The sequence below is a fragment of the Chrysoperla carnea genome, chromosome 1, assembly GCF_905475395.1.
Source record: "Chrysoperla carnea chromosome 1, inChrCarn1.1, whole genome shotgun sequence".
In the NCBI taxonomy this organism is placed as follows: domain Eukaryota; kingdom Metazoa; phylum Arthropoda; class Insecta; order Neuroptera; family Chrysopidae; genus Chrysoperla; species Chrysoperla carnea.
In genome coordinates, this window is record NC_058337.1 from 41,648,253 (window position 1) to 41,758,653 (window position 110,401).

A 110,401-nucleotide genomic window follows, 5' to 3' on the forward strand; every position below is an offset into this window, starting at 1 on the left:
ACAGTAAAATCACAACAAAATCTATCGAATTATTTTATGTAAAAATTAATATATATATTTAATTAAAAAAACATCAGCCATAATTAGGTTTTGTAATTTTTTTTTAAAAGTCATGAACATACATATAATTAATTACATTTATGGATAATTACGATGTTTCGAATTTATTATTAATTACGAAACAATTTTTTTAAAACTCAACGAAAAATATTTTTGGAATCGATGATCCAGTTTTAGCTTCTAAACGTTATTTATAGTCAATTTGTGTTATGATCAGATGAAATCATCAGCAAGTGAAGTTTTTCTGATCGTGATTCGTTATTTAAAAGCTAGAACTTGGATCATTTAAGGTGACTTTAACATTATCCTAGTGTTAAAAATAGTTTGAATCGATATAAAAGATCTAAATCTGCCATTTTATTCATTTTTCAATATCTAGATACAAATAATTCATGAAATGAATCTAGATACCGATACTTTTAGATTAAAGAACTATCGACAGGGGTGTATTTGGAAATTAATTCCAAATTATTGTGTAATTACTTTAAAAATGAATTAATAACCAAATAGTATTTTGAAATTGTTTATACCATCAGTCAAGCCTTAGTATTGAATTTCACTTTTTCAAATGTATTTGATTCCCAGATCTTAACTGGTGTCCAAACACATCATTGATTATATGTAAACTGAAAGCAATATTCAACGGCTTAGAAACCTGATCTCGGTGGTTTTGATAGATAATTCTTTCGCTACTTTTTCTACGTCTTAGTTCACCTTAAATTGAAAACAAAAGGGTGACAACTTAAATATAATTATTTTTACTAAACTGTGATTTTACAGATGTTACCAATTAAAAGTGGTGCGAGGGTAGATGATTGTAATATTTTATGTGTTAATAATGATTACTAACAAACTTAAGTATAAATGTAAATTTCCATGGGGCCAAAAAACAAATCGAAATAAATTTTGTTGGATTTATATTCTTAATAATTAAATTGATTCTTTTTTTTTTTCAATATATTCATTGATTTATTTATTTATTTCGGATTCAACAACAATATGAATTAGGTATTGTTATGGATGGATGAAAAAAATTACATAACAATACTGTAGCTTAATTAATTTAAAAATTAATTAAGCTGCAGCATCTACTTCCATAGGAGCACTTGCTGGTGGTGGTGCCGTTGCCGTTGGCGCTGTTGTTGCAGCAGCGGCTTCATCCTTCTTTTTCTTCTTCTTTGCTGCTTTTGGATTCGCTGATGTTACCAATAAAGACTGTAAAACATTTATTGAATTGTAATTTTTTTAGAAATTTAAAGTCGTAACACAAAATAAATCAATTTTTTCAAAGAATTAAAAAAGAACAGAAATATATATTTCAAGTAAAAATATTTTTTTTTTGTGTTTATTTTTTTTTTTTTTTTACTTGCAGCCTTGTCTCTATTTTTTGTAATTTAATCAATTAAACATTACAATGGAAAATCATTTTATTTAATAATTATTGGACAAAAATTTTCTTTGAAGTTACTATGGTATATTATATTTATCATACTCGATTTGCTAAAATTATACAAATTTCCAGTCTGTTACAAAAACAGAAAAATACTTACTTTTAATTCTTTATCCTTAATAACACATTGCGATTTATATGAATTTTGTTCAAATGGTAATCCAGTAATTCTATGAGGACCGTTCGGCATTAATAAAACAGTAAACTTAAAATGGGCAACAAATTCACCTAGAAAACGAATTTAAGATAAGAAAAATAATTCAATAAAATTAAATATAAGTTATACCTGGTTTCTCATATAATACTTGAAAAGGTTCAATTAGTTTATGACTGACACATTCAACAACCCCCATTTTCGCTTTTTTTTCATCTTCAAACGTACGTAAATTGAATGGCATGGTACCATGTTTCGTTCGTACCTCACTATAAAACATTCTCGATGCTTTCAGTTTCAATTGGTACGTCTCATCAGTTTTCTTATAAATTGATACACGTGTATCGGCTTCACGACCGACACCTTCACCAGTACTAATTAACACATCCATTGCATACACTTCATGCGTTTCAAATTCAAATTTTTCATGCTCTTTCTTTTGTGCATCATTCGGATTTTGTATAATTGTTTTCTCACCATCGATTTTAAATTGTTTTAACTGATGACTTAACATACCCTCCACCGGTTTACATTTGTATGCTTCAGATATTTTTTGTACAGCATCTGTTATAGCATACGTTTCATTACCAGGTTTTAATAAACGTAAGGCCGCTTGTGAAGCTAAATGTGCAGCTAATATAACATCTGCTTTACGTCCAGTAACCTTTTCATTTGGTGCGGCACCAACAACGATCGAATGGGCCACAACAGCAATGAAACCGTCAACATGAGCTCCTAAATCACTAAACCATAAACATAATAAATTTATTTTCTATTAGAACTAATTAAGTCGTAATTAAATGATATTTTTATTTTTTTTAATTAATTTAGAATGCAAAATTCGTTATAAAAAAGATTCTTAAAAATAATTTGTTTCTCTTCAAAGAAATCGAATCATAAGTTGCGTACTGTACAATTAACAGAGTACTAGCGAATTTTGAAAGTAAAATTTAAGGGCATGTCAAGGATTTCCCGGAAGACAGAACAACAACAGAAGAACATTTTTTGTTTATCCGGCTTTTGCTCGTTTCAATGTGTACGTAACAAAGGCACTAACACAAAAAACAAAATATTTACAGCAGTGCAAAGACTATTTACTGTTACTAATTTGTATTATCAAGACCGAAGAAAAGAGATTTCTTTCCGATGCTTTAAAATGCTATTCAATCGAGATAATAAAAAAGACGAAAAATCCAGCATAATTTAATCGCTTTTAAGTACAAAAATACACATTTACCAGGATGCGAAAAAATCAAGTTTTCTTCAGATTTTTCTGGACAAAATTAAAAATTAAGGACATTTCCATGTTTTCAAGCACCTGATTCAAAAATAAATTCTCTGGAATTGGTTCAATCATTTTTTATTAACGCCTGAAATGGATGATTTAGATACAGACGGCCTTTTTGAGCCAGCAAGGTTCTACATTCCAAATGAACATTCACATTATTACGGGAAAAGTTTTCTGCTCATAATAAGTTCAATTGGCCTCCAGGATTTTTAATATACTTAGTCTTTGCCTTTTGACGTTATTTTTAAAATGAAGTATATTCTAATGTTTTAGCAGTTATTAAGCGCTTAATGACAATGTAGGGGTAGCAATTCGTTAAATAGAATATCCATTGTATGAAAACGTGATAGCTAATTTCCTTCAAGAATAGCCGACACGAAGTATTTTCTAGAAAAACTTAAAAGTTAATATGTAATGGGAATTTGCAGCCACCCTTATGGTGCTAAAGGTGGATTTTTTACGTGTATTTAATATCATTTAATCACATTTATGATTTTAAAAATAGCTAACTTACACTTTAGCAAGATCGTCTTTTTTTAATATATAATCAGCTTCACTATGTGTTGGTGAAAAATGACATATACAATTATTTACGGATACACTTGTTGGAAAAGCGATACCTTTTTTCAAATCCTTTTCCTTCTTAAAAACTTTACTAGTTTCTTCTACGAGTAATTGATCACCATACTCACAAATTTCTCTAACCGAGGCACCGACTATACATTTTCCTACGACTTGCTTTAATACACCTAAAAACAAAAATTAATTTAATGGCGCGTTAAAGCATGGGTATCATCCATTATTTGTGGGGGTGGTTCTTAATGAAAATCAGCTAATATAGTTTTTTACAATTTCGATTATTTTTTGAAACATGAACATATGGGAGAACATTTCTAACTATTTAAATATAAAATTGTATGGCTTGGGGGCTTGGCCAAATAATCTCACATGAAATTTTAAATAACCTTAAAATTTTAAAAAAAATCTTGCTAAACATAATAATTGATGCTTATATAAAAGAAAGGTTAATCAAACCTAAGAAAACATATAATTTGAGGATGATTTAAGTAGGGTTTATTAAATAAATAGAAGATTTTTTTTTAAATAATTGATAATTCCACATGGCTCGCTTGCACGCAGAAGTGATAGATTATGTACGCTACTATTGTATACTCCATATGGATATTTGACTGTATTTAATGATATTAGAACATATTTATTTTATAATATTTATAAAAAAGCATGTTTACTGCATAATTTCACTCACGATTTACAATATCGCCAGCCATTTTATACTTGGTAACAACCAAGTCTTCAGCAATAGTTTTCTCCACATCTTTATCGTCCGCCATATCTTCTTCGAACTTTATAATAAATGTCACGTGACATACAATAGTATACACACTAACTAGATGGTGGACCAACGGACTACAGTGTTATTACACTACCGGTATCATCAGTGATGTCGTATTTAAACGCATTTTTTCACCACATATTGCGCCACCACCGCATATCGGCTGGTTAGCAAAAAATTTAAAAAACTCTTTTTTTATCAATTAAATTATTGTGTGGGAATTATTTGCGTTAAACTTGTGTTAACAATTTATCCAAATCTAAGAGAAAGACGCTTTTTATGCAGGGAGAAGACTCTTAAGTATACTAAATTAATTTTTACGCGGGAAATTATTTTAAAACTGAGGATAAGTTTTAATAAATGTTATATATAAAAATAATTAAATTGTTTAAACCTATACGAAAATATATTTTGGAATGCTCCAGATTTTGATTAGATATAGTAATAATCTTTGGTTTTAATATTTATGCCCTTTTATTCGTGTTTGATACTGAAACTTAAAGTACAGAATATACAATGACGTCATTTTAATGTTGTATGCATTTGACATGCTCAATTCAAGATACAAAGTGCTCATCAAAAAAGTTGACATCTTGATATTATTTATTTGTTTAAAATATGTTATTAATAACATCAAGTTGGTATATATATATAGACCGTGGGGTGCGTGACCGACTTGAAACGATTCGACCGAATGTTATGAAATTCTTTTTGGATCATATTGCCGTCAATGCACTTCGATCGACCCTTAAACGAAGTTGATACCATTTTTTGATCGCGCGATATCGATCACGAAAAAAATGACTACGTGCGTACGTATATACATACACACCCACACATAATTTATCTTCTCCAAATTGGTGTTAGTCATCACCATAAAACGTAAAGATATGTTGTAAATATCGATTTTGAAAATCAAACCCATTAACTTCCTATACTGGGAAGTTAACAATCAATGCACTACATGGTTATACTTTAATTTTTCCATAACGATCGAAACACGGATCCAGACAGAGCCAATTCCCCCTCCTTCGATAAAATAAGGACAATTCTCTTAAAAGGAAGGAAAACGAGTATTTTAATGAATTATCAAATAACAAAATCCTTCTGTCAAGATACAAAAATCGGATCCCTTCATGATTGGGAGAGTACATGCTGTGATATCGATGAAATCGTATATAAGTGGTGATATCCCAGGGCAATTTATTTAATGTATAGCTCAGAAATTTGCCGTTCAATCACAAAATCAACCAAATTTTCGAATTTTTTTCTAGTAAACAAAGATCCAGTGTTTATAGGAAAACAAACAAACTAAAAACTTAAAGCATGAAAAGTATAAAATTAATAATTATAATTATTCGAAAAATAAACATGAAAAGTTCATATTATTCGCTTTAAAAAATTTTCTGAATCTACACTTGCGAACATCAACGCAATGATATTTCAGTTGTATCTTGTTTTCATACATTATTCTCTTTTACCTTTTTATAGTATTTTCTTTGGATATATATATATGTTACACTACAGATAGTGTTTTCGTAGCTAGATTCAAATTCTACGTTTATACGGTTTCTCTTAAATCGAAGTTACTATTACTAAGCTGGATTAATAAATCCGGCATATGAGGCAGCGTGTTAATTCATTTCATTCAGCTATCTTTTATAAGTGTATAAATTCAATCCCGACTATTAGTTATCCGATTGCCTTATGTGGCCGGGATCATCGAGTAATTGTTAATTATTGAAAAAGTTAGCTTCTTTACTTTGGACGATCAAGTTGCTCCGATTGACTTCCTTGGATCTTCATCTGGCTTTAAATTTTTAAAACTCCACTTTTTGTTGGGGGTTGAAGTTTAATTTTTTAAGTGGGACATTTTATAAAGACCACACTGCTTATAGTACATGATAGACGGGTATTTCAATTTTTATGTTTATGTAGTCATATCAGTGGTGTTGCGGAGTGCAGTAATGTGCTGTGTTTTTAGTTGTAGAAAGCAATAGACACAGAGTGTAAATCAGTGGTGGGTTTTTATTTATATTTATTTAATTTTATGAATTGCTATTATTTTGTAATAATTTTACAAAACAATAACACAACAAAAAAACATTGAATACCCAGAATTAGAAAGGGAAATATACCATTTTTAATATATACATTTATATTAAAAAGCTGGAAGGTGGTGTATTTTATTATTTAAAGAGTGGTGTAAAATCTTTAGTTTGGTGGTAGTACAGAATATAATATTTAATATTCCGCATATACTTCAAATGATAGAAAATAACGATTTAGGAATGAAAGAGAATATTATAAATGATAATAAAATTATTTCATCCGTTGTTGATACACACCAAGGATCGATGGTTGGAACTGTCTTGTTTGATAAGGATAAAATTGATACAACAACCGGCATCAAAAATTCTATAGATGTTCGAGCATGCAATAAACCAAAAACAAAAGTAAGAATACATTTATTGTATGTCCGTATTTTTTTTTATATTATTAATACAATTCAATTAGATAACAACAGTGGCGGATATATCAAATTTAAGCATATGCAATTATAAATGATAAGACAATAAAAATATGACTAATATATTGTTGTACATTCGCCACTGTTTGATCTATTTGTAAATTATAGAAAACACTTGTTAATTATTTATTATAACAAATATCACGTAATATCAATAAGTAAATAATACATGCACAGGTATTTGTAAAATAAAAATAAAACATAATTTTTTTTTCTAATCATGCTTTTGTGAATGTGTATTTTTATTTATGTCTTGCACTGTAAATTTTTAATTTGAATGCATTTTATTTGATTATGCTTCTTTTTGTATTTTCTTTCGTATTTGGTTATTAATGCTAATATTATATTGGATTTAATATAGTGCTTTAAAGCTCTATAAATTGTGAAGCTTGTTGAATATATAGTTTTGTTTAATACGTTGAAAGCTTATTTATTAGTTGTTTATTCAATTGTAATAACAATGTTAATATTTAATTAAATTTTCAATTGATTTTTCATTTTGTTGTTTGTTTTACACAATTTTACCCTTCGTAGAATGCACTAGAATTCCGTACCAAGATTCATGAAATGAATGACATTTTTATGCTGGTAACATCGAAAAGCCAAACCGTTACTTATGAATTGTAATTATTTATTTTTTCGGGGTTATTAATCAAATCGTATTACTAGCAGAAGAACAAGTATCAATAAAATTAAAAATAAAAAATTTTGCGTAAAAGTTATATTTTTTGCCATAAAATAGGTAGTTAATAGTTAACCTTTTTACATTTTTTTTGTTAACTATTCTACAGTCCGAAATAATGACAATTGAGTTAACTCATTTTTAATTTAAAAAATAGCGTTTTTAAATTCAAAAATTTTCCCTGTTAACTTTTTGTTTTAAATTTTATATTTTTCTTAAAGTTCATGAAAAATGGAATATGCTATTTAAACAAAAATTAAATCAATGACTTACCTTTTGAACAAGCATAGGTAACCGGAATGAATTTGTTGTTTTTTTTATAAGAATTATGGCGGATATCCTAACAAAAAATGGTGCAAGCGTGAAACTTGTGTCATTTAGTGCAAACTTGAAACCGCCGAGTATAAGTCTTACACCGAGAATTCCGTATATTTAGAGATTATTGTGAGGTGGTACGGAACCCTTCGTGAGCGAATCCTAATTGCAGTTGGATGGTTTTCAAATTATTCACAAGTACCTACAATATTTTAGAAAAACTTTTAATTAAAAATAAACAAGAAATATTATTAATCAAAAGACACCGCAATATTAGATAGGAAAATGGCTTTCTGTGAAACTTTTCCTGACCCACCCTAAAATATTCTTTGGATCATTTTGATCAAAAGCTCTCACGAATACAAAATTTTTAACGAGTAGTTTTCGAGCTACGGGCGCTTAAAGCTTCGGTTTTAGTATATGACTATGAAAATGGTTTCCTGTGAAACTTTTTCAAACCGTCCCCAATATGTTTTTCTGATCGAGCTGATCAAAAACTCTTCCGATCACAAAACTTTTTAACTAGTAGTTTTCGAATTACGGGCGATCAAAGCTATACATAATTTATATTTATAGTACCTATATGACTAGGAAATTGGTTTTCTGTGAAACTTTTTCAAACCACCCCCAAATTGTTCTTCGGATCATTCTGATCAAAGACTCTCACACAAAATTTTTTAAATGGTAATTTTCGAGCTGTGGGCTATACAGCTATAACGTATGTCTACCTTTGATCGCCCGCACCTTGAAAAGTACCCGTTATAAAATTTTGTGGCCGTGAGAGCTTTTGATCAGAATGATCCAATGAACATTTTAGGGTGGGTTTGAAAAAGTTACACAGGCAAGTTTACATGAAAATAAATTAAAATACAATTTTTTTAACATTCAAACAAAAAAAGAAACTCGTAATATTAATTTTGACAATCGCAATATTTTAAAATGTAGGTATATATGTAGTAACGCAAAGTACGTATTTACCACCCAAAAAATCGACGGTGATAATTCGAAGCATCTTAAAGATCGTATTCCAAGAATTCTTATTTGGGCGATATGTATGTTTGGGTGTGTAAGGATTTCATCAGATTGCTCCAAAAAGTAAAAAGCTAGGTCATTCATATTCTCGCATAATATAGATACTATGTCAAAATATTATGATACCTTTTTTTATATACAAAGTAATCCGATCCATTTTAATCGAGTCGGAAATGTTTTTAATAAAGTTTCGTAAAAAATTTTCGTTATTTGGAGGACGAAATATAATCCTGATATCAAGTGTTTTATATCCAAGTGTACGATTTCATGGTCAAATGAAGGTTAACTTCATTTTTTTTTAAATAGAAATCAATTCTCAAAAATATTTTAAATAAGTAAAAACAAACAATTGACTGAGTTAATTGTTGGAATATCATGTGTAGACAGTGAGATTACCCAATCGTTTGTTTTTTACATCATGTAAAGATAGCCACAGTCGTGTATCACGACTGTGGTGTCACACACATAACGGATACTCCCATACAATTTATACTATATATAATGTTCTAAGCTAATTTGACTGTGTACTCTCGCGGGTACACAATGATGTTAACGAAAAAATGTTTCAAACAAAAGTTTTTTAAATTTTTATAAGGAACATTTTTTACATTTAAACTTTTGTTCTATTTCTAAGAGTTTACAAGACCCAATTGATCTGCGTTGCTCAATAACGTACTCAATCTCACTTTTTACGCCCTGAACTGGCTATATAAATTTTAGCTTGATATCTCTTTTTGTTTTTGAGCTATCGTATTTACGGACAGACATACAGGCGGACAACTGGAAATGGATTTTATGAACGCCTATACCAAAATTTTTTCGTATCGACAATATTTTTAAGCGTTGCAAACTTGGGACTAAACTTAGTATACCTTGATATATTTCATATATGCATGGTATTAAAATCAATAAAATAAAATTATCGTTTTTTTAAATTTTTCAGAAAGTTTATAAACACAAAAATTATTAGCCATTCTGAATTTGTTAATTTTCTCACAAAAAAATCTCAAAAAAGTGAAGCTTAGAAAAAAATGTTATAAAAAAATTACATATTTTCCATTCCATTAAAAAAGTTGGACTTCATTTGACCATGAACCAGCCCAGTTATGAAAAATCTTATATCAGGAATGTATTTCCCTTCCAAATAACAAAACTTTTGCATGAAACATTTAATTTATTTAAATTTTTTTTCCCGAAATGGTCCTAGAAAGTTTTCTGATGGACTTATCGAAAAACTCCTTATAGTTATTCAATCAGTACATAATAAGGAATGCATTTCTGTCAAAATTCGCGGGTTCAGGCTACTTATATGGTTGAGTAAATTTTCAGTTATAAAAAATTTTTTCGAAGTCGACATTTTCTGTGTTGTGATCGACCAATCGAAATTTCCTTCTAGATAGTGCACCCTTAAAGATAATATTATGTGAAATTTTCGGATTTCAAATCAAAATTACATAAATTTTTTTAATACTTTATTAAGTACACGAAGAAAAAATTTAAAAAAATATTTTTTTAATTATTTGTATATAACTTCAACTACATAAAAAATAAATCACCCCTTAGAATACAAATGCTCGAAACTCGATTAAAATGGATCACCTATTTATGTTTTGGAATATATTTTGATATGGCCACGTTCAGTAGAAAATGCATTAAATTAATTGTTTAATTTTAACTCGATTAGATTTTTTTAAATGTAAGAGTTTATTCCTTTTGAACCTGATCTTTTATTATAAAAATTATTCCTTAAATGACATTGTAGTTATAATTGTTATAATTGACCCCAAAATTATAATTTCTGAATTAGGGGTTTTATTGCAGGTTCGTATCGAATACAAGAAAATTTCTATAAGTGAATATTTTTCCAATTAATTTTTTTTAACAATTCGTTTTTAAAACAAAAATGAATGGATTAGATCATAATATTATGAATATACAAACAATAATATTTTGTTTTCATTTAACATGATTGTTAGTCAATTTTTTTTATGAATTAATTTTAAACGATTACGTCATGTGGAGTTATTAGCTAACTAACTAACTAACTCTTTTAATATCATTAAATCGTGGATTATTTATAAAATTTTGAAAATCATATTTATGCAGTATAGTAAACGATTTATTATTAACCTTGGCTTTTGTATATTATTTTTATTTATTAATTTTATTTCCCCTCACCCCTAATTCTATCATATATTTATTTATTTACTTGTATATACTTTTCATTATTGTTAGTGATCCGTATCAAAATAAAAATATCTGTTTCTATCTTCATCATTAAGATAAAATTTTGTCAATTAACACTTATACTGTTTATACTCATTTAACAACACTGCAAAGTTCTTCTAAACTAATAAATTTCTTATTTTGATTAATTTTCATTAAATTTAATTTCATAAGACAGAGATAAAATATAAATTTGTGCTTTGATATGCAATCATGAGCATATGTGAACAGCTTTTGTCAAAAAAGGGATAAATTAGAAACTATTGCCTAAGAATTTCATAAATTCGACAGTATTTTACGATAAGCACAAACTTAGCCAACTAAATCAATGGTAAATCTAGATCTAGGGGCAAGTGAAATTGGCTTAGTTTTCTCTTCTTCTCGGTACGCACATGGATGATGCCAAACTGCAGGTTTGTATCCGAATTGAAGTTTTTAATTACATTTTTTTGAATATGTTGACTTCTCCGTAGCTCGGAAGGGAAGGGTTTTTGAAGATTAAGTTCATAAGAACTTTTGATCAGCATGATCAAAACTACCTTAATATTCACAGTTTAAAAAAAAATTTTAACCTAAACCAAAAATCAATATCTCGTGTAGGCATAACCTTTGAAGGGCTGTAGCTCGGAAGATAAGGGTTTTTGAGGGTTGAGTCTATAAGTCTTAATACATAGTTTACAAAAAATTTTAACCGAAACCAAAAATCAATGTATTGTGCGCCGAGTCCTTTGGTAGGCTTTTTAGTAATTGGTAATTTTGGTAATTGATTTTTGTTATAAAGATCTACACAGTAACAAATGTATGGCATTTACTACAATGTTGGTATGGTATAGAGACAGATACTAATAATATCTATGTTAGAATAAGTAATATTACAGTATTGAATAGGGTTATCCGTCCGGTGTATTGTGGGTATCACCAACCAGTATGGCCTGACGCCTATACTGCATTGATTCGTCCGCCATAACTATTGTTAATGTTACTATTTCCTCAATGGTCAAATCCGTATGGCGTTCCCACCGATACTGACGTAGGGATATCCACAAAAAATTTCTGGTCGTGTAATACCCCACCCTAAAGTTGCGAGTCATTCTGTCTTTTGATTGATGCTCTATTTTTTTTTACTTCCTCGAACGAAGTAATCGAAGTATCGAAATCCCGAAAAAATTCGATGTTCAAATTTCAACTGATATATTTATATTTTATCTCTGTAAACTTGTACATATAATAATAGTAATAATAATGGGGTTTAACCTGCGTTTCTCAGACCACGTCTATAACCACATGCACACCCGCATCATAATTTTTAATCTTTATTTATTTGTTAAATTACATCGAATATACAATTAATTTTATGATGTGGATGGAGCCAGTTACTTCGTTCTTATCCAAGCAATGACAGTGTGATCTATTTACCACCCCATTAATTATTTTGTTCACACTGCCGCTGCTTGGATTCGAACCCGCAAACTCTTCAAAGCAAGTCGAATAGTCAAAGCAAGTAAGGACGCCTTATCTCACTCGGCTATGGATTTAACCTAACCAATTAAAACTTGTACATACTATAATCGTAGCTGCTGCATTATTATAGTATAATTAACTAAACCTTTAGTTTTAATCTAATATAATTAACATGCACGCTAAAAATTTAGGAATTTTACGTTAAACATAATAGATTAAGAATGTTTGATTAGAAGGATTTAATAAAATAAAAGTTTTTTTACTTTCCACATTGGTTGCCTCCTATAATACAAACATTTTTTTTAGTTTTCTATTAAAACAGACCAAATATTTGAAAATTATGAAATAATTTTGTTATTTTTTTTTTTTTTAATTTTTACGAAAAAAAGTCATGCTTCATAAAAAATCGTGCTTACGTATCAAGAAAGTATGATTTCTATATATCAGTCTTTGTTTAGACCATTGAATATAGAAGTATAATAGAGGAATTGCTATCAATTGGTAAAACTGATATGGCAGAAAAAAGTTGGGTGTGGAGAAAAAAAATCAACGAAAAGTGTTCTGATTATCGAGACTCAACTGCATTTATGGATTTTATTTAAAGACCACCGCGTTATAGCCTTCACCTCCCTTGCCGTCACTTATCTCCCTCCCATTACACTGGAAGGAGGGATAGGGATTGTTTTATGCTGGTAAAATATATGTAAAGTTTCTATTTTAAATCGTCATAATTAAAATAGTCATAATTCATTAAGTATATCAGAACAGATGGCCATAAATTGTATCTCGTTAACCATTGTTTACAAAAATATTTAATTTAGCTTTAAAATGATGTTCATAGATGGCGTAGTAAAATGTCAAAGATACATTAAATTTTTCAAAGAAACAAACAATCTTAATTTCTTATTTATAATATGTAGGGATAATAATTTGATAATATATGACTTGGCTAAATGAATATATGTACTTTACCAGCCGCCACTAGTTGTTAAAAATGCATTTCCATAGTTACCAAAATTCGCTCTCGCCTATTACGAAAATAAGATTAAATTGCTGATCAGACTATAAGGGGTTTTAATTTTAAATATCATTCGAGAGAAGCGAGTTCTGGGAGATCTAAGTGCCGGCAAGTCAAAGGACTCCAAATAGAGCCGAGATCAAAAGAAATTTTTTTATATTTTTCGTGGTTTAGACAACCAGTAGACTAGGAAAAGACAAAAAAGGAAAATTAGTACGAAAAGGGAGCGCTAAGGTGATTTAAGCATAGTAAAAAAAAAAAGGAAAAGACAAAAAAATTGGGAGGAAAGACAACGTTTTACGTGTAGGTCACCACAGGGGGGGGGGGAATGCCAAGTTTATTTATAAAAACAAGCAAAAAAAAAAAAAAAACAAAAAACAAAAAAAAACTACACTGCGTCTTATAGGGCTTTTCATTTTAAAATCACGATTCACTTTTGTTTCGTACCAAATGATTTATAACCAATGTGATAAAATGAATAACAAATATCTTCTATCTTAGTCCTACTTATTGAAAATATTAAAAATAAACGCTGCACTTGCGCTTATGACATGATAAAAAGGCCTATTGTCTCATTGTCTGATTATCGGGGAGCCCCGGAGAATTCATATGGGTTCCGATATAGGTTAATCCGGCCCTGCTGGTAATGGATTTGTTTATGGTAATTCTTTTTATGAAGGATGACTTTTTCATAAAATTTAAATTTCTCTCTCATGTAAACCCCATGAAGTCTTGTTAGAAATTTAATATTAAATTTACGCGTTGTTATACAAACTAAGGCGAATACATGGGATGTGTTTTTGTAAATTGGTTGGGATACATAATTATATTTTTTCAGAAAATTAATATAAAGTTCCTAAAAGCTCTTAATCAATCAAAATAAAAAATTTGTATCGGACTCATCTTAAAATAAGCGGCATATTGAACTATTCCATCTTTTTACGTAATACACACATAAACACCTTTAACAATATTTGATTTTTTTGTAAAATTTCAATTAACTAATATTTTGTAAATTTTCTGCAACGCTTGATGCTTTTTACGTGTACTTATTTGTAATAATTATTATAATTAATCAATATTATTTAATTAGTTAATTAATATATTTTAATATAAAATTTCCCTTTTTTTTTTAATAAAAAAAATAAAATAACGATTAAACTATGTATATTAGCGTTTTTGAAAGTAATTTATTTTTATAATTTCAGTTTTTAATAGTTCTTATAATTTTGTACGCAACAGTTGTGACTACTGTTGTTTCAAAGACAATAATTATTTTTTTATTTATTATTATTATTTTTTAATTTTTTTTTTTTACAGCTTTAAATGTATTTTGTGAATGCGTTCATACAAAGTACGATAAAAAAAAAAAACGTTTACCTGAAAAGTTGTGAAAAATTTGTTTAGTATTATTTTCTGTGTGTATATTCTGTGATTTTATTATAAATAATAATTGGTTGTTGCTGATTTTTGTATTTGTTTGTTGCGGTGTTGTGTTATTATTTGCATGCAAATAAAATAAAAAAATCCATTGTATCTACTGTATTGTTCTACACTTGATTTGATTATAAATATTGTATTATAATTACAATTGTAAAGTCTGCAAAATAATTTAATTTTTAAATCGAAAAACATACACGTATATTCGATTTATTTCTTCTATAATCACAATGACAAATTCACAGGTAAATTTATTTCTAATTTTTTTTTACTCTTAACATTAAATTTAATCTACAGATCTTTACTAACACTAGTATTAGTTTAGAATCATAAAATTTTATTTCTGGATCAAAATAATTGTTCGATTTTCATATTAAAGACAAAAAGATACTTTTTCGATAGTGCGATCGAATAATATTATTAATATTATTACATTTTTTTCGAATTATAACAAAATTATTACTTGTATTTCTGTCAGAGCTTGAAGAAGTCTTAAATATAATGACGAAACGTTTGATTTTGTTTGACCTTTTATCGTTAACGAAATGAAAAGAAATCAAACAAAATTAATTTTTAGTTGTATTTCAAAGCAAAATTAATTGCTCGAAAATAATTTTATAACAATCGGACCAAAAGTTTTGAACATTAATTAAAAAACTGATGTAGCTCCATAGAATAACGGAAAAAGATACGGCTTACGTGTTGTTGTCGATTACAGATCAGAAGTTTTTTAATCGCTGGGAGAAAGGGGGGGATTTACTCACATAATTCACTCGCTTGGAACCTGAGAACTGGAGTTATTAAACAAATTCGGCTGGGAATTTTTTTTTGCTTCCTGGTAAGCGACATAACTCGTAAATAGTGCACTTTAGGATACTGGTATTATGTTTTTGTTCCTTAGATGTTTTTCTATAGTTCCATAGAGCACCATTTACGAGTTATTTCGCTTTCAAGGAAGCAAAGCAAAATTTCCAGCGAATTTGTTTAATAACTCCATTCCCCAGGTTTCGGGCAAGTGAACTCGGTAGGACTATTATCTGAGTACACTCCCAACTGTCTAGAATTCATTCGATTTGTTGTAAATTTGCAAAATGAATCAAAAGAAAGTTGTTTATTTTTCCTAACAGTTTCGATATTAAAATTATTTTTGTTTATCTTTTGCCATTTTTTGAACGAAATCTTATAACAAAAAAATAAGAAAGTCATTTTATATATGAAAAATTATTCATAAATGTGTCAGAACTATATGAGAAATTTTTGATATAATTGGGTTGCTGAATAAAAACAATTAATAATAATCATACAAAAATAATCAATTTTTGTTTTTCATTTCAATTCTTTATCATAAATAATATCGAACTTCGCCAAATAGAATTTTTTTTTTAAAGTTATGTATAATCATTTAAATTAAGTTTATTAAAATGAATATACAAAAGAATTCACAGATTACAAACGTTATTTAGGCAAATTGCACTGTGTTCGTGACGTAGTAATCTTAAAATACAAAAGCCTGTGTACCTATACATATTTCTATAGAAATATATATGCATACATAATTAAAATTATTACGTAACATCGATGATTTAACGTAACAGAATAAGTTTAAAATTATTACGTAACATAAACGAAATTTTAAGATCAAAAGCCCTTTGGCGTTTTTCGATCAGGCGCACTGTTAACGATGTAGGCTGCATTCATAATCGTCTTTAATTTTAATTTCTCGACTAATATTAGCATATCGTAAATTTTTTAATAAGCAAAGTTGTGGGAAATAAAGTTTACTAAAATTTATCATGAGACCATTCTTTCGCTAAGTTTATAGTCTAGAATTGCGCAAATTTCTCTCTTAGTACTTATGTGGTAGAAAACTAAAACAATTGACCTGAAGATAAATTATAGTAAACTTTATTTCCTACAACTTTTCTTATTATAAAAAGTTACCTAATTTTAGTCGAGAAATTTTTCAAATTTAAAACGATAATGCGTAAAAACTTTTCACTTAGAAGTGCGTAAGGAATTCATAGTTTCTGTTTGATCCGGTGTTTTAGGAACATCCTTCTTTATATCGCCGAACAAAGTATATAGTTTACACTGTACTTTATTAAAAAATTAATATCTTAAATGCATCTAAATAAAAAAAACTATTATATTTTAAAACAATACACAAGAATAATAAAAAGTAGCATCATACAAACACACACCTATTTACCGCGCATCATATAAAAAAATATATCTCATCACTACAACAAAAGATTTATAGCGAAATGTTATTATTATGTTTTTAGTTATTAATAAAACATTTTTTTTTTAACTTTCTGATACCAAAAATATTGTATTCATCACGGAAACAAAATAACAAAAATTGTGATATTTTTTACGTAAGGAGGTGAGGTGTCATAAATGTTATAATCATTTATGAAAAATATTAGCTTCGCTGGGTTTAAAAGTATAGACCACCGCTGATAGCCTTCAACTCCCTTGCTCTCTCTTCCCCTACCATAGGTATACGTTACGCTGTTAATTGTGTTATCGTCTAGGACCCGCTTATTAAAATTTCTACTAATCGTCTCTTCGTATTAGAAATATCGTGATAATAGACAGGCAGGGAGACGGACTGGTAGAATTTGAATAATTAGGAAATTTTGTAACACCCGTACCAAAATATGTTTCTACTATTAATCAGTGGTGGATTTAGGCTTGACACTTAAACACTTTCGAAAGAAGTTTCTAGAATTGTTTTCTATTTTTCAAGAATTTTTCATAAAACTACTAGTTGAAGCTTCTTGGAAATTTTCAACTCCGTATCTTTTATAGTTTTGGGAAAAATTGACACCAAAGTTTTGTCATAATTTGCACCCTCGACGGTAAACAGTGACGTTTACGAAAATATGTTTCAAGCAAAAATTGTTTATTTTTTTAAGGAACATTTTTTACACGGAAACTTTTGTTCTATCTCTAACGGTTTACAAGATGGGTCCTATAGACCCAAGACCCAATTAACCTATGTTACTCATTTTCTCATCTTGATATCATTTTTTTGTTTTTGAGTTATCGTGTTGACAGACAGGCAGACAGACAACCGAAAATGGACTAATTAGGTGATTTTATGAACACCTATCCCAAAATTTTGTTCATAACATCAATATTTTTAAGCGTTACAAACTTGAGACTAAACTTAGTATACCTTGATATATACCATGTGTGTTTGTACCATCTAGGCAGGCCGTTTAGTAAGGCATCTAAGCGAGAGGTATTATATACATGTATTGAACATTAGTTGTAAGACGCTTGGAAAGTGGGAGTTTTCAAATCAATTAATAATATTTGTATGCAACAAAACTCCCACTCTCTGCATGCATACAACAGAAGATCTGTCGTATCGTATCTGTAGTCTTACAACACATGTATATAATACCTCTCGCTTAGATGCATTACTAAACTGATGTATTCTGTCATACTACAGATATGTATATGCCTAGATGATACAAACACACATGGTGTAACATATATACATGGTATTAAAACATGCAATTTCTCTATTGACTTTTAATCTGAAAGTTACAGGTCTTACCTTTAAAGATCGTATACACAGCTTGTTATAATATTGCGTACATGGTAGTACAATCATATATTATGAAAAAAATCACTGAAATGAATCTAACGGATAACAAATAATTATTGTATGTTTGTTACTATGAATAATAAAAGAATAATTAAGTATATGTATGAATTAATTAAGTAACAATGAGCTAACTAAATGTTGTAGATTATACTTTGTAATACCTACATAAGTAACACATTATAGCATATGGGTATAGGATTTAATAGTATTAATTCAATTAATTACTTTGTATTACATACTTAAATTTGTTTTAAATTTGATAGGGGTTCAATTTTAGCTAATTCGAAACAAATTTAATTTTTTGTACCAGAGATGGCAAATGAACAGTTCTTGAGGTTCTTAACCTCATGATAACCAGCCACTTAGTTCATTTTTACATCACTTGATAACTTTTGTCCTAAATATGGGACATTCATTTCTAATTTTAAATGACGAAAAATCACAAACCATGATATTTTATGTGCCATGTACGGGAAATTTTGAAAAACTATTAGGTTAACTTCTTTTTTTTGAACTTTCAAATTATCGATTAATTTAATATTCAACTCAAAATTTAAGAAAAACTAAATTTTTTCATCTGTCAATAGTGCTCAACGGTTGTAAATTATTTTGTCCCATATATGGGACAAAAGTTATCATGAGGTTAATGTAGTTTCTTCTTTTATACATTGCTTGGGAAAATACATTTTACTCCTTATCTTCAAAATTTAGGATTTTAATTTTCAAACCACTTAAGGCGCAATTTCACTGAGGCGACATGTAGTATGCCTATGCGCCATTGAAGTATGTTACACATGGTCTTTAAATAGGGATAGAGGGAAAACAAAGCGACAAAAATATGTCTCCTTGCCGCATGCTACAAGTTGAACAGTGCCGTCCGTCGTCTATCCAACAGTGAACGGTGCGGCTTGTAGCAACATGGAATCTGGACAAATTTAATTGAATTTTGTGTTACGTTGTCGCACGCTTACAATAAGCAACACTTGACAACGAACATCGAGCCACATATCGCCCGTAAAATTGCGCCTTTAGAGTTTGAAAATGTTAAATAATTTCTGTCCGGTATATGTCCTTACCCGATTTATTGGGGCTCCATATTATTTCTGACTCAAAAGGTTTTTAGCTAAAAACTCGATTCCTTAGATGTTTTCCGAAGAATTTGAACACGAAAATGATTAAAAACGTTATCATACTCTAGTTTCAAAGTATTTTAAATATAAAACTTTTGATGATAAGATAAAAATTAATAAATAAAAAATTTTTGCAAAAATAGAACCGACGAAAAATGTACAAAAAAGTAAAAAATAATATAAGTATCGACCAAATCAATACTTTCCTTGTAGACGAATCATTTTAGACGAAAAAAGTGTAACATGAGGAATTTTTATGCACCTCAAACAATTGGGCCAGTTTTTTTTAATGTTCTGGAAGGTGCATAGATCAAAATCTACATCTAACTTGGTGCCGCTAGAAAGTTTGGACATTGCTATTGGCCAAATAAACCAATTATTGGAATCCATATCTTTGATGATTTTTGAAAATTTTAAAAATTTGATAATATTTAACAAAATAAACCAAAAAAAATAAATTTGGGAGTTTTTAGGCTTGCTGATTATGATTCCGAAGTCAGAAGTCGAAGTCAGTCCCTCCCTCTTACATAATTTATAATTTTGTCGAATATTTACAGTTGCTGTTTTGGACCAGCGGGGGAAATTGCTCCAGGAGAGTTGGAGTATATCAAAATTCTGACTTCGGAACCGTGATCAGCGATCCCGAAAACTCCTGAGTTTACTTTTTTGGTTCATTTTGTTGAATATTTAAAGAATATTGCTGTACTAGGTCAGCGGGAGTCGAATTACTTCAGGAGAGGGGAGTATATCGAAAATTTTCCCGATAGGGGCCCACAAAATTTTTTTATTAGAAATGCTAAAATGACGCGACTATTGTGAGCAGTTATGTTTTGAAGTCGATGCGAATGTATTAGCATTTTGTATTAGCTGAAGATATGGTTGGCTTAGATTTCAAAACGTAATTGCTCACAAGGAAATTATTGATTTCAGTCGATACTTGAATTTTTTGTAAATTTTTTGTCGTTTCTATTTTTTACAAAAATTTTTTATTTTACACTTTTCAGTCTACTACAAAATTCAGTATTAAAATCTGTGAGTGAACAATAAATCATCAATATTTTTCCACCCTTAGGGTAGGAATTTTTTTTCCAAATTTTACCAACTTTATACCTTATCCAATAAAAAAAGAATTATTAAAATCAGACTACTCTGTATAAAGTTATGCGTGATCATACATTAATAAAAATATACTCGTCAACTTGAGAACCTTCTCCGTTTTGTTTTTTCGTCGGTTAAAAAGGGGCAAAGGGGCTTTTTGTTAATATTATTCATTTAAAAGTAGAATGTCCTAACTATCTTTCTTCTCGAGAAAAGTAGAAACCTCTTTGGGAACACAAATAATAGGTACCTGCTATTAGATTCGGTAAAAAAATATTTAGAAATTGTCTAAAATTCAGCGTTGATACAGAACAAAAAATGATTATATTATAATAATAATTAATACCTACATCTGAATGAAATTAAATAAAAACTAATTGAACTAATTTTATATTATAAATCCGTATAACGAGCGTACAGCGTACATCCGTAAATGTCATTGTCCCTATATCTATATCTAATACCTTTCAACTTTCATCATAAAATAGTCATTTATTTATGAGTTATTATGTACGTTGACGTTGCAATTTTGTAATGTTTAATGTAGGTATTAATTTATATTAATCATTTATGAATAATGTTTAATTCACGGTGTGAAAAAAATACCTTATCAAAAAAAAAAAAAAAAAAACATGACAACTCAAAAGTAAACCCGAAATGTTTTTTGAGTTTAATTCCAGAAAAAAGTTTCCTTGGACCTATGGAGTGTAGAAGTAAAGGAGCACAATTTCTTATGGCTGACAAGGGGGCAGTTATGGCGCTCGTGTAGCGGATTGTATGTATATGTATGCATGTCTCAAAAACAAACACGAAATGTTTTTGAGCTTATCTCTAAAAAAATGTCTCGTTGGGCCTTTCAAAATTTCAAACCAGAATTGGCAACAGAGAGAGAGAACCACCTCTCAAATAAGATAATACAATATAATATCCTGGCGCGTATTTACAACATCATAATTGCCATTTAATAAATATTATTTAATAATTAAACTTTACTAACCTGTGATATATGTCTACTTTAAAATATTCCTTGCAAATAAAACAATATCTAACCATTTTTTAGAACTTTAACACAATGTTAATTAAACAAAACAGTAACTATTGAAGCAGCTGAAGCAAAATGTTGAAAAACATAATTTTCAATTAATTTTTTCGATAAAAATAATATCTGGGTGAAAAAAATTTGCACAATCGTTTTAGATTAAATGTTGATGGGATCATTATTGAAAATTTAACTAACCTCCTTCACTCGTCTTTTTGGATTACTAAGAATTAAATAATACATTTTACTGAAGTTTAATATAATTCGAAGTTTAATGTGGAAAGAAATAAATTGCAAAAAATAAAAATCGGCGTACGGCGAGTGATGAATTTTCCAATTCTACGTTCATTGAAATGAAAAATTCAAAATTTTGAAGCAGAGAGTATTATCTTCTTTTTTTTTGATGAAATAATACATTTTAACCTTAATAGAAACTTTTACAGAAATTGTAATATTTTAGGAAAATATGAAACTTTAAAAGAATATGACTTTAAATATTCTGTGTAATTCGTTTCGAAATTAGCTAGAAGAAGACAAAAATATTACGCTTGTTTCACTGTGTTCCTTGTTCCTCTGTATAATAGATTGGTGTCTGTTGTAAAGGCACTAAATAAAATCTTTTCATTTATAAAAAATTATTCTATTCTCTTTCTCATGCTAAAAACTGACTCTTTTAAAGAAAAATTATGGTAAATAGGTAATATACATTTATTATAAAAAAGCTGGGTATATTATTTCGATCAATAAATACATATGTAATACATGCTAATACATTGATATTGAAAGAGTTATGAGTTTATTCACATTATTTTAATAATAGTACCTATCTATAGTTAGATTTTATTACACAGGTGATTTACATGCTGTACTTATACATTAAAAAGTGTTGGTTAAAAAGCACTAATAATTTTAAAGCAGGAATAATTTCACTGTATTATCTTCACTATAATATAAATTTAATTTATTCGTTGTGTGCGTAGTCATGGTAGGGACAATAAAATCGATGCCAGCGCTTCCGGTGCAATATTTTGGCGTTAAAGGAGGCTGTTATGACTAATTTGCAATTCTTTACATGTAAATATTATAGTTAATGTCAAATTAAAATTATTGAAAAACACTAATTCATTAAACTTAATGCATAAAAAAATGTGAAAATAAAAAATCAAATTGCATAAATATTATTTTTTAAATGTAAATTATCATAATTATTTATTTAAATTTGTGAGACAATAATATTAAATTTTCAATGTAAGTCATAAATGCAATCCATACAATTATATATGCATCCATACAATTCTATAATTAAAGTAGTATATCGTTACCATGGAAACGCCTCCATTAAAACTCACGCACGGTGCGAATACTTCAGTCTAAGTAGCACGTGGTTGGCTATGCTAACACCAAAAATTTAAAAAGTAAGAACAATGAATTTCACTGTATTTCGTTTATTACAAAATAAATTTAGGTTATACCTTAGTCTCAACAAAACGTGGTGGTTATGCTATTAAATTGTAGCTTATATGAAACGTTTGTATTTTTAACATAACGCCATCTATTGGATACTTACACAATCCAGTCAACAGATATCGCCATCTGTTAGAATCATCTGTTGCTAACAGATAATTGTGACTGTCAAATAATAGACAAATAAAAATAAAAAATAATTTGCAATAAAATAATATTGCGACTATAAATTGAGATGTAAGCTACCCTATCTTTCAAATTGGATCAAAATGCACACGGTGTGCTAATCAAATTTAAAATCGGTTCAGTAGTTTAGGAATCCATCGCGCACAAACCACATGACACGTAATTTTTATATATAATGATGTTGTCAGTATGTGTCCATTATGGGGTGTATGCTATGTAATGTATTGATTAATGTAGAAAGGTAGATTAACTACAAGTTACTTTTTTACCTAAAAAATAATTTAGGGTTAATTTTCTATAGTTTTCACGAGTGGATTTTTTAGGATATAAACTTATCGCTAAAATAAAAGAGTATGCTCCCCTGTGGAACGGCTCTAATCGGGCGGTAATACTTCGGACTGACTTGTCGGATTAATAGAATACCTAAATCATAGAATAAAATCACTATTTCAAAAATTAATTTTACAATTTTTTTAAAATTAATTTGAGGGTGTTGGTTGCTCATGCTTGTTTCCCGAAATCTGTGCCAACTTTTCTTATAACAACGATGATCATTTGATAGATAGGTAATCCTTGGCTTTTAATCTGCCAAATTTGGGATGGATGTTTTGTATGCTTTTATTGTTCGTCTTCAACAAATATTCGCTTGGCAATTAATGACAATACTCTATATTTTGCGTTGTATGAAAATAAAAATCTAAATTTCATAAAGGATCCCGTACGATTAGATAGGAAAATGGCCTGTATGAAAATTTTTCAAACCGTCCCCAGAATGTTCTTCAGATAATTCTGATCCAAGTTCTGTAGCTCAGAAAGTCTTTTTCTTTTCTAATCGTGCGGGGTCCTTTGTTTTGATTACACAGACAGGTAGATAACATTTAATCCTTGAATTTATTACATCATCGTTTAAATCATTGATTTACCTTGATGTGCTGATAATATGGAACTTTGGTCGTGTAGGTGCGTGGGATTATTTTAAATGCATTATTTTTTTATTTCTTTAATTAACAGAACAGAAGTCAGTGTTTTTATAGTTGCTGAATATGAACATTTTATCATTTTATGGGAAATGATTTTCTTATTTATAGAAGAAATAAAAAAGATTCCCAGTGAGATCATTAGGATTTAAAAAAAACAAATTATAATATTTTAATCTATCCACTTATAAAATGTACTTTGAAAAATTTATTAAGACATCTTGTTGATAAATATTATTATTAAATGCTATATTTATCAATGATTTGTATTTACCAGAGTTAATACATATTTATTTACTTAGTAATCGTTTTTTTAAATTTTTTTAATCCCAATGATAAAATAATGAAAAAAATATCATCATAGCAGGATAAAATATATATTTGAATCTTCTAAAAAGGGAATCGGTTTCCGATGTATAGGTATATGTCGTTTTCGATTAGAAATGACTAACATTTACCCCCACTACATTTGAGGCCATATAATGAGGCGAAAATTCTATGAAGACTATGATTAGTTCCTACCTAGTTTTTGAAATATTGTTAAACTTATCTGTTTGGTAATCAAGAAAATTTAGGCTTTCCATGGCTGCTGCGCCTAGAGTGTAATTCTAAAAAAATAGATACCAGCACATTAAAGAAAATAGTGAACGACTGTCTGTATTTTAAATTATTATCAAATAGTCCATGATACCAAGTTAGCGGCGAAGAGCATATCTCTCAGGATAATAATTATGATTAGCCGATTCATATTGACGACTAATAAATTGTAATGGAAATGCGCATTTATTATACAAAAAATCTGCAGTAGTGTTCTCGACTTTAACACACGAACCGATTGAAAAATTAAAGGTCAAAAACTGTAATAATAAAATAAAAAAATTAATGTTTTAAATTAGTTTCAAGACATTTAGTTCCTGTGTACTGTGAGACCATTTACATGAGGAAGGTCGTATCCAAATTGATAATTCTTAGTCCTTTCACAATTCCAATTATCTTTGTTTTAATTTCATTAGCTAAAGGAAAACATAAAGAATTCAGTTGAATATTTCTATCGACCTATTTACTATTGATAGAATGAAAAAAACTTTTGAACAAAAGTTGTTTGCCTTAATTAAATAAAAATTTTGATGTGTAAACTAAATAAATAATATTTGGTAGGATAAAATTTTATGGTTTCGCGTCATTAACATGCTATGAATATTGCTGCAGATATAACAATGTTACCTAAGAAACTAAAACTTTTTGCAATCGAAAAAACGACACCTATGTAATAATAATAAAAGCTGTGTAATTGACTGTTAACTAAGCGATTCTGATCCTTGGTAACTTCTCATTACTTCTACATTGTTCATAGGTGACGTTTTTTTTTTTAATATTATTTATAATAGTTTTTTATACACACGTTAATAATTTCAATTTGCAGATTATGAAATTTTAATAATTCATTAAAAATTTTTAAAAAACACAGTTGTTCAAAGTTTTCCGCTGACAGTCTCCATGACTGACTATCTTGTTTTCTCTTAAAGATTTTCTGTATCTCTCACCGTTTAAAAGTTTTCAATAGATCTCTATTTCTCCTTATTCAATATGTATTTACTGGCCAAATGTATCTTTTTTAAGGTAGTTATATTTTACTTCTAAAACAGAAAAATTTTAACAGAGGCCCTTAAAACATGAAATAATGCGAAAAAAGCGAAAATAATTTTTCTGTATACAATAAGTAAAAATTGATCTAGCGATTAGGGCGCATTGAAATTTAATGTGTCTGTGTTGATTGATTCTTTAAAGAGTGTTACTGATGTCTGAATAAAAAAAATCACTATGTAATTAAAACGGTCTTTCATTAAAATAAAAATAATTATACAATGCTTGTATTATTATATTTTCTAAGTACAATTATTTTTCTGTATGTAAGTGTAGCTGTAGTGTAATGTGTATTATGTAATAGTCTTTCCGGTCCGGTCGACATCGTCTGTTACTAAACATTTTTATTTATCTAATATATCATATCCATGTCTGCATTTTACAATTTTTAACTAATTAATTTACAAATATAAATTATATGTTTAAATTGCATTTATAATAAGTATCCATGCTACAGAACAAAATCAATTCTTATGTTCAAGTTTGAAAAAATTAGCAAATTACTTAGCTAAGTTTATTCACTTTATATATTAATTGAACAAATTAACTTAATACTTAAACAAATTGTATGTTATTAAGACAAAGAGATTTTTACTTAGAGATTTAATAATATTTCGAAGCTTTATAATCATAATAAAAGTGTTATATTATTACCAAAGCTTTGTCATTGAATACAAGCTTCTGAAATTTTCTGAAATTGATCCGTAATATAACCTATCGCAAAATTACTCTAGAAAATAATTTTTATTCAAATCTATAAAAGCTGAAACCGTGGACAAAAAATTTTCCCGATTATTTTACAATTTTTATAGGACAGTATACTTTTCAAAACATTGAAAAAATAAAAGAAAAATTGGGTTCACTAAACGATTTGATGAGTAGTTTAGAATTTCCGAAAAATACCAATCTAATTTGGTTCCAGATTTGGGAAGTTACCTTTTGGTCGACCTTGGTGCCACTATAGGTACGTGTCTACTCGTGTAAATCCAGTCTTTGGGGTCCTGAAGTACGTGTATATTCGTGTAAATCCAGTCTTTGGAGAACTGAAAAAGTGGCTACAGATTATCAACCTTCTCATACGATTTTACCCCTCGTTCAATCATTAAAGGGATTCGATTTTTGTATTTTTAGAGTACAATTTTTAGAGTTATTCTAAAAAATAATTTTTATCCTGCCGGAGGAATAAATAAAATTATTCAGGTTTTTTGCAATTTTCGTAAATTATAAGGGGCATTTTTGCAAAAAAGATGTGTATAACTTCAAATAAAATTATTTTAAAATTTGATCTAAATCGGGCTTATTTATCGATTGAGTATCTCGTCATTTCTGGTTTTCAATTATATAATTTAAAGATTTTTTAAATGGGTGCTTAACTATTTAATAATAAATTGAAATATAATAAAAATGTTGAAAATATAATTTATTTATTCATCACAGAATTATTATAAAAGAAAATGCCATCTTATTCGTTTAATTTTATTTCATATCACATGAATATTTTTTTGTATACTTTATATTCCAGTCAGACATGAATCATTGCGTTTAATTAATTTTTTTTAAACATTACATTTTATTAAAGTACATAGTGCAGTACATAATTAATTATTTTTAATTTATTGTATCAATTTGTATTATAAAAGAATAACAATATTTGTTATACAAGAATGCATTACAAGTTGTCTATTTAACTTTAAGTTCATTTATTTTAACACTATATTAAAGTTTTTATTTAGAGTTAAATTAAAAATGAACTATTTTCTTAATTAATACCCGGCAATTTTTTCTAAGTGTACGACTCTTCTATGGTTGTATTTGAATATACCTTATCCAACTATAAAAAAAAAGTTAAAAATTTTTATTATTGAAGTACTGGGAAAAAATTATAATAAAATTACTTTTTATGGATAAACTTTTATTGAATTAAAATGTGGAAAATAATTTTTCTTATGATTCACTCATACATGACTGTTTGTAAATGCTGGACGTGCTTAATTTAGAATATGAAGAATGATTTGGAGCGCCTTAAGCTTTTTTATAATTAATCATACATGAGTGGCTTATAAGAAAAATTATTTTCTACTTTTTAGTTTAAAAAAAAGCTTGTCGACAAAAAAGTATTTTTGACTAAAACACGTATGTATATCAAATATGGTGGAAGCGATGGCAAAATCAAGTCCTTCTTACCTTAATTCATTGTTATCTGATTTACAAAGTGTGTGAAATATTGATTGTAAAATTTCAGGATATTCATACTAGTGAGATTAAATAAAAGCTTTTAAAAACGTTTTAAATCAATTATATTCTTCCCAGCACTTGAGTATTTTTTTCATTCTCCAGACTCATAAAAGACTAATAAAACTCATAAAAGAGTTGATATTCTTCTATAGCTCCTTATTCAATTTCTGTCAAACATATACGATCAAACCTAGTATCTGGATGACTGAACTTTGCTTGTTATTATTATTATTATTATTATTTTTTTTTTTTGTAAATCGTGTTTCATGAAAATCGTTGGAGCCGTTTCTGACATTAAAGTTTCCGCGATAAAATGACGTTTTCTAATAATGAAACCTATAACCCTTTTAATATATAAGATTATGGTTTTGTCTATGATTTTGTCGTGTTAAAATTTTTAGCAAAAAATTTATTGAGTACATGGGATTTATATTGAATTGGTTTTTAAAATATCGTTTGACTGCTATAATTACTTGACCTAAAATAATTTTTCCAGAATGTCGTGCTTGTGCCAATATCTGACATTCAAGCTTTTAACATTGTTATCCTTCGAAGTTAATATAAAACTGAGCCAGTCTTAGTTTCCAAGCTTCTCCAGATACTATGGGTTCTTATACAAACTTCTATGACCTATTTTGACCTATTAGAGAATAATTTCGATAAATCTCTGATGAATGGTCCCATACACTCTTTTTGAAGCTTAATATTCTTAGATAAAGATGTTTGCACGTCATGATTGTATAATAAGAAATACTATTTAATTTAGAAGAATTCTAAAAATGGTTGAAATAAAGTAAATAAAACTTCTTCCTACCCCTAAGTCAGTGTTATATTACTATGTGGAATTCAATGTACTTTTCAGGTTTAATTAGGTTAATTGCATATAAGAAATGTATTACAGAAAGTTCAAATATCTAGTCCACCGTTATATAGTTTCAGATAGGAAATAAAGAAAAATTATTGATATAGAAAAAAAGTTGTAATAAATTGTAGAATATGTTTTTATTATAATTAAATAAAATAATTCGAATCGATTCTTTTACGTCTATGTAGAGACTGAAATACATAGTTAATTAATTCTTACTATTACATTTGTATGATTTGAAGGCATAAACCTAAGTTCTTAAGACATTATGTTCAAGTGTTGCTGTGCTGTTTTTAATTTTAGTTTTTTCTAAACAGAATAAACTTTAAATCAAAATTAATTAAACCCATAAAAATAATATCATATACAGGGTGTCCCGTAAATACCGCACGCTTTTGTTGCATCAAGTAGAAAATAAAATTTTAAGATGAAAAGTCCACTTTCATTTTTTGATCCATTGCACGGATAGTTAGCTATTAATTAAAATAGGCAACCAATCAGAATCATTGTAATTAAAAATTAAAACCACTCCTCGCTGACTGAAAAAAAACAGTAGAGGCGAGATCTTTTAATTTATTGCTATCAAAGTTAATTATTCAATACTTAAATTTTTTTTAATAGAAATAAATTATTTAAAAATCTATCAAAAATCTTTAATTAGTCAGTCTCAGTCAGAGTCGAGTGGTATTAATTTTTATTTACAATGCTTCTGATTGGCTGCCTTTTTTAATTAATAGCTAACTATCCGTGCATCGGATCAAAAAATGGAAGTAGACTTTTCAATATGCGATACTTACGGAACAACCTGTATAGAATAAAACAAGCACTGTAATCGCAAAAAAATGCTATGTTGAGTTTTCAACGGAAATATCCATCTTGAGCATCTACGAATTCATTTTGATACATGGAAGTTGTGTGAGGTTTTTAGCAGATTGATGTTAATTGGAAAGTCATAATATGTATGAAGTATGATGATTTAGATAAATATATATTAGATAATAAAAATTTTGTTAATTATTTAATAAAAAATTGTTGTTCCATACGATAATTACTTAACTAGAGTGCGTAATTTTTACTTTTTCCATGTTTAGGTAATTGTACCTATGTGAGAGACAAAACAAATTTCGACAAAAAATTATTTTATTTATATTAAATTAGGTGCTAAGACTAAAAGGTTAAATAAACCGAATTTTTTTAAAAAAGAAGATCGGCGAACTTTTTTTTTGAATATTTAAGGGAAGTGAAGTCAGAACCGAAAAGGCCCCGGGGCAAAACCAGATTTGGAGGCCCAATCCGAGAGCCACTTTTTATAATAATATTGCGGAAATGCAAAGTAAAAATAACAGTATTTTGTCGATCAAAAATTTTTTTTCACGTCTTATATTAACTTGTAGAAACTATTATAGGTAAGGTACTATACTTACTCTCCGAGGTTGTGTTCACACTGTTCTCGTTGAGAATATAATTCACAATCGAGGTTAATGTTACAAATATTTATTTAACAAACTTTACTTATATCCTTATATAAATAACAACTTACTTATGTGCTTAGATTTAGATATACATTTGACGTATATCAATTGAATTGAAGTTTGAAGTAATTGTCAATTGATATAGGAAACGCTATATCAATTTGCCCGGTTACTATATTGTGGTTTGAGCCCTAAATGCAGTCACATTTCAAAATAAAATTAATAATTTATAATCATAGAGATATGAATACTTCGAGCACTAGCACGTCAGGGGCCAAAACATAATTGATTATGACTAAGACACAGGAGAACTCACTGACAGTCTTCTCTCTCGCTTCGCATATCGCATCCACTTACTGGCTAGCAGACCCTTGTCGTTTTCTATCTGTATTATTTCTATGTTTATAATAACGAGCGGGATCATGGTTACTAATGATGTTAATCATAAACGAAAAAAATGAGTGTTACTAGAGGCGAAACATAATTTTTGTCAACGGAATTAAATGTAGCAACTTACTATGTGATTTTTTTTAATAGTATATGCAATACATATTACATAAATTATATAACTCGCTCAGAGAAAAACAACAAAAGTAGAATACTTACATAATACATATTGCTTAAAAAAAATTTAATGTGAAGTTGTTAGGTACCCATAGGTACTTGAGTTATTTTACCGAGCCCAACCTTTTTGAATTTTGTGTTTTCGAACCTAATAGTACAATTTAATTGACTCGATTTTATATTTTTGCTAAAATCGGTAAAATAAATCAAGTATAGATTGTTAGTAAAAATTTTTTTTGGTATTTTCTTCGTTCACTGGTATACAAAAAGTGATAGTTTGTTTCTAAAATGGCGACAGTGAAAGTCCTTAGTATGACTAATTCAATGATTATTTATCTAAATATTTTACGCTTACAATGCTAAATATGAAATATTGATTGCAATAGAACTTGAATGGTACAAACCCATCCAAGGACTTAATGGGGTCGAGTTATGTTATCCGATTGAAATCACGATATCTAATAAAAAAAAATGTGTATATGAAATTTGATATATTTGTATAGAGTAGGTACTGGTTTCCTCTTCTGTCAAATTGATAATCAATCTATCATAAAAAAAATGATATACATGAAATCAACATTTTCCTGACAAATAATCTTTTCATTAAATTTTCGTAATAAATTATATTTATTCAAATGAGAATTTATTAAATTCAATTTAGTAAGGGTCCGAAGGTAAAAGTATGGCCCATTCCCGAAGAATGATTCACTCAATTTTAGGAGTTGAAAATTTCTCTTTTTCCAATATTGTGTCCATATATTTTTCCAATATTGTCCAATATAACTCGGTTTTTGGAATCTTCTTGAAAATTCCATGTTTCATATAAATGTAGAAGTCTTTTGAAACTTCATGGTCCGATATTCATACAATGTGCCTAAACCAACAAAGTCTTTGAGATTTAGCAAAGACATCGAGGCGTCTTTAGCTATATTAGGTATGTTTCAAGTTTCATTTTGATCACTCTCGCTAGAAATCGGAATGTGATCAATCTAATATTGGTATACGAAATTAATCTCCAGCCATTATTCTCCTTTTTATTTCGACGCTGTAGACTTGTTTGAAAAGTACACACTCACTTTTTAGAAATGTCCAGTCATAGATCGTGCAATGATTTAACGCGAGCTGTTATTTTCATTCGCTGTTATTTAGACTAGTATCTGAAAATTAGTTATTCAAAACTCCTTAATTTCTATGCATTCTGTAAAGTTTCATTCATATAAACTTTCGCAAGACATTTTTTGTTCATTTTCCATTTATCAACAAATAAAATCGGTTATTTTCTGTATACTTCGGTTGCGGAGGGATGTTTCGCACGATGGTGTATTTTGGTTTTGACGCCCCTGTGGTATTTTTAATGAATATCAAAAGAGGCTTAGTGTCTTTTCATTTTTAGAATGCGCTTAAAGAGATATTTGGCTTTAATTAGCTTTTAAAATTTCTAGGCTTTATTTTGGGGTTGGAGTACATAATTACAAACTCCAAAACGATCTATTAAAATGGTAAAAGATATATAAACAAATTTGTTCCTTAAAAAGATTTTAACATTTTTTTTGAAAATCGAATGAATTCGGCACAAATTAAATTATCTGGGTATTGCAAATTAATGGAAGCTTATTAATTGTGAATTATTATTACTATTGTCTGTTACTCATATTTTTTCAAATGAATTTTAGATATGGTTTCGTGGCGTACGAAGCTCAAAGTTTCGGCATGTTTATGGTGTACCTGCAAAACGTGAACGATGTTACGATAATATAAAAATAACAAAAAATGCACATGATTCACAATTTTGTGCAGTGAATCCAAAATTTTTAGCAGTTGTTACTGAAGTGGCTGGTGGAGGTGCATTTTTGGTTGTACCTATCGATCATGTAATTATTTTCTTTATATATTAATTCAAGCGTTATTTTAAGAGATTTTTAAATTTTTTTTATTTATTTGAGATTTTATCCATAGTGCAACATGGTTTAAAATGACATATGTGATTTATATTCTTCGATTGTAACATCATTTTCAGACTAGATAGTTCCGTCCTGAAGATGGTGTGACTATCGAAATATTTGACTAAAATATTTAATTTTAAATGCTTTAATAAAGGAAAACGTGAAATCTCAAAAAAATAAAAACTTTTGTATTAACAGTTGTTTTTCTAAAGTTTATTAATATTATTTTTTAGACGGGGCGAATTGATTTTAATGCAAGTAGAGTAACTGGCCATCGTGGTCCAGTGTTAGATATTAAATGGAATCCATTTAATGATAATATCATAGCCTCATGTTCTGATGATTGCACAATAAAATTGTGGCATATTCCTGATGGTGGTTTGTCAATGCATTTACAAGAATGGATGGTAGAATTACAAGGACATAAAAGACGTGTGGCTTATATTGAATGGCATCCAACTGCTGAAAATATTTTATTCAGCGCTGGTTTCGATCATTTGGTAAATATTTTCTGTTTGCTTTTTCTATTTAGAATGATTATTAAGTTATACAGGGTCAGTCGTGTGAAATGCACCGAACTACAGGAGTGTCTTCTACACGTGAAAACAATGTAAAAAACCCAAATGTTACTATCCGATTTTGATTTTTTTTTTCGGTGGGTGGGGGCGAACTGAAGATTTTCAATTGCACCTCTTGTATTTTATTAAAGAAAATTTTGTGCACTAAAACTTATTCTTAAGTTCTTTCAACAAATCTGTGACGGTTTTCGTAGCATCTCTGCTTACGGGTTCTTTATGTATAGATTTTTTAAAATCACGCCATGACATCATTTGGGTTTTTTACATTATTTTCATGTGTAGAAGATACTCCTAGTTTGGCGCATTCCTCATGACATCATTTTGATACGTTCAATTACTGCTTTATCGAATTTAAACTCAATTTTCTAACGGAAAACTTTGCCTTGCTTATACCGATGCCAATGTTAATAACGTTCCGCTAATTTAGAAACGCAGTTATTATGAGCGTAAAGCTTTCCTATAAATTATAAATATAAATCTCACCAAAAGGATGTTAGACTTTTATATTAGGAGAAGCTTTGCTATACCAAATTTTCCTGAAGTAAAGGTTCAGAATAAAGTACAAAAAAATGATAGAAGCTTGAGAAATTAAATAGGTTAGCATAATCATGTTAGAATGATCTTATGTTGGAAAGTTTAATTTATGAACTCACTCTTTTTAAGAAAAATTTTTATGATAACCCCTCGTGTATCAAATATCATACTTATGTCATTATGTCATCATACTTATGTGCAGTCGATTTGGTGTTAGTATTAACCCATTCATGTTCTTCCTTTAGAATTTTTAACAACCGAATATTTGAAATTTGATAAAATATACGATAACTTCATTAATAAGAATCGCTTCCGCCCGTCATCTCATTATATTGTTGTCTGTTGATTCTTTCATAAATCCTGTGAGTTTAATTTTTCTTTCGAACATTCTTGAGAAAGGTTTGTGTTTGTTATATTCCAGATTATCATCATAATTGTATTCACCATTCATTTAAAAATTGCTAAAACAGAACAAACGGAAAATCTATCTCTGATATTCACTAAAAGTTTAAAAAGTTGCCTTAACTTGGCGAGTAGGTTTCAAACACTTTTGAGACATATTACCTAATTATTGCTATCCTATGTTTGAATTTAAAGAAGGGGCTTATATAAAATAGAAACAAGATTTACAACACTAGGTTATAATATTCTATGTCTTAGATTCTCTTAAACAAGTTGACACTAAATGTATACATTTTGTCAGGAATGATCGATTCGCTAACGAACAATCAATGAATACTTTATTAGCATAGGCTCGGTATTGTTAACTGTTATTCAGAGGATTTATAGAGTTCAGGCTAAACATTTTACTAATAAATCTACGGAAATAAAAACCATGACCTCTTGCATTCCGAGCAAGCAATGAAGCAAACGCTAATCATTTACGTTAGTAAAACATAACTTTAAAATGGCACCCTGTTACTACTGTTAATACATGGATCTTAAGTTAACAAAACCATTTAAATATGTAAAATTGAGTTCACCTCTTTATATAAAAATTACAAATGCATAATTTATTTGTTAAATACATTTAATGCATTTCTTACATAAATACTTTCTCGATCACGTAACCATAACGGAATGTGTAAACTACAAACTATATCAATATTTAGTAATAAAAGTGAATAATATATATTAATGATATTTTCAGTTAATTGTATGGAATATTGGTCGCGGTGAGGCCGTGAATGTTATTGATTGTCATACAGATGTAATTTATTGCATGTCATTGAATCGTGATGGAAGTTTTCTTGCAACAACATGCAAAGATAAAAAGTTACGTGTTATTGAACCACGTACTGGAATGATTATATCTGTAAGTAATAATAATATTGCAATTTAATAATTTTATAAAGTGATGAGATATCAAAAATAATGAACCTGTCCATCAAAATGTGTTTACTTTCCGTTAGAAATAAGTAAACATATTGTATAAGGTGTTTCAAATCATTCATGCACCATCTCTAAAATTCAAAATATTTCAATGAATATGAAACTTAAAATCACTTATTGATAAATTGGACATTTCGGATCATTTGGGGGTGTTCTAAGTTTATAGCCCCGACTCGTTCTCGTAACTGAAAAAAAAAATAGAGGAACACTTTTTTACTAAGTTAGAAATTTGTTTCCTATAAAATATCTGATACAGTTTATAAGAAATAACTATCTAATTTAAAGTGTTTATTTGTCTTTTATCAGTTATAAGAACGAATCTGAATAAGCAAGCCACAATTGTTCAGAACCTGAACTTGAATATACCACCAAACGATCCCGATTATCGATTTACTAAAAAGAGATTTTAAGATCTAAGTTTACAAGATATCCATGGCACGAAAAATTATTATTTTTGTTTCTATATCTCATAAACTTCATTAAAATTTAAAATAAAAGTAGGCCCTTGAATTGTTTAATTGTTGTAGGAAGGAGTTTGTCATCAGGGTACAAAAGCAAGTAAAGTAACATTCTTAGGTGATACTGGGCGTTTATTAACTACCGGTTTTTCACGACATTCCGATCGACAATATGCTGTATGGAATCAGCATGATTTATCAAAACCATTAACAGTGGAGACAATTGATAGTTCTTCCGGTGTTGTATTTCCATTTTATGATTATGATACAAATGTTATTTATTTAGCTGGCAAAGGTGATGGAAACATTCGATATTATGAAGTGGTCAATGATCCACCGTATATACATTTTCTGAGCCAATTCCTTTCAGGAAATCCACAGGTAAATATAACTTATACTTTGCTGAAGTGACGATATAGTGCTTCTTGCGTCTATTCTTCATAGAATTACTCTTGCAATTATAACGGCCCTGATAATAAGATCGTATTTATGATAGTATGATGATAGATTGAAATTTTTTCTTTGATGACTTAATTTTTGGCAGGGTAAGTCAAGGTTTTAATATGGGCCAAACCCACATGACTAATCATGATTTAATTGTTTTAAATCAGTAAGTTGAACAACTTTTCTATTTGAATTTTAATGGAAAATGCGATTGTAGTTACCTCTTTTAAAATATAAGTGGTATCGTTCTCAATCAGTTAATTGTTATACTGTATTCTCTAATATACCGTAAACCTAATACTATCAAAATTAAGCGGTTAACAAAACAACAGTTGCCACCTAGACCCCCCAGCAGAAGGACCTCATTGCGAAAAGTCTCTCCATCGAAAAGCCTCAACCGTAAACCTGATACTATCTAAATTAAGCTGTTAACAAAACAATAGTTGCCACCTAGATCCCCCAGCAGAAGGACCTCATTGCGAAAAGTCTTTCCATCGAAAAGCCTCAATTTATTGAATATTTGAATCGAGTTCAAATATTCGAATTAAATTTCCATTTGAATGTTTGAACTTTCTTCGATTAGTTAAAATTTTTCAAAAAAATTACTTTTTATAAAAATTATAAAATTATTCGAAGATACTTTTAACATCGGTTCTGAATATTAGAATATCTGCTGAATTATTATAGAATTTTATCTTCAACTATTCAATAAAATGTTTCCATAAACCCTGACAGACCTTTGACAGACAATCTAAAAAGCGAAAAAAATGACTCGCTGATCGTTTTTCCCGTGTTCTGTTTGTATGTGTATATGTGCTCGTTATCTAATAGTTATCAAATTTTAAAAACAAATTGATATTTTCAGCGCGGTTTGGGTATAATGCCAAAACGTGGTTGTAACACATCACAATGTGAAGTATTCCGCTTCTACAAATTACACACAACACGTAACATGTGTGAACCAATTTCAATGGTGGTACCTCGTAAAAGTGATCAATTCCAAGAAGACTTATATCCAGATACAGTGGCAGCACGACCTGCATTAACTGCTGATGAATGGATAAGTGGGCGCAATGCACAGCCCATATTAATGTCATTAAAAACTGGTGGCAATATTACAACACATATACCACGTGTTTTTAAATCAACACCAATACAACATGTCCTGTCTTCAGAAAACAATAATCAAAAGAAATTTGCATTTTTATCATGTGAAACAATACCAGATTATCGACCAAAAGATATGAATGCTGCACGTATCATACATAATGAGAAAAGTCAAAAGACAAGCACAAACCAAACAACTAAATTCCATCAATTACAACAGATGTTTGGCAATCGAGCAAATAATATTGAGAATAATATGGATTGTGAAAATGGCGATGTTATTATTGAACCATTATATAAACAAATAGGTAGCAATAGTACTAGTACACAATTTGATAATGAAAGTGACTTACAGAAAGCGTACAATCGACAATGTGAGGAAATACGATTACTTAAAAAACAACTAGCAAATAGTGATGTTAAAATACACGAACTTGAGGAGCAAATTAAACGATTACAAAAATAATTTTAATACGTTTTAAAATCAGTATTTTTTTATTAAGTTCAACTTGCATTGGTAAAATTTCATAAAACTTCAAAGCGCGATTTTGAAGCGGGAGGAACATTATTCTTTGTAATTCAGCTTTTCTGATTAAAAAAATTTGAAAATGAGCGAAACAATAGTATTCTCCCGATTTCCTATTCAAAATACAGGGAGAGTATTTTTGCATTGCATATTTTAGGTATTTTTACATCTAAAGCTTACCCAATAAATTGACGCTATTTCGTAAGTTTCAACTTACTTTTTATTAGTGAAAAATATCGTGCAATTGGAAAAACTTGACCCAACGTTGCAGTAAGTCTAAATTTTAGTTTAAATTTACTAATTTTTTCCTCATAAACACGCCACAAGCATTTAATTTAACAAAAAAAAATAGAAGATGTGAGTTCGTTCTCGCTCCAGTGTACCATTCTTTAGATTTAACATTGAAGATAAAGATGTAAGAAAGAAGGTAAAAATGTAAGAAAACAAAACTAATATATTTTTTACCGATGCAAATAGGTCTTATGATAAAAGCAGCTTATAGCTTTTTTTAAAATTAAATTTTAATTATTAGCTTTTGTAAGTCAGCTTTATTAGCTATCAGAAAAGTATATCAATAAAAACAATTTATGTGTATGTCAGAAAGCTTAAAGGCAAAACAAAAATATACTTAAAACGATATGCTTTTATTACAAATGATTTTATATTTCGTGATTGCATCGTGGTTCTAATAAAAGTAGCTTATCGCCAGAGCATTAGCTGATTGGGATAGCTAAAACTCCATGGTTCGTGTCTCAATTTATTCATTTATAAAAATAATTAGACTTGTTCGTCAAAATAAGTACGGAAACAACGTAATAATAGTACGAAATGACACAATATGAATTCAGTATCGAACAGAAACGTCTATATAGAATAAGTTTACGAATGACATAGAGTCTGTAAATATCTTTAAAACGAAACGAAGCTTTATATGGAAAAAGAGACCGAATGCAAGGATTTTACAATGGTAATCAAATTAGAATTAATACGAAAATCACTGTTGAGAAGCTTATCACATTGATTCTAAATACCATCGACACATACACTGTATCTACGTTGATCGTAGATTCTATTGTATTCCATATCAAGATTATTTTTTTAATTGACAAAAAATAAATTATTTTTTAACTATACTACATTCCAATAAAGACAGTAAATAACGAAGGGTTATCAAAACAAAATGTGCCCTTTATGGAATAGTTTAGTTTTGTATTCAAATATTGTGATAATAATTGTTATATTGAAAATTTTTTGTAATGATAAGATAAACGACATGAAATTTGAAACAAAAAAAATATACAAATAATAATATTGTTTTGGTATACAAAAGTTATTTTTGTAATTGTATAGTAATTATTATAGAAAGCAAACAAATGCAATATTTGAATGTAGTTATATAATGGTTGATCACTGCTTTATTTTACTTTTTGTTGAAAATTTTACATAAAGTATCTGTTTAAATTAAATGTAGAACGTTGCGTGTAGAATCGAATTGGATACCGTACGTGGAAATATTTATAAGTTCTATATTTTTTTATTATAAATTTAATTTTTAAATAATATTATTATATAAATTATGTGATTATTGTGTGAAAACCCATATTGATTCGCCACTCCAAGCATCCATTGATAACACTATAATGCCGGTTGGAGAGGGTGTAAACATTATCTCAGAACATTATTAAATTACAAAAAAAGGGAATTTCTACTACTTGACTTACGAGCTAGAGCTGTGAATGATATTTAATAGATAATATGCTATAATTTTTGTTTATTTATACCAGATGTTTATATCCTCTTCAACCGCCATTACAGAATTATTAATACATAGACATATAAAGGTTTTATATCTATGGAATAATATAATGAAAAGATACAGATGATAGATCTTATAAATATTTCCGGGCGTGGCACTGAATTTGTTTCAACAAGCGAACGAATGTCTCTTAAATGTTTTATTTTCACTATAGGAGTCGTCAGAATGATATTATTGATTGGGTATTAAAACATCGGGGAAAATGTTTAATATAAATTGATTGTGTTTTAAAAATTTCATGGGCTATTGGACCAACACGTTTCGGCGCTAATACGTTAAAATTATTTCACAATTATGTAGTATTTTATTTGGTTTGTTAGACATCTATTTGAAAACTTCACAAATTTAAAAAATTATGCCAAGGCTAAAGAATTACTAAGACTAAGACCTATTACCTAAGACGGTAATAAGACATTAGTATTCAGGACCTTTTAATCTTGATGTTCCCTTTTGATTTTAACACTCTTTTTACAAGCTATATTGCAAACGTGGGGTTCTATGAAAAAGGGTATAGAATTTATTTAGAAGTTCCTTCGTCAACTCAAGAAACCCACTTGAATTCCGAAAATAAAGTATAATAATTATGGAAAAATGAATGAACACTAGGTTCAAACTTTTGAATTGGAGTAGATAAAATAAAGTGAAAATGATGGAAATTGGACTTAAAATACGAACATTGCTCGGTTCAAAATTTTTAAAAATAAAATAACGTACATTAGTCTGGATTTTATATAATAATATTTTGTTATTATTTATTATTTTTATTTAAATTTATAGATAATATTATTAAATTATTTTATTTTAAAATTTATCTTCTCTTTCTTTATGTTAATTTTCAACAAATTTTGTAAATTAAAAATTGTGATACCTTTTTAATAATTAGCTATATCAGGTAATCAAACTCAACAAATTTGAGTTTTTTTTAGCTATATATACGTACATGTTAGCTATTTATTCGTGTTTTTTATAAGCTTTGATATCTTTATATACATTAACGTATGATAAAGTCAAAATAAATGAACTTAAATGTTTCAATATTATATTATACAACAACACAAATTTATATCATAATATTATATAAAATGAATGAAACTGCCAAATTATATTTGCAAAGAAATTTTAAACGTTTTATTCATTTTTTGCTTGGATTATATGTTTTTATGTTTGAAACATTCTAATTTTAATTATATGTTCTTTTGTTCTTTTATTGTAATACGTTATGTTAAAATCATATTTTTGTATTTGTTTGTTAATTGTACCTTTATTAGGTGGTTAATTATTATTATTGTCATATATTATTGAATGATTTTGTGTTTAAAATAAAAAAAAAAAAAACAACAATGCTTAAAACCAAAGTGTTAATTATTGTGCAGCATTTATAAAATTTAAATTAAAATAAAAAAGCATTAAACTAACGTTTATCTTTATATAATACGCCCTTATTTCAATTGTAAATAATCACCCGAATTTTGTGCTTCAAGCTCTGGCGAAATAATCCGGAAAATTAACAAGTAGAATATTAAATTAAATTAAAAGCAGAAATTTATTTATCAAATTTACACTGAACTAGTTTTATACATCAAATTCATCCTTTTACGTTTATTTGTGGGATATTAAATTTTCCGAAGATTTTTGTTGATTTTTTCTCGAGTACTTCTCGAATCGACAAATTATTTACAAAAAACGGAAGTAGCAACTCACCAGAGATAGTATATTTTTATCATTTTCGCTGATCAAGATTTTAATTTTGTGACCTAGTTCCAAGTTTCCAATTTTTTCCAGGTCGATCGCTTTATGTTCCTTTACTTTTTATGAGATAATACTAACCTCTCTATGAACACCTCTTTTCTAATTTCAATGTACACTATCTCTTGTGTTTATAATGTGTGTTTTTTTCTTCTAGGCAGCAGTTTTATCATCGTCATTGCCATTTTGAAACAGATTCTTTTTTATTCGTTTTGCGTCTTTTAAAGACTAAATGTACTTGCGTCAAATGTACGTAATTTCCATGATTTTGCATATCTGGCTCCAGTCCTTAGTTGCGACACTCTTGGTCCTTATAACTGTTTTCTAAATATAAATTTTTCTGATCTTTTAAAGGCTTTTTGTTTGTTTTTAAGACTTAATTTTTTTTTTCTAAATTTCCATAGCAGAGTTTCATTTGTGTAAAATATAGTCTCTCGCTTTATGATAAGATTAACTAACATTTTTAGGTTTTGGAGACATAAAAGAATTTCAAAGATCACATCGAATAAAGTATATTGCATGTAAAAAAAGAAATAGGTAGGTAATTGAAAAGATTTTTATTAGTTGGAAGAAACCTGTGGTTTTATTTATCTGGAGTTACTATTACTTTATTTTAGGTCCTAATCAATTTGAAAGAAAGGTTTCACGCGAGACGAAGCGGAATACCAGACTTCGTCTCTCGTCATTTTTTTAATGTGTGAAATGAAATTGATATAGGATTTTATATTTCTTAATTTATGTATTAATAAAATTTAATTTTTTCAACAAATTTATTAGAAATTATTATAAAATATAAAATTATTTACAGTTACAAAAACTTAAATAATAAAAACGGCATGAATACAAAACATTACGTAGGTACTACAATGAATGACCGTTGTCAACAAAATTTACAAATTAATTGGAATGATTTTGTGCTTAAAATTAAAGAGATTCATGTCTATTTGAGTCAGTTTTAAACAACATTGTTTATAGTGTTTACTTGAATTACACAATGGCCGTGTTCGGAGCAACAAAGAGCTGAGTATACTAATCATTAAGCTAGACACTCAGTATTACTAACTCTGTACTTGTCTTGTACAAATTTGCTAACAAAATAGTCATTATATATGATTTAAATCATAATTTGATTGAGTGTCTGGCTTATCATATAAAGGACTTTGCTGTTTTGAACAGGACCAATAATTGTCATTTTAATAATTACCAAAATCTTTGGTATTTATGTCATTCGAGCAAACACAAATGAAGAATTAATGTATAGTCATGTACTTTATATAGTAATTTGTTTCATAAACAGACTATACACAGTGGCCACAAGAATAGTATTTCAAAATTTAATGAATTTTGTTTAGTTTTGAAAAAATATTGTTGAAAATTTAAATAAATATATATTTAAAATCTGTCAATTTATAATAATTTAGGGCTAACATTCACAATAAAACCAATCCACTGGTCAGAACGTTCAGCCGATTCGTCAGTTAGTGAATTTTAGCAGATTTACAGATGGTAACTGGTTGATTTTTTTTATCGGTAGTATAGATAACTGTACACATCCGTAGTTTGTGTAAAGTTTTGCCAGACCATTTAAAACAAAAACAGTAGATTCGATAAAAATACGGTTGACTGTATTTTTGCTTAAATTCGAATTTTTACCGAATTAAAAAATTCTTAATTAGCAAAAATAATTAGTTACAAAAATTGTTTAAAATTAAATTCAAAATATACGTTCAGGTGCGAAAAATAATGGCTTAGAATGATTTTTCATTATTATAAATGCGCCACCAAAATAATAAAAAACGGTAGATTACGGGAAAAAAATGTTATAACGCACGGTACCGTTTTAACGGAAAATCTGGCAACACTGTTGTGTATGATTGAGAATCGTGTGGTAAACGAGTAATGTAGGATTGGTTCGCAGATGGTTCGCAGTTGGAGTCACATTCTGATTAACTAAGTGAATGGCTGATTGTTAGTTTATTGAGTCAAGTTTTGTCTTTTTACTGATAATTTTATGTCGAATTATAATAGCCTTTGAAATATTTGTTTTAATTCGGTTTGTGGCCACTTTGGCAAATTGTGCATTGCAAAACTGTTCCTAAGAATAACGTATACACTAAACATATATTTTTAAAGTACAGTTAGTATTGATAAAATAATAATAAAAATCGATGGAAGATATTGATATTTTGTTGATAGTAAGTGATTTGATGAATTGCAGCCATCTCCAGTGCATGTAAATACACACGTACGATACTCCAAAATGTCACCAGGTTGTTTTACATAATTACAATAATTACCTAAATCTAATGATGAACAAAATCGTTTAGCTCCAATACCACCTACAAATAAATAATAACATATTAGAAAATGAAAAATCATAGGGAAATAAACATTGAGTGTTAGAAAAGAATCAGAACAGCAGAATAACTCGAAAAAAAATTATATTAGAAAAAGTTTTAGTTGCTCTGAAATTGAGCGTGACTATCAAGGCAATAAAAAGTAAAATCTTACTCTTAACGGGTAAGAGATCGAGGAATACTTTAAATTAAGGTTGTTCCTCATAAAAAATCTAGCAATTTTTGTTCGAAACATTCTTTCAAAAACTGAATAAATTTGGTAGAAGTTAAATTCAAATTCAATTCTTAATATGCAGATAACTTTTTGCATTCGAGTTCAGTTAGTAAAAAGATATAAAGAAAATTTTTTAATTACAAAGTTGGTCTGTGTAAAAGAAAGGATGTATTTTTTTGGATCCATTTTTCTGAAAAATAATTAGACAAATATTGAACGCAAATCTTCTGCTATTCCGATAATTTTTTTAAAACACCGTATAAATAACATTTATTGTTCATTCGAGACACTTAAATCATGACAACAATTTCGTCTACAATAACACAGGTTACATAATTGTTTTCCAAGGTAAGTGTTTAAAGTTATTCAATCCGAATAATTCAACCAATGAGGTTACTTGTGATAACCTTTTAAATCAATCTTTTTATTTATCTTACGTTTACAAAGAGTGTTTTGAATGCCTGGAACGCAATAAATTATTTCAATCATTCCAGTTTCAGTTAAATGATATAAGTTTTGCCACCGTGTTTTTGTAAACTGGGTTTTAGGAAAAGCATTTTTAACTAATTATGCTACAGGCTTTTCAATTTAAATAAAAACATGCTAATTATAAAAACAATTTTATTTTTATTTTTAATCATAAGACCAAGTTTGACTCCAATGATGTGGTAAATAAAAGTAAAAGAGATTACATTATCATTGTTAGATCATCGCAGATTGCCGGAACATTGAAGTCTTACCTTGAATGTATGAAGAATAGATACTTAAATAAAAAATGTATCCGGGTTAAGCGTATGTAGCTTGATGAAGTGATGCAAGATTTCGAAAATTTTTTGGATAAGACAAAATAAATTGTTCTTAAATATTGATGAGAAGTTTTCTACTGACACGAAACCTGTTTACTTGAAAAATAACCGCAAAATTTTTGTTGTTTTTGCGATTAAACAACAAGGCTCTAATCAAGCAAAAAGGACATGCAAGAATAGGTACGTGAATTTTCTGTTGAGGAACAGAACCTTGGGAAGATTCAAGGTTACTCAAACATAGAAAAAAAAATTTTTTTGCAATGGCCGGATGTGTTGCTGATGTTTTGTTAGAATCTTAATAGTAATGTTAAAAAATATAAGCCAATTTACCAATAAGAAATCTGGGGACACCTGCGACCCAAGTCACTTTCAAGTGGAAGGGAATTAAGAGTATATACAAGCTTGCAGTGAAATAATGTATAATTTTTAACTACACTGTACTATTCAATTTTTTGTATTATTTATATTGTATACAAACAATATAGAGTGTGCGATGAGTTAAAATTCTGTTAATATAGTTATTTCTTTTTAACACAATAATCCCGACTCGAAACGACTCGATCGAATGTTATGAAAATCTTTTCGGATCATATTGCTGTTAATACAAAACAAATTTTTTGTTTAAAAATTGATTAAATTTGGCATAAAGAGTAAATTTAATCAAAAATCGAGTTCATTTAACAATTGGGTGAGTAGTTTTTGTAACATCGCCTAAAACCCTGAATGAAATTTGTTATATCCGAGCAAATTTGTTATCATCGTTATTATACTGAATAATCCATAGAAAAGTTTGGAAACTGAAAAATCCATAGAAAAGTTCTGGATTTGCGATAAACCTTGCTTGTAACAAATTATACTCTTATCTATTACCTTTTGATAAATACAATGAATTATAAAAGAAAAAATACATTGACATGCAAGTGAAAAGTAAATTATCCATTACCATCCATTGGTGTCGATTTAATGCAATATTGTGCTTCAAATACATGATCGCAACTAGTTGGTTCAATGCCACCCATATGTATTAAGCCTTCCGCACAATCTAATGATGTAGTTGTTGAACATTGATAACATTTTAGCGTGATAACTGAATTTTCATCGTGCAAAAGTTACCAAAATAAAGCATTTAATCCAAATCAATGCAGCATTAAAAAAATTAGTAAAAAATGCAAGTAATTTTCAATTAGTATATGAATATGTATTGGAAGTAAGTAATATTGGGTTATAAAATATTTAACAATAACCGTAAGCTTTTTGATTCTAATGCTTTTTTGAAATATACAATAGCCGAGGTTGTTAGATATATGATGTGAATCCGAGATGAGATACCCGAGAATAATATTATTAATTTGATCTGATTTTAATCATTGAACTGTTCTTTTGCACTTAACGTGATTCAACCTGTGAGTATTGGAGTCGATAATTGCTAAGTCAATATAGCAATTTTCGCGCCACACCACTTCGAAAAAAAGCAGTCAAATATAATGAAATTTGTCATGTACAATCTGAATATAATAATGGAAGACCAGATGTAAAGTTTTTTGGATATTTTTTGTTGTTGCCCGTATTACATATATTGAAATCTAAGAAGTTGATTTATTTTTCCAAAATAAACTCTATTTTTGTCATCAATTTCCCTGAACCAAAATTTTATATTTTGCTTCGCTTTGTTTGGTTGGAGTTTATGATAAATTTCTGAAAGTAAGCCAAGGTAGCACGAGCCCCAAGTTTAGACTTGCGGTTGAAATTATTATAACTTCATGAATGTAGACGAAAAATAAGAATAAATATTTTCGATATCTGCCTTGGTTTTCGAAATAATGAAAGCTAAATAATTAAATAAAATTTTCAATTTTCGATATTTTGAAAATTACTGAAAAATTTTATTCCTAGTTTTCGTCTTATATTGTCAAGTTATAACTTAATTGACCATCAAAATTGAAAATATATTATATCTTTTTTTAAGTTTGTGTCCCCACTATGATGCTCATACATCCTTCATTAGCCGGGCACAACGGGATTTTTTGTTTTTTAAATAATTTATTAAGGTTTTTACATTAATTTAAATAGTTTTTTTTAAATTTCCAACGACTAGTTTAGGAGATATTTATAAAAACATATCATCCATCTACCATTTTCCCATAAGACCAATGTTAAATATGTCTACTTTTGAAGTCATTTTATTATTTAATAATCAAGCAAACCCTCCCCCCTCCCCTTAAAATTTTCAAAATTGATTTAGACTAAGTCCAATTTCATATAAAAAAACAGGATTTTTATCCAAAATTGCCCTGGCGCTTGTACATCCTTAAACGATCGCAAGAATATGTGACTGACTTAGCACTATAACCTTACCTAACCTAACGTAGTGCGCTTAGTGGTGAATCCATTGCTAAGTCTCAGATTTATCTGTATATTTTGTTATTGAAAGTAAAATAATTTTGACTTAACTATTCGTAATGAAATAATCAGTTAATTTCTCTATTTTTATATTCAGATTATCTAACAAATATTTGAAAATGATTATTGGGAAAATCATTAATGACGTCTAAATCTTAAAAGAATCAGCAGTGCTGCAATGATCTTTGGAATAACTAGACTATTAAAAGAATTGGCTAGAATGACAAGTTCATTTATACATCTAACAGTCTTGTTGCAAATTTCTATGGTTTCTTAATAATATCTTTTCATTTATTCAAAATCTCGTGAAACACAGTTTAAACCTGTTATCGAAGTTCTATTTTAATACTCCGGTTGTTGCATAGTTCAATGATTTATCCAATAGATTTTCTAATTAAAATTTGAATAAATTCTATTTTTAATCAATAAAACTCAATATTTTAGAACCCAATACAATAAAAAAAATAATACATGAACAAATTTATATTAATTATAAAAAAATATGCCCAAAAAAATTATACTAAAAAACGTGCCATATAGATGATTGGTAAATACCTAAAAATAAATGGATGCCACCTTAATACAGAATACTGATAATACATTATTGAAAATGAAAACCCTCATACGCCGTAGTTTGTTAAGAATAATAATAGTAATAGGGATGATTTATAAATGTTATTACTAGAAAAATGTTAATAAATATGTTACACCACCGTTTTTATATATGTGTGTTTTTTGTTTCAGAATTTTATAAAATACCTTCGAATCGACCGATATGTTTTATACAATATTTTGCACCGTAAACACTATCACATGACTTTGGTTCCATATCATAATCACTTAGCCATTCATTACATTGAAATGGATGCTGTGTAGAATTGGTTCCAGAACATTGGAAGCATTTTATTGATATTGCTAAATAAACAAAATAAAAAATAAAACTAAAATAAAAAAATAAAATAATGAATTTAAAAAAAAAGTAATAATAAATTATAAAAAGGTAATAAAACATCAAAAAAAATAAAGTTTAAAAATAAAATTAAGTTTAAAAAAATTAATAATAAGTTATAATAAAATAATAAAAATTAAACAAAAAGAAAAAATAAAATAAAGTAATAAAGTTAAAACTTTAAAAAAATGTTTCCTAGTGCTTTTAGCCAAGATTAACACAGAGGCTGTGTTATAGGATAAATCTGAATGCAATGTCTCCTCACATACCCGCTTCTGTATCAAATTACTTGTAGGTTTTCAACACTGATCTCTATATGACTGGATAGAGGATCTATATGGTGTAAAAAAATAAAATCAAAAACCTTTCTATCTCTATATTGATTGTATTGAAGAATCCCCAGCGCCTCAGAATGAGTGGATGGGAACTAAATAAAATCATTCAATGCATACTATGTTTTATTTATTTTTTAGTTCTAGCCACTCATTTGGTGGCGCTAGTATATATATAAATATATTTATATTATTGAATTCTCTATCCAGTTATATCGAGATCAGTGGTTTTCAAAGACAAGAGTGATGGTTTACAATCCATCGTATACTTCATTTAAGTGTGATTGTCGAAGATTTCCAATTTGTGAATTTCAACTTAATTGCCTTAACTAAGTGACGTTCTCATTAAATCAGCATAGAATCTCGAAAGTGAAGAGTTGATACGAGCCCCCTGAATGTATGAAAAAATTATAATAATAAAGATCAAAGATTTATTTTCGTTTTAAAAGGAATAAATTTATTTATTCTAGGTTCATAATCCTCTGCTCTAGATTGACCTCCACCTTTTGTACATAGACATGACCCAGTAGGAAATGTTGCACTATAGACAGAAAATAACAGTACAATAACGGCAGAATCGCGGCTTTCATCGATCAGGCCGATAAAGAAGATAAGATGCAATTATCTTGGTGAAAGAAAGGAAGGTATGACAGAGTAAGTTTAAATTAAAAGTTTGTGGATTTGACTGAACATTGTCGCCGAATATTATAAGAAATTGTGCACTAGGAGAGAATCTCCAGATCTCTCCGAAAAAAGCATATTACATGCGACTAATTATTATAAAGAATGCCTCTGTCTAATATTGGAAAAAAACGCTTACTAGTTATAAAAACACATTACGACATAGTTTTGTAAAATTGTATAGCAAATAAGAGATATTAAGGACTTCTTTAACAAGAAGTTAAGAAAGTTAAAAACTTCGCACGAAGCTGGGGAAGGATTAGAAAACTCTCCGATTGAGTGGAAGAGAGTAACTTAACCGAGAAAATCACTTATTGATAGGAGATATTTTGAATAATGAAGGGAAATTTCGATTAATTTAAAATTATTTTCTTCCTGATTGTTTATTTTCCGTACCCCCTTAACTACTACTTCATATCTTTAATATATTATTAGAAGACTGTCAAACACAGATGTCGAGAATATATTTTAAAATAGACATGATAAAAAGCTCCATAACAAAGACTAACGTGTGGCTGACTATATTACATACTTACGTATAAAGATATCGCTTTAGTTGAGAAAGCTCATCTATGTATTTATCTGGTTTTATACAAACAGTGTATCTACTTTGTTTGTTTGTTCGTTTAAACAAAGTATATTTTATAGTATATATTTTAGATGTGTTGTGGGATGATTTACATATTTAATTAATTCTATTTTGCATTATATAAAGGTATTAAAACAAATAACAACTGTAATTAAAACATTTACTATTCCGTAAGTATTATAAATAAATCATTAAAACAACTAATTAATTACAAAAACAAAAAAATCCGATTACAATTGGTTCGTTAGTGAAGTTTTTATGATATGAGACTTTCCCTACATAATAGCTTTGCGGATTTTTTCAAAATAGAAATATGTATCGTACCAACATTTCAACAAATTTTTGTCCATGAAAACGCTTGTGTAAAATATTTTCATGTCCGAATAAATGCAGTTGAAAAGTACCTGTACACTATAGCTAAAGTTGTAGAGGTCACTAATTAGATTCAAGAATAGGCTTTTGTCCACTAAGAATAAATCGGTTGGATAAAAGTTTCCAATGATTAATCATGACATGCAGATAACAAAACACAAAATTAATTTTTAGAAAATATAAGGATTATTATTATTTAAAAAATAATAAATTTAAAATTATACATTTGGTCACGTGACTGACAACAGCAATCAGATGTACTTTGAAGCTACTACGCCACGCCATATGGAAGGCTATGTAAGCTTACAAATATAAAAACATGTAAACTTGCAAATGCTAAAAAATTTTCATTTACAAATATGATTGTATGTCACGGTTTGATGTCATTCAGAACGCCATGACATTCTACACTGTTTTAGAAATAAAGAATTGGTTTTTAAAATAAAAATACATAGGGTAAATAAATACGTAACGTACAAACCAATTTTTCAAATTTAGGACAAAAGCCTATAATGTACACAGCATATAGAGCTTCCTTTCACACAATATGCATTTTCTAGACTAGCTCTATTCAGTATTAGACTAGATGTAGTATTTTGAGAGGTCAAGGTAAACAATTTTTTCGATTTTGCTTTGGACGGGACTGAGCTGACTTACCAGCTGTGATGAGAATGAGAAAATATTTCCAAGATTTCCATTTTTCGCAAAATCTGCGATTTTGTAGGCTCTGTCATGTTTACTAAATGAATTTTATAATATCATAACTTTCGAAAACGATGGGCATAAAGTTACAACTTTGCAAATAGCAAAAAGGTTGAAATAAAGAATTGATTCAAAAATATTGTAGAAGTAATAGTCAATAGCAAAAAATCTTACGGTCTGGTCTGTATACTGAATAGAGAAGCTGCTCGAAGTGAATCAACAAAATAACTTATTTATAGAGTTGAATCGCATGACACGAGAAAAGTAGTTGCAAAATCACATATCTTCAGTTCTACGATGAGTCGTATGTAAGACGAATGCGCAATATAAGCCATATTTGACACTTATGTGATATTCTCTATGTCAAGTATGCCTTATATTGATTGCTAATGCGTATGATTTCGTTGATTTGCTCCAGGAGAGCTCTAGACTGCTCTAAATTGAACGAATCCAGTGTCCATAATTCGTTAGAGAACTCTAGCAAGCCCAAGCTATATTGTACATTGTATAGGCATCATTATGAAACTAAAAATCATGAAACATTTTTATAAACCACTATGTAGAGTATAAAAATAGAAAGTTTTTCTTCTTTTCGATAAATTTGCTGAATTAACGAAATTCCAATGATCGTTTACCTTTACATTTACATAAGTGTTTAAGAACAGTGACGTAGGTCACGGTTTTTACATGAAGTGTCTTAGCCCTTGAGAAAATCAATAAATATTCATTTTTACTTCCTTTAAACTAATATTTGTCACCATATTTGATTTGATTTTGTAACAAAAAAAAAAATTTTAATTTTCAGATCACTACCTTAAACTCGTTTATTTGATATCAACAGTAAAAACAAAAAGCATATAGATTATAGATCTAGTGAAAGCATAGCATTGTTTTTTTATATCGAAAGTTGGGGTTACTTAATTTATTTACGCAAGAGTATAAAAAATTTTTAAACGTCAAAGCCTTTCGCTTATTGTTGATGTTTATTTATGATAACGTAAACATATATACCCAAATATCTTGTCAAGTAAACTCCAAGAGGTCCGAATTCGAGTGTACTTTATTTAATTTTCTTTAATTGCAAATTACTGTAAAGGGGTTCAGATATTAAAGTTAAGTAAAACAGTTACTAAAATCAAATCCAACAAAAAATAAATCCTCGAGATAAGAATTCCGAAAGATCGGGTGTAGATTTAGACTTCATAGAAAACTTTTAAAGAGCTGAAGATTACGAGCAGAGTTTAGTTAATTAAACTTGACTATGCAGATAGATATTCACGTATAATGTTCTTTTTTCACCATTTTTCTAAAATTTGCTGTAAGAAAAAAGTTCGGATTTGGGTGGGTATATGATCTTTTTGATTACAGGCTGGTAAGCAGAAAGAAGCCTTTCATACCTAATAAATTACTTTTATAATCATTTTTTTCTTAAGTCATAAGACCGTAAAAATAAAATATCATTCAATAGGAAGTAAATTTGTGGCCTAATCCAGTGGGTCGCTTCGGAAAAGGTTAAATGAGAAAAAATATTAGTGCTTTGAGCGCAAATATTAACGATTGTATAAAACACCGGAAGTTGCCGAAATAAAACAGTTCTGAAAGAATTCATTTTTTTGAAATACAATATGTTTCATTTGAATGTTTTCTAAATCATTTGATTCAAATTTTTTTTAAATTTATTATTTATACCACTACTCATGAATGCGCTTCGGTTTTAAAGGTAGGTAGGTAATAGGCATATAAGAAGAGGGTGATTATTCTTTTCCTTTTTTTATTGTATATAATTGACTATTTCGCACAAAAAATTCAGATTAATAATCGTAGATTATGCACGTTTTAATACCATTATTATAAACTTAAAAAAGCTTGAAGGTATACAATCATATTTATATAAGTATTGTATATGATTTAGGTCAATGATATACAATGATTTTTAATATTAAAATCAAATAGGTCGAGTGTTCTTCTCTTATTTTCTACGTCTTTATTTCGAGTTGAATTTTTTAATACTTTAAAAATCATCAAAAAATGTATCACATCTATTAGCGTATATACCCATAGCGGGATAATTATTTAGAACCACTTTGTTTAAAAATACTTAATGTTAATTGATGATTCACATAAAAACTTTAATATTTTAAATTTCCTCTAAATTATCACATTTGAACTTATTTTAAGTATTTTAATGAGTTGTGATAAGAAATTTTAATAATAACAAACAAACTTTGGAATTAGTTTAAAAAAGGATATTTGTTTTTTTTTTTTTTTAAATCTTAAAAAAAATATATAAATTTGAAAATAAAGTTAATTACCTGTTTGTACGGAACAAAGAATTATTAAAACACTTAAAGATAATCGTAAACTTATATCCATTTTTTTTATTTTTTAAAATATTAAATAATATTTCTTTAAAATTAAAAAAATAATTAAACAAAACAAATGAATGTTTTAAGGTTAATAAATAGTTGACAACTTGTTTTATTTTGACACACCTACAAACTATAATAGTTTAGGCAACTTATATTACAAATAAAAATTATTAATTGCCAGCCACGATGACCAACGTCTCTAACTATACACGCAAATGAATTTGAAATGTATTGTTTACATTTAAAATTTCTTGTTGCTTGTGCATGCTATGTTATGATCATGCGTATTGTTTCTATGTACATTATGGTATACAATTAATTCATTGTAAAATAAATTTAATTAACAAATTTAATCAAACTATCTTAAATCAATTTTTATTAAATTATTACCAATTATAAAAGAAATATGATTCAGTTTATGGAATTCAAACACGATCAAAAATGAAAAAAATCATTAATGGAAAAACCGTTTTATTGTTTCTAAACTAGCAAAACCAAACACCGATAAAAAAATATGGAATCTACAAAGAATGGATTGTCCACTATTTTTAATTTTACAATTTTCACGGTTTATTTCCTTTCTTTCTTGTATATTATTATCAGATAAGTCAATCAGTCGAAATCGTAGAAGAAGTAATGATTATTTTCCGTTCTAATGATTATTTTTATTTGAAATTTGTTTTACATAATCTTGCAATAATAATAAATTAATTATAAAAACCTTAAAGTCCTATCTTTTCATTGTTCGTCAAAAAAAAAATTCCCAAAAAAGGTGTATTAAATTCAAGCATATTTTGTGCTAATTTTGTACATAAAAAAAATTTGTAACTTTAATGGATTTAAAATTTCGAATATTTTTGCATACTTAATATTAAGCTAGCACATCCCATAAAAATTTCAGGACACAATAAAATTAAAAGTGTATTAAAATCAAGGATATTTAGTGCTTATTTATAAAATTTTTTTATGTACTAAATAAGCACTAAATATACTTGATTTTAATACACGGTTCGATTTTGTGCATGCTGGAATTTTTTGTGTCCTCGCACAAATAGATGTAATTTGCATTTCGATCAAATTTTTCGAAATGATAGTTTAAGTCATTCTAAAGAAAAGTTTCCACAATCACAAGTCATGGAAATGACAGGATTTCATGTTATAGCTAAATTAAAGTTGGAAAATGTACTCATATGTATAATATATGCCTATGTGTGTATAGGCAAATAAATATACAGATATGTATAACTAAATGCATACGTATGTTTTTTAATGTAAGGGTGTTGTTTTTTAATTCTTGTTTTTTTGAAGAATATGTTGTAAATGTTCAGTGGATCAATAATATGAAGTGCTAAGATCAATATTCTCAGCTACATATATACGTATATGATTTTTGGCAATTAAATTACAATAATTTTTATATACAAATGAGTACATTTTCCAACTTTAATTTAACGATAACTTGAAATCCTGTCATTTTCATGACTTATGACCATGGAAACTTTTATTCAGAATAAATTAAACTATCATTACTTAAAATTTGAAAAAGTTTGACCGAAATGTAGCTTACATCTAATTTGTGCGTAATTATGTACTAAATTAGTTCTAAATAAGTAGAATTGATTTGAATACATACACTTTTAGATTTGCGAATTTGTATAATATGTGTGCTAGCTTAATATTAAGCTATCATACATACTCGCATCTTTAAAAAATGGAAGCAATAAAATTTTTTTTTATGTAGGTACTAAATTAGCATAAAATGTGCTTGAATTTAATACCACCAGTGAATTTAATACAAATTGTTTTGCTGGCTTAATAGATCTTAAAATATTGGCCGTAATATGGGGCGACCCCCTTATTGGAAAATCCAAACATAACTGATACTTACTTATATTTTGAAACTCTTTGGGAAATCCTATAGATTGAATAAGCGTAGATTATGTACATTATAATTTAAATGATTTACGAAAAAATACATGTATTATTTTATGTATACATCATTGTGCATGTAGCGGTAAGTACTTTCAGTGAGCCTATATATTTTATCTATGAATGAGCCGCTAAAACTTCGAGTATGTTGTTCATATAGCTACGTACTACTTAAAAACAAAATTTTCGCCTTTCGAAAATTCATTATAACGCTTTATTCTCAAATTAAAATTCGAAAATTTTTAATGCTCAAGAAAAATTTCATAGGCTTAGGAGAAGTCATTTAAAGCAGTGCCGAATGACACAGGAAATAAAAAAATTAAAATTTCCATATTGTTTGTATTTCTCCCCCTATTGGATGTATATGGGTAAATACTATATTTTACCAACTTTTTCATTAATCGACTTTTTAGGTGCATTCTTGGTATAAAGTGGCCAAATTGGTTTCTTACAGGTTTATTCTACGGGTTTTGTTAATGAGAAGTTGTAGAAGAGAATAACCGAAGCACACGTCGACGTAGAAATTCGTTTTATAAAGTGGGGATGGATTGTACTGGAACCTGCAAGGATTGATACATAGAAAGTGGCTGAAGGACGTAAACCTCTCAGAAAAAGGACGTATACCTCAAGGAAAGTCTCAATGAAGAGTTAATAGAGACAGGCGGAAAGAGGTGGTTAAGATATTAGTTAAGAACAGGTCATAAGTTCTAGGATTTATTATTGAAAAATAATATATTTTTTTCGTGTTGTTGTAATGCTACCCACATATTCTTGTAGGATTTGAGGAAAGGGAATTATGATGAATAAACTGAAATACTTTCCCGAAATAGTGTCTAGGTATGTATCAAATTCAAAAAATAGGTTTTATTGATTAATTTGATATTTAAAATATTGACCTTCTAAAAATCGCTAGTTATTCATAGTTCAAAGTTGATTAAACTTACATAAATATAAATCGATAACATCATGTCTCTAAACTGATGAAATGATACTGCTAGAATTCATGACATTTATTAAATTGAATACGAAATTTCGACATGAAATCGATATGAATACTCGTTTAATTCTAAAACCAGTTAAATTGAATTAATTGTAGTTTACTTCTGTAATACGAATGTTGAAAATACTGTTATGTATTAAAAGTTACATAAACAAAAAAAAAACAATCAATTTCATTGTTAATAATAATCATATTAAATAAAAATTAGATTAAAAGTTTTTTGCACTGCTGCCATGATTTTTAGTTAAAATGTGAATTTTTGCTGTAAGAAATAAAATTTTTTTAGATTTGAACCTCCAAGATTAACTGTTTCTTTCTTCGTTAAGTGCATTTTACAGTGTATTTTTATAGTTTTCGACAATTGACGGTAAATTATTTACTGTAATATTTAGAATCGTAAAGAATTAAGGCGTTATTAAGTGGTATTTGGAAGAATATATAGAAAATGGTCGTATAAATATTATAATTTCACCATTTATTGACCATGAAAAATCGTTTTTCGTGAACATTAAATTTTTTATTTCATGATGGGAACTAGGTAGTTATATTTTGCCAAAAAATTTAAGCTAAACATATTTTAAGTTAAATACTTTTACGTTTTGAAAAATTTATGAGTTGCACTTACTAAACAAAATTAACATTAATGTATTCTGCTGGTGTACGAAAGTAATCGAAAAAAAAAATTAATTTTAACAGATAGTTACTCTATTTGTAGGGGGGAGGAGTAACAATATTTGGAAGTTTTTTTTTTTTAATTTTTCAGGTGATCTAAGGAAAAATTTACTTTATTACTATTTGTAAAATTATTTACCATAAATGAGTAAAGTTGTCGCATTTAATGGTCTGACTTCCAAGGGTGGTATCCTCATTATTTTTTGCTTTTCATATTTAATTTTATCTTAAAGTGCTTGAAAATATAACATATTGAAAAATTAAAAAATTAAAGTTTTGAAATTTTCTTGAAAAACATTACTTATGAAAAATATCAAAAAGTTAACGATTTTTCACAGTTGAAGTATTAAAAACAGAAAAAGACAAATTTGAAAGTTATTTTTCAATTTTTATCGATTTTAGCTCTTTATCTCAAAATATATTGCCCCGAAAAGTTAAGTTGTATTTCTTGTGCCAAAATTTTTAGTAATGACAATATTTGTAATATATTGGTATTTAGAATATACTCCTAGCAGCAAAATCCTTGGAAGTTTTAATCTGTTATACGATTAGTATAATCATTCTAATTTTCGTAAAAAAAAAAACTTTCTATCAACTGTAAATTTACGAAAATTCTTTTTTGGTTGAGAATTGAAAAGTGTCTCTTATTAATGTAATTAATTTTTCAAAGGTGATTTATTAAAATTTACGAAATGGCAGATAGTTCTTGTCAATGATTTCGATAATTATCGATGTTTTGGATAAAACAATATTTATTAGGAACGTATACGAGATGAATTTTACTCTCTTTATCGCTGTATCGTCCGATTACAACGAAAAGTAGGTACGGTCAAACAGCTCAAAATAAATGGATTTAGCTAAATTTAACCTAATGCAAAGCACTTCATTTAGGCGTATCCCTAAACTTAACTTCGAAAATCAATGTTATGATTTTCTGATAATACTCTCAATGTTTAAAATTAGAAATTTCGAATAAATGATGACAATAGAGTCAAAAGAACGTTTTTGTAGTAAACCATTTATTTAATCAAAATGTTTTATACCACAAATATTTTTCTTCTACGGGCATAGAAATCTTAAGAGATTAATTACTTACTTTATTTAAACGACGAGTTTGGGCATAAAGCGCTCAAACAGAACAACTACGTTAAAAAAAAGTAAGTTTAGCTAAATTGCTCATTAGGAGCAGCACTTTTTCACCTGGTAGACCGTTGAAACATTTCTGGGTCACCCGGTACATCTTATAACGTCAGAATTATACTCCATATATAATTCTGATTTTTTTACGTTCTTACTTAATTATATTCATTAAATGAATCCCGTATTATTAAGTAAATATTACGTGGGATGTTTTAATAAATTCATACATTTAATTAATAATTAAATTATTAATAAACCGTGTATATATGCACGGACATTGTTATTATGAGTGCAATAATTTTCCATTTTTATTTTTTGTGAATAATTTGTAATTTTTTTTGTTTAACTAATTAAATTCGCCGCCGTTGTATAGAAAATAAAATGACTTTGTTATTGATTTTACTTGGTAAAAGAATGTTTTTAAAAAAACATCATCTAATCTTTTTAAATCGAATTAAATGAAACCTTTTCAAGTCATTCTGTGGAGGGTTCAACCTAGTATTCGTAGTGCGTTTATTATACACCTATGTGATAATATGACTTAATAAGTATTACATATTATAAAAAAATAATAATTATTTTTTAAAGTTTTTACATATTATTACAATATAGAAGTAAAACCAATAATATAAATTTTTTTTAGAAATACTAGTGATTGTTGTTTTAATTATTGAGTGTGATGTTATTTTTTTAAATTTTTTGAATGTTTTAACGGTTTTAATTAAGAGTGATTTTTATTGATCTCAAAATAATATGGTAAGTATATTTAATGGATTTATTATATAATATTGGGCTTCAAAAATTAATTATTGTTATATTTTTACATTAATACTTATGTGCCTTAAAATTAGACCGTTAGATACTGAATTCAGCCTAAATTTCCAAAGGTATAACAATAGTTAGTATGACTAACATTATATTAATTTCGGTACTTAATTGGAACGCAGACAATTAAACGTATCTATTTATGTGTGTTATATAACTATAATTTTGAAATAAGTGTCTAATTAGTTTTATGGCCTTATCTTTAACAAAATTTAAGTTAAGTTTGCATTCGACACTGAACAAAAATTCAATCTAATTAAATTTTTGGCTCCATTTTTTTTCCTAGATAATTGTAAAATTTGTATATTTCACCCGATGTTTTATGTTTATATTTTTGAATTCTTTTAAAGTAAATTCCTTATTTAAAAGTAAATATTTGGGTCATTTAAACAGGGAAACAAATACAGCCCACCGTTTTCGAGTAATTCAAAATATAATGGTTAACAAATGGCCAATTTTAGGCTGAAACATTAAAACTAAAATTTTCGAAACTCTCCCATTAAAATAAAGTATACAAATTTTACTTTTTGAAAATTTATAGGCATCTAAATTAAACAGTCTGAAAATCGTTTTAAAAATCCTTTTTTTTGAAAAATGCCTACAACTGGGATAAATAATATCATATTTTCTAAATTTGATGTGATCAATTGATTATTTTTAATTAAATTCGATCAATTATGGATTCGACTTGTTTTTCAATATCATCAAATTTACTGATGCTTTTTTTAGCGAATACTTTTACCTCAGAATTTCTTCCGAAATTCTTTTATTTATCAGAAAAATTGCTTACATGTCCAAAAAAACTTTTTGGAAAAACGCAGTTGTTGCGATTGCGATTTTGCATATAAGTACCTACTTGACTTTACTTGGATCAGATTCTGAACATTTTGTTGCATTTATAATATTTTATCAAAATTGATAATTTGTTTCAATTTATTTTTAATTACTTTAAATATATATTGATGGTCTAAGACTTTTTTTAGCGGAAATGAGTGCAAGTAAGTATATTGTTGATTTGTTGAAGGGGTTGATGATATGTACTTTATGAAAGTTAAGCCATACAAGATCCGAGAAGGTCAATTAATTTAATGGGGTGTGAAACATGTTTTTAATTCTCGAAAATAATTTATTTTTTGTAATATAAATATACATTAACATAACAAATAACAATAACTCTTTGTTTGCAAATTTTTTCCCCTTTCGTTTTTAATAACTAGAACACACTGTTGCGATTGGATAGAGCCCACAACACAATTAGCATATACTCAAATGCAGGTCCGGGCTTAGAAATTTGCATGCCCTAGGTAGTTGCAAAATTTGCCGCCACCATCCCCTCAAAGTTTTTTCACTGGTGTAATATAAGTGTGGTCAATATCTAGATTTGTATCCAACCCACTTATAATGTTGGTACGTGTGCCAAGGCAATAGACTAGAAATTCCCACGAATAAAACAAGTTTTCAAAGTTTCTGCCAAAAGCCACCCTTCAGTTCTTGGCACGTGGCCACTCTGCCTGTATGGTAAATCTGGACCTGCCCAGGTGCAAATTCTTCGAAAATTTTTAATTGTTTCGTTTGTTTTAACATGGTTTTACCACTGTTAGTTTTTATAACAAAACCAATAGTATTTAAAAAATCTGCAATAACCTTACAGATTAAAAAAATGCATATAACTCGGTTATATGACATCATATTTTATTGATCCACTGAAAATTTCCAAAATTTATTTGTTTTCCAGTAATTTAGTCTCGAGATAGTTTGGCTTGAAATAGATATTTCGGCTACAAAACGAAAAAAAAGTTCTTTTTAACGAAGATCGGGAATTTTACCAAAATTATTGAATGAAATGCATATTTTTAAATGCAAAACCGTTTTTAATTTAATGATAATACGATTTCAGAATTTATTATTCAATTATCTTTCTATTAGACAAAAAAAAAAATTAAAATATCCAAATACCCGACTGCAGTTTACAGTCTCTAGTGTGCCACATAGGAACACACATACATACATACCTACATGACATATATAGACTGATAAACACATTACCACTTGTGTAGCGCAGTCGAGTAATAAACGGATAATCGTCAAAGTAAAGCTTTTACGCGCGATTAAAAGTTTCCAAGCCGCGTGAAAACAGATGTACCACTCTCTTAAGAGTTTTCGTAAATAAAAAAGTTTGGCGTCTCTTAAAAAAAAATACGAAATATTAGCTTTGGTCTCCGAAAATAGGAGGCCAAATAGGGATTTTTTTAACTCTCGTTTATTGGATCATATAAATTATGCAAGTGAGACGAATAAAACTTTTTCCAAAAATTGGAGTAATAAATTTGTAAACTTCCCTAAAAATTAGTTCCTATTCAAATAATTTTTTAAGATATTTGACAAAAATTCGTTTCATTTTTATAACACAAATTTTGTTTTTATTCTTAGGCAAAATTAGATACAATTTTAAAATTTGGCTACATGTTAATAATTATCAGTATTTTATTAATGATATGGGTCTCAAGAATTGAAACGCTGGACATAGATCGAATCTCATCATCACACCAAGATCATCCACCATGTTATTTTAATCCACAATGTACATGCTCAAAAGCGTTACCATCTGATTTGGGAATCGTTCAATGTAAAAATGTAGCATTACCAAATATACCGAAAGCTTTAAATATGTCAAAAGTGTTTATGCTACAATTAACTAATAATGATTTAAAATGGTTTGAACCATATTTCTTACATGGAACTGGTCAGTAAATATTGTTTATGGGAAAAAGATTGAATGTTGTTACACAATTTAACAGGCACAAAAATATATTGGGTTCCGAATTAATTACTCACTTGGGCGTAGTATTCGTAGTATTTGGTTATTCTAAGTCACATGATCCAGTAAATCCAAATTAAAGAGGCAGTTTGATCTACTGAGTTGGTTAGGATATAAGTAGTTTGCCACTTTATGGTTACACCTTTCACGCCTCAAAGTCCCTCGAGAAATTTCATAACTAGTTTAAACTCTATAAATATTCAAATATTATCAAAGATAATAAATGAGAACTCTAAGATATTTCGAAATAAATTTAGATTTTGCCCCAATTACCTAGATCAGTTTTTTTGTATTTTATAAGTACGTATTTCGACTAACGAGTTGTCATTATCAGTATGAATTAGCTAATCGTTATTACTATTATTATGTATGTTACTCGCTGCTTATTTGGTGGCGGACTGCACGTGCATTGCAATTCATACTGATGATGACTACTTAGTAGTCGAAATACGTATTTATAAAATAAAAAAACCAATCTAGGAAATTGGGGCAAAATCGAAATTTAGTTTAAACTATTCAATTGCTCTTGAACTGTTTATATCAGTATATCACCATAAACAGAATTAACCCACTATAGACGAAAATTGTGATTGTGAACTAACATTCAATTATATTCTCATTCGCTTTATGGAAAATATTATTATATTTTGAATATTTTCAACCAAATTTTTTAGGTTTATATCGATTGGAAGTTAGTCATAATCCGTTGGGAGATATTTCAGCAGGTGCTTTTACAGGATTAGAACGATATTTATGGGAGCTACGATTAACACATAATCAATTGATTGAAGTTCCAACAAAATCATTTAGATTTTTACAAAAATTACGTCTTTTAGACTTATCAGGTATGAATGGATATTTAAACAAACCATGTGTCCGAAAAACTTAGGTTGTCGTTGCAGCTCTAGAAATATTTGTTATGAAGTATCATACATAACATTTTTTAACTTTTCGGATAATCATTTTTTTAGTGAAGTGAAGGTTAGAGGAGTATACCTAGCCTGAAAAACTGGTTGGGAATAGCTGCCAATTATTTCTGTTGATTCACAGTTGCTTCAATTCATCTGGAGTTAGCGAAAGAAAGTTGCACTATGCTATTACAGTTTACCTACTGTTTATATGACAAGAGTTTTTCCTATGTTACTTTGTGTCAAAAGGAAGTGACATAGAGCACATTCGATAATGGACTTTAGGACTTCTTGATAATTTTTTTGATAGCGTGAGCTTTGAATCACAGGTTCAAGTTTTTGCACTGTTCTACCATGGGTTAAAGCCGCCTGTTAGCCAGGAAACTGTACCTATTCGAGGTATCTTTGGTTTTGATGTCAATAGTATAACTGCCAGTAATAACAACAAATATCCATTTAGATACTTTCTGTATCACTCAGTTTACTCAGTTATCACTCAGTTGGTAGGTTTTCTCCTTTGACTACCAACACAAATATTGTTTGCTATTATTCTCTCAGGTAAAAAAATATAATAAGGCTTATTTTGATTTTTTCCTTCTACAGCTCTGGTAAGCTGATTTATCAAAAAGCTCTGTTGAGTGTTATGTCGAATCTTGGGCCAAAGGCGATAATTGAAAACAGTTAACCTTAATACAGCATCCTAAGTTTAGCGTTCAATGATTCTTATTAAATTATGTGTTTTCGCCGTTAGAATTCTATAAATCATTAATCAATATCTGTTCAGGTAATGATATATCGAGTTTGGAACCAGAAGATTGGCGTGGTTTGGAAAGTTCATTGCAAATTTTAATTATCGCTGATAATTCAATATCAAAATTATCAGCAGATACATTTAGTGGTTTACCACTATTAGAAACACTGGATTTACGTGGTAATAATATTAAATCAGTTGATCCAAATGTTTTTCGTGATGGCCTAGCACATTTATCAAAAGTTTTATTGGGTGATAATCAATTAATTGAAATACCATATTTGGCTCTTGCGCCCTTACGATTATTACGTTATTTAGATTTAAGCAAAAATTTAATCACTGATATGGTACGCATAATTGAAAATGAATCAGATGAAGAGGATAATCAGCCACCTTTGCAACCATCAACGCCTTTATCTTTGGATACTTTACGGTTAGATTACAATCAAATTACAACATTATATCCGGGATCGTTTCAATACTTCAATGTATTGAATAATACGTATTTGAGTGGGAATCCTATCAGTATTCTGGAGGTAAATTTTTGATGCCCCCTTTCAAATTTTGTGAAAATTGGTTCTTGATTTTCTTGCATATTAGCTACTGATATTTATTTTCGATTTATGCAGAATCGATTAAAATTCGATTGTATGTTAACTACGTTATAACGTCTCTCAATGAAATCAAATCCAATTTCTATAATAGTTGAAAGGTCTTTTATACATGAATTTTACTTTATGTTAATAATTATCTTCTTTATAAATTTTTAGAATTCAGCCTTTCGTAATGCAAAAATACGTGATTTATATTTACGAGATTGTAGATTAACGACTGTTAATCCAGAAGCATTTGATGGCTTAGAAGGGTCCTTACAAACTTTAGATTTATCTGGTAACAATATTACAAGTGTTACAGTATCCGGTGGGGTATTATCTAGTGATTCATCAAACACTAACAATAATCCAGAAATGTTGTTTACAAGATTTCAAGCATTACAAACGCTTTCGTTAAAAGATAATTTAATCCAAAAATTGAATCCAGTTGAGTTATTTAATGGATTCCAATATACACTATTACACTTGGATTTGAGTGGTAAAGATAATTCTCAAATTTCTTTGCAAGAACTGCGAAGGTTAGTAAAATTTTTGTCATAATTTTGGAATAATCTGTCCATTGTAATTGAGTAAAAAACATTGTACTAATTTCTGTTTAGGTTACGTATTCTACGTAGTTTAAAATTATCTCGACTAATGCAAACTCAATTAGGACCCGAAGATTTTCTCGAATTTAGTGTGAATTTAGATGAATTGTATATTACTGATAGTAATTTAAAAACAATTAAAAATCATGCGTTTATGCACATTCGAGGATTAAAATTATTGGATTTATCGGAAAATAAAATTGACAACTTAGAGCCGGATTGTTTTTCTGAAGTAAGTATCCATACATATATAGTGAGGTTGTGAAATAATTGCCGTATACATTGTTATTTTGTTTTTAGCACATTCTATTTATGATTTTAGGGCAAATTAGTTTCTAAAATGGGATTTTTTTCTCAAAATATTCATATACTAATTATTAAAAAAAAATTTTTTGTATAGAATCATTGTCGTTAGTATTTCAATATTTCTTAGTAAAAATATTAGGCAGTCGAATTAATCGAATAAATAAGAAATATTTCAGTATTTTACGTATATTTCAGATTGGACATTCGTTGGTATCATTAAATCTAGGGCATGGTCTATCAAGTAATGTTAAGGAAGTACCATCAAAAGCCTTTGAGGATTTGACTAATCTACAGTATTTAAATATTGCAAATAATTATTTTAATAAATTATCCGATACATCATTTTACTTTCTTAGAAATATTAAAGAAATACATTTGGAAGATAATAAGATTCCTGAGATACATAAAGGAACATTTCAGGTAGGTTTAATTTGTATTTGATTTTTATAAATATATCGTAACCCGGACCTATCTACTTAAGGTATAATCAGTATGGTATTTGCAGTTCCTATGCTAAAACTATGGTAAAACTTTTGACAGAATATAACGAATGGCATTTCAACCGACAATGTCCTGCAGATTTACTATTCAAATTCCAATAATAAAGGAAAACACTCCTTGATTCGAGGTAGAATTGTCTTGTCCCCTTAGCCGATACCTGGATTGGCCTGACCATTTTATTTTATTCTACGGCAAGCGGTTCCTCGAATCATTCATACATAATTTTTGTTTGAAATCTTGAAGTTTCAAAAGTGTTGCCTTACTACAGCAGCGGCATTAGACAACGCGAGGCCCTGGGCCGTGCACTTTTTGTGAGGCCTTTTAAAACATAAAAATTAACTTTGCATGCTTTTTGTTTTAGTAGTATGCAAAATATCCTGAGCCATATGCGATCTCAAATAGCGATTTTGATAAATTTTAATTTTGAAAAAGATCTTTCAGCACTCGTTTTTACATTATTTTGAGTACTTTGAGTATTTTGAGTTTTAAATTACTCACCTTTTTTGTGTGAATAGGCCTTTCTTAGCGCGAGACCCTGTTCAGTGGCCCCTTAATTTGAAGGTAGCCTAAACTGTCTAGGTAGTTGTTTCTAGATTTATAGTCTACAGTCCAGACACTGATAAAAATTAAAATTAATTATTAGATTATCTAATCTGTGCCTAAACGTGAAATTTCTATGCTGCGATCCAAATGGCGATTGCTTTGGTGTGAATCAATGGAACCTATTTAAATCGCTAGAATATACCAAGAACTAAAGGAACAGAAAGCATGTTGTAGGAACATATAAACCTTCTGGAGTCGCACTACTACTCATGACTTTATTCGCCGTGACCTATCGCGCGGCTGTAAATGCTTAAGTCGCGGCATAGATATTTGAATTTAATATACTTTATATTTCAGGGTGATATTCATAATGGATTAGAAGAAATCTATTTATCATTTAACAATATCGAATTAATTGAGCAACATACGTTCGTTGATCTACTCTCATTACAATATTTATATTTAGATGATAATAAAATTAAAAAGATTAATCGACGTGCGTTCATGAATTTGGATCGATTAAAATATTTAACATTACGTGGTAATAAATTAGCACAGATCAATGATGAATCATTTCAAAATTTACCAGAATTAGAATACTTAGATTTGGCGTACAATTCTTTGCCATCATTTAATTTTGATTGTTTTGATCAAGTTGGACAATTATCATCTGCATTTAAAGTCAATATTAGTCATAATTTAATTAATCAATTACGTACAAACTTTTCAATATATTCAAATACGTTTAATGGTGGACAACATGATAGTAAGTATTTTAATTACATATACAAATATTTTTTATCATTTGAACTACAATTTTAATCAGTCTGAGTATTCGTTGCATACAGAACCATTTTTAGCACCGCTCGCGGAAATAAAGGCGATCAGATGAAAGTTAAAATTTTTTAAATTGGTATACAAACAAAACGGTATAAGATATCAATGTGATTTTTTAAATTTTAGAGATTGGATCAGAGCATTTTTATTTAAAACACAAATGTACATCAAACTATTTTTTTTAATGTTAACTTAATTCAAGAGCATGTAGATTTTTCGTAGAGAAGCATGTGGGTATTTCTAACATGAAAAATTCAATGAAACTCCTTTTTGGTTAAATGGCTTCGTAAATAAGCAAAACTAATGCCTTGGAGTTAAAAATGCTGTTTATTAATCATGTTTACATACATAAAAATTAAGAGTTTGGTGTGATTTGTGATACGAAAGTGTAGATGGACCATATTTTTTTCATTAGGCATTCTTAATTTGAATTTTCACATAATTATTTCTTCATTTATGTAATAATATTGCCTATATCTATAAGTAAATAATGTCGTTATTAAAAAATGCAGGCAATATTTTTACATTAATAATACCAACATTGTGTGAAAATTTAAATTAATAATATAATGAAAAATATAGAAGTTATACTTATTTCCGTTAGTGGCGCTGAATTTGGTTCTGCACAAATACATATACATTGCCTAGTTGTTTAGCGGCTAGTAGAATTAAACTAACATTAAAAATTTTCCACGCATGTAGTATGAGCAAAAATTTTTGTATGAGGAAATTTGGTTCTGCACAAATACATATACATTGCCTATAGTTGTTTAGCGGCTAGTAGAATTAAACTAACATTACAAATTTTCCACGCATGTTCTATGAGCAAAAATTTTTCTTCAAAATTTCTTATAAATTTAACGACTATTTACGACTATCTATGGCGTTCACCATTTTCATGGATATAAGAACAGATAATTTTTTATCCTGAAATTTGAACAAGCCCCCTTTCAATTTAGTAATGATTGTTATCTTGTCAGGGGTTTTTAAATGTTACTTGGGCACGGAATGTGGGCAAGGATATTACGTGTGTGGAAAGTTTCCTTTTTGAAGCATAAAACTAAAGATTATTATTTCTGCATTCTATAACGTGCATTCTATGACGTTCATGCTATAACGCCTTATGCTCCTGTTTATAGCTTTTATTACAATAGTTAGATTCATTACAACGGTAAGACTCCATTGTTACGGTAACTTGCTGCAAACATCTAATAAACGATAAGATACATTGATTGAACATTCAAAGACTTTTCGTAGATTATCGAAGTCATTTGGGAGAATCGAGATTTGCTTATTTGAGCCGTTGCATTATGCTTAATTTGTGATATGTGTTCATAAAATACACCGCGCTAGTTTATTTTCACACAATAAATTCTCGATGTTATCATTTCTCCATCGTTCGATTTCATGGTCACAATTACCGCTGCAATATACGTCTATTAACTTTTATTTTTAATATAGTTTGTTGCAGTCAGAAGGGTCAAGTTTTGCCTACGCAGTTACCGAAACTAATTGATGCAGGTATGGTGTCTTACCTTAGTAAAACGTTTCCAAATTATTTTTTGCAGAACAATAATAGTGATCACAAACAATCAATTTTTCATCTATTCGTCAGTTCAATGTCATTCTCATCCGTTTGAGAAGTTAAACACCAAAAGCGAAATAAACATTTACAACGAAAGCGGAATAATGGCTTAACTAAATCATAGCAAACCATATATGTAATACTCCTATATTGCAGCGTCCTATATTCCTCTATGAGAGTGACCTCCGAAAACAAGCCATGCAGGGCAAAAGTACTTTGCACGTAATGCGCATGTGCTTTCTTTCGCTATTGGCTATTTAATATCGCGGCCCGGATGCTATTGGGCATGAAGTGACGCGTCCGCAAAACAGTCACGATCCTGTGTCGACAGAGTGAGAGGAATATGTCGTCTGCACCGTGATGTTTTCACCCGCATCTCTCACTCTGCTGGCAATATAGGAGTATTATTATTTGCTACATATATGTAGCAAACTCGACCATAGCCTTGCTTTAGTCTCTCTCTCGATGCTCAATTGTGCCTCTTTGAAACGATTAGATTTTATATCGCTCTTAACCTTACTTAAGTGTCCGACCGAAGCTTCGACCTTCTTCGGCCAAAAAAACACCTTCGGTCAAACATTCGGCTTCGGTTTGGTCGATGGTTCCTTCGAAGGTTTGGTCGAAGGTTCCTAGCAAACGTCGGAATTCGACGAACTGTTCTAAATGTTATTATTTTGAAATAAATTTCAAGGTAATTTTTTTAATCATCTTTAGATTGACTACTAGATCAAATTTAATTTTAAAGTTTTAAAATCATGTTTTTAAACTTTCGGCTTCGGCCGAAGGTTGTGGCGATAGCCGATTAATCGTCTTCCGCTTCGGCTTCGGCCAAAAATCGACCTTCGGTCGGACACTACCTTACATCGACGCTGTAATTAACTAAGTTTGAGGTTATAAGCTTACACATTTCAACCATAAAGGACATGTTTGTTCCATACCGTGCTTCCTATAAATCTTAATTTTTATTTTCATATGTAGGCGACTGTAGAGAGCAGAGCAAAAGGAGCAGATTGATCTCTCTATTTGCTTTTAGAGAACGAGCTTCTTCTCAAAGAAGTTTTTTAGATTTTGATTTTTCTCTGTTACCACTGTTGTCTACTCATCTCAAGTGTATAGGAAAAACCTTTCTTATCCGATGCTTGAACTAATTCTTTAATATTATTAATTTCATAATTTTATTTAATTTCAGTGAGTTACAATCAATATTATTTAAGTCCAGTTATACATTCCAATATAAAAATATTAGATGTATCGTATAATAATATAACACATATAAGTCGTGGATATTTTCGACCAGTTGAATTATCATTAACACATTTATATTTATCAAATAATCAAATCCAAAACATAACACGAGATGTATTTAATAATATACCACATTTACAATCATTAGATTTATCAGACAATGTTATTCAAAGTGTTGATTATGATGCATTTAAAAATACTAAGAGTATACAGGTAAATATTTCATTAATTTTTATTTATAGATAATATTGTGTACCTCAATGTATATTATATTGCATATGTTTGTTTACAATTACTTTCGTTTAAAAGAAGTCTCAAAATAATTTGGGTTACTCGTTGAAGTATAAGTTTGGTTTACTCATTGAAGTATAAGAAAAAGGTAATATTTAGATAGAAAAGTGACCGGTTGACTTGGCAAAGTGATCGTTTTTTGGGGGTGGCATAACAACTTTCATCTAATTGACATAATATAGTACCTACCTACGTAGACTTTCTTCCTTAAATTCACAATAATCAGACGGTTTTTTTGTAAAATTAGACCTGTTTTCGAGGTATAGAGGCTCCATTATGAAATCTGAATGAGTTTTACCATCTTTATCGCTGATTTTCTCGGGTCCTCAAGTATTTTGAGAGGGTGAGTGCACCTCTTTCATATATTTACCATGCACTTCAATCCATCAAAACTATTAATTATAATAATTTTTTATGTAATGACTGAGCCATTAAGTACTGATTCTAAGCAGTACAAACTTTTGAGTGAAATGAAAACTGTAACTTCTATACAACAATAACAAAAAAATCACCAAATAAATTTTTGAACTTGGCAATATTATTTTGAGATATTGAGTATTTACCCCATTGTAAAATTTAGAATTAGCAAGCAAGAAATCGTTTTTAAGACGTTTAGAGTGCCATATCTCGAAAACAGCGGATAATTCTTAATTCGGCAAAAATTCTTCTGGATGAATATTTCGAGGATTACATATGAAAATTTTTAGATCGATCAGGCAAAAGATGCTGTTCTCTAATAATTTTTAGGCTTCTACAAAAACTACCTGTTCCATTTAGGACACCAAAAGCAGCTCTTTTGTCGGAACTTGGTATGTTTTATAATATCCATCTTTCTGAGTGCGACATTTTCTATGCGTTCTTTAGTTTTAATTTTTTTTTAATGTTAGCAATTTTTGAGAGATATATAAAAAAGATTAGCCTCTTTTTTGATACTTCATAAACCAATTTCAAATATTTTTAAATGTTAATAGATTGATATGCCAAACAAAATTGTTTCCAAAAATTATTTTCTATTTATAATTATAAATCAAACATAAAAACAAACAACTTTTATTTAAAACATATGTTGTTGTGTTTAAAATATAATCAATATATCATAATATTTAAATATTTGATTTAAAAATGAGTTAAAAATGATTAACTTGAATTTTTTATGTTTTAGATTTTGTCAATGTCCAATAATCAATTGGAGAATCTACATGTGGATACATTTCATACAATGCACGAATTACGTGTATTAGATTTATCAAACAACAAATTTCGCTCCTTACCTGATCAATTAATTCCATCAGATAATATTGAAATATTAAATTTATCAAATAATCAATTCAATAAAATATCAATATTATCAATATTGACTAAACAAGCAGCACATAATTTGTGTGAATTAGATTTATCTAACAATTATTTAACAAGTTTAGCATATTCCGATTCATTTCAAAGACTTCAAGTAAGTTTTCTTTTTTATCGACATTTAAATTATGCCTTTTATTTAAAATATGACTAATTTTCAATTGTTTACATGTAAATGGTATATTAAATGTCAAATTAAAATTATTTAAACTTGTTGCCTTTAGAAATTGTGAAAATAAGAGACGAAATTGTATAATTCATTGAGTCTGAAAACCTGGGAAAATAAGAGACGAAATTGTATATTCATTGAGTCTGAAAACCAGGGTCAAGTTTAAAGTCTGTTTAAGATGTGCGTCTTTAGACCCGACATTTTTTTCTTGAACCATTTTTATCGTTAACAGTGGCGGATCCACCCATATGGGCATTATGGGCATGCCATCAGCTAAATAGAATAATGATAAAATTTAAAAAAATTAATGAATCGCTTCTATTGTAGTTGGTCTATTGTTCCAAATTTCATACTAAACCCCCATCTGATAATTTTTGGGAGAAAATGTTTTTGTTTAAAAATTCGTTTCAAAGCATGTAAATTCCAAAAATCGAAAAAAATCCTAGCCAAAATCGGTAGAAAAATACTTTCGGAAATCAATTTACCCCTATTAGTTTATTACTCGACCAATTTCAGTTGGGAGTTTTACTACCTAAACCAAATGTTGGTATCAAGGACTTTAATATGGATATCCAGGCAGTGAAAAAAGTGGTTCGGATGTACCACTACGGCGATTCATTAATGATAGTGAATCAACAGTTGTAAATGAATACCGACTTGGAAGGTCAAAACAGAATATGAAAAAAATTCCGCCATACTCAAGTCGATAGCTCATCTCATTGAAGCATGTAGCCAAGATTTGCACCTTAACATAAAAATGTTCTCACAAATATTGACAACTCTTCCAACCAGCGTAGCTACCGCAGAGATATCGTTTTCTACACTTCGCAGGGTAAAATCTTGGTTGCGTGTCTCAATGGAACAGGAAAGATAGTTCGGGCTAGCTCTCGTTAACATCTAGATATCGAAAATATTATCATTACATAAGTAAGAACTTAAATAAAACATTATATGTAAAATGTTTACTAGCGTTTAATTTAATTTGAAGTTTCATCAAAATTGGTTCAGTAGTTTAGAGTGTAAATGTGACACTGTAATGTGCAACGAACACACCATAACTTTTATAATTTTTGTAAGCGAACAAACTACCATCTTACAGGTTTATTAATTTACTATAGTGTTCGCAACACGGCTTTGCCCTCGTGAGCAAATACGGGGCTATATATCTTGTAAAGGTCTAAATGCACTATAATGCACTAATATATATTGATTATAAGCGAGTTCATACTCCGACTCACATTTTACATATTTTCGATTGACTGTCCCGTGCCCATCATCTTTTCTAGGGGCTGGATCCGCGCCTGATCGATAAAACTTAGTTTTCGAGCTTCAAGCCGTCTACTTTCAAAAGACACCCTCTATACCTATATTATTCTTAAACGATTCGCCAACACACTGATAGACATCATCACCTCAAGATCCTTTTGTTGCAAGAGTACCAAAGAAATAATGGTAGAATCGAATGGCATTTAATAATAATTTTTAATTTGTTTTCAGTCATTGTTGTGGTTAGATTTATCAAACAATCAACTATTACGTATCGACGATGGAGCATTTTCACAATTATCAAGATTAATTCACTTAGATCTATCAAATAATCAAAATTTAGATATCTTAGATGGAGGATACAGTTTTCGTGGTTTAGAACACACATTATTAGAACTCAAATTAAATAATGTATCCTTAACAACTGTAAGTACTCTCAAATTCATTAAAAATTACACCATTGTTACAATATATTTTTATTATTATTACAGATACCCGACTTACCATTTTATCATTTACGTTTATTATCAATATCAGGCAATGAATTACCAACGGTACCCACTGATATATCGCAAAATATCACAAAAACATTACGATATTTGGATTTATCTTCAAATGATTTAACAGCAATACCATTAATTATACATTCGTTAACAATATTGCGTTATTTATCGTTGGCAAATAATCCAATCACAACAATAACAAATGCAACATTTAATTCAATCCAAATTAATAATACATTAGAAGAATTAGATTTGAGGCAATTAGCTTTAAGTACATTTGAATCAGGTGCATTAAGTAATTTTGATTCGTTGCGTACATTGCACTTAAGTGTGCAAAAGAAATTATTAAATTTTAATATACCAAAAGTTTTAAATGATTTAAAAGGATTGAAAAATTTACATATACAGGTAAGAATTTTTGAATATGTCTATAAGTAGCTAATGCCAACTGTGCGAGGATTGCAGATCGGCCCACAATTTTTTTTAAACATTTATTCGTCCTATAAAAACAAAAACCACCTTATTATTGCCTATCAAGATTAATCTGTCGATTTTTTTTCGCAATTTTGACTTTTTTTTAATCAATAAAAATGTAATCTGAGACCTTCACTTCGTGTCATATATTTTTTTGGTTCATATCTTTTGGGCTCTTCTTTCGAGGCATTGTGTCCATGTCAAAGTAATCTCTAAGAGCGCTAACACTATAATGTAATTTCGAAATTGTTGTGAGACAATTTTCATTTTTTTCTATTTGTATAGCAGCGATTGAGCATCAAAAAAGTGCAAAAAAATCAGCTAGTCTAATTTGTAGGTAGTTTTTAACCCAAGAAAAATAACAAAACTGGGCTTCTTATCCTTTCTATAATGGTAAGTTTGATAGGAAAGATTAATTTTTTCGATAAACTCAACCCCATTCCAAATAAAATCAACACCTTTTCAAATATTGCCAATTTTTGATAAAAAATTTCTGCAATTTTAATAAAATCTATGTATTAATGAAGTGAGATCTAACGAGACCTTTTAACATGACTGATCAAACAAAAAAAGAATTGTATGTATATGGTAGCGCAAATGAATCCCTAGCACCTTAACTAAGAGGTCCTCTGTGCCCTCTTTGAGAACAACTCGTTAATCGAAGACGAGACATCTCCGGGTAAGAAATGTTAATTTAAGCAGATGAAGTTGTTGGATCCTGACGAGGCTACGCTCCACGCAGAATGCTGACAGCTTCTCATAGGGGATTTCTACCAGAATTGATGGATTCAAGGTGTCGGAGCCAAAAATTTTAAACCTAACTCAGGTTTCTGCAGGTTTCTGCAGGTGCAAATAACATGTTTGGAGATTTCATTGTCCTACATACAGGGCCAACAAGCGGGGTCATCAAGGTCCTCATGTTATGAAGTCAACTGTGCCCTAGTAAGTTTCAGGCGAGCAGTTTGGCCTTGCGTATAGTCCCAGTAATCATTTGGAGCCATTCCTTGATTCGGTAAATTAAGTAGCATCTTGCTATGGGAATGACAGGCTCAAATGAAAGAAATGTTTGAGACGATTCCTCTCGTGCCAACAAGTCCTCTGCTTCATTCTCTTTAACGCCAAAGTGGCCCTATACCCAGATCAGTCTAGCGTTAAAATCCTTTCGTACCCCCGGGTGACACTCGGTATAATTTTTTTTTTTAAATAATTATTTCGTATACGATTTTAGGCGATATCTTAAAATCTATAAAGAAAATTTTAAGAATCGATAATTTTGTGTAAAAGTAATTGTAAAGGCCCAAAAATCCAACATTTGGGTACAGTGTAAAGATTGGATGTGTAATTTCAGATGTTGCTAAAAATCATATACTAAGCGCGACATACTGGAGCAATTTTAGTTGATATCTCAGCAAAAAAAATTTTTTTTCAAGTAAACAATTAAGATTCCAGCGACAATAAATTAAAAAATTAGTGGATAAAAAATATAATATTTTTAATTACTCAAAAAATGTGTTCAAAAGCGAATTTATGGCGCGGTCTTAAATTTGTACACATTTCGTATTCAAACTCTTATTTTACAAATATTTTGATGTTATCGTGATTTTCCTGTATGTAATGTCCCATTAGTTTTATTTTATTTATTTACTTTATCTTCTAAAACATAACAAAAAAAAATGCATATGAGTTTAACCATTATACCTATTAAAACATAAGAATTAATACATACTTCTCTACTATCTTAAGCTACATCTAGTTTAATTTAGACTTCCTTGTCCAATTTGTATATCCTGTATATTATACATGTATAATTCAATTTGCAAAACTTTTTAGACAGATTTTATGTTTAAAAAAACAAATTCTTCATTATTTTTGTAAGATTTACCTACATCACTCTGTATTGCTTTCTGATATGAAGTTGTTGTTTCCATCTCGAAAAACGAAATCTAAAATTTGATGATATATTTACGTTTTGAGGACATCCTCAAACCATTTAAGAAAAATTCCGGCTTAGATAGGTTCCGAGCTAATTATTCGATTAATTTGAATTTTTAACTAGATTCGAACCTCTAGTTGGATTCGAAGTTATTTTATTAGGTTGTCGGCCATCAAATCGAGGCTTAGCTAAGAAGAAGTTAGTGGGAACATTTGAAATTTACTGATTTATATGTATGCATTAGTAATAACAAAATTAGAATAGTAGAGAATACAAATTGATTTAGAAAATTGTTCTATAGTTTATCGTCGAATAATTTTTAATCTTGAAGTCTAATATTCGCCGTAATATTGTAATTTTAGGGGAACAAAACTTCGCAACCCGGCAGAATAATGGTAGAATTATTCAAAGCACCATCATAAATGAAATCTACAAAGTCTTCATCGATCCGAGACCTCAAAAAAAACTGGAAACGTGTGCATATTATGACGATTACAACTATTCCACCTTTTTGAAACGTTATACCTTAGAAACGGTAGCTCTCGCGTAAAATTTTTTCCAGGTCTTGGAACGACGAGGACTTTTTAGATTTCATTTATGATGATATTTTGAACAATCCTAAAAATTTTCGGCTGGGTGAATTTTTTGTATCTTCGTCACATTTTTTGGTTTAATTTAAACTCATAATAATAAAAATATTTTTGCACTTTGGTTTTGAATCCCTCGGATATATAATTCAGCTTTTCCCGGATAATGAGTATTGATGTAGCTGTGAATAGCAGGATGTTTATAGAATATGTGGGTTTTTATTTAAAACGCTATATAGAGTATCCCTTAGCTAGAAAATCCAATACAAAAAGGTATAAAAAACGATTCATTATGTCGATTTCTTTATGAATTAATGGAATACATAGGAAATGAATGTTTACGCCAGTTTTGGAATGAATAAAATTTTGATTTATCATGAAGCTATTAATCTGGCTTCTAATAGCCACATCCACCACAGCTTGTTTTTAACTGAAATCGATATTTAAAAAAAAAACGTTTAAGGAGGTAACGAAAGAACCCTATAAATTACAAAAACATCATATATTTTAGTTTTAACTAAATAAATTCTTTTTTAATTTTTCATGGTAAATTAATAAAAACCTTCATTCATTTGTCAGTAGGCATGTTTATAAGCCTCACGCTAGCGTTAGTATAATTTGAATATTACGTTACACCTGGTACTAGGCTGAATAAACTGAACATTTCAAAAGAACCCCTTATATGGAAACATGGGTGTAACTTAAACGTTTAACCAACAGCAACCAGGTGTCAAGATGTCAATAAAATATCGTGTGCAGGATATTTATTGCTTACCAAAGCCTGTAACACTTTGTGAAACTCCCACTTTCTCCGCTCAATCTTAAAATATTATTTTTGATCTTACTGAAAATTATTCAATTTGGAAATAAAATAAAACTTTCTTGATCTATCCTAAAAGAGTGACCTTAAAAATAGCCTGATCGTAATCTTTTGATTTATTTTTAATCCAAGGGATTCCTTATGATATTTATCATAAAACAATCCTTTAAAGAGGTTCAATAAATTTATAAAATTAATTAGTCGGTAGTTAATTAATGAGAACTCTAGTGGGTGGGCAAGATAAACTGATATTGACCTAAATCATATAAAATTTTTTCAATTTCTTCTTTCTAAACTTCGATTTAAAATTTCTTCCTAAACCGTACAAAAATTATGTCGTTTTAGGCTAATAATAAATTATGTTACTTTGTATAACAGATTATAAATTTTTCTATAATTTTCGTACGTCACCCTCCTTTTAGGAAGAAATTGTGTAAACTTGAGAAATATTTTGCAAATAAGCAAATAAGTTAACCTTCTTCAAGGGGGGCATTAAAGCAACCGCAACGTGTGTATGTTTCATGTCCTAATTTAACCAAGTGTTGCTATTTTTTACTTTATCAATTTCTTAGTCCCTACTTCCCTAGTGTTTCAGCTTAATATCTGTTTTTTCTTTATTTTTAAATGAATTTTACTTAAAAACTAGACGTTATCCACCCGCTTCGTTGAGTATCTTGAATTTTAAATATTTAAATATAAAGGAGTTTCATACAAACTTTCATCCCATATTTTACGCCCTTAAAGAATTAATTTTCGCAAGAAAGTGGTACAGTGAACTTTTGTTTTGAACCATGAGCTCATATATCCTTTTTCCAAATTGACCAAGTTTCATAAAAACTTTCAAAGCTCAGTTTAACCCCTTAGGGAATGAATTTCCTAAAATCCCTTCTTAGTGTACACTTTTGCCTTAATATCATGACTATAGTCCCAGTTTGAGCTGTGCATTGATCGATCAGTCAACCAGCGAGCCGGTTTCTTCTTTTATATACCTATATAGATTTTTTGTGGCCAAAAAATTGTGATGTAGACTCGTATCGAAAATATTGAAGACAATTAATATTTAATTTATTTATTGATAATAATTACTTTATTATAAATCGTTACAGGTGGATGATGAAACAAATTTATCAAATGAAATGTCTGGAAAATTACCAAATAAATTGCAAAATATTACATTCAGCGGTTATAATTTAAGATATTTAGATGAAAATATACTAAAAGTAAGTAATATCTATTATTTTATAGCGAATGTATGTAGTAAGTATAAATAAATTCAGGTAAATAGTTGTTTGTCTAAACTTTAGCAGTTCGTCTGTTATATGAACTTAGTTGTTCATCTAGGCATATGTCCTTCACCCAAGATGAAATTGGCGTATATATTTATTTAAGATTTATTAATACAGTTGATTTTTGATAACTGGAATCTAACGATGAAGTATATTAAAACTTAAGCTATTTTGTTTCTCGACTATTCGAGATTCGATCTATCGAGGTATAAAACAATCTATTATTTTAAGCTGCATCCTTCATCAGGCTTCTGGGGACAAAATCATAGTCTTGTAGGCAGAATGTTCGATTTACATTTAGGCATATAAATATAACGAGTATGACAGAGTACATGCGTTAAGCAATGCATCTAAGTAAGGGGTATTATAGATGTTATATGAAATAGCAAAAGTGACTTTTATCGTGGCTTATCTGTTCTAGTTCATCTATTCAACTAAGAAACTCACACTCTCCAAGCGTCTTACAACTATCTCAACGCATATCGAAGCTTCAATACATGTATATAATACCTCTCACTTAGATGCATTGCTTAATGCATGTATTCTGTCATACTCGTAATATTTGTACGGCTAGATGTAAATCGAACATTCTGTATAGATACAATATGCAAAGAATTGCGTTCATGTCTAACAAGACAAAAGACTATAACTATTACAGTATTCAGTAACCTTAATTACCAGTTTTTAATTCACGGTAGTGATAGTGTTCGGCAGTCATAGACATCCTAACTAACGATGAGATAATCTTGATTGAGCTTGTTTTTAACTGGCCGAGTCACGAAGTTCGATCAAGATCAAATCATCCACGAATAGGGATGGCAAAAGTCGTTATTTTATTTTAAATATCGATTTTAGAATAATAATTTGTTAATAATGACAAAAAAGCGTCGATTTCTAGCAAAGCTATTGGTAATCAGAATTTCCATTTCGCAATATCGGGACATCCTTTGTATGATCTCTTTTCACAACTTGTGTGGTCATGAACTAACAGTGAAACATCATTTTGTGAACTCACGACTACATACTTAAATTACCCGCAGATGTCAAAATTTTGATTGACAGAAAAAGAATTTTCGACTATGACTTATAAAATGAATATTTACCTAAATTTGCTATGCTTACGACATATAATATGTAAAAAAATTATACATTATTTTATATTCTTTTACAGGGTGTCCAAAATTCAATTTTAAATGTGGTTATAAAAAATACCAGTATAAATAATATAAATATAAAATTATTCAAAAATTTAATTGATGTTCGCAATATAACAATATGGATTGAGAATAATGGTACAATTACGCATATTGATAATCCGAGCACCGGTGATAAACCGAATTTATCACGTAATACATTTTTAACTTCATTACATATATCTGGCAAAGGTTTTAAATGTGATTGTCAATTAGGGTAAGTATAAATTAGATTTATGATACGTTTTAACGTTCTTCTAATTTATATATCAAACATTTGAACGCCCTTGTGTTATGTTAAAGAATATTGTCTGAGTGGGCGACATATGTATTATAACACCAGTATATATGCTCGATTATGAAACGTCGAAACCGATTCTATGAACACCTATACCAAAATTTTTTTCGTATCATCAATATTTTTAAGCGTTACAAACTTTGGACGAAACTTAATATACTATATATATTTCATATATACATGGTATAATAAACATATGCTTTTTATGATCTATTCTTTAATTTCGTGGAGCTAACAAACATTGTTTTTGCCTTAAGCTATTAGTGAGAAAAGCCATGTACCTGTACCCGTACTCTCATGAAACTCATGTACCTGTATAAGCGAGAAGCAGTGGCGTAGCAAGGTCCTGGCCAGGGTTGGCATAGAGAAAAAAGCAAACTCATACTCCGCGGGTATAATATCCCTAATATTAATTATTAAGAAGAGATCAATAGACGCGAACAAAGATTTTCAACAAAATTCTCAGTCAAATTCATACACAAGCCCTTGCGCGCTTTAAATTTTGTAAATTCGTCTATACCTTCAAGTAATCCAAATTTGATTTCATAAGATATTATATTTTCTATAATAGATTATTTGTCTCACACTTGAGTTTAGAAAATCATTCTTAACTTTCCGATAAACTTATTAGAATTCTTCTTTACCTTTCAATAAAGTTGCAACACCGTCGTGTTGCCACCTGTTTCATGCATATTGCAACACAACGGTAGCCATCAGATATAATGGTAAAAAATAGTACATGCTTATCAAAGACGTAAATGTTCATATAACATTATACAAAAAATGTTCGTGAGTAATCTCGACGTTTGCTAGCTTCGGAAGCTGACTGCTCTTGTTTTTCAATGCTTAGGGGGCTCCCTGAGCTTCGGGGCTCTAGTACTGTACCAACAAGCCCTATGATAGCTACGCTACTGGCGAGAAGCTGGTTTAGAGAGAACCTTCCATAGCCGAAAAAACATTGCGGGTCCTTCGCTCAGTCACACAACACTCGCTAATCCAAGTTCGACAGTATATCACTTTTATTTTATTGGTTTAAGCTATTGTTATTGGATAAACATGCATGAAACGTACATATTTTTCATTTTACCATTTCTGCCTCTATTTATTCGCAGCAAAATATACACTACTTATTCGTAACAAAACTAGTCTAGAAATCTTCGAAAAAACAGCCTACAATAAAATAATTCTGAAAGGTCGTTTTTGAATTTTAAACACAATTCTTTAACAGATCTGGAAATGTCTCATTTCATAATGTCATAATTATCATCATATTAATTATAATACTTTCATAATATATGAAGCTGATATTATTTAGACTAAAAAAAAAATATAGAATCGTAGAAAAATCTTAAGAGTTTGACAATTTGTTCTTAAATTTTTCCACAGTGTTTTTAGAGATTGGCTTAAAAGTATAAAAATCGAACACCAACATGAAATTATTAATTATATTTTATTTTTGTGAAAGCGCAAGGAAATAATATTTATTATAAACATCCTAAAAAGAGGAAACAAACGGTCTTTTATTTTTTTTTAAGAAACATTTGTTACCTTTAAACTTTTGTGCTACCTTGATTTGGAAGATGGGTCCTACTGACCGAGGACACAATTGACCTATGTTACTCATTTACGAATTCAAACTCATTTTTTTACATCCTGAGTACGCTATACAAATTTGAGCTTGATCTATCTTTTCGCTTATGAGTTATCGTGTTGACAGATAGGCAGACAGACGGACGGTACCTAGAACGGAAATGGACTAGGTGATTTTATGAACACCTATATATACCAAAATTTTTGTTAGTGTAATCAATACCTACTTCTAAGCTTTACAAACATGGGACTAAAAATACTATACCTTGAAATATATTTCATATATACAGGGTATACAAATGTGCCCTATAAATTAAATTCCTCAAATTATATATCGTAAACATCATGATTTACCTGTGAAGGCGCAATTTCAACTAGTGGTATTGTGAAAGATCCTCGAAAAACGAAAAGTGGTCGAAAGGCCAGCATAATTGCGTTGGTTTTTAAACCCTTCTAATTTAATAAAAATAATTCAACACTTTTTATACATGGTATTTCAACAATTAAGTCAGTTAGTTGTTTGTATTCAGTAGTTTTATTATTTATTTTGATAGGTCACGTCACAAGGTATTTAGCTTTTTACACCTGACAGTGAAATCCATTCGTAAAATTGATTTTCAGATGTTCAATGTTGATAGATTTTAATCTTTCAAACATAATGTAACAAATTTTTAAACATAGAGATACACATTAGTTCAGTTATATTGAACTCATTTGATTAAAAAAAATTAAATAAACTAATATATTGTTTAGATCTCAGAACAGAAGTATCTAAGTTTTAGCTGACGATACTACCTATGTAGTTTGGTAGATAAGTGTATTTGAGGCGCGAACTGTATTCGTGATTCTTTCCGACTAAATGTTCAAAAAGATTTTATAATCTTCGGAATTCAAGATCGAAAATTATAGATTTATATCTATCATTAATTTCGGTATTATCTAGTGGTTTAAGATTTATTATAATATATAGTGTATCTTGCTTTAATTAATTTCCTCAGTTTGATTTTTCGAAAACTAAGCAAGATAGAGCTAAATTCTACGAGTAAAGTCTTAAGGTTTCGAAAGGGTCAAATAACTGACACCTTGATCTAGCACTGTGAACGTAGGCTTTATTTTATCTTTTCTTCTAGACCTTAAATTTATTCAAGAATTTCTTCTAATTATTTTTTTGAAAGTAAAATACAGCTCAAGTCTTTCCTAAATGGATGAACCGATTTTGATTGTTTTTATTATAAAGATAATTTAATGGAGAGTGTGCTATGTTTCAAGAAAATCAGTTTGGAGAAAGCTACAAGGAAAAAACGCATTTGTCGGAATTTTTAAAATTTTGTCAATTTTACTTGCTTTTGACTGCCTCTGATATGTGCTAATATTAATATTACCTTAGAAAAAGTATTTGAAGGAAAGCTTCTTACATAGGTATATTCCGTAGTTTATAGAAACCAAAGTTACAAAACAACAAATAATAAATTTTTTAATTAGGTACTAGTATAATAATTCACAAGTCTTCCTCTTTCCAGCGTTTCCATCTTTTGATTATGCACTATACGGCGTAACTGTACACCACTCTATCACCTATAGTATAGCTCAAAATAAGTTGATTTAGTCAAAAGTTTATTTTTGAAATTAATTTTAAGCTAGAATTTGGAAGGCGGACAATGATCGTTCAGAGAAATAAACAGACAAAAACAAAATTATGGCTATTGTCTATTGTTTGGCGCAGAATGTGGGTGATTTAAGTAATGATCGTATACTCTTTTAATATAAAGACTTTGCAGACCACCCTGTATATCGTATTTTCAACAAATATGGCTAAGAATCATTCGAATTAAATATTCCTTCAACTAAAAGAAAACTGCAATAAGTTATATATTGTAATATGTAGCTATGGTATTATAGACTAAGGAAGAGACATGATCCTCCTAACAATGGAGAAATTTTCTCAGTTTTTTTTCTAGTTGCTATAACCACAAACATTAATATATACACAGTGCTGGATTTAGGCTTAGGCACGTGATACCCTTGCCTGTGGCGGCACAATTTTAGTGACGGCAAAATTTTCGGAAAGTCCAAATTTTAAAACCGAAATAATTCAAGGGCAATCCGAATTTTTCAATAAAATGTATTGAATAATCTAATGATTGAATTTATATTTTATTTTGCCGCAATGTTAATTTGTTAATAGATCAATAGGCTTTTATCTATATTGGTCTTGGTCGATAGGTACTATGGATTATTTAAAAAAAAAAGAATGATAAATTGAAAAATTTTGAGAAAAATTTTTTGAACGCATTTACGTTCCTCAATGTTTTTTAATATTTGTATTTTCAGTAAAATTAATTTCATTATATATTGTACACTATAACTTTGACTGTACACTATTTTTGATAATTTATCTGAAATTGATACAAATGAAGCAAATAAATTCGTCAGTAAATATCCTGACGACTGAGAAGAAACATTGGGAATGAATGTAATCATTTACATTATCAACTTCAAGACATTTTAGCAGAAGATGTACGCTGGGCGCAAAACATATGTAATGTATTGCATTCACGAAATCTTCAAGATGTTTATCCTAATGTAGATATTGCTCTATGTATTTATTTTGAGCATCCCAGGTACAAATTGTTCATGAGAAATATCTTTTTCCATCCTGAAAAGGGTAAAAATTACTAACGTGCAAGCATGGGCCAAGATAGGCTTATGCTCTTGCATTATTGTCTGTTGAAGTGCAATAAATTGATTATAAAGATATATATAATCGACGTTATTTCGCGCAAATCAAATTCAGAAAGATTCTATAAGTAAATATTTAAATAAAAAGTTAATTATTTACTTTGAAAAATTAAATTCAAATTTATAATTTATATATTTTATCCATAAAAATTAAAAAATATTTGAAAATTTGATTTTTAATTTAAATAATCATTCCTTTAGGAACTGAGAATTGAATATTAGGGCGACATCAAGCCTAAATCCGCCACTGTATATACAGTGAATATAGACTAACATTCTAGTATATTTGTAGAAGTTTTATGGCGTTTATATAATCTTTTTTTTATTTCATAGAAACAAAATGAAAGAATAGTCTATAAGCTGTCAGACCACAATAATACATCCTTTTTAAGAGGCAAATTTTTCGAAATATCCCGTATACGTGACATTTTACTTACACTTCGTAGAATTTACTGACGAAAACACGAATTATATGCAGTAATTAGTATTTTAATGAAGAGCACTCTTTGTTGCACGATTTTCACTTTTATTTATTAAATAACTTTGAGGAAATTGGTTTTATAATATTATTTTGGCTCAGACTCACTCTCAAACAATTTTTGAAGGTTTCAATTCATCTCTTGTCATTTTTGAAATAAAATGATAAAAGCAAGCTTTGATCAAGGGAGGAAATCGGAATATCGGAAAAGCACACCCGTATGAAAGTAAATATTTTTTGTTTTCAAGTAATAAGAAAATGAATCGTAAGGGTAACAATTCACCGGGTAGTAGCAGTAAGGATTGATCGGGTTGAAATAGCTTATTAAAGTTAAGTGCAGAAAAGAGAACTATTCATTAGTATAAGTAAATTTACGAAAAGACCTTTCCTTCTATAATTTTGATATCACTACTTTTTGATATCATTGCGATCATGGTGAACCTAAAGACTGTAGTCGTTCACAGACAGTAGTAAAAAATTGAAGATAACATAATTGTAATGAAATTATAAAACGTGCTCTAATGAGGGCCGTTAAGGGCAGGATTTTTATAATAAGTGGATTACAATCAGAATGAAACTCAAAAATTCGATTAAATTAAACTTTCCATACCCAGTACTGAGCTTAGTTGCTCTATTTCAGTTCTATAATGCTTTAAAGTTGTAATCTTAAAATCATTAAAAAAAACAAACTTTGATATGGACTATATTATTTTGTTAGAATTGGGTGTATGCAGAGTGTTTTTACGAACAAAGAAAAACCATATTAAGATATGGGTGATTTTGGCCACTCTAAAAAAATTAAGATTAAGTAAATTTATCACAACACAAAAAGTTTCATGGTGTAGGCGCAGGGGAATATTATATTTTTAAACTTTCAATACAGAAATTTAACTTTTATTCTTTCTTGTGTACAGAATCATCAGATCCACGTACATACTTAGGAAGAAAGGCAATGATGTTCAAAAGGCTGATAAAATTTTTAACTATTTTTACCAATAGGAAGTTACAATGCTATAGACAGATATACGATCAAAAAACAGCTTCCAACTTATTACTACTCATTCTTGCTGGGAACTAAAATGATAATGTTGTAAAGTTTTAGTTTGACAGCTCTTAGACTACAAAATTCGAACGCAGTTTCACATAGAACAAACATTACAACATTTAGTATTATAGTACAATCAACTTGGGTTTTCATTTCTCACATTTTTGCAAGCTCTTGCTTTTTAGGCAAACTCTTGGAGATATATACAGTTTAGATGAGTAGAACCCAATAAAAAAAGTTAATGTACCAGCTCATTTTTAAAGTTTTAAAAAATATTGTGTTTACAAAAACGCTCAAATCTCGAAAACGAAAAATTGAACGCGAATGAGCAAGTTCAAGAAGAGAAATTGCACTGAATATTTTATTCGAATATTTACATACAGTTCTAATCGTGCGCAAATCAAAGTTTATAGAGTTGTTAATTTAGTTTTTAGTTATTTGCAAACATTTGTACATATTGTCCCGTTAGAGCCAACTCGCTAATATTAAAAGTAAATTTTTCTTTTTTTACTTATTAGAATATAAGTTTTTCTTCCTGAATTCGAATATATATCATTCCCGAGCGATTTTTGTTTTGAAGATATGCACGTAAATCTTTGATTGTGTTTTCCTCAGTTCCTGTCAGAAATACGAAAATTTTGATAAAGCACTTTTTCATAGAGAATTTCACGTTAAAGATCCTTGGTAAATATTGTTTTAATTTCAAATAGTTTTATTTGCCATCAAAATCTGCCAAAATGGTCCAAAATTTTTATGCTGGAGTCACGTTAAAGATTTGAAAGACCTTGTTTTATTAGATGCTTAAGGTTTACCTTGTTTGCAAAAAGTATCTAATTTTCTGTTTCAAATGACTGTAGTATTAGTTAAATTTGCATTTGAATACTCAGGATATGCTGATGCTGATACATTCAAATTAAATGTCTCTTTTATTTAACATTAGTACCGGATATTACCGAGAATATAATCGTAGAAATACGTGGCAGACACTGATAATACACGGATGAGGTTTGCGATCTAGTCAAGTATTGACAATATGAAGACAGGCAGGCATGACAATACACTCTTTACGCATCATACGCACGACCTAGTATGGATTGTGTCTACTTCGAAAGTATATAGAAGATACATTCAGAAAAAAAATTGTTGCTAAATTAATTCGTGGGAAAATGATATGATATGCATAGAAATAATTTAGAGCACTCGTTTTTCACTAATTTTTCTGTGTCTACTTAACTAGTTTGAATTTTAAAGCAATCCCTCTTAATTAGGGGATCGACCAAAACATCGATGAGTTCCCAATCCAGTAGAATATAAATGTGCAAGTATCTCCGTATTTCTTGCTGCAGTGTTGAACACGATTTTTTCCGTAAGTCCAAAAGTCATGGAACCAACCGCGATATTTTGATATGCACGATGTTAGAGCTTTTGAAAAAACATATGACACACTAACTTCCTGATAACCCGTGGATATTACAATTTTACTATTATTTGCCTACTTATCCTAAAAAATTAAAATTTATAACTAGCGAAAGCTTTTTTCTTTAAGGATATGTTATCGAGTCGAAATGGACAAATGATAAATTGTAGTAAAATTTAAAGCCTGCTCTTTTTATTTAAATTTCCATTTTACTAATTTCTAAATTCAATTTCGAAAAATTCTAAAATGATATTACACCTCTCTTACGAACTCCCGTTTGTACTCCGATTCTATTTTGTATTCTATTTTGTATTCTATATTCTATTCTATCTATTATTATATTCTATGTATTTTCGTTAGTGGTCTAAGCCTTTTAAATGTCAAAAGCAACTTAAGTATGTTGAGTTTTCTTTAGTACATTTTTCGCTACGCTATCATTATTAAAAATGTATCATAATTAAAATTATGGTGGAAGCGCATTTAAAAATATATAAAATACAGCACAAAAATGGTGTAGGGCTTGAGAACTAAAATTATTTTTGGGACAGCTTAAAAAATTTAAGCAAAAAGACCATCTTCAATTTAAAACTTTCATTTTAGAGAGCTTAAAAGAAGGAAACAAAAATTTGTGTTTAATCAAAAATTAAAATAAGAAAAATTGACGCTGCTGGGGTCCTCCTAGCCATTCCACAAAAAAGAAAGAGGATAGAAAATCAAAATGAGATTCAATTTTGAAATCGGTTAAAAATTACAAATACTCCCTTTGATAAATTTTGCAAATATGGTACCTATTTAAAGATAATGATTTATTTAATAACAACCAATGTCAATCCGCCCGTATATTAAGGATTCTTTCAAAAAATTTACACGCATTTTGCACATAAACAAAATAAAATTTTGATAAAAATTTACAGGCAATATTTTGGGTAAAGTTATATCATCTATATAGTGTAAATTATAGGGGCTTGAAAAAAAATAAACATTATTTTACTTAGGGTGAATGAAATGTCGTTATTTAAAGAATACAATTACTATAAGTCTGAGTGACATATATCTTTTATACTTAAACGAGATAATATTTTAGCTTGAATTTATTATATACAACGTTTTATTGAAAAACCTTATTTCTTCAAATAAAAATCTACTTACATTAAATTATATAGAAAGTTCGAATATATTTTTTCCAATATATGACAATATTTTATTTAGAAAATGTATATTGAATGAATTGACTGAATACTGAACTTTTTAGTAAGAAAGTGGATAGAAAACGGCAGAAATTTACATTGAAGAATCAAAACATCTCCTTGGTGACTATTTTCATTAAATTTATGATGTAAATTTTTACTCAATATTTCTGGAAGAAACATAACTTCAATAAAGTTATAAACGAAAAAAATGTTTCATTCGGAATTTGAAAAAACCAAAGCGTGGATATGGTGCTATTATTCGAAAGTTAGTGTACTTAAATATCGCGAAAAAATTTGAGTATCTAGAAAACTGCTGTAACAAGTAGAACATTTAAATTAAATTTCCAGAAAATATGGTATACTCCTTTTTCGAGAGTTTTTTTCTATTATGGATTATTCCCTTTTCTCGAATTTTAACAATAAAATCTTAATTTATCTATATATGCATTCATCTACTTTTAATGTAACTTTTATGGAAAAAAGCGAAATTGTTGTTCTACCAAACCAATTTTCAATTTTTGTAATATTTACTAGCTGTACCCCGCCACTCTTCACTGTGGGACATTATGGTTGCATGGAAATAGGTGAGAAGTATCTAGTTTTTATGAAATTTGGTAAACCCCCGATAAAAGAGTTCACAACTTTTAAACGGCTGAACTGATTTTCATGTATTTTACAAGTTTTTAATCATGCCCTTTAATTTGGTACCGGACCAGGAGTTATATTTGAAAATATTCTCATTCATCCCCACTTTCAGTCTCCATATCTCATTGCGTCGAGGTAGAAGTATTGAAATGTACACGCCATGCTCTTTTATTTGATACCCCACCGCTTGGGTATATTTGAAAATATTGGATTGTTCATGAATAAGTAGAAAGAACTAAACTATCGTGCCCATGACAAGATAGAAAAAATTTAGTTGATATTTTGAGAACCGAAACTATTAGTATAATTCTGTATCAAATATTCATTCGATGGTATTTGATTTTGTAAAAAAATATGTTATACTGTATTTGCTTTAGAAATTTGTAAAAAAATTCAATTTTTTATCCTCAATGGTTTGCCAATTGCTGCCGGTTCGATCGGTCATATATTGCTTTGTAACCATTGATTCAAATTTTTCGTACAACGATAAAATATAAACTGTGCAAAAGAAAAATATATTTATAAAAATTAATTATACATAGTATGTTACATTTTACATTTACTGTACCTATGATAAAATATAGTTTCAGATTTCCAATTAATAAAGAAACATTTCTAACATACTGCTTATGAGAATAATAATTCTAATTATCATTAGTAAATATTATAAATAACATAAAATTAAAAAAAATCCTAGTAACGCGACATTTCGGTAAACGTTGTTCTGTAAATTATTTACATGGGTATTTTTATACCATGTATATATGAAATATACATTGCATATTAAGTTTAGTCCAAAGTTTGTAACGCCTACAAATATTGATGCTATGAAAAAAATTTTGGTATAGGTGTTCATAGAATCACCTAATTAGTCCATTTCCGGTTGTCTGTCCGTCTGTCTGTCAACACGATAACTCAAAAACGAAAAGAGATATCAAGATAAAATTTTTATAGCGTACTCAAGACGTAAAAAGTGTGGTCGAGTTCGTAAATGAGCAACATAGGTCAATTGGGTCTTGACCTATGGGTCCGTAGGACAATATCAGTGTGAGTGTAGCTATTTAAAAGTGAATATCTTTTTTTATTTACGTGACGTCAAAAAACAAACGATTGCTATACATGGTATTTTCATCAGCGCAGTCTATACATGGTATTTCAACAATTAACTCAGTCAATTGTTTGTTTTCACTTGTTTATATATAAATTAGATAATATAATAGCCTTTTTATTAATATTTAAAAAGTTACATACCAATATGGCAATATATTATATTATAGTATACATCATTATTGACGTAATATTCAATGAGGAAAAATGACTTCCCTAACTGTTTTTAGTCGAATTTTATTTGGAATAGCAACTGTCGCTTACGTGTTACGGTACAGAGAATATCTAACACGAAGTCCTTTTCCAAAAACAATACAAATACAAATACCGGGGCCCTGAAAATACAGTGCCTGGGTCTATATCAGGGATCCTCAAACTTATTTAATCTACCGCCCACTTCGAGAATCAATTATTTTTCAGTACTCCCTATATATAATTTTTACCCGATATTTTATGTTTTAATGTGTGGAAATTAGTATTAAATTGCAAATTAGTCTTACCGCCCCCCTGTATGTCTCTATAGACAGCTATTATAATCAGATGTCTATGAATATATCTGTCAAACTTATTTGTGTTATTTCATATTTCATATAGTGATACCCATATTACGTCATCAAATTGGATGCCCGCGTTTTTGACAGTTTAAAAAAGGTTTAAAATTTAATTTAAGTTTTTGGCAAGAAAGCGTGTGTATTTTCGCGAAATAAATTTTTTGTGACTTTTTATTAGCAAAGTCAACATTTTGAAGTACTTTTTCAAAAATAGTGGAATACCATATTGTAGTTTTTAAACAAATAGAACCATATCAGTGATTTTAATAGGAATTCTTCTTAGCCATGTTTGATGATATTCTGATAAGCTGTTAGTAGGCCTGCTCTTTTTAGCGAATTGCTGAAGTAAATGGAGCTATTGCTTTTGTACTGATGTTGGAATTTTGAAAAAATTTCTTCAAATGTTCCTCGATTCTACCTAATAGATGTCAAAAATGGTCATCGTTCAAATTTATATAATTTATATATTATTAAATTATTTTAATTTAAAATCGACAGATAAACAAGGGACGGGGGAGTGCGCAAAGTACAAAATTTTGTTTGTTGAATATTTACAGAAAATTGCTATTTTGGACCAGCGGGGTGAATTACCCCAGGAGGAGGGAGGATACCAAAATTCTGACTTCGGAATAGTGACAAGCGACACCGAAAACCTTCGAGTATACGTTTCTGGACCATTTTGTTGAATATTTTCAAAGTTTTTAATTTTCAAAAATTACTTCAGAAATGGATTATAATAGATGGCCTATTTGGCTCATAGCAATGGCCAAACTTTTTAGCGGCACAAAGTTAGATGTAGATTTTGATGTGAGGACCTTAAAAAAATAGATATGATCAATTAAAGAAAAAATTTGCCCGATAGGTCCTAATACAAAAAATTCTCTATGAAACGCTAAAATGACGCGTCTATTAATATGTATATAAAAATTGATTTTCTTGATGCCATTTTTTTATGACATTCTGATAAAACATTTGAAAATCTATCCTTTTTTCAATTTTCTTATTTCTGCGAAAATTTGAAGAATGATAAAATTTTAGAAAGGCTGGGAAACTAAGGATTTTAAATTCGTTGTTGATTTTAAATAGTACTGTTTAATTGTACCCAGCGCTTACTTATTAACATTATGATAATATTTAAAACCAAACATAAAAAGATTTGTTCTGTTGCAGCGGCATTTTTTTATTTTATTTTAAAATTCACCTTATTATACTGTTTAAAAGTATAAATTCAATTTTAGCCAATTTACAAAAGAATATCTCGTCGCCAAAGGCAATACTACTTTTTCAATTGAATAGGGTGACTTCAAATGAGAATATGGAAGTTCTCCATTGTTCATTCAAGAATAGGCACCTTGACTTTTAAATCTTAAAAATAGTAGATATTTCTCTTTTTTTCTGGTCAAATATTTTTCTATTCACCAAAAAATTCCAAATTCATATCCCTTGACATGCATAAATAACAATGTATGATATATGTTTATTTATTATTTCTTTCTTTTTTTGTTTTGTTTGTATATTTATGGAATAGATGGATAGAAGTATGGGAACGTAAAAAACGACAATATTTATGTGGTAACAATAACATATTAACAACAACATCATATGTAACAACAAAAGATAACAAAGATAATAATATTGATTGTCGTTTGGTATCAGATGAATTGAGAAATACAATATGTATAAATGATAAAAATAACAATAGTATAATTGATGTATTTAAATCAGAGATTGAATGCGGATGGGGATCATATGGACATACAAATCAAGATCATACAGCGTTTACAGCACCGATATTAATTGCTTTTATCACATTATTACGAATATTTTAATTTAATTAAGTAATTTTATTCAATACTCCAGTAAACGAGGATTAAACCTCTAAATTCTAACCATATAGCTCCGATTTACTTGAAAATTTGACGATAAGTAGATAAGACCCCAAGAAACAAAAGTACCGAGTAGTGCTTTTGCCCAGAAAATGGTAACGACCCTTTCTATCGCTGGAAAAAAAATGTCCTTAAAACATATTGCGAAAAGTCTTTACTTTCCGAGTTATTGGCGATTAAAATTCGGAGTATTTAACGTCAAATATCTGAAAAATTTGACATTTTTTGAAAAAATTATACCGCACACTTTTTAAAGTACTATAAAAAACCTTGAAAATGAATAAAATATCAAGTCATTTGCAAGAAAATTAAGAGTTTTAATGAAAAAAAAGTTGCTCGTACATTTTTTTATGTTTTATATTCAGCACAAAAACTGGCGAGTTTACCACGGGAACTAAAATAAATACTTTCCGCTTTCCAATTTATACTTTACTTAGGTATTGACAATATACTCAAAAAGTTCTACCAGCTTCGGATATATAGTTTTTGAAATATTGCAATTTTAATGCAAAACAAAATTTCGAAAAAAACTCGTTAAATTACTCGAATAGAATATTTTATCTTCAAAACTTTTTTTTGTAACTCTATCCGAAACTGCTAGAACTTTTTGAGTATGTTGTCAGTACTTAAATAAAGTAAATTGGAAAGTGGGAAGCATTAATTTTAGTTCCCGTGGTAAATTCATTAGTTTTTGTGCTGAATAAATCATACAAAAAGGTCGAGCTACTTTGTTTTCATTATTCTTCGTTAATTTGCATGCCAATGACTTTTCATTTTCAAGGTTTTTATAGTACTTTAAAAATTGTTTAAAATACTTTTTTTTTTAAAAAACTTTTAGAATTCACCCCTCATTCGATTTCCGTTGTTATTTTCAACATGTATTTTACCACCCCCTGGAAAGAGTGATTAAAACCCCCTGAAAAAGCTCTGGACCACTAGGCACCTTATAACTTTTGATCTATAGGGTAATCGAAATCGGTTCATGGAAATCGGTGCTATTGGTCACAATTTAGAGGTTTCGTTTTTTTATCCTCATTTACTGGAGTATAAAATCATGTATATATAGGTACAGGTATACTATTCAAGAATCATCGATTTTTAAGCAAATATTTATATTCGTAAATACGTGTGAAATTTTTGCACATTTAATCTTATAATATATAGAATACTTTGATTGATTGTTACACCCCTGATTTTTATGGAGTCCTGATTATGGAGACTCTTCTGTATTTTCAAAAATAGGAAAAAAATTTCGATATTCCCCTCATTCTGGTCAAAACTCATATACTTTTGACCTTTTCACCTCCCTCTGAAAATGAATTTCGTGGGATCATCCATCATCTCACGATGTAACTGGCCTAGGTTAAAACAAACCACATACATACATACCAATAGTAATTTCTTTACCATTAATGTTGTGAATTTAATTTAAAATAGATATTTCCCCATAATAATACTATAAACAAGGAAAATATCATAAACATAGTTGTAATTGGTTCATTGACATTTCCACATCACGCTTTGTAAAAATTAAGTAAAGCATGTTGAATCAAATTTAATTTTGAAGTTTTGACTGGTTGCCAAAGCCAATCTACCCACTCAAAACTGACAAGAAAAAATCAAACATTTTTAAAATTCATCGTTATAAAAATTCACAATACTTCGACAATAGTCATCATCAATACATGGATGGCTGAACTATAAATGTCAATCAAGAAGATTTCCAATTTAAAATTCAAAAAATGGGTGAATAAACTTCCTTATTTACACCAAGCGAGTATTTACCCAAAATAATACATGAGCACAATTTTTCATTATGTGTAAGCACATAGTGTAGGAAAAATTGCTTCATTTTAGTCTAAGAGACGGTATCAGGATAGGACGATCTTCATCCATCTGATAACCAGATGATACATATTTTTTATGAAATTTTATTGGTTGATAAACATTTCCATAATTTTTTTTTCGAAAAGTGTTCATGGCTATTTTTACTTTAATTAATTTTAATCAAACTTTCTTTTTGAAGGGTTTTTTGCGGCAAGCCTATACCATTATTTTCGTAATTAAATTATCTTTATTTTGATACCATTTTCGATTTAACAGATCGGTGTAGTTGCCTATATTGACTGTTCATATGGTATGAACTGTTAATCAATCTAAATTTGTATCGAAAGAAAAATAATTTAATTTCGAAAATAATAATATAGGCTTGCCTGCAAAAAACCGTTCATGGAAAAAATTGATTAAAATTAATTAAATTAACAGTAGCCATGAACACTTTTCGATAGAAAACTAATATAGAGGTGTTTAAAAATCAATAAAATTTCATAAAAAATATGTCTCATCTTGTTATCAGATGGGTGAAGATCGACCAAGATACCGTCTCTTGTACTATTTTCAAGAATGACTAGTATTCAAACATTATTTCTTATAGGAAAATATGATCCTTTTTACATGTATTTTTACACGAATTACTATATTCTAATAATATCTTCTATTTCTATTTCATGAAAGCATATCATTTTACGATGATACGTTTTCTAAGTTTACAAATTTAACGTCTAACTCGGTCACTAAAGCAATGGAAAACATCAGATACTAAACAAAAATTTCTTGATCGAGTACAGTTTTGACAAAACAAAAATATAGAAACTGCATTTAACATAGGGTCATCTTTAAGTACACATCGGTAAACCTGTAATATCTGTGGAAAAAACTATACTTTTGCTACCTTTCCACGAATATTTGATAAAAAGTGTGAGATTGGAATTCCGAACACAGGTGCCACAGTTTAATAGTATTGCAAACTAACTCAAAACGTGGAAAAGATTTTGAACATGGCTTACATTACATAGAACTTTTCTGGGCATTATTATATACTACAAGTTAAGTGAAATTAAATTTAAAATCTCCCTAATTTATTCGAGAATTCTTTTAATTTAAAGCAATTTAAATAATTAAAGACACTTTAAATTCATTATGAAATCGGCCGTTAACGTTTCTATTGTGTACTATAACGGTGAACATTCCTAGACTTCGTTTCCAAAGAATTCCTTTAAGAATTCTAACACTTATGAATAAAGGGACGTTTTCACGGAGTATTGCAAATAAAAATTGACGTTTTAGATCTTTTTCAGTTAATAATGCACTTGCAGAAAAATATTTTATAATGATCCCCATCTATTAAAGATAATCTTTCTTTATCTTTGAGCATATCTTGTAAATATATTATTAACTCCACATAATAATTATATGAGAGGTGTTAATGCCTCTCTTAAAAAGATTAATCGCGAAAAAATCGATGATTCGTTTGTAGTATCCCAGTATGATTATTAAATTAAATAACACAAATGAATTCATTATATGAAATAAAAACATTATCAGTTAATAAGATGAGTTTATCATCACATCACACATAATCATTTTAATTATTCAATCAAACATGTATCAATTAAATCGATTATTTGCATTTATAATTAGCATTTATATATAAAAACACATATTAATTAATTTATTTATTTCATTTAATTATATTATTAATACATTACTTTAGTCTTATACAAAAAAAAATTTGTTATTTTTTTTTTAAATAAATGAAATTATTTTATCAGAGATTAAGGTTGTTAAGCCAATTTGGTATAAATTTGGACTATAAATTATTAGAAAAAAAATCTTGATTTTAGTTAAATTATAAATTAATTTTATGGTAATATTTAATTCGAAATTGAAACATATTAGGACAATTTTAGTTTATTTTATCAAAATATAATAAATTTTAGGTACTTCTTAGTGTACATTAGTAAATATTTAAGATAAATTTAAGTCACCAGAGGCGTATATGTTTAAATTTAACAAACAAATAAAAGCACCGAAGATTATTCATACATATTTTTTTCAAATTGTGAAGATATGTAAATCGGTGCATGTTAGGCGGGAACATTGTACAACCGGTGGTGGCTGGGCTGGTGAAAGGGCTACATCTTAGATATCGTGAGACATTCCTTGGATGCCTTCCTTGAAAAATCCATTTATTTTCCTCCCAACTGACTGTTATAAAGTTGTTAGATTTTAGCCCCACCTACTTCTTGATAATTATTAAAAAAATTCCAACACCTTTCTGAGCTGTTCTCTTAGCGATTTTCTATTTTCAAAGTAAGCATCTATGTTACCTTTTTTTATACCTTTCTATGCCATCAAGCATATTTATTAACTTTTTTACCTTGTATTTGTTAATCATAAAAAGTATTCTAATCTAAAACTAGACGAAGAAACGAAGCACAAAAAATGATCAAAGTTCAAAAAATTTTTTTGTAAGATTGTTCGGACTGATTATAAGACGAATTTCTAGAAAACTTCAGGACGCGGCGGGGATACCGTTGCACCAGGTACCTCTTAGACCAATTCTGTCACAATATTTGTGTTCAGCGACCTCCAAAACTCCCGTGTAACTAGTTTGAAATCATTTTCATCACTATTAACCGAATTGTGAATTTAATATTAACGGTCAATTAAAAACGCAATTATAAAATGCATATTTTTAATTTCTTATAAATCAGACTAGGTCACAAGATTTCCTGTCGCTCTAACGAATCGAATGCCGAAAACCGCATTCAAATCCCACTTACTGCTCAAATTTTTCGAACTTTTATTTCTTCGGTTCTTCGTCTAAACAGTGCAAAATTCGAAACGCCAAACTGCGAATATGGTGAAATTCTTAGCGCTTTATTGATGAAAAACAACACAACGTGTTCTATTTTCTCGATTACATTATAAATATTATTGTAAACATCTCAAATATTATATTAGTTCATAATATTTTTAAAATGTATTATATCTTCATCTTTTAAAATAATTGTTTAGTCTATGGTTTCGTAAATATAAGCTTAATAATATTATTATAGATAATTGATTTATTTTAATGATTTTATTTAAATTTATTTTATAAATTAATTAATTTATTTGAAAATTAAATAAATATATATTTATTAAATTGAATTTTATAGTGGTTTTTTATGTTCTTTTTATTTTTATTTTTGTTTTTGTTTTGTTTGTTTTTTTTTAATAATTAATATTTATCTCATGTCTAGGAGTACTTATAAAAATAAATAAGATAAAAAAAAATTGAAGTGTTAAATATGTATTCTTGTGGTGTTAAAAGGTCGCAGCCACAATCACAAAACACCAGAATATATTTAAAATAAAACACAGTTTTATTTTTAAACCACAAAAATTAATAACTGAATATGACTAAATTTCTAAAGAAAAAAAAAATTAAAACTAAACAAAACGAGTCATGTTTTTATTACTTTAAACAAAAGATTTCTGTTATAATTGCTTTTAAATACTACTTTTTAGTATTCCGTAGCGAAATATATAAAATATAATGTTGACAATAATTGCCAACATTCTATAAAAATAATTACAAAGACTTGTTTCTTATTTTTCAAATAAAAACTTAAACGAAGAAAAGGTCCTTACATCCAACTTGATCATTTTTAATTTCAAACAGGGGCAGAATTATAAGTCTTTTGGTATTTGTGTTAATTTTCCCAAAGAGATCAAACGCTTATGTTTAATCATCAGCTTTGATGTGAAGACATTTTCGTAGGTGTGTCTGGGTGGAACCAAAATCATATCTTGGAAAATATAGGTATTATGGCTTTGTCACAAAATAGTATGATCCCAACGATTCCTCCAAAAGCCATCTCTTTTTTTAGCATTATTTCCTTTTAAAAAAAATTCCAAAATTAATTTGTTTAATATCGCTTATATTATCGCTCTGAGGAAATTTCAAGACGTTGCTGCATTGTCGGTATGTCGGTGCAATAGCGAAAAGTGTAGATAGAATGTATTACCACGTACGTGAAATGGATAGAGGTGAAATACTATTGACATTGAGGTTATCTAGGCATGAATTCCCGCATTTTCTGGATGTGGAATTTCTATCAATTCGGATATTTTCCATATAAATTTATTAAGGTTATCTTTTGTCAGCCGTAAATATAAGTATAATACGTTATGTAAGATCGTGTATGACAACATATCATATTTTAAATGGATTAGTAATATTATTTATACCAAAGATGTAGTTACTCTTCGGGCACGCCTAAACTCAACTCAAGTACTTATAAGAATAACATAAGAGTAACATTTTTTTCAATAGACAGAAAAAGTGAAAAAAATTGCACAGTGTCAGGGGATCAGCACTGTTTACGATAGTTTTGTGACTGCAAATCTGCAAACTTTCTACAAATTTAGCGAAAGGTTGAAAATCAGTACATATCAGTACAGGCTAGTGTCAAGAATGTGGTATATTTTGTAGGTATTAACTTTTCAGCACATTCATCCCCATTTTTATATCTCAAGAATATTTTTGAGATAAATGTTTTTCCGCCCCTTCAAATTGATCTAGAGGGTTCAAAATTGGTGTGTAAGTTCAGTTCGTATAAAGTATATGTGCCTTTTGTCTTTATCAGCCGCTCAATCCTTTTTTAATACCGCAAAATTTCGTTTTATAGCAGTTTTTTTGAAACATTTCATGTTTTTGACAAGACTAAAATTCCATTTCAATAAAATGCATCTACCGGTATTTATATTTATTCAAACTGTATAGCTTGTAAATCATACACCAAATTTGAACACACTATAGAAATTTTAACATGTCTAAATAAGTTTCAATTTTGGCAGAACTGAGATTGAGCTTGAGTTTCGGTTTTAGCTAGAAAAGATGTTTCGGCCGGATACTAAAAAAAATTATAAAAAAATTCTTCATTCAATTCTTTTTCCAAAAACTTTCAAATTTTTTGTGTTGAAAAAAAATTGCTGGAAATGTAAAACTTAATTAAATATATGTCACTGAATATTGTATTTCGGTTTAGTCAAATTCTTAGATGTGGTCGTAAAAGTATTTGGCAGACATCCATATTAAGTTGATATAGTTTAGTTTCATATAAATATTTTCTTAAAAAAATTTTATTCGGATCGATCACTTATATGCCAATATTTAATAAGTTCGTACAAAGTTCCATGTGGACCGTAATATTTTATGAATATTCGAGTCGTAGATGTTTTAACTTTTTATAAACCAGAATTGATTATGCCAAGTTTAAACATTTGTAACATGGTCAATTTAGAGCTTATAAAATGAGAAAAGTGTGGAATCAGTTTCGCTTATAATGTGAGATAAGTAAGGAATGATAATTCGACCCTTTGTCTGTTTGTGGTATTGTATCATCGGATACATTTTTTAAAAGTAGGTATCTTTTAATTTAGAAAAGAAAACTTTTCGGTATCATTTATTAATAATATTAGCCAGAAACTTTGTTCAGTCGGATGCTACTTATTTTAAATCAGTTATTATGCATGGCGTTGGACTTAACATACTTTATGAGAAAATTATGATAAATACCCCACCGGCAGGTACCCCAGGTGGGGTCGCCACAGATAAAGATGACAGAGCCAACCGAAATCTACTTGAGAATTTTTCTAAAGTTGATTCTTGAAAAATTGATGGAAGTAAAAGAGGCGGATTAAGAATTTTTGCGTCCGTAGTCAGTTTTAACAATCCCCCCCCCCCGTAATAACAATCTATCAATAAAGACCTTTTTCGTCCTTCAGTTTCCAGTTTTTTATTTCATAAAACCTATAAAATTGCATTGGTTGTTCGAGGCAAAAGCACTTTTATAAATCATCAGTATACATCTTTACTAGCATACTTGCTCGTTGAACTTCTTTCGTGCTCAAATTCATCAAATTATACTTTTAAACGAAAATTTACTGATTTACAATTCTCACCTTTTTTATGTTGAACCACAAGTGTGTCTTTAATTATTAGATATACTGCCACTCTGATTGTTTCCCGGCCAGACATTGAAGAAGTAATATCTTCGGCAGGTTCATCTGAGATGAGCTTTCTCTTCCGTATCCTTGCTGTTCATTTTTATTAAAATTTTTCCTTTTTGCGAAAAATATATTACTGTGTCTGTGTATTACTGAGTTTTATACATTTGAATAACTGTACAAATGTCAATATCAACGGACTGTAATTTTTGCCTACTTTGTCTTATGGATGATCCTCCTCTGAGTCTCAACGTGGAAGTAAATTAAAATACAAACTCAAAATCGTGACTTTTAGAATAGACCGATCCTTAGCCTCTTAAAAAACTCTGATTTAAACGCATTTATTGGGATTTCTTTTAAATAAATTTCTGGGCTATTCGAATAATTTTCTTTCACGTTCACTTCGAAATATAACGATTTAACGTATCTTTTTTTTATTCGTAAATTAGTATTGATATTATTATTATTATATCAGTTCTTCATCAAAATTCATCGACGGCGTTTGGATATTATATATTTTAGGGCGAGACAGGCTGTTAAAGAATAGTTTTTCTAGATAAGCATTCTGACCCTGTTTAAAATGCTTTTCAAATTAAGGGTAAAGTGACTAGCCCATACGTCATTTATCAAAAATTTTCAGTTTTGTATTGATATAAATAGCACAATAGCATTCAACCCCAAAAGCACATTCGCACGCAATTTTTACTTTGCAGAGGAAACTCAAAACCCGAAATAATTCGAAGATACTCTAGGAATGTATAGAGTTCATCTGATACTTTGGCAGAAACTGATTCATTTCTATCATCGTTTCATACATAAATTATGTGAAATTCATTGAAAATAGGGATTTTTGAAATGAAATATCTCGAATACGGCGAAAGTTGGCGAGGTTTGTTCCCATTGTGACATTTGTTTAGAATGGTAAAAAGAATATTTTTGCAAAATATGTTGACATTTGGATGATAACCATTCTCCCTATACAGTGATCAGGAGTCCTTTTACCGAAACCCAATCGGCGTAAGATTTGTGCGAGATCCTTCTAGTTTCAACTTTTTAGACATTCAATTCTTATTATCTGATCTAACAATGTTCTACTAATAGGAAATAAGGAATAAAATGTTCTATATTCTTCTATTGTTTCAACATTATACGTTCTTATACAAACATTTTGTACTTGTAATTATACCATTATACGAGTATTTGAGCATCATTATCATCCTGGAGCTAGAAGAAGGAACAACAACAAAACAGTTCAGTTCGTAGAAAACAAACTCAAACAAAATATTATTAATAATTAAATATATTATATACGTTATCATATCCTGTTTTTTTAACGTTATCTATAATAACTTACTTTACACCTACAGTACCTATATATAATAATACTTGTAAAATATCTTCATATCTATATACAGTATCTCGATTCCTCTACCTACAATTTTATTATCACATTGTCTGTCTCTGTGTACCCGTCCGTACGTACGGATACGAGTACACAGTCATCGGGTTTCTGTATTATTATAAAGGAGTAGCCTATTTTTGCTATGTGTATTCAGCGCCATCGCTAGGTATATGTGACCAATACGACCACATTGAGTGCCAAGATTCAAAGGTGCAAATATAGAAATTTAGAAACTTAATTATTGAAAGTTCAAATGCCGCCTAGCCGTCAGGACAATTAAAAGAACTTGTGTCATACCGCTGTAAAGGGGAACGGGAGCTTTTGTTTATTATAAAAATTTTAATAAAGTTTCTTCGAAATATTTTTCAAAAACCCGACGGATTGTGCTGAAATGTGACTCGGTGTCCAAAGTTCCTGCCACCTCTTGCTCCAAAAGAACCCATGTTCTATTTAATAAAATACTTTTTTCGGATTATCCGGCAACCCTATTGATTGTTGATCATTTGTTAAGATAGGTAGATTATGTAAATAGAAGTCGAAACCACAGAGGTAAGGTTTGTTTATTTCATAGTTTTGTATATCTATTTATACATTTTTTACATCCATTTAATAATTGTTTATAACCCCCGAATTAAAAAAGGGGGCTGTTATAAGTTTGACTGCTATGTGTGTGTGTGTGTGTGTGTCTGTCTGTCTGTCTGTATGTCTGTGGCATCATAGCGCCTAAGCGGATGAACCGCTTAGATCTTTTTGTTTCGTTTTGAAAGGTTATTTAAATGGAGAGTGTTCTTAGAAATGTTTCAAGTGCGAGTTTAAGTAAAAACTAAAAATGATCTTCAAAATCAGTTCAGTTTCGAAAAGGCTTTAAGGAAAAAAGATAATTTAATGGAGAGTGTTCTTAGATGTTTTAAATGCTAGTTTAGCGTTTCGTACCCAAATAATTTGTCGGGGGTTTTTTAAATTTTGTAACTTTCACTTGTAAGTTGTTTTTGATAACAATATGATCACTGGTCATATATTTTGGGTAGGTTTTGGCAATAATTTTACCATAAAGCTGCATCAGAGGGAGTAGAATTTGAAGGGTATTAGGCTTAAGGAAAACTTTTTCGTTTGCATTAAACCTAGGGATTTGGAATTTGTGTAAGCTTCGGGCATCAACCAGTACCCCTAATACATACAATTGTATCTGTATTGTATCTGTACATCATTACAACACAAACAAACATACTACATACATTTTAAAAGAGATCGAAGACTAAACATTTAGTTATAAATGGGTATGAAGTTAGGCTCTAGTAGGCGCTTGGTAGGTATTATACTATGTACCACCAACTATACCTATATGTATGTATAAAGCTATAACCTAGCTAGACTATGTAGGAGTTGTGTATAATGTGAACAGATACACATAGTATATACGTATATACGTATATACCTTTGGGTCCTATAGGAAGAAGTTTATATATACATGTAACCATCAACTTTATAATGTTTATGTATAGGGTGTTATTTATTTATTGCATGCATACTATGAGATTATTGAATCCTAGACTAATACTATGGATGGTAGAGGAAAAGGATACCAATCTTATATGCTGCCTGTTAAACTCAAAAGTGTCCACCAAAAAACGTAAAATTTAGTTTCAGTGAATGGCTACATTAATGGCCACAATGGCGCTCGTGAGAATATGGACTGCTTCTCTCTCCTTCTCTAACAACTTGTTTAAATATTTATCTTACTCTTATGACTTTTGTGTTTGATGTGAACTTCTTAATCCTTCTCAAACAACTTGTTTAGATTTTTATCTTACTTTTTTTAATTGGTATTTCAGTAAACCAGTGCCATCTTAATTTTACTCACTTTTTAGACACTTTTATTATTCTCCCATATACTCTACACTCCATAACTAATACTAACCGACTGGATAGAGGTTGTTTTGCCAAAATAGGCCAACTCGTGTTAGCACAGGCCCATTAAGTGGCGCTTGTTTGTTTTGTTTTAAAAGAGTAAAAAAATAATACTTAAAATATAGTAATTTTTAAATACTGATTTAGTAATTTGACACTTACGACGTAAAGAGTGCTCGTTATACACATTTTTTATTTCGAATTCGGTGAGTGTCGCCCTCAGTAGTCCTGTAAGAATTACGAAAACCCTTCTGTGAGCTAAGTTTAAGACGTCACTTTGTAGTGATTTCGTACATAGCGTACATACAGTGAAGAATGTGAATATAGTATTTTCGCATTTATATTTTTGGGCAAAATTATATAGTAAATTTACCGAAAATATAGTAGAATACTATATTATATAGTAAATGTAAATTACTGCCTAAAAGAGGCAAAATATTTTAAATTATTGTCTAACACAGGTTGACCTAAAATAGATTAAATTCTTAAGCAGTCATGAAGCTGGATAGAAAATTGGTTATCGCAACAAGACGGAAAATTTTATAGACCCCGAGTATTATTGTAATTACTAGTTGATTGAGTTGAATTTGTCGACTTTAAGAGTTGGCTCGGTTCTGAAGTTTTTAACACTTGCGTTCATAATTATTTATTATTTTAACAAAAAGAATCGAATAACAAAAACAAAACTCATTTCTTTCAACAGTCAATAAACTCAATTATTAAGGATCAGAAAAAATTATTTTTGCGTCTGTAATTCAAGTAGTTTGCGTCTGTTATTGAATTAATAATAATATCTGATTAAAATAACAAAAAAAATCCGATATCGATCAATTTTAAGTGTAATTTTAACGTGCAATCAAAAATATTCAGAGCTTTTTAAAAGAGAATGCCCCACTTAGAACAATTTGTGTAAAAGAAAGGTGGTTTGGCAAAGCATATTATTACATCGTTTTTGCCGTGAATTTTATCAATTTCCCCGCCATTCGTAGTTGTCCTACATACATACACATTGGCCCAATGTGCTTTATAATAAAGCTACAAACCAGCATTTAGGAAACAACATATGGGAAATAAGTATACCTATCATAAATACTACCGTCTAATAATTAAACTTTGATTACCCAATTATAAATTGAGGTTTTAAAAAAACAATTTTGTTGTCCTTTCTTTTTTGCCCTATGTTATTTATTTGTCATAATGTTACAAAACATTGCAACATTAAAAATATAATTTTTTGAAAATTGAACTTTGATTTTTTGTATTACAGTAGAATCTCGATAACTTAAACCTCGGTAACATAAAAACCTCTGTTACTTCAAAAAATACTATGTTCCCTTCCCATCAGAGCCCAAAACCTCTATAACTTAAAAGACGCAACCTCTATAACTTAAATAAATAATCTCTGTATAGGCCCTCAGTAACTACATAGAAACATGTACATACCTCTATATTAACTAGGGTACATAGAAACATGTACATACCTCTATATTAACCTTTACCTAACATAGACTCTTGATAACTTAAAACCTCTATAACTTAAAATATTTTGTGTTTCCCTTGGACTTTAACTTATCGAGATTCTACTGTATAAATATATTATGTAGTATCAATAAATATGGTGGGAGTGCAGATAAATCCGTTATGCATAGCAGGAATATATATATTGCATAATTTAATTGCGTTTCCACCATTTATTCACTGCATCTTTGAGGCTCATTTTATGAATTAACTTGCTAAACCCGACATTTGCTAAAAAGCCACATAATAAGTAAAATAATTTTTGGTTGTATATTCTGTTTATTGAAGTGCTTTTTCATACACGAAACGTTATTCGTATAACGGTTTTTCCGTTATTCATTTTTATTTATATAGGTAATTTAATATTTTTCATTCATGTACTAAAATCCATAATCCATACTAAAATCATACAATGGTGTCGCAGATTGCCACTGTCACAAATTTTTCTATGAGACTATATCACAGAGACGGCTTGAGTTTAAACTACCTATTTAAATTTTGATGACAGACTTTTCATTTCAAAACTGTCAACATATTAATAGCGAGATTGATTCGTAGCTCCTATACATATGAACCGACTTTGATGTTTTTGTCTTTGTTTGAAAGGTAATTTGATCGAAAGTATCCTTGGCTATGTTTCAGAAAAATCTACTAAGCTGTTTGGGATCACCTCCTTTTTTCTAGTGGATTCGATGCAGAACCCTAAACTCGCACTATAACTCAGCTAAGAACAATTTCAATCAAATTACCTTTCCAAAAAAAACAAAATCTGTCCACCTGTTTAGAAGCTACAATGCCACAGACAGTCACAGATACACATGGCACGTTAAACTTATAACATCCCTTTTTTTAGTCCGATAAACCGATGAAACGTTTTTGATTTCTTGTTTGATTGAAAGGTAATTTGATCGGAAATGTATTAAGAAAAATACATACATGCTTATCCGTAAGAAGATCATTTCAAAAAAATCGGTACATCCGTTTTGAAGCTACGAAACCACAGATAGACACACAGGTGTGTTAAACTTATACCACCTTTCGTTTTAGTCGGGCGTTAATAAAATAAAATTTTAATAAATTTTAGCGCTAAAAGTGAGAAGACAATCAGTCATGAGCTTTGATAAACTATTCAAAACGCCATCCTCTTCGAAATATACTACCTTTATATGAAAATTCATGTAGCCAATCGGAAATGGGATGAAATGTGAAAATTTCTAAATATGCTTTGATATTTGTATTAGAATTTCTCGGTAAAATAATTTTTAAATTCTCCGAGCAAAAAATGATTGCCGTGACTGTTCCAAAAAGTCGTTTTCCAAAATTTCAAGCTCATTTTCAATTGATGCTTTTTTTTCTTTGTATGTCATTTTTCATTCTCCGTAATTTTTTGTGATCGATTATGAAATATAACAGACCTAATTGATACATTAAGATGCTTTTTGGGGGGTTCGAGGAAAGAAAAAAGCTTTAATTAGAGTCAAATATTTCAAATTTTCACATTCGACCTTTTCTTTACCAAATATTTTATCAATTCTAATCAAATCGCGATGTATAGTATACAAAATTGCGGAGATCATTCAGCTCGTTAGTGAGTTCCCTGGTTAATACCTCATACCATGAGATATTAAAATATTCAATTGCGGCACTCCTGCCTAACTCCATACTTTCCCATGTATTTTACTACAAATCCATTTATTCCTTAAAATTCAAAATTACTTAGCTTATAATTAACAATTTATTTATTGTGAATAATATTACTAATCAATATATAATGCCAATTGATTCTTTCTTAAACAAAATGTTTAATCTGTTCTGATTAATAATGTTTACATAACATAATTAAAAGGATAACAACAAAATAAGGGAGAGTGTTGTACCTTTGACCACAATTGATTCATTTTTTTTAAATAAATAGTGAAAGTAGTCTTGACAGCTTCATTATTTATTTCATCACACTATTAATATTTTTCTAGTATTTAATGTAGTAAAGTGTTTAAATATTAAACAGTAATCGAAAAGAAATTATGTTTTACCATCTATACTCGGCATGCGTTGCAATGCCACAAAAAGTAAGAGTGTTTTGTTGTATGTTCTGTTTATTAAAGTGATTTTTGAATTTTGGATACACAATATTTTCGGTGTTTCCGCCAGAATATTTGAACCTGTTTTTCGAGGCGTGAGCAAGCCACATATAGTTGTATTTGTCCATGTTTCCATTTTATTATGATGGTTTTTAAACATAATTTTTTAATGAGTACGTCTGTGTGGTAAAGTCGAGTTTATCCCCGTTCGAGATTTTTTGAGATAAAAACTATTTAAGGCGTTCACTAAACTTTGTTTAAATATTTCAAGTCAATCCATCGATTGCATTTCGAGTTTTGAGGGCACAAACATATGGAATCACGAAATCCAGGAAAATGATTCAGGCGAAAATGTTAGTTTCAAAGGCACATACCTTATACGGGAATTGAATTCGATCTAAGTTTTTAGGCTCAATTAAAACCTCAGTCTGATTCATAACTGAAGAACATTTTAATTTAGAAAGATGTTATTTATAAAAACGCAAACATTTTTTGTCTGAAAGATATTTTTGCAAACCCAATATTTGAGACAGTAGGTAATTGATAGCAAAAATTGCGCAAAGAGTGTCTATATTCCACAGAAGACATACGAAAAAGCAATTTTAGGTAAAACTTTTCAGTCAGTTTTTGTCGAAAAATGTTTGAACAAAAAATATTACCTTTTTAATGAATAACAACTTTCTAATTTAAAGTTTTCATCTATCTATTACAAGTTATGGAGTCGAGTGAGCTTCTCATTGAGCTTGAAAACCTAGATAAAGTGTCTGCGTAATATGCTCACCTATAGGTACACACAACATTTTTTTCTTGAAGCATTCTTATCGATAAAATTTATTTTTCGAGTTTCACATATATTACAAATAAAAAAAAAAAAAAAAAAAAAAAAAAACATCCTGTATAAACATTAAAATGTGATCCATGGCAGACTATTTTTTAACGTTTTGATGATTTTATTCAAAATAGAAAATCGATTTTATGGGACAAAAAAGTAGGAAATGATCTGAATCTCTTGTTTATCCCTTCATGTTATTGCTAGAGTAACTTCACCTATAAAAAAATTTCATCCATTTCACAATATATAATAATATACCACGGATCACGCCCGAATGTACCTTGAAATACTCCCATTGATTGCATCTAGAGTTGCTCTTTAGGGAACTCCCTATAATGTATGTGATTAAAATTTTGAAAACTCTACAAGTTTTTCTTATAAGCAATAATTTCTCTGAGCTTAAAGTAAGAGCTTCAACTACTTATTTTATTGCTCATGATTATAAAATACTCCACAGCGTCCGCGAAATCGTGCTTAAATTAAGGATCTCAACTAATCAGAGAGAGCGTCCACAAGAAGTATTTGGAAATCATGACCATTAATTCGGGGCCATGAGGGCTTATTTTTTTCTACTTATTCTATGCAGCTGGCTGACTAATAACAAAGACAAAAATAATTGTAAAACAATAGTATCTACCCTATGTTTAATAAGTTCAAATGATCATTGATCTAAGCTACATTACGATGTGTTTTTCCAAACTTATTCTTCTAAGCGTGTTATGTTTAAAACTAAGTAATAGTGATTAAGGTAAAATATGATTCAAATTGTCAAAACACAATAGTTAGACTGTAAATTTAAAAAATAAAAACGTAAAATTAAAAAAACATAAGTTATTTTTAGCACTAAAAATAATATTACTTCTTGAAAACAAAACCATATCGATAACCATTTTCTTTGTTATTCATAGTAGAGAGCTTTAATTTGTGGTATTCCATTTTATATTAAATATATTATGTGATTAAATAAATTTAAAAACACTTATTTTCAACTGTTGAAAATAGAGTAAAATCCGAAACATGTCTTTATAAAATTATAATAAAGTGGTTAAGCAATAAAATAAGTGTTTTTAAATTTATTTAATCACATAATATATTTAATATAATTTTCTTTGTTGCTTGTCCTCTATAAAGTATCCTTCAAATAATTTCTGTCTTATAGAATATATCTTTCAAGAAACTAAGGGGTGCTTCATGGCATATTGTAACCAAGGACAGTAAGGTACAACACCTTACCCTACAGATAAGAATAAAAATGGTAGCTGTGATAACATTAGGCCTGGTACTTAATGTATATAAATAAATACTGTAAATAGTTGTCAATTTGCTATTTAAATCTTAAGGCAAATAAAATATTTACTTTATAAATACGATATATCGATAATGTAATTTAAAATGATTAATAAAAAAAAGATTTTTCTGAATCACTATGGCGCCTCTTAAAATTTTAACTATGTACGAACAGGTCAATTACTTTTATACGTATTTTAAAAATAATGTACCCAATTAGTTTTGAAAACAATTTTCACCAATATTAACATATCATCATCAGTCGAAAAACGTACAAAAAAAAAGTCTCACCCTATAAATAAAATAATCTATAAGCAAAGTCTGTCTGTAAGCCACCTCTACATTCATAAAACAAACGATACGATTGTATTCGTTTGTTCGTTTTTAAATGTGTTACAATGCATGCCTGTGTAGTGTAGTGTGTTTGTTATTATTATTATTGTTATTACATATTACAGGGTGCAGCAGTTGTGTGCAGCACTTACTATGAAATGTGAATAGTGTGAATGTGTTAGTTTTGTTTTAGCAACCAGTTTTATAAAGTGTATACATCGTGGTAAGAGAGTGCATCATACACTACACAGTATACAGTATACAGTCATAGAGTGTATATTCCAGTCAGTCAGTCCAGAATATAGTTGATTCTATAGGTTGTTGACTTGATTCTATCATTATTACGCATGCGCATAATAATACATATGTATATATTTTACAACTACATCTATATATATTATTAAATACTACAATAATCAGTGAGATATTTATATTTATCTTTGTCTTACATATTATCAAAATATAAAAGATATTTAATATTATGTGCGTGCTGTTTTG

The 110,401-nt window shown here is 28.9% G+C and overlaps 4 protein-coding genes across 5 annotated transcripts; 2 read left to right on the top strand and 2 right to left on the bottom strand.

Moving 5' to 3' along the window:
- Nucleotides 1-203: 203 nt before the first annotated feature.
- On the bottom strand, nucleotides 204-4,395 carry LOC123290436 (proliferation-associated protein 2G4). The gene is made up of 5 exons (XM_044870611.1): nucleotides 4,220-4,395; nucleotides 3,467-3,701; nucleotides 1,797-2,407; nucleotides 1,611-1,738; nucleotides 204-1,275 (listed from the first exon to the last, which is right to left on the bottom strand). The coding sequence occupies exons 1-5, from the start codon at nucleotides 4,302-4,304 to the stop codon at nucleotides 1,135-1,137; spliced, it is 1,200 nt and encodes a 399-aa protein (XP_044726546.1). The 5' UTR covers nucleotides 4,305-4,395; the 3' UTR covers nucleotides 204-1,134.
- Nucleotides 4,396-6,389: 1,994 nt separating this feature from the next.
- Nucleotides 6,390-38,312, top strand: LOC123290435 (coronin-2B-like). 2 transcript variants are annotated; one of them, XM_044870608.1, is made up of 6 exons: nucleotides 6,390-6,762; nucleotides 32,980-33,177; nucleotides 33,483-33,749; nucleotides 35,512-35,676; nucleotides 36,281-36,592; nucleotides 37,521-38,312. In XM_044870608.1, exons 1-6 carry the CDS (start codon nucleotides 6,574-6,576, stop codon nucleotides 38,226-38,228), a joined length of 1,839 nt encoding a protein of 612 aa, XP_044726543.1. In that variant the 5' UTR covers nucleotides 6,390-6,573; the 3' UTR covers nucleotides 38,229-38,312. The 2 variants fall into 2 exon arrangements, with proteins under 2 accessions (XP_044726543.1, XP_044726544.1); XM_044870609.1 differs by lacking the exon at nucleotides 6,390-6,762 and adding an exon at nucleotides 15,143-15,255.
- A 4,375-nt stretch (nucleotides 38,313-42,687) lies between these two features.
- Nucleotides 42,688-53,824, bottom strand: LOC123300324 (U-scoloptoxin(05)-Er1a). The gene is made up of 3 exons (XM_044882885.1): nucleotides 53,565-53,824; nucleotides 48,387-48,542; nucleotides 42,688-44,189 (listed from the first exon to the last, which is right to left on the bottom strand). The coding sequence occupies exons 1-3, from the start codon at nucleotides 53,623-53,625 to the stop codon at nucleotides 43,978-43,980; spliced, it is 429 nt and encodes a 142-aa protein (XP_044738820.1). The 5' UTR covers nucleotides 53,626-53,824; the 3' UTR covers nucleotides 42,688-43,977.
- Nucleotides 53,825-60,588: 6,764 nt separating this feature from the next.
- LOC123305020 (chaoptin-like) lies at nucleotides 60,589-92,660 on the top strand. The gene is made up of 15 exons (XM_044886621.1): nucleotides 60,589-60,594; nucleotides 61,618-61,930; nucleotides 62,680-62,850; nucleotides 63,698-64,200; nucleotides 64,435-64,796; nucleotides 64,878-65,097; nucleotides 65,367-65,591; nucleotides 66,573-66,958; nucleotides 69,852-70,095; nucleotides 71,336-71,479; nucleotides 73,193-73,387; nucleotides 73,453-73,830; nucleotides 78,373-78,492; nucleotides 79,811-79,974; nucleotides 92,346-92,660. Exons 1-15 carry the CDS (start codon nucleotides 60,589-60,591, stop codon nucleotides 92,644-92,646), a joined length of 3,732 nt encoding a protein of 1,243 aa, XP_044742556.1. The 3' UTR covers nucleotides 92,647-92,660.
- The last annotated feature ends 17,741 nt before the right edge of the window (nucleotides 92,661-110,401 follow it).

Coding starts and splice junctions, on each gene's coding strand:
- LOC123290436 (XM_044870611.1), bottom strand. CDS start 4,304: ATGGCGGACGATAAAGATGTGGAGAAAACTATTGCTGAAGACTTGGTT. Junction 1,739..1,796: donor AGTATTATATGAGAAACCAG/GTATAACTTATA, acceptor TTCGTTTTCTAG/GTGAATTTGTTGCCCATTTT. Junction 1,276..1,610: donor TTAAGGATAAAGAATTAAAA/GTAAGTATTTTT, acceptor AATGTTTTACAG/TCTTTATTGGTAACATCAGC.
- LOC123290435 (XM_044870608.1), top strand. CDS start 6,574: ATGATAGAAAATAACGATTTAGGAATGAAAGAGAATATTATAAATGAT. Junction 6,763..32,979: donor GCAATAAACCAAAAACAAAA/GTAAGAATACAT, acceptor AATGAATTTTAG/ATATGGTTTCGTGGCGTACG. Junction 33,178..33,482: donor TGGTTGTACCTATCGATCAT/GTAATTATTTTC, acceptor ATTATTTTTTAG/ACGGGGCGAATTGATTTTAA.
- LOC123300324 (XM_044882885.1), bottom strand. CDS start 53,625: ATGGATATAAGTTTACGATTATCTTTAAGTGTTTTAATAATTCTTTGT. Junction 48,543..53,564: donor TCTTTGTTCCGTACAAACAG/GTAATTAACTTT, acceptor TTGTTTATTTAG/CAATATCAATAAAATGCTTC. Junction 44,190..48,386: donor ACATATCGGTCGATTCGAAG/GTATTTTATAAA, acceptor ATTTATTTGTAG/GTGGTATTGGAGCTAAACGA.
- LOC123305020 (XM_044886621.1), top strand. Junction 62,851..63,697: donor ACGTCTTTTAGACTTATCAG/GTATGAATGGAT, acceptor ATATCTGTTCAG/GTAATGATATATCGAGTTTG. Junction 65,592..66,572: donor TACATAAAGGAACATTTCAG/GTAGGTTTAATT, acceptor TTTATATTTCAG/GGTGATATTCATAATGGATT.